The 144,179-nt window shown below is 35.6% G+C and overlaps 1 protein-coding gene across 3 annotated transcripts; it reads right to left on the reverse strand.

The window, feature by feature from the left end:
* Window positions 1–3,326: 3,326 nt before the first annotated feature.
* PPP1R12A (protein phosphatase 1 regulatory subunit 12A) lies at window positions 3,327–93,975 on the reverse strand. Of its 3 annotated transcripts, none has more exons than XM_079715957.1 (24): window positions 93,854–93,975; window positions 73,676–73,794; window positions 64,449–64,608; window positions 61,167–61,311; window positions 59,702–59,776; window positions 58,559–58,647; window positions 58,236–58,393; window positions 52,442–52,566; window positions 45,277–45,492; window positions 43,924–44,018; window positions 42,968–43,072; window positions 41,895–42,026; window positions 41,321–41,497; window positions 34,923–35,013; window positions 33,293–33,493; window positions 32,882–33,050; window positions 29,995–30,116; window positions 25,941–26,006; window positions 20,247–20,263; window positions 18,867–19,002; window positions 15,377–15,481; window positions 10,165–10,212; window positions 6,525–6,575; window positions 3,327–3,534 (listed from the first exon to the last, which is right to left on the reverse strand). In XM_079715957.1, the coding sequence occupies exons 1-24, from the start codon at window positions 93,958–93,960 to the stop codon at window positions 3,448–3,450; spliced, it is 2,796 nt and encodes a 931-aa protein (XP_079572083.1). In that variant the 5' UTR covers window positions 93,961–93,975; the 3' UTR covers window positions 3,327–3,447. The 3 variants fall into 3 exon arrangements, with proteins under 3 accessions (XP_079572083.1, XP_079572082.1, XP_079572084.1); XM_079715956.1 differs by having other exon boundaries at window positions 41,895–42,062; XM_079715958.1 differs by lacking the exon at window positions 41,895–42,026.
* Between the last annotated feature and the right edge of the window lie 50,204 nt (window positions 93,976–144,179).

Genomic DNA, 144,179 nt, shown 5'->3' on the forward strand with positions numbered 1-144,179 from the left:
ACACCACAACTAGAGAGAAACCTACACGCCACAACGAAGAGCCCAAGCCACAACAAAAAGATCTCGCATGCCTCAATGAAGACCCCACGTGCTGCAACTAAGACCTGATGTAGCCAAAAAAAAAAAAAAGAAATGTAATTAGCTATTTAGAGATATATAATAGGAAAATAAATACTTCATTCTACACCCAATCCTTTTTGGACAATGGTTCTCATATGTACATTACCCCTGTGGAACATGCAAATTCAGACACACAGACAGCGTAAAACATGGAACATCACAGAAAAGACTGCTTATCAGTCAGCTTTCATCTTTTCAACCAAAGGTTTTCTCTAGCAAGATATGGTTAATGGATTGTTAATAACTGTTAACAGAGTTTGCTCTGTTTTCTGCTTATAATGACAAAGTGAAGGACAACCTACAAGGCTGTTATTTCCTACGGGAAATACATGGTCCTAGTTTGGAGACAATTTGACCTCTGGATATTTTCTTCTTACAACAACACTCAGTGAGTGCTGACACTGGGAGTCATGACTGTTTCAGATTAGCGAGGAAAGACTAAGCGGTAATAAACCTTTAAGCAAAAGAATAAAGTAGCGTAATGGATTAGTGAATATCTACTTTACGTATGAATACTCTCCTAGATAATTCTATCTGTGCATTTGGTTTGAAGTATTTGCATGTGAAATTTTTTGTATGGAGGACAAACAACAGTAATATCTATCATTCTGTGAGCATGCACAGGGAAAGTACTAGAAGTAGAAACAAGAGACACAGGCTTACTACAAGTCTTTTGCCAAAGTTCCCAAACCAGAAATGCCTCTTATCTACTTACAGATGTGTAGTAGATGGGGGTTGAAACTTGGACAAATCTAGGTTGAAGAATGATCTACTATTTTACATTTCAATGGAATATTATCTTTATACGTATTCCCAAGCCTATGTTTGCAACTACAAAAAAGCAGAGGTTTAATTTAGAAGCCACAAAATATTTAGGTAAATGAAATCTTTTGCTACAAAGCTACTATCTTGAAACTTACTTTTATCATTATTTTTTACCCACTTATTATCATAAAAAACTAGTTCTCAGATTCTGCACACAGACAGCTTTATGTAAAATATATAAACATTTGTCCAAATTGATACACAGATTGCATAAATATGGCAATTAAGATTGCATTTACAGATGTGCATGTACAATGTGCAAATTATCACAATATTACAATTTCAAAAATTATTCCAATTGGAATCCAAGTAAAGCAATTAGTGAAAAAATACCCATGCAGAATTTAAATATCTCAGAACAAAGTTTTAAACGTCTTCAGTAAAAGTTCACACATTTAAAATAGTTTTATTCATTTTATTTGTATATGTCAAAATACATTTTTATTTCCAAAATAGTGGGTTTTGCAACTAGTTTCATGCAGAAACAAGGTCTGCTCAATACTACCAATAAAATCAATATAGCACAGTAGCTGTTCAGTTTTAGATACAAAGAATAAATAACCTAAATACAAAACACTAAAATATTAGAAACATGTATTTAATCATTCTTCACAGGCATCCAAACTTCACAAATATAATCCTTAGCATGCCTAACTGTTGTGCAACCAGAACATGTTGCAGTCACTCAAACTGACCAATTATCTGTATATTTTACGTCCACATAAGACCATGGAAATTCTTTATATTCAGACCAACCATTCATACAGTTCAAATATAACCAAAAATAAAATTCCCACAACTATCCTTGTACCTTTAAAAATCAAGAATCCTGAGCTTGGTAGTAAGAGCATAACCTTATATCTTCATAAAACCAATCAAGAGAGAGAGGACTTAAAATCCTGCTTACCAAAACACCCTTTCCCAACCCCAAAGTAATCTAAAATAGGCAGTAGAACACAATGACCTTTTAAAATGAGGGGGGTACAAATTCACATTTAATATAGTATACAATACAATCAATAATACAATTAGCTACTATAAGCTTTACAATGTACAATTTATTCAAATGGCTGAACTGTTCCGTGGTTAAGGAGACAGTTATGTGCCAGAAAGATAGAGTATTTTTTGCATGGTTTAATGAAAATATAAAAGCTATTTGTCCAAATAAAAGCCATCTTCATATGTACTTGGTTTTGCTTTTTTTAAAAAAAGGCCACTGAAATGTATAAAATGGTCTGAACATGATGGTGGTATCAAAGTCAATGCCTCTTCACATGGCAATAACAGTGCATTTAACACGAACTCACGTTAAGTCTGCAAATGATTTCATAGCATTACTTTGGCTAGCACAACAGTTATAGACAGCACTCAGATAAATACAGGTATGTGAAATGTGAAGCAATTACCTTATGGAACTTTAATTATGGTTGAATACTATCAAATGAAAACTGCAAATAAAAGTAAAAGCATTTTACAGTAGAAAACTTTTGTAAAGATAGGGCTCCACATAAACGTGTTATTTTAAAAGTCTTTATATCACATTGTTAGCAAATTTTGTTTTTAACACTATTATGGAGTAGCCTACTTTGCATTAACAGACATTGGAAATAAGAAAACAGTCAAGCATGCCATGTGGTGGTCTAAAAATCAAAACAATACACTTATTTATATATACAGCATCACTCAGTACCTGCTAAAATGAATGTGAAGATTAAAGAATCTAACATCTTATACTACAATAATAAAAAACAAACAAAAACAAAAAAGTGACCAATGAAGGCAGAAAACAGGACTTAAAAGAATCTAATCTCAACTGACTTTAAAGCATTCATATAAGGAATAAATGCATATTGCACAAACAGTGAAAGCAAATGTTCCACCAAGCAATTCAGTTCCAGGTGGGGGACAACACAGCATTAGCCTAATATATGACAATGATCTCAGAAGAGCAAGTGTTCTTTTCTGTAAATGAGAAAGCTGTGAGACAGGAGAAGAGTCTGCCACATGAAGAGTTAGAAGGAAAAAATACAAACCCAAACGCAGATGTAAAGCAAAAAAAAAAAATTAAATATCGAAAAACTGGAAACTGTGGCACATCAAAAAATGCTGAATAACTGTCTTCTGTGAGAGCTGAGTTTTTGTTGACACAAAAGTATTTATGTACAACTAAGGCTTACTGGTTAAATATCTGAGGCATATCTGGCCTTGAACACTTTCCTTATATGCTGGAGCTGTAAACAAGTTTTCTCAGTCATAAAAAAAAAATCTTCTCAGCAGCTGCATTAACATGAAACAATGGTCTTGATACAAGGAAAAAAACAAACAAACAAACAAAAACACCAGAAAATTAAACAAAACAAAACTCCTAGATAAGAGGGCATTTGGCAGGATATCCAAAAATGACAGTCTCCAAGGATTCTTCCCAGGCTTCCAGTGACTGTCAATTATGGTCCACTGGGTTACTAATATGTGCAATTCCATTACTTGCTGCTTTTTCTTTTTTTATTTGGAAAGTTTGCTTATAACTCTGATCAAGGCCCCATTTTCATCCTTTAGCCTCTGGTTGTCTGCTTTTAGGTCTGGTAACATCTATGAGAGGAAAAACAGAAGAGAAAATTTTAATTCAATAAAAAGATAAAATATGATTCTTAATAAATGTTATATTTTTACCACAAGACACATGAACAAGCTTTGTCAGTTATATATATTTCTAGTGACTAAAACATGTATCAGGGAGAAACCCCCCCATTTGTGAAGCTAATTAGTTTAATAAATGATGAAATGAAAGGTTTATTCTCCCAAAGTTATCAACTGAAATGTACTAAATCACTTGACATTATGAGTCACGAGCACACCATATTAGAGCAGCCAAGGAAAGGAAGCCTATTTTTGTTAGGATAGGCTCTTAAAGGGAATTCCTTTAAGAGTTCCTGTCAGCCTAAATTAAGGCCTTTTGCTTTATTTATGTCAGACCTCAAACCATACTGTTATTCCACAAGAAAACCAGCCTATTTAGGGAAGTTTTGAGGGAATTAGACTTGTTCTAAATTATTAAAATTCCTTAAATGATTTACCTTGTACTAAGTTTAAGTGCCTAGTACAGTGTCTGATCCAAGATAAATGCTCAATTAAATGGTAACAAAGCAATTATTTCTATCATTAGAATAGTATAAAATAATTTATAAGCCAAAGTAGTAAGTCTGAATTTATAAAAATATCCAAGCATAGAAAAATATAACTAGTATTTGGAGTAAATAGAAAAACACACCCTTACATCCTGAAAACAATACTATTTTTTGTTTTACAGACAAACTGAAGGAGGGGGTGGAATTATTATAAGTTAATTGGATTTTCTACTAAGAATGATTTAAATCACATGTGCTCTGCCAGATTTGCTTGGAAATGGAATAGCTTATATTTTAGACATTAAAATATACTTTCCAAGATATTTAGGTCTCTTTCCTCGCTTTCAAAATGTACTAGGTTAGGGCTTCCCTGGTGGCGCAGTGGTTGAGAGTCTGCCTGCCGATGCAGGGGACACGGGTTCGTGCCCCGGTTTGGGAGGATCCCACATGCCGCGGAGCGGCTGGGCCCGTGAGCCATGGCCGCTGGGCCTGTGCGTCCGGAGCCTGTGCTCCGCGGCGGGAGAGGCCGCAGCAGTGAGAGGCCCACATAACGCAAAAAAAAAAAAAAAAAAAAAAAAAAAAAAAAAAATGTACTAGGTTATCAAATTAGATAAAAGTAAAACTACTTGCAAAATTACCTTAAGCAAAATCTTTATGAAGAGTTTAATATTATGTGGAACCAATCAATTCTTACCTGTGCTCAGAATGCATGGGTATAAAATACAGTAATCTGAAGTTTATTAGGATAAACTAATAACTTTATTAGGATGCCTCTGTTAATAGAAAACTAAGTGAATATTAACGAAGATGGTTCTGACTGAAAATGACATTATTTTGAAAAGCAGATAATTCATGTTTAATCTTCGGCTTCAACATATATTAATTATATGTAAAATACATGTTCCATTTTCTTTCTAGTAAAGAATTTTAAACAGCCATATTTTTAAGTGCTAAAATATTCGTAGAGTCAAAATGTGCACTAGCTTTGCAAAAGTGCAGACAAGTCTTTTATCTAAATGCCTCGATCATTCCCTCAGTTTACTGCAGTTTATCAGTCACAATACACAATTAGTGACACTTTCTAACATTCTGAGAAGCCATGCATAATTAAACAGTTATATGATAAGCTCCAGACACAATGGCATTAATTTGTAAAAGTGAGCTCAAGACACGCTTACTAATACAAAAACACCTGCCTGGCTCTACTAAGAAGAAATGATGAAACTATAAATTATAGATTCACAGACTGCAGTTGCCTACAGAACCCTGAGCGCTTGGCTACCACTCTTGTCAAGGCCCTATTCTCAGTCAGCAGTCGCTCATTTAATTCTCTCAGAGTTTGAATTTGCTTTATTTGGTGCAGATTCTGCAGGAATCAGAACATAAAGAAATAGAAAATAAAAAATAAGAAAGTGGAAAAGAGTACAATGAAAACAAAGAATCACAGATAACAAATGTAAGAAGAAAAAAATTAAGAGTCTTAAAAGAATATTCCATGAAATTTGCAAAAGTAAACAGTATAGTTCTAAAATTCTTTATCAAACAAAATACACAGGCAAACAAAATCCAAAAACATTTTCTCCAAAGCCATTCAATAATGTTTTAATTAGAAGCTAAATAATTCAACAGAAAAACATTTAAATCTTGAAATTCTAATTCTATGGGCATAATTTCCTATGCATTAGTCCATTAATTCATAATGTGATAGATATTTTATGCAAGACAATGTAATAAGAGGTAATCAATTAACTATGTCATTCTTTTTTCTCCTGAGAAGAATGTACCTTCCAATATTCAAAATGAACTTATTCTCACAGGTGATGCAGAGTTTGATAAACTGTACCTCTGACTGTCCACTACTCTAATGTCCTTTATTTTTTTAAATTTTTAAATTTTTTTTGCGGTACGCAGGCCTCTCACTGTTGTGGCCTCTCCCGTTGCGGAGCACAGGCTCCGGAGGCGCAGGCTCAGTGGTCATGGCTCACGGGCCCAGCCACTCCGCGGCATGTGGGATCTTCCCGGACCGGGGCATGAACCCGTGTCCCCTGCATCGGCAGGCAGACTCTCAACCACTGCGCCACCAGGGAAGCCCCTAATGTCCTTTATTTTCAAAAGAGAATATTTTTATAGTGATCCCTCCTCACCAGTTATTCTCCAAGGAAAAGAGTATTTGAACTCCAACAAATAAATGATAAATCCCAAATCTTATAGTCATTATTGTCCAGTTTATTCTATACCTGAACATCAAAAGTGCTATAAAAACTGATTAACAAAAAGATTTGAGTTTTAAACACTTTTCTAGCTCACCTAAAACCTGGATTCAGGAAGAAAGAGAAGCACAAGATATAGATAATTCACAAACTGTATAAGCAGCTTTAAGAACAATTAATGTAAACACAGTATCCGTAATGGTACTGTAAATTTTGAGTTTATACTGCAGCATGATTTACTTACTTTGAGCTCTTCTTCCATTTCAGATATTCTTCTTTCTAGAGCTCTTCGTTCCTAGATGAATTTAAGGTACTAATGTTAATGATATAATTATTATATTCTTACATTTTCTTCTAAATTGTGAAATCGTGACACTTTAGAATAAAAAATTAAATCAGGAGCAGTGTAGAAAAAGATGCGATGCCAGTGATGTGTAGAGAGCTTTCCAAAATTTGAGAGAAATAAATATGAAGGTCATTATTTTGTTACTTCCTGTAAGCTCTTTCTTTAAAGCTTTGACTTTCTGGTAAGATGCTACATAACACGTTCAAACTGTTTTTAGTTCACATAAAACTTAGGGATAGAGTAAACCAATACTCAAGACTGAGGATTGAATAGAAAAGAAAAAAAAAAAACTCACACAAAGATGCAATTGCTCTATAGTGATAAAAAGCAGAAAAGCAAGAAGCAAACGTGCCTAAAATATCTGTACTTCAAAATTTCAAAAGGATCTAAGAGATGTTCATCTCCTCCACCCACAATGTTAACTAGTCATTATTTGTCCAGTTGACTTCATAGCTTTGTATTTAGTTTGATACTCTACGTAGCATTAATGCAGTGAATCTAATGAAGAAGCAACTGTAGCATTTATTTATTTATTTTTTATTTTTTTTATTTTTTATTTTTTTTTATTTTTTTTTTTTTGTGGTACGCGGGCCTCTGACTGTTGTGGCCTCTCCCGTTGTGGCCACAGGCTCCAGACACGCAGGCTCGGCGGCCATGGCTCACGGGCCCAACCGCTCCACGACATGTGGGATCTTCCCGGACCGGGGCACGAACCCGCGTCCCCTGCATCGGCAGGCGGACTCCCAACCACTGCGCCACCAGGGAAGCGCCCTGTAGCATTTATTTTAAACTACCTTGTTTCAAAGAGTGATAGGCAAAGGCAACATACAGTATATTACTGCAGTGTACAGTTTTATTCTCCCTTAAATAATAAGCATTCTAGGGTGTTATGCAAAAAGCAAGCAGCAGTAATTAATGTGCTTAAAACTTTGGTTAGGTCATACCGCCCAGAAGATACTGACTCTTGCCGGTCACCTTTCAGATACAAACCATTTAAATTTAGTTTAATCATACTGAAACTATTTCTAAGACATTCTTTCCCAGATTAATAATTAATGTTGATATTTAGTAAAGCAGTACATTTACTGTAAATGTTAACGTTTTTAGAGTATGTGATTTTAAAAAATAGATGAAATCCTACCCATAGTCTTTTAAGTACTGTGTTATTCTACTATTAGCATGTTTAAACATTATTACACATTCAAAAATGTTACTTTTGATAAACAGACCTTTCTCCTATTTAACCATACATCCATGACACATTCATAAAAACCACTGCACTTCTCAAAATACTAGGACATATAATATCATATTTGATCCTCATAACTTTGTGAAATATCAGCAACAGCATTATTTCCTCCAACTGACAGGTAACAACCCCATCATTCTCAATTTTATTATGGGCCTTCAAGATTTTAACTATGTAGTGGCAAAGCAAGACAAGAACACTATACTGAACTGCCTCATTGCCAAATTGACAACTGTAAAGTTGCAGGAAATTTCTTATATTTAACAAATAAACTTATTATCATTTAAAAATATAGTTAAGAGAAAAAAATGCATATAAAGTGCTTAACTCAGTGCCTGCCTGGAATGTAAAAGAGTGCTAAATAAAAGTTAGCAGTTATTATTAATACTATGATTACCAATGTCTGTTAAACTGAAAGTAGATTAGCTACTTCATAATTTATCTGCATTTGACAGGCAGAAAGAGGAGGTCAGGTGAGAATGTCAGAATGTGAACATGTATATATTGTAGGTGTATAAGCCTAGATGAAAAAAAAAAGATAGACATTAAACCGTCACTTATCTCTACATGATAGGGAGATTTTATTTTCATCTTTTGTTAAAATTTTTGTAATAAATACATTACTTTCACAAAAATAAAATATTCTTAAAAATGTGACTATCTCAAAAATAAATAATATTTTGATTAAGTATATGGTTATCTATGTCTTTCGTCTCAACTATTAATATGGATAAAAGAGAACTGAAAACATTTCTTTACTGTTTCGCATATCTTGGATATAAAATTCAGTAAGTTATATTGTGATATAATAATCAACATTAAATTTAATAAAATAAGTGATTCCAAATTTTTAGCAATTATAAGTTAGATCAATAGTTTAAATGGCCCAGAACGATGATTTTTAAAACCTCATGAAATCATAGTTATTATATGTTACAATTTAGTAAATGACATAGACGTTAACTATTATGTTTATATATTCGGTATTTTTATCATTTCTCTCCTTTTTTGGGGTCAACAATGTAAATTTTTTTTTTTTTTTTCTGGTACGCGGGCCTCTCACTGTTGTGGCCTCTCCCGTTGCGGAGCACAGGTTCCGGATGCACAGGCTCAGTGGCCATGGCTCACAGGCCTAGCCGCTCCGCGGTATGTGGGATCCTCCTGGACCGGGGCACGAACCCGTGTCCCCTGCATCGGCAGGCGGACTCTCAACCACTGCGCCCCCAGGGAAGCCCAACAACGTAAATTTTTAAAATGGAATGGAAGAAAATATTCTCATATCAAGTGCTCTTGACTATTTATTCTTTGATCTAGAGATCAGAGCTCCACAGTATGTAATTGCTTCTCTGGCTGAAACCTTGAAAATCTAGCCACTGCTCAGCTGTACTACAGGTACTCTTTGAGTTAATTTTTCCGTAAACTTCTGATCATTTATAGATCTTCAACTGCTCAGACTAACTTGTGGAGTTTTTCTTATGCCCACTGCCAAATTCCTGGGCAATAATAATAATAAAAGGAGAAAAATACAAGTGAATATATCATGGCCAGATAAAAAATTGTAGAAAGACATAAAATGGTAAAAGGATTTTCTTGTAATCTTTTTTTTGTTTGTTTTAGAAGAGCCTACTTAAGTTAAATATTTAAACTCAAAATTAAATAAAATACTGTTAAATTAACTTTAAAAAGAATCTGAAAATTAGGTCCCCAGATCTTTAAAAACTTTAAGAATGGAAGTATTTTAATTTTGTAAAGAATTAAACTAAATGTATATATGATTAAAGTGTTTTAAGTATATCACCACAGAAAATCAAGGAGAGATAAATGGCATTTAAAAAATATCAGATTCTTCACTTTGTTATAAAGCAGAAACTAATTAAAAAAAAAAAAAAAAAAAAAAAAAAAAAAAAATACAGCACAAAAGTAAGAATATCAAAAATGAAGTGATTAATAATAAATATAATCAACTCAAAAAAAAAAAAAAAAAAAAAAAAAAAAAATATCAGATTCACTATCACAATGTGTACATTTAAGAATTAAGGTAAGATGTTTTTTTGTACATTAAAAGAATAACATGGTAAATTAAAATTAAGAAGGTAATTTCACCCCATAAGACTCTATAAAGAAGATAAGCTAGAAAACATTCATAATCAAATTACTGAATATTAATTTAAACTAATGAAAACTACCATCCATAAAAACAAAACTAAAGAAAACCAAAACAACCTACCATTGCTTATATAAAAAACAAAGGGGGAAATTGATTACTTATTCAGTAAGATGGATACTTACCCTTTTTTCCATTTCCAATAGTGACCTATCAGCAAATCTTTCTTGTCTCTGCAAGGAAGTCAGAAATATAAAAGCGATGTAACTGCAGTAAAGGTGGGGAACGGGAGAGGACCACAGTAACTCTCCTCTACTGGTAGTCAAAGGAATCACACTATTCAGGAGCAATACCCAGGTGTCAGCAAGGAAGAGAGAAGACAGGATTTCTACTGAAATAATAAAGAGTTAGAGCAATGCTTAGGAGTACAGTGGTCTCCATAGTTCTCATCGTTTATGTGTCGTTTCTCCTCGGGTCTGTACAGTTGAGCTGAGAGTAAGGATGCGTGAGTACTACGGAACAAAGCCAAACATATCCCAGGTTTCCCTCCGATGTTCCAGCTCTCGTTTCCTACACCAGGAAGGTGGCTGACCTTAGTGCTCAGATTCCACGACCGTGACTGAAATGTACTTCGGACCAGGCTGTGTGACTGTATCCATGCAGTCGGACCAGTAAACTGGTAAGAGGGTTCATATCCACTGTCATTTATAAGAAATCCTAGCCATATAGCTTTTCTTCTGGTAAGCTCAGGTCTCATTTTTTTCTGCTTCTTGTACTATGCAATCAACTAAAGTTGATAAATACTGAGATCTGGGGGATGAAAAGGACCCTTGGGGTTTTAAGCCACATGCTGCACTCAATACCAGAGAGCTGTGCATATGGGTATTGAGCACAGGACCAGTTAAAAAACAAGTGCTTAGTTCTCATTTACTTTGACCTCTGTTTATACATCTCCCTTGGGAATTCCTGGTCTATTTGCTGAAAATGAATTCATCAAAGGGCTCATTCCCCAGAAGCCAATCTGCTGAATAACCAATTTAAAAAATTTACCAAACATGGTTTTTGACTACTTAGTAAGAATGCTCTGCTATGATCATTAACCACAAAATATACTTTAAAAAACTCTCTCTACATACATATATATGGTTCATCACTGATTAAGCACAACTTCACTGTTTACTTTGGTGATTTAAAAAACATTTCTTGGGACTTCCCTGGTGGCGCAGTGGTTAAGAATCTGCCTGCCAATGCAGGGGACACAGGTTCAAGCCCTGGTCCGGGAAGGTACCACATGCCGTGCAGCAACTAAGCCTGAGCGCCACAACTACTGAGCCCACATGCCACAACTACTGAAGCGCTCATGCCTAGAGCCCATGCTCCACAACAAGAGAAGCCACCGTAATGAGAAGCCCGCGCACTGCAATGAAGAGTAGCCCCCGCTTGCCACAACTAGAGAAAGCCGGCAGGCAGGAACAAAGACCCAAAGCAGCCATAAATAAGTAAGTAAATAAATAAATAAAATAAAATAAAATAAAATAAAATAAAAACCATTTCTTTAGGGGACTTCCCTGGTGGCGCAGAGGTTAAGAATCCACCTGCCAATGCAGGGGACATTGGTTTGATCCCTGGTCTGGGAAGATCCCACATGCCGCGGAGGAACTAAGCCTGTGCGCCACAACTACTGAAGCCCGTGCACCTAGAGCCCATGCTCTGCAACAAGAGAAGCCACCACAATGAGAAACCCGTGCACCACAACGAAGAGTAGCCTCCGCAAGTAGAGAAAGCCCATGTGCAGCAACGAAGACTCAACTCAGCCAAAAATAAATAAATAAATAAAATAAATTAACAAAACAAACCAAACATTTCTTTATATAGTTTTCTCTTCTGTCAACCCTTTCAACATTCATATTTTTGTATCATCAGGGCTTGTAAACCAAGATACTTTTTGACCCCTTTTTGCACAATTTCTCTTTTAACGTTATAGTATATAAATAAAGATCTAAATCATGGCCATCTAACTTGTTTAATTTAATTTAATTTTTTTTTTTGCCCACACTGCACAGGTTGCAGGATCTTAGTTCCCCAACCAGGAATTGAACCCATGGCCTCAGCAATGAAAGCACAGAGCCCTAACCACTGGACTGCCAGGGAATTCCTAATCTGTTGTTTTAAACGATTTTATTTTTTGTGCTTACTCTTTCTGGAAAAATAGAAGTTAATGTATTCCCATTGCTTACTGTTAGAAATCAAATTCAGAATTTCAAATAAGATGAGACTTTCAGGGATTTCCCTGGTGGCACAGTGGTTAAGAATCCACCTGCAAGGCAGGGGACACAGGTTTGAGCCCTGATCTGGGAAGATCCCACATGCTGCAGAGCAACTAAGCCTATGTGCCACAACTACTGAGACCGCACGCCACAGTTACTGAAGCCCACAACCTAGAGCCTGCGCTCTGCAACAAGAGAAGCCACCGCGACGAGAAGCCCGCGCACCGCAATGAAGAGTAGCCCCCGCTCACTGCAACTAGAGAAAGCCTGTGAGCAGCAACGAAGACCCAACACAGCCAAAAATAAATAAATAAATATTTAAAAAGATGAGACTTTCAGCTAATTCTGATATACTTTTGATGTTTTTATTTTATTTTTAATTAATTAATTAATTTTATTTACTGTTTTCATTTTGGCTGCATTGGGTCTTCAGTGCTGCTCGCGGGCTTTCTCTAGTTGAGGTGAGCGAGGGCTACTCTTCGTTGGGTTGCGCGGGCTTCTCATCGCGGTGGCTTCTCTTGTTGCGGAGCACGGGCTCTAGGTGGGCATGCGGGCTCAGTAGTTGTGGCTCACGGGCTTAGTTGTTCTGCAGCATGTGGGATCTTCCCAGACCAGGGCTCAAACCCGTGTCCCCTGCATTGGCAGGTGGATTCTTAACCACTGCGCCACCAAGGAAGCCCAACTTTAGTTAATATTTTTGGTAAATATTCTAGTTAAAGCTGTTAAAATAACAATTGGTAAACCTGGTGAATTGACATTTGACAAAATAATTATTCATCAACTGGTTTCTGGTAAATTAACCTATTTCCCTCCCTTGAAGACTGTACAGGGAGTAGGGTGGCTGGGTTAAGGCAGGATTCAAGGATTCTAGAGTCCTTGGCTAAATACTATCACATAGACCTAAACTTCAACTTTAATTCTTTTGGCTGCGCTGCGGCTTTTGCACCATCTTAGTTCCCCAACCAGGGATTGAATCCGGGCCCACGGCAGTGAAAGCACGGAGGCCTAACCACTGGACCACCAGGGAATTCCCAAGATTAATTCCTAACAGGATGATGGTTCCCTTGGAAAAATCCCACGTGACTATCAAAACTGCCACTACTATGTATATTCATGAACAGTTATAAAAGAAATGTTAAAAAAAAAAAACATCAGGTGGAAAGATTCACAGTAGACTTAAATGCTCAGGATAAGTAACTCTAAAATTGAACAAAAAGTTTAATGTCCTATCAGTTTTACCTTTACATATATCCCTAAATTTTTGAAATGACATTTACATAGTGTAAGATACTAACTTTGAATATTTACTCATTATCTCATACTCTAATTACCCCTCCTACTATTAATTCAGTATACTGGGCATGATACTTAGAATGCCTGCTAAGACAGAAGCTGTCATACTCTTTAATGCAGTGACTTTATTTCTCTGGCCACAGGCAATGGGATCAGAAATTGGTACCTGACCCAAAGGAAGCTTGCAAGAGTTGTCCAGTGTCCTATGAAATGGTCACTAATAGGTCTATGGGCACTAACAGGACTGCTTCACGTTGATGATAACTGGCTAATTCTATCAGTTCCCCTCTCTTCTAGAGTTTGAATGAGAAACATATAGGAAGAATTAGATGACAAGAGAGTAGGCAGAAAAGCAGAGAAACATAGAGATGGCAGTAAGCAGTGGAAACACAGATTAGCTGAATCACCATAAGACAGAATACTACAGTAGGGAGCAGTGGACATTTTTATTTAGAAAATATTATGACCAAATCTCTAGAGCTGAAACTATTTTCAGGGAACTAGTTATGATATTTTGCAGCGGCTCACTAAGCTACTAATGCAACCTGAAGAATGATGACGTTCCAGTTTACCATGAAGCCTAAGTGTAAGACGGCAAGTTTAAACTTGTGTGACAGCCCAAGTTTTTATGACACCTCACTATGAAACGTGTTCTTGTTCTGCTGTACTTCACTGTGTATCTTCATAGTAAACCCTCATTACCTGATGGAATCTGAGTCTTCATAACCTCACAAGGTTAGCGTGATACCTGCAAATTTAGCACAGTCTCCACTGTACATAAACAACTGCTTCACAATGTAATAGTGGTTAACAACAAAAAAGGACCTGCTAATAAGTGTAAGTTCAACATAGAGAAGTAATTTTAAAAATTATGAGAAAGATGAGTATAAAAGAATGGTCACAGAAAGTATGCAGTCTCATTTATAGAACTGAGGACGCCATTTTAGATCAGTGTTTTCAAACTGGATTCTAAAAGTTTAGTGCAGAAATGTGTTTATGCTAGAAAGTCTTATGTTAAAATTAAACAAGTTTGTTTCCTTAAAAATTACAGGACTCGTTAGAGCCTTTCACATATAAATAAACCCTGTAAAATCTCCAAGATATAGAATATATAGTATTTCTCAGTTTCTTGGATCACAAGGCTCTTTCCTCTTCTTTTTTTTTTTTTTGTTTTGAAGAGGGGCAAGAGAAGGAAGAGGGAATGTGCCAGAACTATCTCCCAGAGCGAGTGTTTTATGAAAAAAGAGCTTGGGAAACAATTCTTAGATCATACACATCTTAGATCATATGTACAAGGCTGTGAGTTCTGCTTGGCTATCCTAGTTTTCTTGTCTAAAATGATCTCTGCTAGGTTGTTGCACAGAAGGAAGGTAAAAGGAGTTATGACTAAAATTATCTTCTTCCAGAATTATTATGTCAAATCAGGTTTTTTTGGATTAAACAGGAAACATTCATAATGAATAAAGATTATTATACAAAATTTTATGGCTTTAAGAAGATTTTGTATAGATGCTTTGCCTTGCTACATTTGGTATGCTGGAAATAAGCTGGAAATAAGCATTTAAAATCCTTCACGTACCACAACATAGGTATTAAAAGGCTTAAAAATACTTTGACTTTCTACAGTAAGGCTATATATGTCCATATTTTAAATTTACTTTAGAAGAAAATAAATTATCGGTAAACTGTATTATCTTGATTCTGTCCTACTAATAAATAAGCTATTATCAATAACCAAACTTATATCTAGAACACAAGAGAACATTTCAATGCAATTTTTAGATAGAATAAATCACAACCAATACCTTTAGAGTAACAAAGAGAAAAAGGTACAAACCTGGGTGGCCTTTTCCAATTGTAATTTAAGATCTGTCAGTTCCATATTTGTATCATGTAGCTGTGCTTTCAGCTTTTCATTTTCAGCTAGAATTTGTTCATAAAGCTATATAAATTAGGGGAGAAGAACAAATTACTTTTCTGCTTTTTTTACTATTTTAAGAAGATTTCCCATTGATTATATTATTAAAACAGAAAGATTAATGTAACATATGAACTATTAAAGAAAGTATTAAAAAATATTTTAATGCTTTGTGGTCTCAAGGCAGAAATTTTTGGTTATTCAGGTGTGTTTGTCCCACATAAACTCTTTAAAAACTAGTTCTGGTATTTAAAATTTATTACTTCACTGAAAATCCTGACTTTTCAGTTTGATTTTAAAAATTCAGTTATCTGATAAAGAGGGACCACACAGCTGCACAGTGACCTCAGCTGGAGTTCAGGAGCGTTATGATTTTTATTTGGGGTCTGTGAGCTTTTCTGCCTATCATTCACTCTTTAATTCCTGATACTGAGATGGGAGTATCAGCTGCATTTATCATTATACTTGTATTATTTTTACTAAAGGTAAAAGGAAAGTGAAATATTTCTTGAACACTTTCATAGCCCTTGAATCTACTACTTTTTTCCTCATCTCTACTACTACAACCATAGATGTCTACAGTCATCTCTTACCTAGACATTTCTATTATTAGAATTGTTCTCCTGACCTCTCTTTAATCTGTTTTATACAAAGCAGCAAGAGTTAAATTCTCAAAATGACAATCTAATAATTTTCATAGGCCAACCAATCCATTAACCTCGATACATTAAAAACCCTTGGATGGCTTCCCAATGTCCTCAGTATAAGGAAATCCTTATAACAGCCTGTAAGGCACTGATGGTTTGGTCCCAGCCTACACATCTGTAGGTGCAAACTCACGCCGCCATCCCCTTCGCCCTACTAGCCATACTGAACATTTAATTGCTTCAGTACATCGTGTACCTCCCACCACCAGGCTGGCTTGTGTGCTTACCCTTCTCTCCATCTGGAACACTTGTTTCTCCCATGTTTGCCAGTTAACTCCTAATCGTCCTTCTGTTCTTGGCTGAAATGTTACTTCCTTAGGAAATCTATCCTTAGGCCCTGACACTTTCTTTTGTTACACACTTTTATAAAACTGTTTCTTTATTTCAGGATAATGGTTTCAATTTAAAAATTATCCATTGATTTGTATCATTGTATGATAAGGTCTGTCTGGAAGATGCTCATAAGAGCAGGGACAGGATCTCCATCTCCACTGCCCATGAGCAGCACTTCACTACTAATTTAAGCACAATTCAGTGTTCAGTTCTTTACTGAATGAATGAATCTTATTCCTAACATAAACTGACCCCCTACCTTCCTTTTCTTGTTGATTTGGCTTGTAAGAAAGTGGGTGATTCAAATAGCCGCCAAATACCTGGGGACATGTACAAATACCACACACCTTTTTCCTCCACAACAAACTTCATTAGGTTTATTCAAAGCTTACAATATGAAGAATCATGATCTTCAGAATTCTAGATTATTTTGTTGCCAGGACTCATTTCTTAATTAGTTCCGTCCTTAACCCTTAACAGCACTTGAACTATCTCACAAGTTTTTTGGTTACCTAGGAAATACTATACTCCTGGGAAAAGCTATATTCTTTGTTTGGCTGCTTCCTATTAACAAATAAAAGATTTCACACGCACACCCCTACCCCAAATCTACTCAGTGCCCCCTTTCAGCTCAACCACAGTATTACAGTACTGGCCTGAGAGACTTAAATGTGCAGGAAGTCCTGGGTACTTTCCCTTTTCCTTCAAATAAACAAATAGGTTTTTTTTTTTTTTTTTTTTACATCTGATGTGTTAGTTTCTGCTTCATAACAAAGTGAATCAGTTATACATATACATATGTTCCCATATCTCTTCTCTCTTGCGTCTCCCTCCCTCCCACCCTCCCTATCCCACCCCTCTAGGTGGTCACAAAGCACTGAGCTGATCTCCCTGTGCTATGCAGCTGCTTCCCACTAGCTACCTATTTTACATTTGGTAGTGTATATAGGTCCATGCCACTCTCTCACTTTGTCCCAGCTTACCCTTCCCCCTCCCCATATCTTCAAGTCCATTCTCTAGTAGGTCTGTGTCTTTATTCCCGTCTTACCCCTAAGTTCTTCATGACCTTTTTTTTTCTTTCTTAGATTCCATATATATGTGTTAGCATACGGTATTTGTTTTTCTCTTTCTGACTTACTTCACTCTGTATGACAGACTCTAGGTCCATCCACCTCACTACAAATAACTCAATTTCGTTTCTTTCTTTTTTTTTTTTTTTTTTTTTTGCGGTATGTGGGCCTCTCACTGTTGTGGCCTCTCCCGTTGCGGAGCACAGGCTCCGGACGCGCAGGCTCAATGGCAATGGCTCACGGGCCCAGCCGCTCCGCGTCATGTGGGATCTTCCCGGACTGGGGCACGAACCCGTGTCCCCTGCATCGGCAGGCAGACTCTCAACCACTGCGCCACCAGGGAAGCCCCAATTTCGTTTCTTTTTATGGCTAATATTCCATTGTATATATGTGCCACATCTTCTTTATCCATTCATCTGTTGATGGACACTTAGGTTGCTTCCATCTCCTGGCTATTGTAAATAGAGCTGCAATGAACATTATGGTACATGACTCTTTTTGAATTATGGTTTTCTCAGGGTATATGCCCAGTAGTGGGAGTGCTGGGTCATATGGTAGCTCTATTTGTAGTTTTTTAAGGAACCTCCATACTGTTCTCCATAGTGGCTGTATCAATTTACATTCCCACCAGCAGTGCAAGAGGGTTCTCTTTTCTCCACACCCTCTCCAGCATTTATTCTTTCTAGAGTTTTTGATGATGGCCATTCTGACTGGTGTGAGATGATATCTCACGGTAGTTTTGATTTGCATTTCTCTAATGTTTAATGATGTTGAGCATCCTTTCATGTGTTTGTTGGCAATCTGTATATCTTCTTTGGAGAAATGTCTATTTAGGTCTTCTGCCCATTTTTGGATTGGGTTGTTTGTTTTTTTGTTATTGAGCTGCATGAGCTGCTTGTAAATTTTGGAGATTAATCCTTTGTCAGTTGCTTCATTTGCAAATATTTTCTCCCATTCTGAGGGCTGTCTTTTGGTCTTGTTTATGGTTTCCTTTGCTGTACAAAAGCTTTTAAGTTTCATTAGGTCCCATTTGTTTATTTTTGTTTTTATTTCCATTTCTCTAGGAGGTGGGTCAAAAAGCATCTTGCTGTGATTTATGTCATAGAGTGTTCTGCCTATGTTTTCCTCTAAACAAATAGCTTTTTATATTCTACTTACCATTAATTGCCCAAAAGTGAAAATTTAAGTAAGTTATTTCAATAAACTGATTTAATTATGAGTTTCCAGGAGTAATATCCAAACATAAAAATCTCAACAAAAAGATTATTTTTAATTAAATATAAATAAATAACCCAGTACCTTTTTAAAGTCAGTTGAATCATCCTTTTCCAGCCTGCTACTGTAAGGTTTTCTTTCTTCTGAGTAACTGTATGATCCAGAGCGACCCAGCAAGGAATCATACCGATCACTAGCTGATGTAGAACTGATTTCATATCTTCAAAAGATGAGTTTGAGTCAAAATCTTTATTATAGGCTTTCACAACTTACATTAACATGCATCCTAGTATATTTAGCTAGATATTCCAAAATGGTAGGTAATATTCTCCTTCATCGGTTATCTAATTAACTTTCATGATATATAATAAATAAATGGGAAGTTATTTTTAACACTAATTTCCCTTAATTGAGAAGGGGAGTTCAAAATCTCTATATTTGAAAGTCAAAACTGGTTTTACATCACGATAAATTATTTCAACAATTTTAAACTGTATATTTTTTCCCCCACATTTTAACATCTCTAAAATCAGAACAAGGCTTACAAGTGATGGGTATTATAGTTTAACTGGTAGCACTTTTCCTTTTTTTAAGTGGCATACAATTGTATTTTAAAATTAGTAACATTTTAGATGATGAACTAACTAGAGTCTATCTGAAGTGACAGATAGTACTATGCCATTTTATATAAAGGACTTGAGCATCTGTGAATTTTGGTATCCGCTGCGGAAGCCGGGGCGGGGGAGGGTGGATCCTGGAACCAATCCCTCAGGGATACTGAGGGACAACAGAACAGTTTGTCCTAAACAAGAAGAACATATCTCATTTGAAAATGAGGATCCTCTTATTATCTAGTTCTGAATTTGCGTTACTTTTTCTGATAAATGCTACTGCCTCTACACTTCAATTCAACAGAATCATCAGTATACAAAAATTTGTTCTTAGTTTTATAAAGCTTTGGTTAACAATTATGGGCAAGAGGAACAAAAATTAGATTCAAGGATATTGTGGAGGTTCTCTGAAAAGATGAACAATTTGAGCTAGAAGACACTTTTAAAAAGTGTCTTCATTGGTTTTCTTTTATCTGAAGCAGGGATAAGAGAGAAGATTCTGAATACCTAGTGAAATAAATTTCTGGTGGGTTTCATCAGTCTCTGATGTGAATAATGAGATGGTCAGTGTTGAAGTAAAACTTAGGATGGTTAGGAAAACTAAGAAAAGTTATCACTGTTGCAAAGATCTGAGAAAAAATCTTTCTTAGTGACTTACTGTAACTATCGAACTAGAAGTAAAGCCATTGATAAAGAAAGCTATTAACACTTATCAGGTCATCTAAATATCTATAGATTTTTTATTATTAAAATAATTCTACCAACTTAAAAAGTTTATAAATTTCTAGCAACATATTTTTAGAAAGGATAAAAATGAGAAAAAGGTCAGTAAAAGAAAAAAAGTAAAACATACCTAGAAATGGAATCCGTCTATAAAGAGAGAAAAACATAAGCATAACTAAATTTTTATGCTTTCATTAAAGTAACTTATTGATTAATCAAGAAAATTTAACACCAATACTGTTTTCACACTATTAAACTAACACCTATTTATTATATACACTTTAATGTGGTTGTTCTTACAAAGAAATTCTAGAACAGTCACTGTATATTTCTACTTGTCTAATACTATACGATTACATTTGCCAATTTATAGTCATATTTTGTGAATTTTTACAAAATGGCACCATACATTATTTTTTTAATTAGAAGGGAAAAAAAGAGAGACTAAGACATATCCATTACTTACAACCCGCTTAGCAGGAAAAAGTAACATTTATATTAAGAAATGCAAGTTTATTATGGGACATCTCAAAGCAATTATCTTTCCCATTTTTCTGTTTTTGAGGCCATCAGAGACAAACAAATGAATGCCTAAAGCATTTTATGTATGACAGTATATACATATTTTGCTTAAAACTTATTTTCTGGAAATCCAGCTATACGTTCCTTCAAAGTTTAGCAATTAGGGGACAGGAAATTATAATTAATTTTCTTAAGCAAGTGGTATGCTATACTGAAGTTCCAAAACTCTTCTTATCTAAATGGTGAAATGATTAATAGGATAAAATAGTCTTATTGAAGTCAAAGAATTTTTTGGGGGTGGTCATCTTTAGCTCTTTCTCTTTCTATTGAAACACTCACTTAATCTATAATTTTCTATAAAGTAACTATTCAGAAATGGTTTGTTAAATTTCTGAATTTAGATATTTATACTTACCCTTGAATGCACTGTGAAATTACTGGGTTCCTTTGGGACTGTCTGAAGTCTCATTCAGACTAAAAATGTCTTCCTAAGTCTATTTAAGTTTCCTTTGCAAAACCAATTTCTTACCTGCTTCCTATTTTTTTGATGTAATGCTTTACTTCATTGATTTATTTTTTAGTTTTATAATAATGAACAATTTTGAAGTTAAATTTCAATTTTCATGATATTCAAACTCATAAGCTGCTAAAAGAGTAGATTTTGAAAGTTCTTATCACAAGAAAAAAAATTTGTACTTATGTGTGGTGATGATGTTAACTAGACTTATTGTGCTAATCATTTCACAATACACAAATATTAACAACTTTATACATGTGCAACTAATATAATGTTATATGTCAATTATATCTCAATTTAAAAAAAGAGCAGAAACAAACAAAAGATATTATTTATCCAAATTCAGGAAACTAGCCACACATGAAATAAAATGTATACATATCAAATGAAAACATCACATCTCACCTCACAGTCTGCACTCTGGTTCACTGATTTAAAATTTAAGAATAAATAAAAACTCCAAGTAGTCAGAGAAATCACTCAAATTCTATTTCTTTGCCTTTAAAAAGCATGGTGCTAGTATTGGTTATGTTTTATATTTTAAAAATTGTAGTAGAAAGCACATAAAACAAAATATACCATGTAAGCCACTTTTAAGAGTATAGTTCAGTAGCACTGATGATATTCACACTGTTGTGCAACAGCTCTCTATAATTTTTTTCATCTTGCAAAACTGTGATTTTATACTTATTAAACAAAACCCCATATTCTCCTACCCCTAGCTCCTGGCAACCACAATTCTACTTTCTGTTACCCATGAGTTTGAATACTCTAGGTACCTCATTTAAGTAGAATCATACAGTATGTGTTTCCTGTGAACTGCTTATTTCACTTAGCATAATGTCCTTGTGGTTCCCTGTGTTTCAAAATTATTTTTCCAAAGTAAAAAAGCCCTTTAAGTTTTTTTGATTACAGTACCATAAACTCATATAAAATACCACAGTATAAAAAGTTCCTCTATAATTCCCCATCTCTCAAACACCCTAGATAACCACTGTTAATCTTTTCTGCATACATATCTTTGTGAACACATAAAATATCTATCCATGCAAATACATTTGATACATTCCCAACTAATAGACAATTAGGATGTTTTCAATATTTTGCTTCAAGAGCCATGCTGCTGTTAACACTTTAGACTTGTCTTTCCAAACTTAAGTCATTTCATTGGGGATAAATTTCTCAAAGTGGAATTGCTAAGCTAAAAGGCATGAACTTTTTCTCAAGCCTTCAGATTTGTACTGCTAAACTGATTTCCCAAGAAAACATATTAATTATAATCCCAAAATCTTATATGAAAATGCCTATTTCAATACTAATCATGCCAAACCTAAGCATTATTAACCTTTGCCAATTTCACTTTTGTATTAATTGTTATATCTTTGGTTATTAATCAGAGTAAATGTAGTTTAAGCTTGTTGGCCATTTATATTTCTTCTTTTGTAACATTTATAAATTTCATGGATTCTGCCTCTATTTTACTGTCTTTTAAATAGTACAAATATTAATCTTCTAAATGTTACAAAAGAGGGCTAAGCTTATTTACTTTTTAAAAATTTATTTATTTATTTATGGCTGCATTGGGTTTTCATTGCTGTGCACAGGCTTTCTCTAGTTGCGGCAAGTGGGGGCTACTCTTTGCTGCGGTGTGCGGGCTTCTCACTGCGGTGGCTTCTCTTGTTGTGGAGCACGGGCTCTAGGCGCACGGGCTTCAGCAGTTGTGGCTCGCGGGCTCTAGGGCACAGGCTCAGTAGTTGTGGTGCATGGGCTTAGTTGCTCCACGGCCTGTGGGATCTTCCTGGACCAGGGATCGAACCTGTATCCCCTGCATTGGCAGGCGGACTCTCAACCACTGCGCCATCAGGGAAGCCCCAGCTTATTTACTTTTAACTGAGCAAATGTGTCTCAATTTTAATACGGGAGTCTTTTTTTGCCATTTTCTAGATTTACATGTTTAAATAATCAAATCTGCTAATCTTTTCTTTCTAGTTTCTTGCCTTGGTGTCTGTCTTACTTAAATTTTTGATTTATTACTAATGTTCTTTTCATGGTAAAAGTTTTATCATCCAATAGTTTAATGAAACCAAATTATAATAACCCAAGCAACAGAAGTCCCATTTTTGGAAATAATGAACCATATTATGATAAAGTAATTCAAATTTCATCTTAATTTTAATTTATATCCTAAAGGTAGCTTCACAGGTAATTCAAAATATTTAACAACTTTTTGGCAACTTACAATTTACTTTGAAGCAAAAAAGTATATGCTACAAAGCCATTTTTCAATTTGGTGAACTGGGATTCTATAAACTGAATACAAGTTTTGTTATCAGACACACTTCTGAGGTAATGATAAAATGCACCGAAGAATTGTGTTGCTTATACTTTTTCACAGAAAAAAAAAGGGCTGATGCTACAAATTTTCATAAGAGAGCAACACTTACTTAGTGGAAGCACTTTTCTAGTCTATTGTAAAGACACTATGGGTTAGTGTCTTAACCTCCACTCTTCCTTTTCCTCATGGTACAGCAGTCATTAAGTTTAGATGAGATAGTATGTAGCCCACATTAGCAGCAAAACAGCTGCAATATATCAGTAGTAGGCCTTGTCTGACATAGAGGGTTGTGTAATATAACTGAATTATAATAAATTCTCTTTGTTTAATCCAGTTTAAGCTGGGTTTTGCGTTACTTGTAACTGAAAAAAATGCTAGCACAAACTAAGATCAAAACAATCCTCTATTTAAAATGAACAAAAACTATTTAAATTGTTTGGAACTAAGAAAAATTTTCTTCATAGAAACAATATTCTACTCAACCTTAATGTATCTCATGTATAATTTTAACAGTAAAACTTAAATATAACATATATTAATATGCTTCAAAATCACAACTTTGTAAGCCAGAAAATCTTTCCCCTCCTATCCCAGCCTGCTGGGATGGGGGATCTGGGTGATATGGCAGTGAGAAGGGTCAGCTGGAGATGGTTTACTAATTCCTTTGCTTTTGTTTACCTGTCCATTGTTTTTCCTTGAAAGATGGGAGTTCATAGTGGGCAAGGAAGATGATGGACAAGTTTACAGAATATAATAAAGAAGAGACATAGGTGAAATGGGTGAGTGCTGACAACTGAGGCAAAGGGTTTAAAAATGACAAAACTTTTGCCCTGCAAATAATTTACCCTTGTTAGTAATTAATTCCTCAATCTGTCTGGCTATCTAAAGGTAAAATAAAAGTAACTTTTGGGTCAAAATAGGCCCTAAGAGTAATGTCCAGAGTCACCTAGCACAGAGAACCAACTTCTGGGCACTTCACATTGTTGTAGATCCCTGCGACTGAAAGTAATTTTAACAGCTTTATGTAGGAACGCCAAGTCAAAATGAAGAAAATATGATCAGAATACCATTTCAGGCTAGACAGTGCTGAGTTGAAAACATTAAGACTAACTTATGTTGTACAGATCTACCCTTATGTGAATACAGCTCTTCTAAGTATGTCAGCTTTGTGCACAGCCAAACAACAGGGAACAGAGGGGCAAAGAAACTAGTGGGAAGAAACTTTCATCATCTGCTAGCTATGCAAGCTTGTCATTCAAACTTGCCTTAGTTTCTTCATCAATACTGAGGAGGCAAGGTGGGGGGACTTTTCCTGAAGATTATTGGGGAAGGTCAGCTGTGATAAGGAATGTAAAATCTTTTAGAGACACTACATTTCTAAACAAATGTAAAGCAAGTTAAAATGACCTATTATCTTCTCCAGAATACAGCTTTGCCATTTACAAAACTAAAATCTGGATCTGGTAAGGTATGCACTACTTCTGGATATTCTTTAGATACTTTTCTTTGGTCAAAGGTTATTACAGGTAGCCCCTGCTTTTCAAAAGTTCGTTTACGCCACTTTGCTTTTACGAAAAAAGGCAAAAAGTGCAAACAGTACTCAACATGTTTTACAGCGAGCCATTATAGAGGCAGCACACCCTCAGCAGCAAAAGAGGCACTGCCAAGCTCCTTCCCTGGGAACTACACTCAGTTTAAGCTGTCACAGTTTTGGACTGTGTCTTTGAGCACCACAATTTATCTCAATTTATCTCTTGCAACCGGTAGCAAGATGTGTCCTAAGGTAATTCCCTCTTCACTTTATGTGGCTTACTGAAGATTATGGAACACTCTACTTTTGGATAGCAGTGGAAACCTGTATTCTCTTCTTTGTTTTTTCTTTTCAACTTTGAAGGTTAATTTACATATTTCTTTTCAACTTTGAAGGTTAATTTACATACAATAAACTACATCCACTTAGGGTACACAGTTTGATGAGTTTTGACAGTTGTGTATATCCAAAAAAATACCTCTACAATCAAGATCTAGAACATTCCCAATGTCTCTAAAATACTCTTTGTGCCCCTTTCCAGTCCCTCCACGCCTGATTCCAGAAAACCACTGATGGTCTATCCCCAGCAGGCAGGTACAGTGTGCAGTAACTGTCTGACATGAATAAATATAAACACAAGTAAAAAGTAACCCTTAAAAAATACGGGGGCCTCCCTGGTGGCGCAGTGGTTGAGAGTCCGCCTGCCGATGCAGGGGATACGGGTTCGTGCCCCGGTCCGGGAGGATCCCATATGCCGCGGAGCGGCTGGGCCCGTGAGCCATGGCCGCTGAGCCTGCGCGTCCGGAGCCTGTGCTCCGCAACGGGAGAGGCCACAACAGTGAGAGGCCCGCGTACCGCAAAAAAAAAAAAAAAAAAAAAAATACGAATACTTCTAAATACAAAAAATAATGTTATTTACCTGAGTTTCTTTCTTATTGGATCCCTCTTCTGTATCTGATTGTTGTTCTTGTTCATTTTCATCACTCTAAAATAGATTTTAAAAAAGTAAAGATAAATTTCAAACGATTAATATTTAAATACATTAGGATTTTTGTAATTTAAAATGACCCTTGAGAAAAACCTAACAGGAAATGGATCAAAAGGAAAACTGTTCTTTAAGTGTGACTTTTTTTGCCTTATTTAGAGGAAGCCTATCTTGTCTGCATGGTACAATATAAGTAGGTTAGCGTATACGGTGAAGAAAGACCATGTACCTAACATTCTGATTTAGGAAACACATACTGGGGATGAGGAAGCTGGAGGCTTAGCATGAAAAAGATGATACTCAATTTTATATTGTAATGTTACTGCATGTACTTTAATAGTCAATATAGATACTATGTAGCTGCTCAACTATAATGAGGCAGCAAAAATAGGAAACTCATTAAGTAAGAAAAGCTCTATTCTATAAGCTTGGCAAGATTTATACAACGGTCCTATTATATTTAGGTAGTTCAGCTATCTAGAAATTTTTTGGGAATTTACAGCACACCAAATAGAAAACTAAGGCCTCAGTAGGCTAAAAACCTAGACTCCCAGACAATAGGAATATTCCACTAGAAGGCCTGAACATCTCAACAAACGATAAAGGATTGAAAGAAAAGGGAAATTTGCAATCAAACATATCTGGCTCAGGCTCACTATAAAAATACCACAGGCTTTAAAACTAAATCATCCTATTTCACACTGGTACAGCTATTTTCAGCTGTGTGACTTAGTGTAAGTTTATTAAAAAAATTTTTGAGCCACAGTTATCTCCTCCACAAGTGGGGATAAAAACCTTATAGAATTGCCCTAAGGATTATAGAGGATCTTTGTACAAACTATCATGTGGTACCTAGCAAAAATGATATGTGAAGTTACTGAGTGAACAGGAGAAACCAATGCTGCTACTGCCAGTATTACTTATTAATATAAATGTACTAATTCCGCAACATGAACTAATTGTCTTTATGCGTTACTGTTTCATGGAAGAACACAGGAACTGGAAATTTAAAAAGTGGGGAGGGGACTTCCTTGGTGGCACAGTGGTTAAGATTCCGCCTGCCAATGCAGGGGACACGGGTTTGATCCCTGGTCCAGGAAGATCCCACATGCCACGAAGCAACTAAGCCCATGTGCCACAACTACTGAGCCTGCGCTCTATAGAGCCTGTGAGCCACAACTACTGAGCCCGCATGCCTAGAGCCTGTGCTCTACAACAAGAGAAGCCACCGCAATGAGAAGCCCGTGCACCGCAACGAAGAGTAGCCCCCACTTGCCGCAACTAGAGAAAGCCCGAGCACAGCAACAAAGACCCAATGCAGCCATAAATAAATAAATAAATAAATTTATTTAAAATGAAAAAAAAAAGTGGGGAGGCTCAGACGTCCTGAAAAGTAGTAACTAAGGAAAAAAAAAAAAAAAAGGAAACCTAATAATATAACAGAGTAAAAACACTACCTTATCTTTGACAGAGCCCTTGGTTCTTTTTGTATATTTTCTGATATAGGTCCAATCATGAGGCCATGAAAAGGGAAGGAGACTTGTGCTGATGGTTGATTACAACACAATTCAATGCAAGCTCAAACTAAAGAGATGAGTATTGCCCATATGGATCTCAGGAAGAATTCTTATAATGCTGGTTAAGTGTATGACTCCAGAAAGTGGATTTCTGAAGGGAGAGCTGGTGTACATAAAATTGGGGAAACATAAATACTGTATAATAAACCTTTGCCTGTCAAACGCCCAATACATATAAGGTATTAAAAAGATTATTTTTAAGTAGGAAGAGTTACTATGTTAAGGTGCTAAGACTGTGAGGTTTTATGTTACTCTTATTAAAATGTTACTGGGCAATCAGTGAGAATCAACCAGACATCATGTACTTCCTGACAGAGGACAAAACACCCTGCCAAGAGAATACTGAACCAAAATCTGATCATTTCTCTACCTCAAACTACCAATTTATAGGAAACATAAAAAGCTCCATGACTGTGTTAAACTACAGTTCAGGGATATAACCCAGTTCATTCAAAGATAACTGTAAGAAGAAAAGAGATGGAGGACATAACTGATTACAAGAGACTTTAAAGAAATAACTAATCATAATGTATGGTCCTTATTTGGTTCCTACTCAAATCAGCAAAGTATAAAATTAGAACAGGGACCTCCCTGGTGGTCCAGTGGGTAACACTCTGCTCCCAATGCAGGGGGCCCGGGTTTGATCCCTGGTCGGGGAACTAGATCCCACACGCATGCTGCAACTGAGAGTTCACACGCCGCAACTAACAGACCTGGCAACGCCAAAATAAATAAATAAATAAATAAATATTTAGGACTTCCCTGGTGGCGCAGTGAGAATCTGCCTGCCAATGCAGGGGACACAGGTTCGAGCCCTGGTCTGGGAAGATCCCACATGCCATGGAGCAACTAAGCCCGTGCACCACAACTACTGACCCTGCACTCTAGAGCCCGTGAGCCACAACTACTGAGTCCACACCCTGCAACTACTGAAGCCCGTGTGCCTAGAGCCTGTGCTCCATAACAAGAGAAGCCACTGCAATGAGAAGGCCGAGCACCGCAACAAAGAGTAGCCCCCGCTCACCACAGTTAGAGAAAGCCCACGCACAGCAACCCAACGCAGCCAAAAATAAAACAGTCTATGGAAAAACTGAGAAATCTAATACTAAATGCCTACTGAGGAGGGTCTCGCAACAAAGCAAATAAATTCTAGCCATATGCCCAGAAAGATTCAGGAATTGTAGATTTAAAAAAAAACCAAAAAAATCAAAATAAAATAAAATAACTATTTAAAAAATAAAATAAAATTACAACAAACCATTTATGGCAATATGAGTCAACAGGACATTAAAACTGACTGGATATTCAATATTAAGGATTTATTGTCAATTTATTTAAAAATAAACGTGATCATGGTATTGTGATTATTGTGGTTACTTTTATTATTTTTTAAAAATTAAATTTTAATATTTTTAAAAAAGGTGTCCTTATTTCTTAAAAACACAGACTGAAGTTTTTACATATAAAATGATATTACTAAGATTTTCTTCAAAATAATATGGGAGTTGGGAAAGTGGTGGGGATTTAGCTTAAACAATAAAACCTGGGGTGGGGCCATATACTTTTTTATGTTTGAACTTTTCTGTATTAAAAAATTTTTTTAATAAAAAAAAAATCAACTGGCTAAAAAAACAATCCTCCCAAAACCAAATTATTTTTGCCTTCCTGTAGGTATATGTTGTATTGAAACAGTATAAATTTCACTTTAACCAGGTTACCCCATAGCTCTTCTTTCTCTTGCATATGAATATCAATGTCAGGCATACAATCAGGGATCAAGAAAAAAATTTTTTTAATTTATAGGACTGTTATAATTTGATAAGTAAAGCACTGCATCTATCCAGCATCACTTGAGATGGAAATAGTTGTTATGTATATCATAATCATATTCATGAAAATAGGATTAAATGTAAAGCATCTTTCTTTCAAGAACCGCTAAGATAGGGGCTTCCCAGGTGGCGCAGTGGTTGAGGGTCCGCCTGCTGATGCGGGGGGTGCGGGATCGTGTCCCGGTCTGGGAGGATCCCACGTGCCGCAGAGCGGCTAGGCCCGGGAGAGGCCACAGCAGTGAGAGGCCCGTGTACCGCAGGGAAAGGAAAAAAAAAAAAAAAAAGAACCACTAAGATCAATGAGCAGTTTAGCCATTATACAATAATCAACATCTGTACACTGAGCTGCAGCCATTATTATTTTTATTCCAATATTGGGACAGTATTCTTGCTTTTAATACCAGAAATCTAAGTAGTTGTTTATTCTTATAAAGAAGAACTCTTCTGATTTAAATAAGTCAGCTCAAACACATAGTGATGATCTAAAGAATATATAATCTGAGGCATATAAGAAATCATTAGTGTACATTCTTGGAAAGATTAAGCATATTATCAAGTAGTTATATTTTAATAGCTTCTCACATCTTGTGTCCAGAATGAAACTCCTGTAGATCTTCTTTTCTCTCTTGGTCGCCGTCGTTCTCTGATTGATTTAGGTTGTGATTTATCTTCTCCCTCTTTTTCTTCTTCTCTCTTTTCTCCCTCTGTTAAGGATTAAAATTATTCATATGGCAGCCATGTATCTTGATAGTATTTTGCAGTGTACATGTGAAAATAATTCTAAGTCAACCTCCTTTGTGAAGCCTTCAAAATTCTCCAATCAGAAATAATTTTTGCCCCTCCCAGTGCTCCTATAACACTTGGCTTAAACATGTATCTGTATCTTTCATTAGATACGTTTTTGAGAATCAAGATAAGAACTAGTTTTAGTTACTTCATTTTTCTAGTGCCTAAAACAAAAATTTTGCTAAAAAGACACACTTACTATTTGCTGAACAGAAAATAATTGAATCCTACGAAGAGAATGGGGTCCCAGTTATTAACGTCTGACAGAAAGATAGTTATTATACCTAACATTAACACTTCAACATAGTTATTATACCCAAACAGTGCATAATGATGGAACAGCTAGTGGGCATCATACAAATTTATCAGTTTCTGCTTCTACCATTCCCAGTCCTCCTTCAGCAGTAGAACGAATACAGTAGTCACTGAATTTTCTATTAGTATCTAAGAGCAAACCTTTTTTTTTGTTGCTGGGGAAAGAATTATCTTTTATTAAAAACAAATCAATGTAAACAAACGTTAGTCTTCAAATTTGTTCCCTTCCTCGGATAGTTAAAATAGCTTCAGACTTACATACTAGAAGAATATTAGGGCCTCTGAATATGCTGTAAAAAGTAGACAGGGCTTCCCTAGTGGCGCAGTGGTTGGGGGTCTGCCTGCCAATGCTGGGGACACAGGTTCGATGCCTGGTCCAGGAGGATCCCACATGCCGTGGAGCGGCTAAGCCTGTGTACCACAACTACTGAGCCTGCGCTCTGGAGCCCACGAGCCACAACTACTGAAGCCTGTGCATCTAGGGCCCGTGCTCCACAACGGGAGAAGCCGCCGCAATGAGAGGCCCACACACTGCAACAAGGAGTGGCCCCTGCTCACTGCTGCAACTGGAGAGAGCCCTTGGGCAGCAATGAAGACCCAACACAGCCAAAAAAAAAAGTAGATTGTAAAAAAAAAAAAAAAAAAAAGACATATATGGAACAAAGTAATGTTAAAAATGATTTTTAAAAGGCTCCTTGTGTCATTGTCTCCTTGCTGTGCAGAAAAAGAAGCAAAAGAAACCCCAGAATTATAGTATTAAGAGGGGTTTTAAAGTTGCTTTTAGAATTAGTTTACAGCAAAGGTTGCAAACTCCAACACAGAGAGTGGCCATCCAGGCAGGTTACATAGAGGTAAAATGGGCCAGGAGGGCACTACTCCAAAGGGGTGGGGTGGGGCTGCTACTACTTGGTTCTAATCAATTGTTGACCTGTGAGAATTCAGAGCTAGAGTTGCCATATCTTCCAACTTTTCAATAGAAGACAGAAATCTGAACTTTTATGCAGATACCCCTAATTTTAAATGTTGGCTCAAAATTTTTACAAACATTAGACGAGCCTCACACTTAGTGGTTTAAAGAACTGAAATATCTCAATGATCAACAAAAGAAAAGCCAGCTGGAAGTTGAAAAAAATTTAATTTTCTGAAGTTTATTCCTACATGATTACTGATATTATCGTGACTACAATGAAGACTTTGCTTTAAAAAAAATTTTTTTTAATTAATTTATCTTATTTTTGGCTGCGTTGGGTCTTTGTTGCTGCACGTGGGCTTTTCTCTAGTTGCAGCAAGCAGGGGCTACTCTTCATTGCAGTGTGCGGGTTTCTCATTGTGGTGGCTTCTCTTGTTGCAGAGCACAGGCTCTAAGTGCATGGGCTTCAGTAGCTGTGGATCACGGGCTCTAGAGCACAGGTTCAGTAGTTGTGGCGCACAAGCTTTGTTGCTCGCCGGCATGCGGGATCTTCCCAGACCAGAGCCCGAACCCGTGTTCCCTGCATTGGCAGGCAGATTCTTAACCACTGCACCACCATGGAAGCCCGAGATTTTGCTTTTAAAATATAAAATACCTACAATTAGGAATAATTTTATTTAGTAGCCATCTCTTATTTAAAGGAGGAGTTAATTAGTGTTTACATAGGAAGCTTATATGAAATAATAGGAAATGTTAATAGCATCAATATGCCAATATATAGCTGAAAAAGAAATCTATTTCTCAAGAAATAAGCATAAAAATAAGTTTTTTTTGGCAAGGACATTACATATGTTAAATGATTTTTATTTAAAACAATTTCACAGAAAACAATTAAAAGATATCTAGGGGCTTCCCTGGTGGCGCAGTGGTTGAGAGTCTGCCTGCCGATGCAGGGGACACGGGTTCGTGCCCCGGTCCGGGAAGATCCCACATGCCGTGGAGCGACTGGGCCCGTGAGCCATGGCCACTGAGCCTGCACGTCCGGAGCCTGTGCCCCGCAACGGGAGAGGCCACAACAGTGAGAGGCCCGCATACCGCAAAAAAAAAAAAAAAAAAAAAAAAAGATATCTACATAATATGCAAGAAATGACTTGAAACATTAATAAAATGCTCCTAGAAATAATCACCCCACCAGTTTTTCAATACTAACTTTTCTATGTTGATGGACATAAAGATTTTTGAAGGCAATAAAGATAAACGTATCAATGCCAGACCATATTATTTTCTGTCTTTATTTTCTACTTTTCTCATTCTCGACCATCATGTTCTTTCTGGTTAGGGAGAATGAGTCCTAGTTTAGGATGTTGTTTCTCTTCTGTTAAACTATTAGTTAGGGAAAACCAACTCAAAGAATTAATCTGAAGGAAACAAAGTGTTTTCAAAATTTGGTCTTCTTACCTCTTTCATTTTCCTTTGTTAATCCTCTGGAGTAAGCAGAAGTTATACCTACAAGACTATTTGGCCTGTTTAGTTGACTTGAAGCATAGAGTGAACTACTCATGGTAGAAAGTGAAGAGGATGGAGTGGTTGAACTTGAAGTTGATACTGGTCTGTAGCGTTGATAAGTCTGTGAAACATTAAAATTAACACCCATTTGAAATATTAAACATAGATAAAAACATATAAGACACTTAAATTATTTCAAAGGAAAAGTAATGTTCTAATCATGTCAAAATAATTCAGATTTCCAGTTAAAATCCTTATGAATATTTTGTATATGGTTTGTTAGTATATAAATCTCTTGCATTTTGAGAATCACAAGAACTATCCGTGCCACCTGACCTAGCGGTGTTGTTGGTATACTATTACCTCATCATATGTTCTGGAGTACTTTTGTTTATATTCATCTTCTCTAGATGTCTCTGACTCCTTCTTTTCTTCTTGCTTCTCTTTATCCTGTTTTTCTTTTTCCTCTTTTTCTTTTTCTTCATTTTCTTGTTCTCTGGTTCGGGTAGAACGACTCCTTCCTATCGTTTTCTCAGCTTCCTGAAGATCAGTCAATGTCACCCCCTGCACGCAAAAGAAGATAAATTTAATTATGAGAGGCACTAAGGCTCATTTCAAAGGAATATTTTATAAGTAGATATATTAAATATGAATGTATTAAAAGTCAAACATGCATGTTTGGAATTGGTTTGCAAATTGAAACAGAATTTCTAGTCACATTCATTCTATGAAGAATCATCATGAGCAAGCACAATAATAGGTACTGGGAAAGAAATAAAATATGTGCAAGAAATTGTCTCTGTATTCAAGAAATTAAAAGAATAGCACAGGAACTGACCATATGAATATAAATATTCCTAAGAAGTTCAGAGAAAGAATGAAAAACCAATATATGCATTATTTATATATTAAATTTATATGTATTTATGTTTCTATATATGTATATGCACACAGAGAAGATTTCAGTAAAGAAGTAATTTTTGAAGGTTAAGTCTTGAAAAGAATAGGTTGGATTTCAAGAAGTTAAGACACGAAGACAGAAAAAATATGTTAAGTAATGGCAAGGATTAAACACTTGACTCTGGGGACTTCTCTGGTGGTCCAGTGGTCAAGAATCTCTCTTCCAATGCTGGGCATGTGGGTCTGATCCCTGGTCGGGGAAATAAGATCCCACATGCCGCGGGGCAACTAAACCCGCGTGCCACAACTACTGAGCTCACGTGCCTCAACAAGAGAGCCCACGTGCCACAAACTATTGAGCCCATGCACTCTGGAGCCTGCACGCCACAGCTACAGAGCCCACATGCCCTGGAGCTCACGCGCCATAACTAGAGAGAGAAAATCCACCCACCACAACTAGAGAGAAGCCCACACGCTTCAACAAAGAGCCCACGTGCCTCACCGAAAAGACCCCATATGCCTCAACAAAGATCCTGTGTGTTGCAACTAAGACCCGAGGTAGCGGAAAAATAAAGAAAATAAATAAATAAAATAAATAAACAGTTGAATCTGGACTTTGGAGCCCCTCAACTGTAGGAAAGGGAAGACACGAGAGAAACAGGAGAGAGAATGGCGATGGGGTAAGAAGATGATAACTAGCTTGAGTGACATTTTTCTCATAATTGTATATCAGCTTTTTGATATACCTAATATAAAAGACCTATTTCCCATACCTTCCAAATACGCATAGAATTCTTTAATAATTATGCGACATCATATATGATTAATTTTAACACTGATCAAATACCCTGAGCCAGACACTATATTAGGAGTAGAAAAATAAACTTAAAGACATACAAAGGCATATGCTACTTAGACGAAATGTAACATTAACAGTATAGCCACATAAAAAGGCTACGGTAGGATTACTAAGGCAGCTTTTATCTTTTAAGATTATTCATATTATATAGTGACATCAATATTTTCACAGAAATATGAAAAAGGGAAAGATGATTTATTTTGAACTTTTATATATTATACACATTAAATATACCTGTGTTGATCTTCTAGACTGTCTTGCTTGTCTAGATCTTGCTTTTCTTTGGGATTCAGACTCTTCATCTCTAACAGGAGTGAGGTATGATCTACAGTAATAAATAAAAATTGTCACTTGGAGATGCAATACCTGTGAATATAATTACACATGAACGTGCGTAAGTGAAACATTTAAGTTTAGCATTTTAATGGATTTTAAGAAAGAGTCTTCAGAAAATGGTTAAACCCACTCTGAAATTCAACAATGCAATTTGATAGTTTTTTAGATTGGAACTACTCATATTAACATATTTTTAAAGTTCTTCCTAACCACAGTTTTGTTTGTTTTTAAACTATGTAGCATCATTCCTCTTAGCTCCTTTCTTGATTTCCTGCAACACCATCCTAGATGATATGTGAAGTTACAAGGTTAAACTCTAGACTGTCAATGTCTTTTTATGGTAAAGGACTGAATGTAATATTTAGGATATGGGATGACTAGTGAGGAAGCAGCACTCCCTGCATTCTTGTCATTGTGCATTTACTAATAATGTTTTTGGCAGACATCACACTCTTGTTCATACCTTAAGTCCTCTAAAAATTCAAGTGTTTTTATACACGAACTGCTTTAAAATCAGCATCTTATTCTTGGGTCACTGATTTTCTCATACAGAGAAGAGGATTTGGCATTTATGTTCACTAGATTTTATATTATAAATCTAAGCCTATGTTCCATCCTGTCACAAGGTATGAACGATTTCAAAAGCATGCAATCTATGTCAAGAGGTAAATAATGAATTAAAGGGTTGAACAAGCAAAGACAAGGCAGAACCCTGCAACATAAGAAAACTTCCCTCTAATGATCAATATTATTCAGGAAGTTCAATTGTTAACACTTTATCTAGTTATACTACCATCTAGCTCACATTTCTCAGAGAACATTCTGAACTTGAGTATCTCTATTTTCTGTTGTTCATTAAGTTTATCAATAACCTATCATCATACCCCTATCTCCAAATGTTATTATTTAAAAACTCTGTTTAGTGTTCTTCTCAATTTGTAATTCATTCTGCTCTTTAACCTCCCTGACACTATTCACATATTCGTAACAAACTTTAGAATTTATTCTTTGTTTTATGCCTTATGTTTTATTTTTTCTGTGTCCTTTAAAGCTCTAAGTTCAGAGAGTATAACACATCTTCAAACACCTTACAGTTATTTACAGTTCCTTCAGAATTCTTTTTAGAGAAGTCTCATTCTTTTTGATACATAGGAACGCATCTTTCCCTCCAAAGTCTTGAATTTTTTGGAATCTGTCTCTCTAAAACTAGAATACATCATTCATTATTCCTAGGATTTGTCTCCTTGGATAACTAACCCTAAGATGACATAGTCATTTCTCACCCAAGATCCTGGTTGCCTCCATTTCATCAATTAACTCCTACTTATTGGTTAAAGTTAGTTCTAGAGGACTGTTTCTTCTTGCTTCTACTCTAATCACAGATAAACTGTAAAGCAAGGTAAGTCAAAAATTCTCAAGAGGGTGTTTTTACTTGAATGAGACATCCAGCAAACTTAGATGAAAATCCCATCACTTCTATATTCTGACTTGTTGTTTTTATCACCTGCTTTGAGAAAATATCACTTGTGTTCTCTATTCGGCTGAATAACTTATGGCACTATATGATAAGAATAAAACTTTTTTTTCCTCTTTATCTGTATGTTTTCTATCATTTTTTACCTCTAGGTTTCTAGAATATCCTGAACGATTATGTCTTTTTGCTATCATAGTAGCACTACATTTATCTCATCAATAAGGCACAGCTTATCAAATTGAAGCATTTCACTGAAGAGCTCTATCCTATTAAATTTGGTTTCTATTAAAAACTAGTACTGACTTAAGTTCATAAATAAAATTTTAATTTTTTTAATTAAAAAAAATTTGTCTCCCTAAAAGTGAAAGGCAAGGGCGAAGTCACTAAATAAAACATTTTGCTTATCACCATTTCCATAGTTTAACTTTCTCTTAGTTGAAATTCTGTATGGCTTCATCTGTACCAACGCACAAACCCAGAGATGAATACAACTGGTAGGATACCTGCCCTCTCTCCCTTCTATGATGCTCAAAAGCTTGATATTCCTTTTTCTCCCATTGTTTTATTATTTCTATTCTATATATCAATTCTCTTGAGTTTTAAGGTTTTTATTCAGCTATAACAGATACTTTCTCATTTTTATTACAACTCCAGTGATTTTCTGGGACAAGAAAGAGGATAACCAATAAATTTGTTATTAGAGTTTAAGAAACATTAATTCTGCAATACGATTTTGGTATTGTTTGTTGTAGAAGTTGATTATAGAAATGTGGAAAATACTATACATTCTAACCTTCTCCAGGAAAATAACAATATATTAAAGGGTCTGAAAAGGACTGAGGGAAGAAACCTGTTTAACTGTGTTTAACTCAGCATTTTCCAAGACCATTTAAGCAGGAAAAACTTTTTTTTTCTTTTGTGGTACATCTATTAAACGTGTAAAAGTTCCCTGTGAAATATTAGCCTGTAAAATGGCTATTTTTTTCATCCATTCATTTAACACTTATTTATGCATCTACTGGTCCTATGCAATTTACTGCCTTTTGGACTTCCACCAGATGAAGAAAAAAAAAAATAACAGAAAGAGAAGAAACCTAGATGTGATAGCAAATCTAGTTTAACAAAAGTTTATAGCAGCCTAGACAGCTGCATGTATCACTTCAGCATTTCATGAGCTGCTCTGAAAGTACAAATGGACATGAAAGACTGAATTCTTATTTCCACTATGTACAAAGTTTTCATATATAGTTTAAAAGAACTGCATTGTCACTATGCCCCTTTACCCCATGGCAAATAGCACTATCAACCATCACACTCTCTCCCAAGAAGCCTAGATTCTTTTTCAATACTTTCAAGCTGCCATGAAAGTTAATAAATCTATTTATCATATCTGGTTTAACATATGCAGGTTAGGGGCATAAAAATTACTAGCTGAAAGACGTGTAAAATCTGTTCATTTAAAATTTCCATACAAACATTTGCTCCAAATTAGCATAAAAACCTAGCCTATCGACTTGTAATATAGGAAATATATTTGATAGTCCCCATCTGAAATTCAGTTCCTTTCTCCTCCTTGAGGTGTCTATACAGAGCAGATCTCTAAGAACAGGATGTAGAGAAGACAAATAATTCATATTTTTAATATGTGTTTAATTCCAAAGAGGTGATCATCAAAAAGATGGCAGAACATACCAAACTGCATTACTATATCATATTGTCATATTGATCTCTTTTGTATAACTGTATAGGCTATATAATTTTACTTACTAGTCTTAGATTGCCCACTATTTTCTGAACAATCCAAAGGTTATTTTTAAATTAAGGTTTTTTCCCTCAGTAAAAGCAATTATTCTACATATTATTTCCCTGACATTTATTAGCTGAAATATTTATATTTATTTATAATATTTATATTTTGGTTAGTCAACCAAATTACATCTCTAAAAAACTGAATACCAGCCCTTGCTTCTCACTCAGCATTTTTCCTTCCAGAGGGAAAATAAGTGGACAAATGGGAGCTGGCTGAGCCAAGGCAAAATGGTAGAAAAGAGTAGTTGTACTGAACCATGTGAATTCATACTACAAATATGAAGTTATTAGTAAGGTATTGTTTTGCAGTTTGAAAAGACTATGGAGAATTAGAAATGCCTAAACAATGTAAGAATTTGCCATCTTGCTCCATCTATCTATCTATCTATCTAGATATTCTGCCACCCTGCAAGGCTTGCTGGATCTGTTCCCTGACCAGGGATTGAACTCAGGCCATGGCAGTGAAAGCCTGGAATCTTAACCTCTAGGCCACCAGGGAACCTCGCCATGCTCCATCTATTTAAAGCTAGCCTCTCCTCCCTGCTCCCCAATGCCTCCTCCCTCCAATTAATCAATTGGAAATCTTTATAAAAACAGAAAATTTTCATCCAAACCTGATCAATGAAAACAGGAAAAGTCAACAATAATGTGGAATTTAATAATGTATACAGTAACTTTACATAATATCTAAAAGTACATATGTAAGGGTACCTAAAAATGGCATAAATGTATTAGTATCTTTTTCAGCCACAGTATATTCTTAAATCACCATACATACATTTGGGGGCAAATTTTCAACTATATACATTTTGAAACCATTAATGAAATTTAATTAAAAAGATAAACAGGGGAATTCCCTGGCAGTCCAGTGGTTAGGATCTGTGCCTTCACTGCTGAAGGCGCTGGTTCAATCCCTGGTTGGGGAACTAAGATCCCACAAGCCAAGCAGCGCGGCCAACAACAACAACAAAAGACAGACAAGGCCAAAATTGCAAACAATTATTTGACATGAAACAAAACACAAACATTAATATTATTGCATACATCACTGAAACAAGTGAGACAAAATTTCTGTAATGTAGACCAGGAAAAATGTCAATAGACATATTTTATTTCTTATGATATGAGAACCTGCTCTGTCCTAACAATATCACCAAATATTTAATTCTCAATCTTTAAAGTCTTCCAGGATTTATTCTAAAAAGCTGAAACTCAATACTTTCCAACAATATAAAAAATAAAGAAATCCGAGGTTAAGAATCATAGTTTGCTTGTTCTGAAACAACTGATGATTTTGGGGAGACATTCATTGGCTTTAATTGTCATTGGAAAAATTTTTTTAAAGTATGGAATGCTAGAGATAGAAAGGATTCTAGAAGTTAAACACTATATAAATCAAATACCTCATTTTACAGAAGAATAAATTCTGACCCACAGAGAACTCTTACCTTAGGATTAAGGCACAGCAAGGAGTACAAAACCAAGACCTCCTGAACCTTTTCCCCTTCAGCTCCCCACCTCCCAAAAAACCAAGGCCCTCAAATTCATTTTCACTAGAAGAGAATGAGGAGTGCCTATGAACCTCTAATTTCTATAGGCTATGCGGTCTCATTGAAAACACCTCAAAAACCTAAAACTGACTAAACTTAAGAGAAAAACAAGAATAATTAAAATATGATATGACCTATACTGGTATTCAAAAATCACAAAATGCTAACTGCTTGTAGTGCTGTTAGAGAAGTATCATTAAATTTCACCATAAAAATAGAAAGGAAGCATAAATATATTGACAGAAACTAAAGATATAATGATAGGAAAGAAAACTTTTTTAATTAAAAAAGTTTTCAAAACATTTAACATTTTGTTACTTTTCATGTATTCACCACAAATATTACTAGAAGGATGCTACTACTTACAACAGGCCATGCACTTTGCTAGGCATCAGAGACAAAAGATGTTTAAGACTGTATATGAATACTATGTGCTAGAAATAAAACCAAATTAATCTGGTTGATATTTTAGTTAAGGAAAATATCAGTTATGTAGCTAATTTTTCAAGAATAAAATATTTAAAGAGGTTACGTTTAGTTTCCTAAGATGTTCTTTCTCAAGAGGGAAAACCAAATTCAAAGCTAGGGACTATGCATGATACAGCAGACAGAACCCTGGACTGATTCTCCTGTAATACTGGGCCTAGCCTTAGCTCTCATACTTACTAACCACATAAAAGGGGAAAAGTCACTTAATATCTCTGGGACTCAGTTTCCTTCTGTAAAGGATATCATAAAAGATAATAGGTAAATTCCTTTCCACATCTATGATTCCATACCAATTGGCTGCAACAGGAAGAAGTGAGCAATGCTCATAAAAATGTTTTAAGCACATAAAACAAATTCACAGACCCTTTAAAAAGTTTAATTAACAATTGCCTTCTATGTACCAGAATGAAAACTAAGTGAATGTAGTTAACATACTTAAAATTATTTGGCTTACACATATGCATAAGAAGCCATTCTTCACCAAAAGAATTTTAAAATGAAATTCTCAAAAATAACAACAAAAATCGTTAAACATGCATCAAATTTCTTAATAATGAGGTAGAAGGGGGAAACAATGAGAAGAATAAAAACCTGTTTTTGTCATGTTACATCTAGTTTTCCATGAGTATGATTTGTTTAGTATGTGTTTAGAGTATGCGCTTAGATCTTCATCACAAAAATGTTTTGAATTAAAGAAACCATTAAAACTAAGATGGCTAAGTATGAAGACAACTATCTGGCTCAGGGCCTTTAAACAAGAACATTAATTCTGTCAGAAGTGGGTTACCAAGCCTAAAGGCTAATAATTGCTAATTATATCAATTTACATAGTTCTGAGCTGATCTAGGTTATCTCATGTATTAACCCACTGAAGAGATAGTCACCAACTTCCCAAAATTAAAAAACCAAACAAAACAAACAACTTTCATCATTGGGCAAGATATATCAGTAGTCCTATTAGGACCTTTACACACCTGCGTCTCTCCCTGACCTCTGAAGTGGAGGAGACAGTGCCAGCAGTAGTTGTAGTCAGGGTTGTGGTAGAGGCTGCAGCATTTACAACAGTTGGAGCAACAGGAATGGTCACTGCCGTAGGAACACTGTCCTTTTCTTTTTCAGTACTATCCTCAGCCCACAAACGATTTGAGGTACTATAGCATCATAAGCAGCAACACAAAAAAGAGAAAAGGAAAACAGCTAAACAAGGAAAGCACTTTCTAGCAGCTGAAAACATGTGACTACAGGGATGGATTTTTTTAAAACATAAGGTGAGACATCTTTCATCTATGAACCAAAAAGTTCACCCAGAGCTGTCAAAGAGAAATTTACACTTTAAGCAGCTTAATGCAAGGAAAGTTCATAAGTCAGAAACTTAATATTTTTTCCCCAGACATGCATAACTGCCTCTTTTTGGAACCAATTTTTGTTTGTAAATCATTTTAACAAGGTCAATGAAAAAATCCAGAGCCCCACAATCTTCTAAACAAAAATGCATGCACATACATAAGCACACAGTAGGCCTGAACACAAAATGTATCTGTGACTCACCTGCTTTGTGTGCCTGCTGAGGAAGAACCCGTTGTAATCTTTGTAGTAGTGCTTGTGCTGGAAAGCAGGCTTTTCTGAAGCCCAGCTGCAGAGGTAACTGTTGGTGTTGATGTGGTGCTTGGAACACTAGAACTAATCAAATCATCTTGTCTTCTACCAAAGGAGTAACTAAAGGAAAGAGTCATATCTATATAGAATGTGTTTGTATGTGTATTCTATAGTCAATGCCTATACATTATACAGATTCACAAGGCTAGGAAACAAATCTAAAAGACTGTGTTCCTAAATACGCCACCGGCTCCAGCACCAAGAGTTGCATCTACAACTTGCTAGAGTCTAGATGATTTCCCTAATTTGGTAGTGTATCATTTTACTGCATCCCCCACCCACCAACAAGATTCAAAGATGATCTGATAGTTCACATTTCTGGAATGGTTCCAGGTCATGTGGTCATGCCAGGTTGGGTCTGGAAAAACACTTTGGTGTGGTTTTACTCCGGGAAAGTTAAGACTTAAGCATTTTCTAAGAAATTGTTTTGGCAATGGGTCACATCCCTAGGAGTGACCCATGCCTATATGATACGTGTTGATCTTTTAGTCTTTTTTTCGTTGCTTTTCGCAGAGAAAATAACACATAGATTTTTCCACCCCTTCTCCAATATGATATTACCAACATTCCAGTTCAAGGCATTCCCATTGCTCTGAGTTCTAACACAGGTAGAAACTTCCCAGGTCACCACAGGAGATCAATTAATTGATCTAGTTCAACTGCTCAATTATATAATTGACTTATATATAATTACATACAGAGCTCCTTTTTTAATATCCTATAATCTAAACGATACTTCATAGCATATCAAATTTAATTTAAAAATATAATAGGAAGGCATAAGTAGGAGCAAATTTTCACCCATCTTTAAATATATATTCTGTGTCTTTAAATGAAGTTTTATTTAAACAACAAAAGATATATTTAATAAAGGCACATTTTTAATGTTATATTAAATTGAGAGCTCCAAACTGCCTCATACTTTAATAAAAGAATACATAAAAGTTACTTAAGAATATTATTACCTTTTATAATAAGTTGATCCTTCATTAATTGAGCTATTCTTTTTGAGATCATCTTCCCATTTTCTTCTTGTATATGAACTACTTGTTCGCAAACTTGAAGAATCTCTGTGAAAAAAATATCCTTCAGAATCTGGTAGATAATTTTAAAATAGGGTTAAAGAAGCTATATTTTAATAAACATCTGTAGAAGCAGAAACTAGTAAAATCCCTTAGAAGAACACTCTGGAATATTTATTAAGAAGTGAAAGCAATTCACTAAGATTCCAGTTCTAAGATTCTATCCCAAAGGTATAATCCTAACTATAGGGGGGAAATTTTAATGTTTGCAGAAGTTTTATTTATGATGACAAAATATTAGACAATTTAAATGCCCATAGTTTGGGGAGGGGAAATGGTTACTTTAACCTCAGCAAATCTACTCTATGGAACACTATGTACTAATGAAAAACAGTGCTTAATGAAAATACATACTAACGTATAAGACATTACGAGATCTTAAGTGAAAGAAAAAGTCAAGACACAAAATTGAATATTATAACATGATTACAATTATAATAAAAATTCCCATACTCTATATGTGCTGAAAAGTAGGAAGAAACAAATTAAAATGTTGACAGTGATCAAGTAAGGGCTTTTTCTCCCTTCTTCTTTCTCCTTTTCTATTATGTTCCAAATATTTAGAAAGCATATACAAGTCTGTGACCTCACCTGCCACCACTGCCCCCTCACTCTGTTACAACCATAATGCCTTCATTTTTTTTTGCTATTTCATGAACATACCAAGCCTGCACCTCCTCAAGTCCATGTACTTGGTGTTCTTCCTATTAGGAATACCCTCCATCTCTTCCTGAAATCCATATCCCACATAATTACGACAATGCTCATGTTTTAACTCTCATGCTAGATAGTAAAGATTTTATAGTAAAACAAAATAAAACAAGTCATAATGAATCCACCTGTTTTCTTTCTCTTCAATGTCAGATGTACTGGCTAGTCGTCTTGGTATTGTAGGTGTGACATATGCAAGCCTAGTTCCTTTACTATCTTTCTCCTACACAACAGGGGGAAAAAAGTGAAAATAAATCTGTGATGATTATAGGTACTGCTAAAAGTATTATGGAAAGAGTATTCAACAATGTATAATTACACAGCCATCATAGTTTATTTTATAATATTTCCATAATTCCTAAACTGCAAAATTGATGTCTATCAATATTCAAGTACTGTAAACACTAAAAGACAGCCTGTTCAAATTAATTTTCTTTTCCTTCTTCTTTAATCTAGAATTAGCTCTTTTTTAAAATAAGAAAAATTCCTCCACATTTTAATGACTTTTTCTGAAACTTCTGTAACATTTACTGTAATGTCGTATTGTAAGATAAAATATCTTTACTTCTTTCAGAGAAATAAGGTCTCAAATACAGTTCACTGATAAATCTCAATTATTTACATTATACAAGCTATTTACTACCTTGATATACTATGTTTTTAAAATATAACATTAAAATATACAAAACAAAAAGTTATTTAAATTATATTTAACCAAATCTGGCTGAGAGTATAGTGACAATGACATCTGTTACATTCTCATTATACTGGCATCAAGTACTTGGAAAACAAATGGAAAAAAAATTTATACAAAATAAAAAATATTTCAATTACTTAATGAGAAATTCATTTCCGAATTTCTGATGCATGTAAACACTCCTGTATAGAGCAAGAAAACTGTAAGGAAAAAAATGTCCAAGCACTAAAAATGCAATAGAAAATAAATAATCCAATTATACAAAATAGCACTGAATGAACTGTGGTGCATTCTATTTAATGCAATTTAATACTGCCTTTCAAAATATAGTTATTAAAGTTGCTCACTAGGACAAAGCTGTGATGTATCAGATGAAAAAGCAGGTAAAGAAATTGCAGATATTGGATAAATGCAACTTATGAGTATAATCACATTCTAGAACAAATGTGTTCCTAAACTTTCAAAACCCTTCTTAATAAATAAAATTAGCTTGCTCCTTGATACATTTTATTGTAAATTCTCAAACAGACTAAAGGATTCCTTTAATTGAGTATAGTCTCATAATTTATGTTTTGGGCAAATACACGTGATCTTCCCAATTATTATATCCCATATAAATATCTGCTTAAGGTAGGTACATTTGTATTATCATGTAATTCATTAAGTCAGGTGAATTAAGTTGATACATAGATCTAATGATACTTAGTAGAAAATCCAATGGATCTGATTCCTGGAAAACAAATTATCATAGTTTTTATAGAAACCAAATTGTGAAACAGATTACCTTTTCTTTATTATCCAAAGAGGAGGAAAGTCTGGGACTTGAAGCTGAACGCATAACACCTGCAGTGTCTTTTTCTTTCTGGGCCTCTTTAGATGCTGTGATTTCTGCAAGTGCGCCATAACTACCAGTCTTTCTAAGTCCTAACCTCCAAGATGCAGGAGACTCATCTTTTCTCTCTTCTTCTTTGGGAGAAATTTTTGTAGCTGAAGTTGGAAACTGTTTTTATATTGTTTTATTTTTAAGGAAAAGGAGAAAAATTATACAATACTGATCAGTCCTTAAACTGAAAATGAGAAGTTTACAGATAATATGTTTAAAATTATAGTTAATAGTTTCAGGAGAAACACTTTTACTAAGCAGGTTAATGTCTTAGTCAAAAATGTAAAGATCTAAAACTGAAGAAGGAAATACTACCTTTCCAGATGTTAGATTTAAGAACACACACTCCACACTTTGTATCACACAGAAAAATTATGATGCAAATACAGAGAACAGAAATGAGCACACCATAATGACTTAAAACCATGCATCTTTGAAACCAATATTCATATTAAACTTGTTATGTTGTAACCTAATATAAATCCTTGCACATCGAAATGCCTCACCATAGATTTTTCACCCTTACTGGGCACAAGAACAATGCCAGTTTTGCGCAAGCCCTGCCTCCATGATGCAGGATCTACTGATTCCACCACAGGCATGATAGGAGCAATGAAATCATACTAAAGCCAATTAAAATAAGACAGGTAAAGAGATAAAGATTGAAAGTATGAAAACAGGAAAGGAAGTTATGAGCAAAACAGACTTTTCTCTTTTTAAAAGAATTTTATAATAAATTAAAACCCAACAACTGGGTAATTATCCAATCTTTAAAAGTCACTGGGAACAAGTTCCAGTTTTAGCATGAGAGAATCTGAAAGAATCTAATACAGAAACTTCTAAGGCAGTTCAAGGCACATAGAGCAGATAGTATTACAGTATGAAGTGAAAAAACTACTGCCCTTGAATTTTGTTTTTATTCATTTTGTACTTGGGTTAAAAAATTTTAAATCCATCATCATCAACAAAAAAGTAATCATCAGTATATTTCTAATTATAATATTTAACTCATTAATATTTTAAATATCATAGCCTTAAATTTACTGTTTGATTTTTCCACCAAACATGAAACATTTCAATTAAAAACTGTTTTTGCACAAATATTTATTTCATTTTCAGGGCTTTCTAACTGCCCTAAAAATGAAACGTCTGTTGTCTGTAACTAGTTCACCTCATTAACTTCACTTACAGAGTTTAAATATTCAACCACAGTTAAATATAGATGGTAAATATAGCAACTATCTAGTTACTACAAGCATAGGATATAGATTAAAAAAAAACAAACCAAAACAACCTTTCTTTCACACCTATTACCAAGGTTTGCCATAACAGCAGTTTAATAGAGCTTGTTAAAGCACCCATAATGTTGGAGGGCTAATTCCTAGACAAAACTGCTACAAGATACCTCCAATACTTCCAATAATTAATTCCTAACAATAAGGTTGCAAAGAGACTCAAGATATACAAGCATTTTTTCAGTTCCCAAAATGCTCGCTGAGGCATTCCAGGGCGCAAGAACAAAATCACAGGGGTGCTGTGGGATATTTTAAAGTTTTGAGAGAAGTACAGTGACATCTGTTGGACACTGCACAAATTGCCATTATTAACTTATTTGTACCTAACTACTTAATAAATGAAACCAAGAGTTTTTTTTTTTGCCAAATGGCACTGTGAAAAAAAATTAGTAAAACACTAAGGTGTCCACCTACTGAGAAAGTCCAGGAAGCTCTGTAATATTTTACATAATATGATAGGCACTGAGATGATTCCTTATTGATTTCAGAGTTTAAAGTCATGGTACTCGAGAACAGAGGTTGGCAAACTTTTCTTTCTGTAAAGGGCCAGACTGTATAAACTTTAGGCTTTGTAGACTATAGAGTCTCTGCTGTAACTACTCATCTATGCTGCTGTAGCACAAACCCAGCCATAGGTAGTACACAAATGAATGAATGTGGCTGTGATACATAAAACTTTATTTAGGGGCAATGAAATTTGAATTTGTGTCACAAAATATTCTTTTTCTTTTCATCCTCCCCTGCCTCTGCCAACCATTTAAAAGTATTAAAACCATTCTAACTTGCAGGCTGTACAAAAAACAGGTAGTGGGCCACCTTTGGCCCACAGACCATGGTTTGCCAATCCCTCCCTACCCCAGAACTTTCCCCAAACTGGAAACAAATGTTATTCCTCCATGATAAAATCATCATATAGCAAATAATATTTGCTGAGTATTATAACAGAAGCTAACATTTAACAAACATTTACTTGGGTGAGGCCCTAAACTAAGTGGTAAATATGGGTTATCTCATTTAATCCTACAATCACCCAATGAAATAGCATTTTACTATTATCCAATATTTTAGAGTTGAGAAAAATGAGGCAATATTATCAAGTTTGAAATTTTGTTGCACTGTTACGACTTATATACCTCCTCTCCACCTAACATGGATTTAAATACTGTTTTATGTGTTTAAAAGCATCTTTCAATTTTTGGTATATAAATAAACCTCTCTGAAAAACTCAAGTATACCTAGTCCCTGAAATTCTTCTTTTGGTTTTTATAACTAGGACACTATTTTGACTTTCCTACTCTCTGACTACCCCTTTCCTGGTCTTTTTGTTGTTGTTGGTAGCAACTGTCCTTGTCATAGCCCTGTAACATAAGCACTCCAAGAGTCTGTTCTTGTATCTCCTATCTTCTCTTTATACTTTCTTCTGAATGTTGGGAGTAGGGTCTTCTTATATCCTCAGGCTAAATATTAATTGTATTCAGTTTATTCTCAAATTTGTTATTCTCCAGCTCGATTCTGACTCCTAAATTCCTAGTCCTGAATTTCTATTTACCTGTAGAATGGACTATATGTAACTAAAATTGGAACCTGAAACTCAACATGTTTAAAGTCAAATACCTTTATTTCCAAACCAACTCTTCCTCAGTTCCCTATTTCTGTTACGGGCACCAAAAATCTCTTCAATCCCCTAAATTTCTTTTTTTTTTTGGCCCCATTGTGTGGCATGTGGGATGTGGGATCTTAGTTCCCTGACCAGGGATCGAACCTATGCCCCCTGTGCTGAAAGCACAAAGTCTTAACCACTGGATGCCTGGGAAGTCCCAACTCCCTAAATTTGAAACTTTGTAGTCATGTTAGACTTCTTCTCTGTCATCTTCCTCCATCTACAAATTAAGTGCCAAGTCTCTAAGTCTCCTCTTCTCTTTTATAAGTCCACTGCCACTTCTCTGGTTTATATTCTTACCATGTTAGGCAATTTCAGTGACTTTGTAATAAACCTTCTCTCAGTCGGTCTCTCACCTTCAAATACACCTGCACATTGCTGCCAGAGTAACATTCTAAAATTCTCTCATGGCCTTGTTCAAACATCTATGATCCTCTACTATCTATCAAATTATGAAAATGTTACCATAGTAATGAAAACATTCCAATTTGGCTCTACTTTTCCTGCTTTACTTCGTATATGTATCCTATAAATCAATCAAACTAGACAACTCATTTTTCCTGCAACACTCCACATTATCCCTACTTTTGATCACACTGTTTCTCTTCTCTCTTTTTCAACAGACTGTACAAACTCTCCTCTCTGTTAGTTGAAATACTACCTCATTCTTCAAGATCTATCTCAAATGTTCTAACTCCATTACCTCAAATCAAAAATGATTTCTTCCATTTAAAAACCATCAATCTACAATTATACACTTTTACTGGTATACTTCATGTACCCACAGCACATAGTAGTCTTTTACTAAATTTTATTATGATGTAGGTTCAATAAGCAAGAACATGTAATTCCAAGAAAACTCTGAATTTTTACCATCTAGCAAAGAAAATATAGTTTATGCTTATTGGAATATACATGTATACAGCAGAGTAGGTAATCTTTTTCAGAGATCTCAACAATATTTATTTTGACTAGAGAGTTATATATAAACATTGTTAGTTAAACTTATTGTTAGTTGAAACTTTAACTAACAATAAACTTGTTAGATAAAAATTTAATATAAAATGTATATTATTTAACTTACTGTAAGTTAAATAATGCGATAGACTTACTATTTTTAGTTTACTTACTATTATTTAGTTTACTATTTTAAATCATAAGATCAAACTAATGGTTTTATAGATAATATATCCATAAATGATAGGCCTGATCTCACTGCTACAGGAATCATTCTATAATTTTAGCTGACAAGTTAACAACTTAAGAGAAGATCATTTAAAGTGAATATACCTATGTTTCTCTGCAGTTATCATGAGTTATTATAGAATATAAGTGATATTTAATACTGTTTTAGAGCTTCCAGTTTCATGATCTATTCCTTGCCATGAATGTTAGTGTGTGTGTGTGTGTGTGTGTGTGTGTGTGTGTGTATTTAGATACATAGTTTATGTACTGGTGGAGGAAGCTAGAGAACTTAGGATAACTTGTCTAGATAATAGAAGCAGAGTAGTAAGTGGCACCTAAAAATAGACAGAACTCTTAATTAATTACAAAATCTTTTACGATGCATTTACAAATTAAGAATTCATCCAAGGAAATTTCTGTTAGGTCTCTAAGTTACAAGGAAAATCTTGAAACAAATGAAAAAAAACCCACTAAAATGCTAAATTAAAGTAAATACAGTATCACTGAACATGGTAACAGGCTTTAAGAATCATATAATACTGATAAAACTTAAAAATACTTCATTTTTTTGTACACCATGACTTTATTACTTTGAATAAAATTTGCCCATAAAACTTTAAGAACAAAGACTGAAACAATGTAATCTTTAAAGCAAGTTATGATGCTTTAAATGGAGAATAAAATGGAGTTTCTAAATATGCAAATTAGAGAAAGAGTTGTCATTAGATCAATTTAATTACAGAATCAGAAGTAATACTGAATAAGAACTTTTATAGCAAAGAAATTACTGGCCCACTAATCTAACAGAGCTATTAAGTATTTGCTTTCAGTGAGGGCAGTTGGCATAAACTGAGAAGTAAACTGCCATAAATCTAGGGTTATGCTTGAGAAAAATATAACTGATAATAAGAACCCTACTGTAATTATTTGACTACAGTAGGAAAGAGATTGCTTAGTTAAATACTCAAAAGACTGACAGCTGGTTTCTTGGCCAGCTATTCCAGGGGGGATGGGGCTTCTGGGAACTTGATAAATCTACAGTTCTAACAGATAATCAAAAGAGCTAAAGTTTAGTATTCACTGAAGAAGTATAAAGGGGTTCTAGAATTAATAAAGCTTTAGTTAAAGCAGCTCATGGTGACACCAGTTATCGCATAACTATCTTGAAAATTTTGAAGACAGACTGCTTCTGGAGAATTTCATTTTAAAGCATATGAAATTATGACCATTTGAGGATGGGTTCTAACTGAATTCAAGAAACCCTCAGTTCTAGAATACAGAAGGTAATAAGATAATTCAGTCACAGAGTCTTCTGATATTCAAACTGTACCAGTGAAATTCATACATTTCTACCACTAAGAATTCATACTACTGCTTTCCTTTGGAAGAGTTTTAGAGGAGGATTATTAATAACAGTATGGATTTTTAAAGAATTCTCTAGTTTATGATTTTAAAAGGTTCAAATTTTGACCACTTGGAGCCAAATCCACAGATTAGCAAAACTGACAATATGATAGAAACACTGTGGGGATTTAAAATCAATCCTCAAACCCATGCAAGCCAAATAACGTCAGATAAACAACAAAACAAGAAGTCCAAAGGCAGAGACTTAATAAGTAAACACAATATATAATCCCTGAGTGGACCCTTAATTTGAAAAATCAACAGCTAGAAAGATGTTACTAGGAGGACAACTGGGAAAATTTTGAGTATGGCCTGTATATTAGTGAACATAAATAATGGTATTATATCAATGTTAAATTTTCTAAGTATGATGATTTCAGTGAGGGAATGAAGGATAATGCCTTTGTACTTAAGAGATACATACTCAAGTATTTAGGAATAAAGTGTTACAGTGAGAGCGGTCAATTCTTAAATGGTTCCAGGAAAAAAAAAAGTACACGTGAGTGTGAATATGTCTACGTGTATGCGTGTGCGTGTGTGCATGTGTGTGTTACACAGAGAAGGAAATGAGTTTACTCCTAAAAGTTAGGTAAGGGCTGGTGGGGAGAAGCCTTTAAAAAGAGACCAGTAGGTTAAAAAAAAAAAAACAAAACCCCACATAAAACCCTTAATCTTTAATTAGAGTTAAAAGAAGTATAGGTTCTGAAACAGCAGGGAAAAGAAAAGTCTTTAACAGATCAACAAGAAAGTAAGGATGAAGAATAAATGGAGAACAAAATAAGGAAGAGGAAGAAATGAAACTAACATTTTGGGAGCATTCAGTCACTAGCCAAGCTCTCTCAATTACTGCTTAACAATGTTAACTTATTTTCTCTTTGTTATTATTTTTGTTTTGTCCTTTTTAGGAGGAACAGATAAGGAAGACAGTCACTTGCTCAAGGTCACAACAACTAACAAGAGGTGGGGTCAGCTGTTGACCTCTGGTTTGTTCTGACATACCTGGTGCTTTGTAAATGAATTAGAAAATCTAGATTCCAGTTCTCTCAGTAACTTGTGGTAGTACTTTTTGTGCTTAACTTATACACTTGTGAAATTACCAAAATGCACCTTTACTCAACAGAAATAAAGGATACAAACCCCATGCTTCTCAAAAGTTCAATGGAAATAAAAAACTACCATGATCAGTAGTTTTTCATATGAAAATTTTTATCTTTCTGCTATTTATTGGGTTGGCCAAAAAATTCGTTGGTTAATGAATATGCTGCTCAATAAAGTTCCTGGTGAAAATGAAAAAGTCTCTTATTTTACTTAAAACCGAACAAACTTTTTGGCCAACCCGATATTTTTTGTTAATGATCAACTGCAAAAAGTACTTGAAAAAAAGAATATAATAGATTCAGAGGAAATAAAAATACATTCTTATTCTAAAACCTTAAATAAACTTAGAACTGTCTTAATGCTTTAGCTCAAATGGTACTTACACAGAATACATTTATTTTTAACAAACACAATTTTGGCTTACCTTTTTAATAGGTGATGTAGGTGTTGCCTGACCAGATGACACAGTAGGTGTTGTAACAGCTACAGGAGCTGCTTGTGTACTAGAAGTATTGGCATTAGTTACAGAAGCCATGGATTTTGTCTTATCTTTAGGGAAAGGAAAAGAAAAAAAACCACTAAGAGTCATGATTCTAGATTAATTCAGTTTCAATGGTATTGAAAATAGCATTTTATACTGTATTTTCGCTTAAGGTTTTGTTAATTCAGTCTTTCCCCACTATTATCCCTTTTAACAAGTGACATTTTCAAGGAGTTTCTAGAAATGTCTCAATAGGTATGGTATGAGACTTAATTAAATAAGAACACGACACACAACCAGACTTTTAAGAATAAAAAGCACAAATAAAATCTGACTCTGACTTGTGTACTTTTAACACTATGGAAAATTTTTTTAAGTTTTAAATTAATATTTAAAACTTGAATACATGAATACAACGTAACTTCAAAAAATGCAAGAGCTATGCAGTGTTCCAATGAATAAACAACTTACCTTGCTTATCTAAAACTTATAGCTCTTCTTTATTCTAGGAAATCTAAAAGTGGTCTTTGTTGATAATGACTTATATTCCTGTCAAACTATGCTTAAATGTCACAAAGAGCATTCCTTCTCACCCCTAAAAAATCTAAAGTTAAATGGGCACAATATCAGCTAAATTAGGTTAAATCTCTTCTCACAATGTATCAAGACAATTTCCAACTAGTAATTGATCACTTAGAAAAAGATTTTTGAAATATTAGAAAAAAATCAATATGATGCTAGCAAAAATTCAAAGACTGCATTTGAGCACATAAATCAAACTGGCCTTTAGCAAAAGTCACATATAAATTTAAACCTTTAAATTAACTGTAATTTATAAACGGGCTAGAAAATTTCACTTTTCAAATGGTCAAAAGTCATTTTAGGGCTTCCCTGGTGGCGCCGTGGTTGAGAGTCCGCCTGCCGATGCAGGGGACACGGGTTCGTGCCCCAGTCCGGGAGGATCCCACATGCCGCAGAGCGGCTGGGCCCGTGAGCCATGGCCGCTGAGCCTGCGCGTCTGGAGCCTGTGCTCCGCAACAGGAGAGGCCACAACAGTGAGAGGCCCGCGCACCACATTGGGAAAAAAAAAAAAAAGTCATTTTATCCAGTTTTAAAATATTCCTTTAGGGCCTCCCTGGTGGCGCAGTGGTTGAGAGTCCGCCTGCCGATGCAGGGGATACGGGTTCGTGCCCCGGTCTGGGAGGATCCCATATGCCGCGGAGCGGCTGGGCCCGTGAGCCATGGCTGCTGAGCCTGCGCATCCGGAGCCTGTGCTCCGCAACGGGAGAGGCCACAACAGTGAGAGGCCCGCGTACCACAAAAAAAAAAAAAAAAAAAAAAAAAAAAAATATTCCTTTAGTTTCAAAATGGGATAGGAAAGGTATCTTTCTATACTTTTGTGAAGAAGTATACTGCTTTTAAAGCCCTATGAGATACTCATTTTCATTATACTACTTCTCTCCCTTCTTTAGGTCAGTTTTGCAAAGAATCTTCCACCATAAATTACCATTATGAGTAAGTAGACAACATTAACAAATACTTATCTTTAGGGCAAATACAAACTTCCCACTAATAATTCTGAATTTGCAATGATTCATTCAGTCCTATTTGTGACTAAGAAAACATCTGTAAGATGTTAGTAGGGTGAAAAGCATAATCTTAAACTATATCAAAGGACAAGGCCAAACTGGCATATTTAAAAATCACTATAACCACAGCTTTTCAAATAAACTGAATGAGCGAGAAACTCAGTCTAATAAACTTTTTTCTCATTGTTAAATCCCTCTTTTCATTCAACAGAAGCTAAGCCTATTCAGCACAGTTAAGTACAAATCACGTATACTCTAATTAGACATCCTCCTGGAAAACAATCCATCCAACCGGAGAGAGTAATTCAATGAATATTTATTAAGTGTCTGATACCTCAAGTACTGTCCTAGGCACTGGGGATATATATCAGTCAATGAAAAGACAAAATATCTTAACTGCATAAAGTTTACAGTCTAGTAGGAGAAATAAATAATAAACTAAAGCTCAACATGTGTTTTTTCATTTTATTTTCTCCTTCCCTTATTTTCTCCAGGTTTAAAATTTTTTTATATTATTGAAATCTATACACCAAAGAATGTATATGCATGTATGCAAACATTTATGTTTGGTTTAAGAATAATAATGAAACAAACCTCAGGTGTCCACCATCTAACTTAAGTAAACATTATCAGTGTTACTGAAGCCCTTTCTATCCATTTGATTTCAATGAAGAATAAAAACTTCATGTCCTAGAGAAAAAAAAAAAAACCTAAAAGCAAAACTATGCTTCCCTATTCTCATTCCTTCAACTACCTCTGAAAAATTTATAAATAATTTGGAAGGAAACTAAACTTTTGGTTGAGTTCCTATTTTCAATCTGATTTATAAGAAACTGATTAAAAAATGGTTTGGAAAATATTTTATGAAAGAAAATTCAGCAAAATAGTTATTTAACATAAAAGTTTCCCAAGGAAATAACCTTACAAAAAGAAAAAAGAAACAGTTTAGAAATTGTCAGATCAAGCTATACCTCTACAGGGAAATGGCTGCTTTCTCAAGCTTGACAAATAAAGTATGATAAAGCCTTGTTGATATTAAAAGAGTGAGAGAGAAGGAAACACACAGCATTTACATGGATTAATTCTTGAGATAGAGTTAAATTTTCCTGGCACAACTGGCTACGAGCAACAGGAAGAACAAAATTATCAAGTACAATGTTTCAGAGGAACATTTAAAGTTAGCTCACTGAGAAGAGAGAGATTGGTATGCTTAAACTCCAAATTGGGAAATTAATATAATACAATTTGATGGTAATTACTTCTACTCATACTTATAGAATAGAAGAGTTTAAAGAACTATCCAGATAGCCTAGTCCAATACTTCTCATTCTACAAGCAAGGAAATTTCAACCAAAGGACAGGAGACTTGCTAGTTAGTGGCAAGACTGGCCTAAATCTGAAGTCTTTTTTTGTTTTAAATAGCTCCCTGGTGCCTAATACTGAACAGTGAACTGTATAGAAGGGACCAATTAAGAAAAAATTAGGTAGAAAAATCTCAGGAATCTCTGTGAGATATCTGGACTTCCAGTTCTTGAATTCTACTGCATGAGCTAGGAGATCTGGGTGCTGGTCCTGGCTTTTGTGTGCACATGTGCATATAGTTTAATTTGTAATGATATATTTTACTAGAGACTGGGGGCCAAGGCATGTCTCATAGAGGGAGATTAACTACATAAAAATAACTTTAAATACTTGCAAAAGTATCTGAGTCAATTTAAATTTCAATATCATTTCATCTTTCAAATGAACTGAACAAATTTAACTGAATGTTACTAGGTAAGCATGTACATTAATCTTATTTAAATTAGTAGACTTTAATTTTATACATTACATGAAAATTAACATTTATTACAAAGCAACTGATTGTTATATAGTATCCATGTAAAGCAGGTATTATTACCCTGATTTTACAGAGAAATCAGAGATTAAATAACTTACCCACATCTACAGTTACATGCAAGAATCAGTCCATGTTCTTGAACACTGTACATGCTGATTCTCATATAATTTGTTTTTATAATTAGAAATATTTTAATTAGCATGTTATACAAATAAATTATAACATTCAATGACTACCTGTTGTTCTACTGCCAATTTTACCTATATTACTGTGTCATCAAGGCAAAAGATATGTTGACTCACCTGATCAGCAATGTCACAGCAATAAATAAAAAATTAAATCCCTAAGTGACTAGAATCTAGCCATTTATAAATTTCAAAAACTCTTTGTGTATTTCCAAAAAATAATTTACTTGTAGGATTGGTAAGTTTCAAGAAAATAAAGAAATCCATAACACATCATCTGGCAACAAAGCTAGCCTGTGCCCATTTAGCAATATCTTGTTTTTAATGGGAAACAGAATTATCAATACGTTCCTTAACATGTTTATTTAGTAAACTTTAGCTTCTCACATTTTCTTAGAGAAAATATTTTACTGAGTGAGTAAAAATAACTGATTCAAAACTTGCTGTTGTGTCTAGAGGAAATATGGGGAGTCTAAGAAATTCTAGGGCTCCATTTGTGTTTACTAATGATCACCAAACTGGTCCTGATAATGATGACATTTTTTCATTGATAAAAACCTGAATGAAAATGCAATACCTTTTCTGATAAATACGTTAAAATGCCAAAATGCCAGGTTATACAACTCAAAGGTAGCAATCCTGCAATGTTATGCTCTTCAGGAGGTTTTTTTTGGGGTTTTGTTTTTCTTAAGATTTTTTTGATGTGGACCATTTTTAAAGTCTTCATTGCATTTGTTACAATATTGCTTCTGTTTTATGTTTTGGGTTTTTTTTGGCTGCGAGGCATGTGGGATCCTAGCTCCCCAACCATGGATTGAACCCGCACCCCCTGCAGTGGAAGGCAAAGTCCCAACCACTGGACCACCAGGGAATCCCTCTTCAGAAGTCTGAGTGATTAGCTGATACAGAATAAAAGCAATTCAGTAAACAAAATCTATAAAAACATGTGAGCCAGAGGGAAAAAAAAACAGAAAACATATCCTTGATAATAAAAAGGGAAAGAATGTAAATTGTAAATTGTTATAAAAAGGGAAAGAATGTAAATAGTAAAGCAATTTGGCAGCATCTATGAAAAGTGAAAATATGATTCAATAATCCAATGTTTAAGTGTATCTGTTAGAGAACCTCTTGCACATATACACAGGGAGGCAATTATAAAATGATTGCTGCAGCATTATTTACAACACAACATTGGGAATAAGGTAAGTTTTTATCAAAAGGGAAATTAATGTATTTAATGAATACTATACAACAACTAAAAGGATAAGTTACATACATAAAGACACAGATAGATACAAACAAACCTAAAAAATACAACTTTCAAGTAAAAAATGCAAGTTGCATAACAACTCCTAGGGAATAATAAAAACACAAAACAACCTTATAATTACTATATATTACTTCTGAATGTAAGATAAGAGTATAAAAATAGACTAGAAGATTCAGAAAAAAAACTCACGATAGTGATTTGGGAAAGAAAGGAAAGAGAAGTAGATTAGGGCTGATGGTTAAAGAAGACAATGGTAATGTTTTAATTTTATTAAAAGAAAAACTATAAACAAATATAGCTAAATGTCAACAGCTGTTAAGTTTTGGTAGTTGGAATATGAATGTTTATTGTATTATACTTTTCTGCATCTTTAAATTTTCTCAAAACAAAGTAAATTTCCCCACACCTCTACAGGAAAAAATCTTGACTCCGCCCCAACTTTCTAAAACTTTAGTATTACTGAGGAAATATTTGGGATGCTGTTGGAGCCAGCTTCCTGTACTTTCAGGTCTCAGAAAGCAGCAGGAGCATTCTTGAGCTGCTGGGAACCCATCTAACCCTATCTGCACCATCCAAAGGGAATCTTAGAAGCCTCTTCACCTTCTACAAACCTAAAAATATAGGTCAGTAAAATGCAGAGGTGATCAATTCCCTGCCTCCAGGTAAGCAGAGAACAATAAAATCACAGCTATACTTAAATTTCTAACACTCCCTGAAAGGCAATTTACTGGCTTGGGAGGTATCCTAACAAGTAGCATGTCAGTCTGAAAAGTTTCAAAATTAAAGCCTGACCTCATCTTACTTTACACTTCATCAAAATTCACTGAAAATCCCTTTATCCTTCAAATTTTACCTGTTTCAGCTTCTGATTCTGAGTCATCTTCCTCATCTTCTTCACTAGAGCAACTAGATTCATCTTTTTTTCCTTCTTCTTCATCATCAACCTTTTCTTGTTCCAGAGATTCAATACGGGATGCATTTTTCTCAGGCTCAATAATCAATGTCTCTTTGCTGTGAAAGGAAAAAAGCCTTGAAATAATTATAAACACAAAAGGTGAAAATACATAATGAATACATTAATTTTTCCCAGAACCACAAAATCTAATAATCATACTTGTGACTATCATGACAACTCATTTAAAACAATAACAAAACCTACTTTAATATTTTACTTACTTTTTAAAGGTTTTCTGTGATTGATTATTGTCCATATTGGCTGTTGATTCAATCAGTGGAGATTTCTTCTCCCGTTTTTCACTATGGAGCTTTATAAAAGTTATGCAAAGGAAAATAAGAATACTATTAAAATAACATTAATGAGTAAAATACAGAATTTAAAATAATAACAAAGTAGCTTCCCAAACACTAAATGAAAACAAAACACAAAACAAATAAAGATTTAAGTTTTACCTAAAAAGAAAAGGGCTTGGATAAAGAATAAAAAGAACTAGACAGTTTAAAAGCTGCACAGTGGGGACTTCCCTGGCAGTCCAGTGGTTAAGACTCTGCGCATCCCCTGCAGGGGACATGGGTTCAATCCCTGGCTGGGGAACTAAGATCTGCTGTGCAGTGCAGCCAAAACAACAACAAGAACAACAACAGGGCTTCCCTGGTGGCGCAGTGGTTGAGAGTCCGCCTGCCGGTGCAGGGGACACAGGTTCGTGCCCCGGTCCGGGGGGATCCCACATGCCGCGGAGCGGCTGGGCCTGTGAGCCATGGCCGCTGAGCCTGCGCGTCCGGAGCCTGTGCTCCGCAACGGGACAGGCCACAACAGTGAGAAGCCCGCGTACCACAAAAAAAAAAAAAAAAAAAAGAACAACAACAAACCACGCCACAAAGGACTAAGTTGGATTTTTTTTTTAAGAAGCCTCCAACTTTAGTTTACTGAAAAACCGGGGACCATTAACCATTTAGGATGTCTGATAATATTTTACTTAAACATCTGCTTCCTAGTTTTGTAACTCCTTGCTTATCTAGTGTATGCTATTTTAGAAATCTGAGATTTTATAGTCTCTACCCTCTAAGCAAACTTTCTTATGAAATTACAAAAAGATACTATTATTGAGAACATATACATTATAGAAGTATTCATTTTGGGAAAGGGATGCTAGAGAAATGGGGATAAGCAACACAAAAGGCTAAAGAAACACCACCACTACTCCTTTATTCTCATTCACTGTCATTTAATTTGATCGCTAGGAATAACTTAAAACCAAACACTACAAAACATCACAAGAATACTTTTTCAGCTGTCTAAAATTCAAAGTTATTAAGAGAATTCACTAATAGAGACAATTTTCAGACAGTCATCAAACATACCAGATTTTGTTTCTTTTGCAACTCTTCTAAATATCCTAAAATGTCTTCATCTGCTACATCAAAGGCTGTCTGGCCCTACGCAGGAAACAAGAGGGTTGGTGATAATAAGAAAATCAATAAATTATAAAATGCCTTCAGTGATTCTGTATGATCATACAGAAAGAAGTTAGATAACATTTTTTATGGTAGGTATAAAACATGGTACATATGACTTGAAGGAGATGTATGAGAAATCCATGTGAGAGATAAGCAGCTGATATACCTCCACTTACTTTTTTTGGTAACAGCTTTATTGATCTATAGTTCACATACAAGTCACCCATTTTAAAGTGTGCAATTCAATGGTTTTCGTATATCCACAGAGTTTTGCAACCATCACCACAATCAATTTTAGAACATTTTCATCACCCCAAAAAGAAATGACATACCCATTAGCAATCCCCTCCTCACTCCCCCTCCCCCTCCCCGTCTGAGGCAACCACTAATATACTTTCTGTCACTACGGACTTGCCTATTCCAGACATTTCATATAAATGGAATCATACAATATATGGTCCTTTGTGACTGGCTTCTTTCACTTTGCAAACTGTTTTCAAGGTTCATCCATATTGTAGCATGTATCTACTTCATTCTTTTTCATTGCTGAATAATATTCCATTGCATGATATACCACCCTTTTGCTAATCTCTTCACCAGATGATGGACATCTGCTTTTGCTTTCTGGTACACAATGAATAATACTGCTATGAACATTTGTGTATAATTTTTGTGTGGACATCTGTTTAAATTTTCTTGGGTATATAGTTATGAGTGGAATTACTGGGTCATGTGGTAACTCCAAGTTTAACCTTTTTGAGATCTTATTTCTTCTTTACTGCCATAAAAATTAATTAAATTCTTAGTAGAGTAATAAAATAAACATATGTATTTCTAAACTACTTAAAAGTTCAGCCAGCCCAGGTATGACTTAGTTTCAAAAAGCAGTCCAGGTGAACATCTGTCACATCTATTTTTATTCATAGTGGAAAAGAAAATTTCAAAGAGCTGCTGACCAAAAATAGTAAGGATTTTTCCCGCTGCTAGCTTAGTCCTTATAATAACCCTACTGGTACAAGTTTCCAGAATGCCAGAAAGTTCATTATTTAGAATATATTCCACCTTATATGTTTGCAAAATTTCTTAATTTATGAATTTCTAAGAATATCAATGGAAGCACCCAAATCTACTCGACACGTATGGTAATACTATTACAGAAAAAGTAATACTTCTTTGTCGAACAAGACCAAATCACCTCACAAGTAGCTGGAAAAGACTTAATAATAAAAATGAATAAATGATTCACAAAATGTTTTGCACAGTTAATAAAACTTAATAGAATTAAATAATTTATATTCTCATAACATTTTTTAGACTAAAACTATATTTCTAGAAGCTAAAATATTTAAAGTACATTTGAAAGGCCTACCACTTTGTTGACCATCTCCATATCACATAGACTGTCCACTAAAATTCGACATGCTTCTTCTTTACCCCAATGAGCTGCAGCATGAAGAGGTGTCCAGCCATCATAATCTTTAATATTAACATCATAGCCTGCCTGTATTAAAAGTCTAAACAAATTACAGTGAATTAGATCATCATTAAAATCTAGAAATGATTGGACATAATTAACAGCTATATACCATGCAAGTTAACAAAAATTTGCAATATATTTCTTTTCATAGTTCAGAATCCCTCCTCCCCTCAACAAATTAACTAGGACAAAAGAATTCTCAGAAAACACTGGCATAGAGGATCTTGAGTTACTGCCATAATAATGAATTCAGTTTTAATTAATTCCTAATGACTATGAGTCTTATGGTTTGGTATGACACTGATTAATTCTTGTTAATATGTTTCTAACTGAAAATTTTGCAGGAAAGTCTATAAGTTTTCAAAACTATTGGAACTATTCATGAAACTTTATGATCTACCATTGGAAATTTTCATAGGAAACTGACTGTTAGAAACAAAACAAAGCAAAACAAATATTCCAAGGGGTCAAGTATACTTTTCTGTAGCAGTAGAAAGCAGATATTCTAATCATCAACAAAGCTAGAAAACAGGAATACGTTTTAATACAATGAAAAGAGTTGCATAAATGTTAGTATGCCCTTATAACTGTATATTGACATCAACCTTTATTTTATTTAGAAATTAAGCCCACAGAGAACAAAGAATGGGTCTATAAATTGCACACAGCACAGCGCCACACACAAAGGGGAACACTAAATACTTTATAACTCAAATCTGGTTAACCTTTACCTTACTTTCCAAGATGTTGACCTTGAGAAGGGCTTCTTTTTACCTACAGGAGGTGGTAGTGATAGCTAATATATAACCATTTATTTATGTTTCAAGAACTGATCCCCTATTTCCTAACAATATCTAAAGCAGATGTTTTTAATTATGGCTCCATAGTGGAACCATCTGAAAAACTTGCTATTGAAAAAAACAAAAAAAAAGCTTTCCCAGCTCCACCCCAGTTCCATTGAATTAATCAGTATCTTGGGAGATGGGCCCTATCAATCTGTACTTTGAATAAGTCCTGCATATGATCTCACATCACTGCCTGTCTCCTGCCTGCAGATCAATATTTAAGAGCCAGTGATCTAAAAAACACTCTAATAGATATAAGTCAGAAGATTTAGGTTAAAAAAATATGGCCACTAACATAAATATTATCAGATACTTTATTAATAGAGACAGAAATAATACTGGAATATAAGATAATAAAAATATACCCCCAATAGGAAATATGAACTATAATAATGTTAAATATCCTGAGAAATACAAAATTCTAAGTACTTGAGGGTCTGTGTGGAGAGAAAGGTAGACACACACCCCCCACCCCCCCAAACATAAGGCTCTCTATATGCCAGGCCATGCAAGGATACTCAAAAAAAATAAGACAGTATTTATTATGCTCAAGGAACTTCTAATAGAGGACAAAAGTTAAGTAAAACAACAATCAACCCTCACAGACAGGTTCTATGATGAAGCTGCAATAGGAGTACAGAGCTGAAAAGCATAAAAGTCAACTGAAAGTGTGTTTGGGGGGGAGGGGGTACGTGGGGAGACAGTTACATTTGAAATGGATCTCTTCTGTTTATTTTTGATTTCATATTTTCTTTCCTAAGTAAAATATTCACAAGTTTCAAAACTAAAAAAGAATAAATGCCTCGATAGCAAAGTCACTTTCCCACTGCTGACCTTTAGCCAACCAGTTTCCCTGCCCTAGAGATAACCATACTACTACTTTTGATTAGATCCTTACAGAGAGATTTTATGCATACATAAATAAATACAACTTAAATTTTTAAAACATAAACACAAATGAGGCATAGTTCTTAACACATCCTAGTGCTCTTTCCATATCTATAAGTAGTGTTTTAATTGCTATAGAGTATTCTAGTGAAAGGATGTATCATGATCTATTCAACCATTCTACTCCAATTATAAACAATGCTGCTAGCACATACCTTATTTCCTATGTGAGTGAGAATATCTGTAAAAAAAAATTTCTAGGGATTTCCCTGGTGGCACAGTGGTTAAGAATGTGCCTGCCAATGCAGGGGACATGGGTTCGCGCCCTGGTCCAGGAAGATCCCACATGCTGCAGAGCAACTAAGCCTGTGCACCACAACTACTGAAGCTTGCGCTCTACAGCCCCTGCTCTGCAACGAGAAGCCACTGCAGTGAGAAGCCCGCACACTGCAACAAAGAGTAGCCCCCGCTCACCGCAACGAGAGAAAGCCCGTGTGCAGCAACAAAGACCCAACACAGCCAAAAGTAAATAAATAAAATAAATAAATTTAAAAAAAAGTTAACTGTACTATTCGAGGAGAAGGCTTAAATTACTGAAGTGAGTAGGGATTGAAATAGGAGGGAAACCTGGAATAACTGACCCGCTTAAACTTCTTCACTGTTTTTACTGAGGAGAGGGAATAAGAAGGGATTGATATAAGAAACCAAAGTGGAACAAAAGCAACATAGAGGGTGCAGCAGATTTTGCTGAGGGCCAGTCTTATTAGCCTTCACATAGATATAACAAAAGTTATGCACTGAATTGTCTTTTCCATATAGTTGCCAACACCTTTGCACTGCGTAAGTAAAAACCAAAACATAAATTTATTGTGACATAAAGGAGCTTTGTCCCAAAAATATTTGTCGATCAGTATATAACCCTATATCGTCTAAGTTGCTTATGGTTTAATATTTAATATTATGCTAACAGCACTCTGAATTCCAGTGTTCATGTAGTGAAAATCTAAAACAAAATCAGATAAATTACATGTAAATAAACAATCAGTAGGAATCAAGCTCTCAGAATTTGATAGTATGTTTATATACAACATTGTTCTTAGTCTCTGTATCCAGAGCTAACCTATCTGGGAATCTCAAAGTGACTCTAATAATTTACTAGGCCAGAAGGTAACATATAATGGTTGTCTGACACTTAAATTTCACTTATTGGAAAACTGCAATGGAAGAACAGTAGAATACTCAAAATTTGAGAGTGAAAGAAAGAACTTTAGAAATAAAGCAATAACATTCAAGGTAGTTTTCTCTTTCTCCCTATAAACAGACATTAAATAACTTACACAAGCTGTTTCAAAATAATGTTAGCAGGTATCTTAAAAAAAGGAAAAGTGAAATAAAGAAAACAAATCAAAGCAGAAAAACAACTGTGAGAAGCAATACTTACTTTAAAACTTCTGTATAGCCTTTAGCAGCTGCAACATGAAGTGCTGTACCTCCAGATTTTGCATGCCGGACATCATTTATATGGCCACTATTTAGCCATTGTCTTGCATCTCTAAGCATTATTCGTTCTTCTTCCTTTCGAGCTGCTTCTATATCAACCCCTGATAAAATAAAATATTTTTTTTCATTTTTTTCTCTATAGTAAATGTTTTTGTTCGGAAATAAAATTATCCAAAACATTCCAAGTTTAATTGAAAATTAAAAGTGAAATTATATTTTTGAAAAATGGGCTGCTTAGAACAAGCTGGTTAAATAAAGAAATGTAGGAATACTGTAGATATTTTATTAGCATTCTCTATTGACTATTTAATTTTTGCCCTACAGTATTATTTTGGCTTTCTTTTTACCTTTTCTGCTTATTCCTTTTGTTTTTGAAGATTTGAATACTCCCCAAGGTATTCCCCATCCTTTGGTCTAAAAAAAAAGTTTGTTGTTTTAAACAATCATATGTATTTAAGTCTCAAATTTTTATCCACTGCTTTGACCAGTTCTCTGAACTCTAGCCTAGTAGGTACAAATGTTTATTGAACACTTCAACTTGGAGGTCCTGTCCTCATCTAAGATTGAACAGACCTTAAATCAGATTATTTTTCTACCAACACCTCTTTCTTTTTCCAACATAGTACATTGTTCATGCCATCAGTATCAGTTTTATAATTTTGGTAAGTTATATAGATGTTTATTCATTTAAAAGCATTAAGCGCTATGCTAGGTTGAGGTGATAAGAGTGGGGAGAATTCAAAAAGGAACATGACCTTCAAAGAGCTCAACACCCTGAGAAAAAAATTAAAATAGAAATGATAATCCTGAAATTCCTCAGTGATCTCATGTTATCTTATGGCTTCAAATGCTGGTTATTTAATAAATAGCACATACCATGATGCATTTATACTCCAAAAGACAATGAGCTTATTAAAAAAGGTAAATATACTGCTTTTTTATCTTGTATCCCCCACCATATGGATGGATACCTGATACAAAGTAAAAGGGGTCAGTAAATGTTTACTGAATGAATGATGAATACGTAAATACATGAGTAAAAAATAATTACACACACACACAACTCCTCAGCTAAGATCTCTTCTATAATTCATATCCATGTATCCAACTGGCTGGTTGGAATTTTTCATTCACTCATTCATTCAATCAATCAGTCAATATGTACTGAGTCTCTACTATATGTCAGGTACTTTATTAGGTGTTAGGGGTTTAGAAGTGAACCTATTATATGGCAGATGATACATCTGCAAAGGAAAAAAAAGCAGAGTAAAGGTACAGAGGGTAATGAGAAAGAGTTGTTATTTTATATAGGTTGGTAAAGAACAGTCTCTTTGATAAGGTGACATTACAGCAAGAAATAAAGTGACAGTCAGTCATACCATAATCTTAGAGAATATTCCAGACAGAGGAAAGTACTACAGATCTTCCTTGACTTACAATGGGGTTACATTCTGATAAATCCATCAAAAGTTGAAAATACCCTAAGTCTAAACTGCATATGATATACCTATCCTGTCATAGCTAAGTGCAGCCTACCTTAGACACGCTCAGAATACTTACATTAGCCTACAGTTGGGAAAAATCATCTAACACAAAGTCTGTTTTATAAATAAATTATTAAGTGCTGAATATCTCATGTAATTTACTGAACACTGTACTGAAAGTGAAAAACAGAATGGTCATATAGGTATAGAATGGTTGTTTAAGTGTATCAGTTTGGTTGTTTACCCTCATGATCACGTAGCTGACCAGAAGTTGCAGCTTGCTGCTGTTGACCAGCGTCACTGGGGAATATGTGCTGCACATCACTAGCCCAGGAAAAGATTGAAACTCAAAATCTGAAGTATGGTTTCTACTGAATGTGTATTGCTTTCACACCATCGTAAAGTTGAAGAATCGTTAAACTGAACCACTGTAAGTCAGGGACTGTCTGTAGTAAGCACTACAGGGGGCAGGGTGACAACACCTGACTCAATTTAAGAGGATCACTTAAGCTGAAAACTGAGGTATAGACTGGGAGGCTATAACAATAATTCAGGCAAGAGATGATGGTAACTTGAACCAGGGTGTAGCAGTGAAGGTAGTAAAGAGGTTAGATTCTGCATTCTTCAAGGCAAACCAACAGAATTTGCTGTTAGTTTGGATGTAGGAGAAAAAGAGAAGTCAAGGATGAATCAAAGGTTTTTAGCCTGAGCAACTAGAAAAATTAAATTTTCAGTTTCGGAAATGTGAAGTTTGAAATGCACTAACAGACATCCAATTGGAGTTAGCTGGATATCTGTCTGGAGAACAGAGAAGAGGTCAAAACTAGGGATGTAATATAATACATAATAAAATAATATAACACAGTCACTTCAAACTCAATGCTAAAATCTTATCTCAATTTTCCCTAGCCACTCTGCTTGCTGTTTGTCTTATATTTCCTATATTAGGTTCCAATACTTACCCAGAAACCCGGAAGTCATCCTTAATCCCTTTAATCCCTCCCTTTACCTTATCCCCAGCCTCCATCCAATTAGTCAGCAGATTCTGAGTTGCCATTCCTAAAATGTCTTCTTTTTTTCCTTCCTAAAATGTCTTCTTAATGGCCCCTAATCACTATTTTAGTTCGTCTTATGTCTCTCACACTTTGACGACTACAGCTGGCCCTTAATTCATTCTCCTCAGTTCCTTCTGAGTCATTCCCCACATCATCGCCAGACTGGTTTTTCTGTAGCAAAATACAATCATCTCTCTTTTCTATAAAAAAAAATCTGTCAATGATTGCTCACCTCCTACAAGACAAAGCTCAGCTCTTTAGTGTAGCAGACAGAGCCTTTTATGATTTGGTCTCAATGCGTTTTTAATCTCTAGTCTTTCTCCTCTATCATCACCCAGTGTTCTAACCATATAGATCTTCACATAGATCAAGTACATCATGTGCCTGTGCTGTTGTGCAAGCTAGTATCCTCTATCTGGAATGTATCCTTACCTTGCTTGCTTAGTAAATTACCATTTATTCAAGATACAACTGAACTGTTCAATTGAAGCTCAATCTCAAAAAAGTAGGCCACGACTGAAAAACATTTTTAAAATCCCGAGATTACAGAAGTTCAGGTAAAGTCATCTTCAAACTAGAGATCTCATTTTTTTCCCCAAATGTTTGCTCTTGGTGCTAGACCCAGCTATCCTCTTGAATTTTTCTTTTTTTCCCTAAATATTTACTTATTTATTTATTTGGCTGTGTCAGGTCTTAGTTGTGGCATGCAGGCTCAGTAGTTGTGGTGCACGGGCTCTAGAGCGCGTGGGCTTAATAGTTGCAGCATGCAGGCTTAGTTGCCCCATGGCACGTGGAATCTTAGTTCCGTGACCAGAGATTGAACCCACGTCCCCTGTGTTGGAAGGCGGATTCTTAACCACTGGACCACCAGGGAAGTCCCTCATTACTACATTTGAAAGAAATTTGCAATAAGGTTTTCCAAATAGACTTTATAAAAACAATTATATACACTATATATATGTAACAGACAAAACCTATTATAATCTTTAATTACAAAGTATCACCATTTCTATAATAATGCAATTTTATACATATATAAATTTCCTTTCAAAAGATAATCAGCCCATCTTTAAAATGCCTTCTAATGTTATTCATAAAAGAAATTATAAAGCTGTAACTGTTAATACATTAAGAATAATCTTTCTACTAAATGACTTTTCTCAGACTGATTTATTTTATTTTCTTATGCTTAATTTTTTTTACTGTCTTTTAATACATGAACATCTTTATTATCGTTATCCCTTTTCTCCTTATCATCTTAAAGAGTCTGACATTTATTGTCTTTTATTATTCTAAATTTCCTCTGGACTTGAAATTAAAAAAAACAGCTACTTCTTACTTCTGGATTTATCTAATTTCATGCTATCTTCACCCAATTACAAAGCAGTTACCCCCTGCTGCCACCAAATTGTGCCTTTACATGAATTATATATAAATACAACTCAAGTTTAAAATTAAAGTACATGTGAAGAGAAATTTCTTATGCTTAAGAAAATCCAGTTAGAAAAAAAAAACCCACCCTTGTTCTTAAAATCTTTTCAAAAATACCACTGATTAGAGCAATAGACCATTAATTTTTGTTTAAACCCCACTGGACTATGTATTACAATACCTGTTTTCTAATTCCAGTGCTTTAACTAGGCTAGCAACCTTGAGAAAGCCATAACTTCTTTGAATATTAGTATAATGGGTTAAGAACACAGACCTGAACCTAGACTGCTGGGTTTCAATCCCTGATTTGCCACTTACTAGCTCTATTATCTTGGGCAAGACACAACCTACACTAATATTCAGTTCTTTTATTTGTAAGATAGGAGTAATGAAAGTATATACCTATCCACAATGTTGTGAGGATTAAATTAATTAATATTATATGTGAAGTGTTTAGATCAGGAATAAGCACTAAGGTGTTAATTATCATGATCAGTTCTAAAAGTCTATGATTCTGCTTCTCTTTTACTGCATTGTGGTATAATAGGAAGAAGATCTTATAATGAATTTAATTGGTCCTTAATCCACCTATAATTGCAAGGTTTTTAAACAACAAAAACAATGTATATTGAACTAAATTGGGTGTGATATAATAAAGTGATTAGACTATTTAACATCTGTCACTGCTATAAAAAAAACAGTAGGGCTTCCCTGGTGGCACAGTGGTAGAGAGTCCACCTGCCGATGCAGGGGACAAGGGTTCGTGCCCCGGTCCGGGAGGATCCCACGTGCCGCGGAGCGGCTGGGCCCGTGAGCCATGGCTGCTGAGCCTGCGCGTCCGGAGCCTGTGCTCCGCAACGGGAGAGGCCACAACAGTGAGAGGCCCGCGTACCACAAAAAACAAAACAAAACAAAACAGTAAATGTTAGCTTGAAATGTAGCCAATTCTCATAGGTAAGAAAAAATAAAATCAAATTGGAATTTTGTTAGTTAAGAAATGCAAAAATTGACTTGTGTCCCACACTAAATAAAGAAAATTGCATTAAAACATTAACCAGAAATACTTTCATCTACTATTCAATTACTACTTTCAAAGGCAATCTACTCAAGCATGACTAGTTGTTAATCAAATATATTAGAATAAGAGCCAAAAGAGTGATTAAAGAATTTTAAAATATTAAATAATAACTTTCATACCAGGATAAATAATTTGAGAAATTTTGTCATTACTAGAGATATATTTAGGGTGCTCTTTTTATAAATGTTAAACTCTATTAGAGATGCCTCTATCTTTTGTTTCTTCAGAATAAAGTTATGCTATATAAATTCATGTATTCCCATTATATGAATAAAATGAATATCATGAAATATTTTCTAAGAGATATTCCTAATAAAATGCAGTATGGTACAGTGATGAAGAGTGTGGGCTCAAGGTATCTGTTACACTGTTTGGGACTGAACTACATACAGCACGACTTCCTACATGTATGACCTTGGGCAAATCACTGAGCCTCAGCTTCTCATCTGTAAAATGGGGTGATAGTAGTATTAATCTCTTAGAATAGCTGTGAGGATGAAATGAAATAATGCTTGTAAAGCCTTTTGCTCAATGCCTGGCAAATAATCGGTATTTAATAAGAGTTAGCTATTATTTTTAGTATCAGCTCTATACTTTGCAGTTTCAGGGTCATACTATATACTATTTTCCAGAATTTCCCCTCACCTATTATTTTCCCAGATTTACATTTTCCATCCTGACATTTCCTAAATCCCAACAGTGCACTGAACACTGTCATCTAGATGTGCTTTAGCAACCAAACTCAATATATCCCAAAACAAACTCATACACTCTCTAAATCCGTTCCTGCTTTGTCCCACATTTTCCCGAGTGAATTTATCCAATCATCACTTCTTAAACTGGAAACTTCAGGAGGCAAATTAGCTTGCCTCAATTCTTCCTTCATTTTCACATTCAATTCTCCACCAAGCTGTTTTAATTTTACCTTAATATTTTCTGAAAACAGTCCTGACTCTTTGCTCTTTTCCATCTTAAGTGTAACCATTTTGGCCCTTTTCATCTTTCACCTGGATTAAGTGAAGAATCTTCTTCAAGGAAGGCATGCCACCATGTATCCCCCACTCTAATGCATCCTCCAGATTACCCTCAGCTGCTTTATTACTAAAAACCAAATCCAATCAGGTTAATTTCCTGCTTGGGGATCTTTGTTGCATCTGTCTAATGCCTACAAAAGAGATGTCCACCATCTGGCTCCAGCCTAATCTTTTCAAGCCTCAACCTCATACTAATTCCATCCTGACTTTTCACTCCATTCCAATTCTAATGAATTCTCCACGTATGCTATGTCTCCAATTCCTTTTCTTTGCACATGTTGATACCCCTGTCTCACATGCCTTTTTTGTCCACTACCCCCTTCTTTGCCAAGTAAACTCCCTCTCAAATGTCATCACTCTCAAACCCTTCCTGACTACTGAAAACAGTCATAGGCTTTTCTGTTCTCCCACATCATTCTGTTCCTACCTATATTTTAGCACATAGCACACTGCATTGTGGGGCTCTGTTTATATATTTGTCACTTCTATACACCATGAAATCCTTAAGAACAAAGTGTGTCTCTTAAAAAAAAAAATACCCAAAAATACCCAGCACTCAGAACATATGCTGGCACCTTAATCAAAACCAAATGAATCATTACAACTAAAATCAGCCTTGCTAACAGTTTCCTTTATATAGAAGGAAACTAAAGACAAGAAGTTTTCAGTATATATCCCTGCCTTTCCCAGTTCATAATAATTGCTAACTACTATTAAACAATATTGTTGCTATCTATCTGGGCACTCACCAGGGCAAGCTGGACAGATAAGGGACTCTTCATCCAGGTTGATGCTTTATACCTATTCTTCCAGCTTCTTCAAGTCTTGAAGATCCCATTACTCCAAAATTGCTTGCTTAGGATACAGCTGTTAAAAGCTCTTCTGTGTATTTATCCAAGCTCCAGTTATGACTACTTTCCTAATGTGTGCCTTGTTTCTCCTGATCTCCAGGTACCTTCAGCCACTTGTTACAATGCCTCAACTCTATTTAGGCATTTAAATATTTCTTCAGTTTTAGTGCCTAAGATATATTTTTTTTAAACAACCAGGTAGTCATTATGAATTTTCCTAATCCCAAGGAATAAAAATCTCTTTTCAAGGAACTGACTTAGCTTCTATTTCTCTGCTTTTATTTCCTGATGAACCACATTTCAGCAGGAGTCAACCTTCTAAACCAATATCCCATACCTTAGGAAAATACAGTTATCTTCTGATAATACCCATTTAATCACTGCCTAGACATAATTTAATATAGTGGAAATCACACAGTAATATATATATATATATATATATATATATTAGTTTTTTTAAGTTGTAGTAAAATATGCATAACAAAATTTACTATCTTAATAACCATTTTAAGTAGACAGTTCAGTAGTGTTAAGTACATTTACACTGTTGCTCAATCAATGTCTAGAACTCTTTTCATTTTGCAAAACTGAAATGCTATGCTAATTAAACAACAAGTCCCCATTCCCACTTCCTCCTAGCTCCTGACAACCATCATTCCACTTTCTCTATGATTTTGAGTACTTGAGGTACACCTCATGGTAAGTGGAATCATACAGTATTTGCCTTTTTGTGACTGGCTTATTTCACATAGCATAATGTTCTCAAGGTTCATCCAGGCTGTAGCATATGTCAGAATTTCCTTCTTAATGCTGAGCAGCATTTTCTGTAAGTATATACTACATTTTGTTTATTCATTCATCCATTGATGAACACTTGGTTTTCTTCCATCTTTTAGTTATTGTGAATAATGTTATAAACCTGGGTGTACAAAAATCTCTTTGAAACCTTCCTTTGAATTCTTTGGTTATATGCCCAGAAGAGGAATTGCTGTATTATACAGCTTTATATTTATTGAGATATAATTCACATATTATTTAAAGTATACAATTCAGTGGTTTTAGTAAATTTGCAGAGCTGTGCAACCATTACCACAGTTTTAGAACACTCATCACTCCTGAAAGAAATTCTACCCATAAGCAACCATTCCTCATCTATAAATAGACATCTCCCAAATTTGTATCTCCAGCTTGTACCTCTCTCTATTAACATATTCAACGGCTTGGATATCTAATAGGCAAAACAAACTTAACATGTCTGAAAAATGAACCCCTGAGCTCTTCCTACAAAACTCACTTTTCCCACAACATTCATACCTCTCATAAAAACTTCACCCATCTAGTGGCTCAAACCAAAAATCTTAGGATCTTCCCTGCCTTCTTCTTTCTTACACACTGTAGTTTTAATCACTCAATGATCTTCTTGGCCAAACCTTCAAAATGTATCTAAAATCCAGGCTTCTCTCATCACTCTGTCTACTACCACCCTGCTCCTGCCCTTACCTTCCTATAATCTATTCTCAACACAACAGTCCCAGAGATCCTTTCTAAAGCAAGTCAGATCATGTCACTCCTCTATCTCAATCCCTCCACTAGCTCCCTATTTCACTCAGATTAAAAGCTAAAATCCTTCCAGTGGCCCACAAGGCCCTATGTGATAGGGTCCACTGCTACTTCTGTGACCTCAGCTCCTTCCAGCCTCTTCCTTGTTCTGCCTGCTTCCGTCATACCGGTCACACTCGCTGCTTCTCTGAAAACACCAGGCACCCTCCCATCCTTGAATTCAGTGGTTCCTCTGTATGCAATGTTCTTTCCCCAGACCTACATGATTCATACCATCACCCCAGTAAGACCTTTGCTTAAATACCACCTTATCAGTGACGACTTCTTGACCACTCTTTAAATTTGCAATGTGTCTCATTCACCCCGTACACTTCCTTATCCCCTTTGCCTGTTTTACTTCCCTCCAAAGCTGTTATTGACAGATAATTTTATGCCTTACCCTACCACTCATGATACTTCTTTCAACTTTAAAAATATTAAAAAGACGTAAAGTTAAGAATCATATTTTTTTTTCAAGTAGAACCTTACTTCACATATTGTTAGGTAAACTGATTTTTTTCCCACTCAAATTACGATTGCCCTTCAATGTCAACAATCATTTATTGAAAAAGTCAAGTATCATATTCTTTACAAAACAGTTTTAAACATATTTTCCATCTAGGTTGGTTACCTTACCTTGCCGATTAACTTCATTTTGAAGTAGCTCTTCCATTGCCTCCTCCTCAGCAATATCTAAAGGTGTGTCTCCTTCACTGTTGACAGCTCCTACATGTGCTCCCTGACCAATCAAAAACCTGTAAAATTAAAGGGAAGAGAGTTAAGCAATGATGGTATCATCAAAACAAGACTGAGTGCATAGCTAATGAGGCAAGCTCCTATGCAAGAGCAGCAATAAAAACCAAGGATAGCATAGGTATTATTTAAGTTTTAAGAAACTACCATAAAGCATGTTTTCTTTCCTTTTTAAAATTTTATATTTCCTAAAATTTTTCTATAATGTACACATATTAACTAATACAAAAATGTTATTTTAAAATAATTACAAAGTCTTTCATAGGATTATTTCAGACTGTCTCCATTAAGATTTTTCATTATCTCCATATTGACCAGTTTACTAACTGAACTTCATGCTCCCACTCTCATGCCATAAGCAATAGTTCTTAACCTTGGGCTCATGGGCATAATTCAGAAGGTCATTCAGCTGATACAGATATATTAAAATACTGTGTATGTTCATCACTATTTTGAAATTAAGGTAATTATTAGACCAACTACTAAGTCTTTTTATTTAATGTGTTACTAAAGAAGCACATACACACTTTGTACTCAGTATTTTATTTGACGCATCCAAAACGCAATACTAAGAACATATTCACAGGCTTCATCAAACCTGACAAAGGGATCCAGATACAAAATGGTTGCGAATCTCTTTCACTATGCCAACTGCACATCTCCCAGAATCATCTATTTAACACAACCAGAGTCAATTTCCAACTTAAAATTCTTTGAATTGTTGTCCATGCTAGGAGAAAACATACCTACATGGCCCTTACTGATCTGGTTTTGTCTTCTTTTCAGCCTCATTCCTCTTCCTTCTTGTATCACACTTTAGACTCCAACAATATGGAACTGTTTGTAGTTCCAGATTAAGCCATGTTCTTTTGGCATCCCTGATTTTACTTTTCTATTAAAGAATGGCTCCCTTTTTTCTGATGTTCCTAATCAATCTAACTCTTATTTGTAAATTTTTTTTTACAAGCTACATGACAATATTCGTATTATCAAAACAGTGGAGGAAAAAAAGCCCTCAGAGTTTTAAAAAAAGAAGAAAAAAAGAAAAAACTCCCTTACATCTCTCCTTCTGTTATCATGTTCCCTCCCCAGGGATAAACACTATCAACAGCATGGCAAATATCTTTCTGGTACCTTTGCTATGAATTTACATGTGTGTCTATAAAGAAATATATACAGTCACTTTGGAGGTTCTTTTTGTAAAACAAGAATTAATGGGGTTACTTTAAATGTACTGGAGTGCAACACTTGCCTTCTAATAGCTGAAAAATATTCCACAATATGGCTGGATCATACTTTTATTTAATGCCATCCTCCTAATGGATGTGTTCTTAAATGGACATTTGACATTATCAATCTTTAAAATTTTTCTCAACGTGATGAGAATAAAGCATCTTATCATTGTTTTCTTTCCTGATTACACACGAGTTTGAAAAAAATCTGGATGTGTTCACTAGCATTTGTATTTTCTCCTTTTGTGAACTTCTTATTTACTTCTTTTGCTTATATTTTCGTGTGCCTTAACTCAACAAATACTTATGGGGTGTTGTTATAGATTGAATGGTTTTGTGTTCCTCCAAAATTCATGTTGAAACCCCAAGCCACCAATATGATGCTATTAGGAGGTAGGGCTTTGGGGAGGTAATTAGGTATAGATGAGGTAGAGGTTGGAGAACCATGATGGGATTAATGTTTTTAAAGAGGAAGAGAGTCGAGCTCACTGTCTCTCTGCATGGAGGGCACAGCAAGATGGCAGCCATCTGCAAGTCAGGAAAAGAGCCCTCACCAGACACAGAATTGGCCAGCACCTTGATCTTGTACTGTCTAGGCTCCAGAACTGTGAGAAACAAATGTCTGTTGTTTAAGCATCCCAGTTTACGGCATTTTCTTACAGCAGCCAAAGCTGACTGAGACAGGTGTCTACTATGTATCTACCACTATGTTACATGTCAGGCATATAATAGTAAGCAAAAACAAATGCAGATCTTCCCCTCAAAGATCTTATAATCTAGAAAGAGAGCTAGATTAATTCCCTAAATACATGTAAAACTTTGATGTCTTATAACAGTGAGTTATGTCTACAAGTGAATAATAGAATAATTTGATTTAGTAAGGTCAGGAAAGGATTCTCTGAACAATATATAGGTACTAGCAAACATAATAGAAGGAGAGTATGTTCCAGAAGAGAGAACAAAAGGCACCAAAAACCTGTGACAGGAAGTGTGTATAGCTAGACAAGGGTTTGGTTCATTCTCCTGAGAGTAAATGAAAGAATCAATCTCTATATAATATGTCAGGTACACCCCAAAGTCAGTAAATGTTTATTCTGTAAGATCTGTAAATGATCAACTATGTGTTTCAAAAAGATCACTTTGTGAAGTATGGAAAATAAATGAGAATGGAGAAAGAATGAAAGTAGTCAGACCAGCTAATGAGCTACTGCAGCAGTAGACAAAAATTATGTTGGAAGCTTGAATTTGATGGAGGAAATGGATAAATTCTGAGATATCTAGGAGATACTAGAGATCAGCTGGATATGAGAAGCAAGGGTGAGGAAGGTGTCTATGATACACTGAAGTTCTTGACTTGTCTGTGATAGATGGATGGTGGTACTAATAAATGATACACAAAAAAATAAGTTATTCCCTCCTTCTGACAAATAGATGTGCTGCAAATATTTTTCCCATATTGTCACCACATTAAAAAAAAAAAAGCAAACCTTTTCTTACAGCATTTTGTATTTGAGTGAAATTTAAAGGTTGTATGAAGTCAGGTCTGTCAATCTTTTGCTTTAAGAAGGACTTTACCAACTAGCTATTGATATCTGTGTGGAGATGTAACTTTTACAAGACACACACACACATAGAAAGAGAAAGATAGAAAAAGGAAAGAATATACACTATAAAGTTAACAGAGGTAGCATTAGGAGGAATTTGCTTTTAAAATTTTTTTAATTTTATTTTTTAGCCACACTGTGTGGCATGTAGGATCTCAGTTCCCGGACCAGGGATCAAACCCACGCCCCCTGCAGTGGAACTGTGAAGTCTTAACTACTGGACCACCAGGGAAGTCCCACATTAGGAGGGACTTGTATTAGTTGGGGTTTTCGTTGGGGGGGGGATTTTTTTTGTTATCCTAGTTTTCTGCAGCAAGTTTATTTTGTGGATGTATATTAGACCACAAAAATGGCTACCATGCCATTTTATAGCCTGGTATTTTTACAATTAATAATGTTATAAACATTTCTCCTTGTGCAAAACAATGTTTCATTTTTATGATCTTCACGGGGACGTCTACAAACAGAAGTCATATTTGAATTGAAGAAACTTTTTCTGTTTCACAGTTTAAAAAAATGTAATATAAAACTAATGAAGAACATTTACATACTACAAATAAATAAATAAATGAATGAATCTGGAGCAAAAAAAATAAGATATTAGTGGAGTAGAACTTGTGCTATGCTCCGGGGAATATGTACATATTCTGCTAGGCAAAATCTCAAACAATCGGAGATATTTACATAAAACCACGTATATTTTGCTTAGGTAGTAGAAATCATTCACAGGATGTAAAGACAGAATAAAAGGAAGACCTCAGAGTGGCTGCAGTGCTAGCAGAGGAAAGCAGAGTCTCAAGGAAATAACAGGTCAAAGCCAAAAAGAGACAATCCAAAATTTATATAAACAGGCAGGATGTTAAGAGAAACTAACAAGAGTAAAGTTGCGAAAACTGCTGGCAGGAAGTAGGGCCTGGAGCAATCCCTGAGCCAAAAGTTTAGGTATAAATATGTATGCATAGAATTCACAAACCTCTCCATGACTCAAGAACTATTACTTGCAAATGTAAAATAAATAAATAAATAAATAAACCCCCATGGCATTAATTCTTATTTACCACGAATAATCTCAAAAAGCCATTCAAAGATTGGTTGGGTGAAAAAAAAAAGCATAAACATTTAAATTCTGCAGACTTCGGGTTTGGTTCCCACCTCTGTTTCTTGACAGTTGTGTGATATTCATCAACTTAAAACATTTGAAACCTAGCTTATAGGTAACTTACAGGGCTGTGTTATGTTTAAATGAGTTAATGTCTAAAAACAAAATTAAAATTCTATCTATTATCACATCACGCAAAATCATCACACTTAGAAAGCAATGTTTAAGATAATGTGAAACAAAATACAGGCTATCTGGAATACCAGAAACTCACTTTGTGGGACCCTTGGAGATACTGAAAACAGATGGTCAGATTTCCTTCAGAACAAAAAGGGCTGGGGTATTAAAAGCAGCTCATGGGACTGCTGATTAGGAAAAATACACTATATTTATTGTAAGATTTCTTGGGGGGAAAAAAAAAAACTATGAAGATTTCACACAGGAGTCCCAAACTGAAAGTCAGAATATTAGGCTGTTTCTCAGATGGGTAACTTTTTTGAATGCTTCAAGGTTTAAAAAAAAAAAAAAAGGGCAGGCTTTTATTTGCTTAACAATGGTTAATGATGTCCTTAAGCAATACAAAAGAGGCCAACATAGGAGATGCCACCTATTGAATGGTGAAAATCATTATAAATTACTGAAGTGAAAAATGGCAAACTGCTAGGTTTACTGAGATTTATAATAACCTACAGCTTTGAGTCAATAAATAATTTTGGATAATTAATAAACCTCAAATTCAAGACATGATTCAAATGGATTTCTACAAAATTATTTGCATATGTGTGAATTTAAAAATCTAATAAAAGGTGTAAAACTTGTTAACCAAGTTATCGGTTGCAACTTGGATGTGGTATATTAAATGGATAGGATTCTATCTGGGTTAGAATGATTCAGTGTTAACTGAATTCAGCAGACAAATCTGACAGTCTAATAATTATCTTGGATTCTGAGTTTTGTCAAAAGCCAAACCACAGAAGAGATTGAGAAGGAGAAATAGTTCATTTTAAAAATTTGATGTTTTAATTAAAGCTCCTGTCTTTAAATTAGAAGCTAATGAGAACACAGTAATCAAAGAGACAAAGAGAAAGAAATTTCAACAGCAAGAGCTGAATATATTTAGTGTTTAAACTTAATGTACATTGTTTTATTTACTGTAGAAAAACTAGTATCAAGAAGTTGTTTTAGCCAATACATGGATTTTTCATGTATTCAATACATGAATTTTTAAAATTCGAAATGTCAGTGCAGCCTTAAAAAAGTGGTTCTGTCATACAGATGAATCTCAAGGCCATTATGGCAAGCAAAATAAGTCAGTCCCAAAAGGCCAAACGCTATATGATTCCACTCACATGAAGTGTCTAAAGTTGTCAAAATCATAAACACAGCAAATGGAAAGGTGGTTACCAAGGGCTAGGGGAGTGGGGAGGGAAATTGGTGTTTACCAGGTGGTTTTCGCGTTGCAAGATGAAACATCCTAGAGATCTGCTGCAAAGCAATGTGAATATGCTCAACACTATTAAACCGTACACTGTAACATGGCCAAGATGATATATTTAATATTACGTTTGTACCACACACACAAAAACCCACAAAGTCAGAAAACCACTGAAATAGTTGTTTCTTGAAAATGTAAATGAATTACTCAAAGCCATCCAATGAGACAGAAATTATGAAAACTAAGCTACCTGAACTTTTCAAAGATGGGTACGAGAACACTGTACTATTAACTTCAAAAATAAATGCAGACTTCCTTGGTGGCGCAGTGGTTAAGAATCTGCCCGCCAATTCAGGGGACACGGGTTCGATCCCTGGTCCAGGAACATCCCACATGCCGTGGCGCAACTAAGCCCGTGTGCCACAACTACTGAGCCTGCACCCTAGAGCCCGCGAGCCACAACTACTGAGCCTGTGTGCCATAACTACTGAAGCCCACGCGTCTACAGCCCGTGCTCCGCAACAAGAGAAGCCACTGCAATGAGAAGCTTGCGTACCGCAACAAAGAGTAGCCCCGCTCGCCACAACTAGAGAAAGCCCACGTGCATCAACAAAGACCCAACGCAGCCAAAAATAAATAAAATATATTAAAATATATATTAAAATAAATAAATAAGTAAATGCTATTTTCTTTTGGAAGCCGCTGAGCAACACAAAATCAGTGTAAATAACCTTATGCATCTTCAGTGGGAATGCACTTTCCTATTTCATATTTGAAGTTCGATATCACAATAAAAAACAGTTGAGGGCTTCCCTGGTGGCGCAGTGGTTGAGAGTCCACCTGCTGATGCAGGGGACACGGGTTCATGCCCCGGTCCTGGAAGATCCCACATGCCGCGGAGCGGTTGGGCTCGTGAGCCATGGCCGCTGAGCCTGCGCGTCCAGAGCCTGTGCTCCACAGCAGGAGAAGCCACAACAGTGAGAGGCCCGTGTACCAAAAAAAAAAAAAAACAAAAAACAAAAAACAAAAAACAGTTGAAAGTAACTATAACAGTAAGAATCCAAACAAAGGTTCTGACCTGGAACTTTTGCAAGTTTTCTTTAAAATAACAGTTCTTTCCTTCAGCACCTGACAAATGTTGTGCCACTTCCTTCTGGTCTCCATGTTTCTGATGAGAAGTCTGCCTTAATGCAATGCCCCCTGCCCCAATGTTATACTAGTTCCTTTCTCATTGCTTTCAAGATTTTTACTTTGTCTTTTGTTTTCAAAATTGCTCTGGTTTATCCTGTTTGAAATTTGCTAAACTTCTTGAATCTGTAGGTTTGTATCTTTTGCCAAGTTTGAGTAAGTTTTTAGCCATCATTTATTATTTCTTTAAATACTTTTCCAGCCATGCCCTCTTTCTCTTCTTCTGGGACTCCAATGGCATAAATGTTAGCTCTCTGGTATACTCCCACAGGCCCCTGAGGCTCTGTTCATTTTATTTTAGTCTATTTTCTCTCTGTTGCCCAGATTTGGTAATTTCTATTGTTCTGTTTTTCAGTTCACCAATTCTTCCTTCTATCGCCTCCATTCTGCTGCTGAGCCTATCTGCTATTTATTTCAGTTACTGGATTTTTCAGTTCCAAAATTCCCATTTGGTTCCCCTTCATATCTTCTATTTCTTTGCAGACTTTTTTTTGGCTGAGACTTTTTTTCATTTGTTTGAAGCACACTTGTAATTGGTTGTTGAAGCATTTCTGTGAGAGCTGCTCTATAATCTTTGTCAAATAATTTTAAGATTAATATCTCTGTAATCTTAATGCTGGTCTCTATTGTCTTTTTCATTCAATTTGAGAGGTTCCTTGGTATGACAACTGATTTTCAATTGAAATTGGAACACTCTGGGCATTATATTATGAGACTCTAGATTGTGCTTAAATCTTCTATGTTAGCTGACTATATTTGGCCCTGCTCTAGCAGAAAAGATGGGGAGATGCCATCTCATTATTACAAGCTAGGGGTAGAAGTTCAGGTTCCCCACTTAGCCACCATTGACACTAGCGATGGAACAGCTCCTTGTTACTTCTGACTCCCCACCAAGCCTTCACCGATACCTCCCTGGCTAAGGAGGCTATGGGTGCCTCACTACTACACCCTATGTGGCCTCCACTGACACCATAAGGGGAGAAAGAGTTAGGCCTCTTTACTGATGGGTGGTGGTGAAAGTATTTACTCTCTACCAGGCCTCTTCTGACTCCACCCCAGTGGGGAGGAGTAGGAGCTCCTTTTTACTGCCAGGTGGGGGTATAAGTCCAGGCTTCGCACGTGGTCTCCAGTGCCAGTTAGGGGAGGGCTAGTTAACTATCCAATGGGGATGAGAATCTCAGCAGGTTCTGTATCTGGCCTAATCTGACATCATGACAGTAGAGGTGCTAGGGCACCTCATGATAGCCTGGTAATGCTGGAAGTCTACGCTCCCTACCTGGCCTTTGTTACTGAGGGTATGGGTGGGACCGAAGTTTTTTTCTGCAGTGTTTGGCTGGAGTAGTTTTTTTTGTTTTTTTTGTTTTTTTTAAGGTTTTAGGGTGCCCCTCTCCTAGTATTTGGCTAAAGAGGTTAGGCTTTTGTTGGGGCTTTTTTGGGGGGGCAGTGTGGGGCCATTGGTGCTTCTGGGTTATCAGGTTCCTCAGTTCCAAGTGTGGTATATCTGAGGCAAAGAGAAAAGCCAGAAAATTACTCCTGTCATTCTTTGGATCCTGAGATCCCCAGGTGTTCTGTCTTCTATCTTATAGAGTCTTTGTATATTTTATATATCATGTTCAGGGTTTTTAGTTGTATTCAGCAGGAGGAATAGGGAAAAACGTTATCTATTCTATTTTCCAAGAAGCAGAAATTCTCATTTTTAATTGTCAGGAAATTGTAATGTTTATAACATTACCAATTTTAACCTTTTAAAAAATTTCATTTTGTCAAAATCCCACAGGTAGAAGTATTATTTTTAAATATAAACCCTGTTACTAGTCCAATAACATGGACTAATGTACCTTGCCAAATACTGTGCTAAATTTCTGGCATCATGGTTTCACAATTATGCTACAGATACAATTAATTATGCAGATAGCAAAGACCAGGCTATTGTATGTGAGAGAAATGAATCTATTTGTGAAAGTGGGCTCTATTTTCCAGTTATCTAGGCACCCGGATTGTCAAAACAAAACAAAACACAAAAACAAATTCAAAATGTGCAGAAGGATTTAAATTCCTCTCCTCTCTTTGCAAAGCCACCTTTAAATACAGGAAATTCTGTAGGTTTCGTCTTCAGCATTTCTTATTTCTCTTAATTATTCCCCAGAGCAGTGACTAGACTTCTTTGACCATGCACTAACTCCTGAAAATGCATATTTATTAAAATCAATTACATGCACTACTGTCTTACTCTATTACTGTATCTCCCAATTCCCAGAGGCAAAAATCCTACTCATTGTGTAATAATTCTAAGATATACATTTTCCCCAAATTTTAACATTGCTGAAATCTTCTACAATCTATTGACCTTACAATCAATGATGTCTTAGCAATGGATAATGGCCACAATATGGTTGTCATCATTTGTCTTCATGTAACCCCAGTCACAGCTATTCATATTGTTTTCAAGTTCAACTGATTTATGTGCATTCATACCTTTGATACCTTATTTACTGAGCTTAACTGTTACTTAAAATGTCTTCCTTGATGGTGTCTGAAACTTTTTGTTGATACCTTGTAGTAAGATCAAGAAAACACCACCAACAACACTTGCAGAATGCTATCAGTGGCTTAGAAGAAAATCCCAAAGGCAACAATAAAATGTGCTTAAGTAATGCTGCATCCAAGACACTACAATTAGATAAAGAATGATACTGTGTGTGTGTGTGTGGGAAAAACCCCAAGGTGCTTAAAAACAAAATACCACACACACTGTATTACAGTTTTTTTTTTTTAACCTTTTAAACTGGTACATAAAATAATGACAATGTGTTATGACGATGGCATCTTAGATTTGATGAAATTCAGTTTATGTATTATAAACATACCCAAAGAAGTCCTGGCTTCCTATTGCACCTTTTTAATTGGCATCTCAAACTAGGCCTATTTAAATTCACATTCCACTACACTCTTTCCTCTGCTTCCCTCAATCTTGCTCTTTAATTCCTTAATACTAAAGTTAAAGGGCATCATTTTCCCAAATACAAAGGCTAGAAAGGGAGGCAGAATGGTGTAGCGTCTTAAAGTGCAGACTTGACAAGTTAGACTGTCTAGGTTCAAATCCTAGCTCTGCCAATTATCGTGTGTGATTTCTCTCTATGACTCAGTTTCCTCACCTATAAAATAAGAATTATAATACAGGCCAACCATCACTCATCCAAACCCAGATTTCAAAACTTTTCTTTTAATTAATTAATTAATTAATTAATTAATAATCTATTTATGTATGGCTGCATTGGGTCTTCGTTGTTGTGCGCGGGCTTTCTCTAGTTGCGGCGGGTGGGGGCTACTCTTCAGTGCAGTGCATGGGCTTCTCACTGCAGTGGCTTGTCTTGTTGTGGAGCACAGGCTCTAGGCACGTTGACTTCAGTAGTTGTGGCACACGGGCTCTAGAGTGCAGGCTCAGTAGTTGTGGCTCACGGGCTTAGGTGCTCCATGGCATGTGGGATCTTCCCAGACCAGGACTCAAACCTGTGTCCCCTGCACCGGCAGGTGGATTACTAACCACTGCACCTCCAGGGAAGCCCTCAAAACTTTTCATATTTTAGAAATATAATATTGTAGATTATGCAACACCCTTATTGAGTCTGAGGCGGTACTCCGTAACCAAACACGTTAATATTTTTGCAAAAAATAAGTTTAGTTAAGTGGGGGAGAAACAAAGACTATAAATAGCCTCGTATCAGTTCAAGTCATGGTGAGTTGCCAAATGAGCCTACACCAAACTTACAATGTATTTTGTCATTTTTCAGAGTTTTGAGGGTTTGGAATTGTGCATCTGGGCCTGTGGGGTGGTGGCAGCAATATATTTTCATGTAATTGTTGGGATGACCAAAATTATGTATATTAAAGGACTTAGAGCAGTGACTGGCACACAGTAAGCACTCAATAAATGCTAGCTATTATCAGCATTATCACTACCTTTGATTTTTCCTCCCACCTTACTATCAAGATCCAGTGAATCACACCAAGCCTTATTAATTTTATTTTCCAAATTTCTTTCAGATCTGCCCCACTTCCAAGCTCACTGCCACTGCCCTGTCTCTAACTCCCTAATCCCTCATCTGTTCAAACTCCCTAATCAGTCAAGAATTGTCTTCTTAAAATACAGAGTAAGGATCATCATGTTCCTAAAAACGCATCACCACTAAAGGTCAGATAGCAAGGCATACAAATTCCTCTGTGCTGTAGTCCTCAGTTCCCTCTTCTTGTCTTATCAGTTACTCTCTCCATATACCACTAACACTCCTCTCCTCAAAAAACGATGACTCCAGGGGGCTTCCCTGGTGGCGCAGTGCTCGAGAGTCCGCCTGCCAATGCAGGGGACATGGGTTTGTGCCCCGGTCCAGGAAGATCCCACATGCCGCGGAGCGGCTGGGCCCGTGAGCCATGGCCGCTGAGCCTGCACGTCCGGAGCCTGTGCTTCGAAACGGGAGAGGCCGCAACGGTGAGAGGCCCGAGTAACGCAAAAAAAAAAACAAAACCAAAAAAAAATGATGACTCCAAAGAAGTCCCTTTGTCCAATGCAATCACGACCAGTACCTACTTGGTTAACCAGAAAAGCTGATTAAAATAGGGAATAGTAAAACATAATACATATTTGAAAATAAATAAATGCAAGACATTTATTTCAACGTAGACAATACTGGGGAACGTCTCCAATGACTTAAATCCATGCTCCCTTTCTTACATAAATGACAGTCATAATGCACTAAGACTTCAAAGTGTCTTAAAGTGAAACAAACACTAGAAGTCAACAGAAAAGCAATCTGAGTATATACTCCTAGATATTTTTTCTTTCAATCTTTCATTTGTTGCACCCACACCTAATTAAACAGCAATTATATTTTTAGGACCTTGCCTTTATTGAGGCTTTCCAAAATATTTAACTTAGTAATAGCAATAACTTTCTTTTCTGTACACATTTCATCAGTTTTGGATATTTAATTAAATTATAAAATCACTAACAAGTGGAATAGATATTAATAGGCTAGAACACACACAACTAACTTTTGGTAGGCTTGCAATTCAACTGGTGGAAACAGAAGTAAGTGAGCCTAGTAGAAGTAGTCTATTTGTTGCAATGTTCAGTTTTAACAACTTTATGGGAATCAATCAATATGTTTTAACAAAGAAATGGCAAATGTTAGTTAATAGAGTGGAGGCCAGTTGAAAGAGCTTTAACCATGTATTATTTCCCATTCATGACTAACATGACTTTTCTCAGACAACTCCCAACTCCCAGAGGCAAAAACCCTGCCCATTGTTTAATATAACAGTTAATGTCACCTCCTCTGGAATCTTTCTCTGAATGGCCTAAACAGAATTGATCACTTCTTCCTCCGTGTTCCTTGTACATCTCTTCGTCCATTTATTCTATCTAGTACTGGCAAGTCAAAGCTTGAAGATTAGGAGCGGTTGCAGTCATTTTTACATCTTACAATGCCTAACGCTACTATAGGAGACAGTTGTGATAGAACAGAAAGAACATCAGAATTTGAGTCTTGAGAATGAGGGTCCAGTTCTGATTGTGAAATGGAAATAACAGTGAACACGCCCATACAGTTGTTAAAAAAAAACTGAGTAGGAATGTATATGAGAATATTAGTTTCGGGCAAATATACCTCATTATTATTATAGCAAGATATAAATAAGTATCTTGTGAATAAAATTTTAGTATTTTCAAAGGATCTTAGATTCAGTTTCACCTTCTGAGACTTCTAATCAAAATATAGTCTGCTTTCCACTAACTATGTATCATTCTTGACAAGAAATATGTAAATAACCAAAGTGCATGGATGTGCCAACTCTTCTTGGTGCTCAAATACCCACACATCAAAGTAAAGAGGACAAATGACCACTTCACTCTCCCCCACTCCTCTCATCTAGCTAGGTCTGCTCTAAGACCAAATGATCAGATGATAGTTTTCTTTATTAAATAATCCAGGAGAACCAAGAGCTTAGCTATTTTTCACTAAAAGTAGTGACCAAAAATAGAATTATGAATAACAACAACTAATTCAGCTAACTTTACTGATAACTAAATATATGCCATAGATTGTGCCAAGTGTCTTATAAACACTATCTCATCTAATCTTCACAATAATCTTATAGAATAGGGATAAGCGTTAACATTCCTATTTTAAAGATGAGGAAACAGAGGTTCAGAGAAGCTGGTAATTTGTCTAAAGTTAATAGCAAGTAAGTAGCAGAGTTAAGATTAAAGTAGAGTTGTCTCATTTCTGAGCTTGATATCAGGAATATTGTAACGTTTCTCATAGGCATGGTGGTGCAATTTATAGTTCTTAAATTGGTAGGAATTTCTGATTCTTTTACCAAAAATAACAACATTATTGAATTCCAGGCGGAGGAATCAGCAGGTGCAGACTATGAAGCAAGATGCCTAGTTTGTTTAAAGGCTCAGCAAGGGAACCCGTTTGGCCAACAAAGAGAGCCTGGAGAACGTGGAGAAAATGATACCAGAGAGGTCACAGAGGGTCAAACCACAGCCTGTAGGCCACCAGAACTCTGGTTTCTAAATGCATGATAAACCCACTGGAGGGTGAAGGGCTTTGAATAAAAATGTGATGCTATTCCACTTGCAATATTTTAAAAGGATCATTCTGGCTGCTGTGCAGAAAACAGATGGGGGGAAGAGGATGGTTATGGTTAGAATGATTCCAACTGCAATAATTTCAGTGAAGAACAGCATCCAGGATCAGGGAGAAATGAAAGAGGTGATGAAACAGTTAGATACTGGATATATTCTGAAGGATAAGCCAAGAGAAATCTTGAGGATTCTGTTGTATGTTTATGAAATAAAGGTTACAGTGAAGAAGCCATGCCATAAATAAGCCACCAGAAATATTTTTAAAAATTATATCCTTAAATAGCTGATTCTTTAATGATCAAATAACAAAGCTAATGAAACTTTTTCCATGCTGTAAATAAGACCATGAAGATGTCACTGAATGTCACTACCAGTATATTATAATGATATGAAATCTTAAGCAATGTCTTCAAAACTACTCCAAACGTGAAGAAAAATAGGTTAAATGTACTAATTAATCAACATTCCATTCTATATACTATGAAACTACATAATGCTAGCCTAACACAGGGCTAATTTTCTGTGCTACTGAAAAAGTTTAGTACAAACACTAAAGCTACTCAAGATAAAAGCGTTCCTTAAACATCTGTGGCAGAAGCCTAAAAAAGAAATGTAGTGACAAAATTAAAGAGACAAAAGAGATAATAATCACATCAATAACCAAAATGTTAATAAAACAAATCATTTAAGTTTTATTATTCAAATACAAAATAATTTTTTTATTCTTATAAGTCATAGGAATTTTTGTTTATATGAAAAATAAAGACACTGCCAAGGCTAAAGTTACAGTCATTCAAATAAATAACATTCACTGGTCCATCAAGAAGGACAAGCTGAATAAACTACAATGACACTGCACAATAGAGTACTAAATACTACACCTGAAGAGAACAATGAGAAATAGCTCTATAACCCACTATGTAGTGGTCTCCAGGAAAGACTGTTAAGTGAAAAAAGAAAAGTGGAGAAATAGTGTATGATAGTCTTTCATTTATCTGCAAAGGGGGAATAATACTTATATTAAAACACAAACTGGGATAAAATATAAAATTTTAAAATGTTACCCATAGGAAATAGGGTGGTAGAGTAGGGACTGCCGTTAGAACCTGGTATTTTATGTAAATTATAAAACAAAATTAAACTAAACAAAAAACAAACTTAAACAATGAACTTAATGGTATATCTAGTTAGTGGCATAACCACACAGAAAAGAATTATTCCAAGTGACTTCAGCACACACAGTAATTTGATGGTATATTCCAAGTGGGATACCATAAGGACAAAAAGAAATGTCACCCCCTTCACCCCTGCCAAAAAACCAAAAACAAACCCCCAAACTTCAAACAGCTTTCAGTAATCATTATTGTTGTGGTACTGTTATAAGCAATCTAATGTATATGTAATATATGATGAAGCAAATTAGTAATTATGTGTTATTTTAATTCTACAGTTCTTGGCAATAAAGTAGGGGAGAAAGGAAATATTGATACAAGATAGAGGAGGTTAAAGAAAGACAACCTGATGCTGAATTTGAATTTGAAAGAATGATCAATGCAGCAGCAATGAGCACGTCTAGCACCCATTACAAGGAACAGGTTTCCTTAGAGAAATGGCAATTCCAGACCCAGGGCAGGAAATATAAAAGATGAGTCTGGAACATTTTTATACTACTAAAGAGCAAGGAAGCTTTTAAAGATCACTTTATTTGGTCATGTCCCAAGGTCTTAGAAGCCAACATGAAGAGACTCTTGAAGACCAAAGATGGTATAATTTGCTAATTAACAAGGGCAATAATTGCAATGGATTGAAATACATCAAGTACGTTTAAATGAATGTGCTCAAGTTATTTAGATCTCAAAAAAGTCAATTAGTCCTTTTTGAAGGTAACTAGTAAACCAACTCATTATTTTAAAAATCAGTTTTCCTATAAAACTTGTACAAGGGGTAACCAAATAGTAGATATGAGGCAGTTTCCTTTAAAAAATATTTCAGCTAATAAAAAAGAAAGACAAATGCTGCCATCGTAAAACTCCTATATCTTCATCTAATTATTTCTTCATCTCATTATTCTTTTACCTATTATTTCTTTATTTTATTTGTTATTATTTCTTGGTTATTGAAAGCCAAGTCAGAGGACTTGGTTTTCAATGTTTTGCACATAATTTAAATATATAATTCAGTTATACTTAATGGCTAGAGTTATAATTAACCGATTGTTATAGACTGGAACAATAAATTGAATACATAATTTCTTGAGCTCCATAATCATTCTAGTATGTCCAGAAGTCATAGTTCTAGTATGTCCAATTTTACTTCTAGTCCATAGCCCAATGACATCAAACTACAACTTTTAGGGAAGAATACCTTGATGTGACAGTGAGAATTTTATACTGCCTGTATTAGTTTGCTAGTATTACCATAACAAAATACCATAGACAAAGTGGCTTAAACAATAGAAATTTATTTTCTCATAGTTCTAGAGGCTGGAAGACCAAGATCAGGGTGTTGGCAGGTTTGGTTTCTTCTGAGACTTCTCTCCTTGGCTTACAGATGGCCACCTTCTAACAGTGTCCTTACTTTGTCTTTTCTCTCTGTGTGCAAGCCCCTGGTGCCACTTTTTGTGTCCAAATTTCCTCTTATAAAGATACAGTAAGATCAGATTAGGGCCCACCCTAAGGGCCTCATTTCAATTTAATCATCTCCATCTATACAGTCACATTCCAAGGTTCTGGGGGTTAGGCCTTCAACATATGAATTTTGTGGGGACATGATTCAGAGCGTAACACTGTCAATTCAGCACCCCAAAGGAAGAGAATAATGTTAATGCATACTTTTCAATATGTGACCCATCAGTACATAGTAAAACAATGCATATACTGACCTTTAACATTATGCTCCCCAAACTCACTTCATTTATTCTTCCTCTAATCCACTCTGGCGAAGGGGCATTATTAAACAATCTCTATTTTTGGTTTTCCCTAAGACTTCTACCTTATTCATAGCAGGGAGATGTTGAAAGTAATTATTTTGGTGAAAATGTGAGATAATTGAGCCAGAATATGAAGAGCTATCATTCATCTATTCACTTGGCTTTTGCTAGGCTAGAGACCAGATGTGAAATTGTTAATTGTCTAGAAACTAAACTGCAACCTCACATTCTTTGTTCTACTGTCTCCAATAGAGGTCAAAAATTTAGAACTCGCTGTATCCTACCTAATCATCCACAAATCCTCATAGTGAACTATCTGTGCTTCACTGTTTGTTTTACTTCTCAGTTCAATAGGGTTGAATTAGTACTATTCTGTGCAAAATGTAGTTGGTAAAGAAGCATGTAAACAACTGATATGTTAGAGATGATGAATCAGCCAGGAACATTAGAAGGGTTTCTGGAAGAAGTGATTCTAACACAAACTGCAGCTTGTGTCTGCTGCAGTCTGGTAGTAGCTGGTCAAGTAAAGAAATGAGGCAAATGAATCACTATGAGCAAAGACACAATGATATGAACCAGCAGGGAATGCTGGGGAACTGAAAGTAGTCTAGTATTGACAGAGTAAAAAACGTAGAAAGCAATGTGAGAAACAAGAGCTAGGAAGAAGCCAGATCATTCTCATTTTATAAATAATATTAATCATAGAGGCTAAGTAGCTCAGCCAAGGGCACAAAGGTAGAGGATGGCAGAACCAAGATTTGCAAACAAATTTAACTCCAAACACATCACTTAGCAGAGTGACCCAATTTTCCATGGTTTATAACTGTTGTCTCTACGTCATTATTAATAGGGCCTTCCTTTATCCTATAAATGCTCTGATTTGGGAGGTATCTTTCACTCTACCTCTTAAGCCACCATGCTATATGTTTTCTAGACCCAAGAAAACTAGGATTTTGGATTTCATTAACTTCTCTCCCTCATTAGTGAAATTAATTACTGAAAGAGATAATGCTGGTGAAAATAATCATGCATTTAGAAGGGTTTTAGGCAATCATCACGTAACAAATAGCCCAGTATATACAAGAGTTGAACTGTCTTTTATAAAAATATTATTATTTTAAAAAAAGAATCTCAGAGGGCAGAAAGAGCAAAAAAGGAAAAGTCATCATTCTTTTAATTTTAATTTTGTTCAAAAAAACAATAAATTTAAATACAGTTGACCCTTGAGCAACATGAGGGTCAGGGGTGCTGACTTTCCCTGCAGTTAAAAATCTGTGAATAACTTATAGTTGGCCCTCCACATAAGCAGACCCCCTGTACCCATGGTTCCTCAGTATTCCTGGTTCCACAACAGCGGATTCAACCAACTGTAGATCACGTAGTACTGAAGAATATACTGTTCAAAAAAAATCCATGTATAAGTGGAACCACGCAGTTCAAACCTGTGTTGTTCAAGAGTCAATTATACTTCAGTTATACCACAGCCATTAATGCCATAAATACCTATATAAAGGTAGTTAGATCAGCAAAACTATAGTCAACCTTGGTCAAAATAGGTCATTTTTGTTTGTATAAGTCCCATGAAACATATATTCCGTATCCCACCTTCCAAAAAGAAGAAAAGTTGTAGTTACTCTACTGAAACTATTAACACCTGCAGCAGACTGCTCACCCCTCCTCACACTTACTTCCTGGGATTAAAAAAACTGAATATGCCAGATACTTGTTTCTCCCAGCAAAGACATGGGCAAATTACCAAGCCCAGGCCAACATAAGTCCCTTAAGGGGAAATATGCTGCAGTCAGAGGGCTCTCTAGGGAAGATTTCCCTCCTTGATAGTCACAGAATATGGAGAAGATACTTTCCACTCCCCATCCACTTTTTATTTTGCTCTTGGATGTGCATAAGTAAAAACACAATTCAGGAGCTGTGGCAATCATCTTGTGACCAGGAGGGGACAAGGCTAAGAATAAAGTCCATATTTGGGAAAGGCAGAAGAAGAAAACACCTGAAAGACTCCAAGTCCTGATGACAGCACTGAGCAGCTTAATAAATAAACCTGAATGCCCTTCCTCTAAACTATGTATTATCCTGTACAACAAGTACCCTTTCTCTTTAGGTCAGTTTAAGTTTGATGCTGTTTCTTACATCTAAAATCATCCCAACTGACACAATGGGTTGTTAATCAAGTCCACAAGAGGAAATTATTCAGGACAATTATTACTGTCTTTTCAAACTCAGAAGCATGAATTAAAAAGGAAACACAGGATTACACATCTGAAGAAGGAAGCTGGGTTTTCATTTTCCCAAAAAGATAAAAAAGATAATGGTCAAAAGTTAATACACACTGAGTATTTCCTATGTGCCAGGAACTATACTTGGTGGGTTATCTCAGTTAACCCTCACAACAAACCTAGAAAATATTATTCCCATTCTACAGAGGAGAAAGCTGATGATTATAAAAGTTAAGCAACTTGCCCAAGGTCATACCCCCTGAGAGTGGTTGAGGAAGCCTTCATAATCCACATTAGTTGACTTAAGAGCCTAAGTACCAAATATTTAAGGACAGCTGAAGATAAATGCACCTTAGCTACTTTTTTCTATGAAGATGAAATCCAAGCCCTTTGTTGAGCATGAAAAGAACAGAAAGGAATAAAGAGAACCACAATTAAAATTATGAATAACCACTGTTGATTTACAATGGCATAAAGAATCCTTCATTTTACACATAAAGAAATCAAAGCCCAGGGCTTCCCTGGTGGCGCAGTGGTTGAGAGTCCGCCTGCCGATGCAGGGGACACGGGTTCGTGCCCCGGTCTGGGAAGATCCCACGTGCCGCGGAGCGGCTGGGCCCGTGAGCCATGGCCGCTGGGCCTGTGCGTCCGGAGCCTGTGCTCCGCAACGGGAGAGGCCACAACAGTGAGAGGCCCACATAACGCAAAAAAAAAAAAAAAAAAAAAAAAAAAAAAAAAAAAGAAATCAAAGCCCAGAAGGAGGAAACAAATTATCAAAAGGTGTAGCGCAGTCAGTGTTAGAGTCAAATAGCTCAGATTTTCTGATTCCCAGAGCACTTTTCATTTCACCAAACACAGCCTCTCCTTTAAACTGGTATACTGTATCTCCAATACACATGGGGGCTGGAGGCAGTGTATGTGCGCATGAAATGTACAAAGAAATAAAACTATGAAGACTTACTAAGAGAGATTCACAGAGTAGGACTACCATATTCAATATTTATTAGCTGATAAGCTTTGATGCGAGCAGATAGACAATAAAAATGTTTATGGTGCTGGATACACAGCAACAAGAAAAAATAAGATAATTTGATGAAAAAATTATTTTGTCAGGATATGTATACTTCCTTGTTAAATTTTTGAAGAATCAAATTTTCTCAGAAAGTACTCCCCTATTAAAGGTAGTTAAGAATACAATGACTACTTTTCACTAAATTTTCATGTTTTTAGAAAACAATCTTAATAAAAACTAAGCATAAATATATTGAATAATTGGAGAACTATGTATCATATTCTTTCTTTAGCAAAGTAACCTAATTCAGAATTATTGTTAATTTCCCCTAACAATTCGTGATTACACAGGGATATACTAGATTGCTAAATATTAACCTTGAATCATTTGACAATATGTGTACTCAAAAGAAAAGGAGATAGGGCTGGAGAATGTGTACAATTACTCATATCAATTCAAAGTACCAAAAGTCAAAGATGGTAGGGAGACAAGAAGATGATCTCACACCAAGAGACAATATTTGGATTCCCATGATCTACTTATTCTCTTTCCTGGGAAGAATAATTTTTATGAATTAAGGTAATGTAAGAGTTCACTCATTTATCTATAACAACAATTTCTATAAAATCTCAAGTCTCTAAATAGTATTTGGATAAAAACAAACACAGAACTAGCTTACTCTGCAATATCAAGATATCCACAAGAAGCAGCTGCATGTAGTGGTATCCAGCCTTCGTTATCAGGTTGATTAATATTTGCTCCATTTTCTACCAGAAACTTCACCATATCAACATTGTCATCAATGCAAGCCTAAAAACAAAATAGAAAGCAGGATTAGAAAATTTTTGAATCAGTACTCCCAACAACACATCAGTAGAATAAAATTCCTATTTTGAAGCTTTTATAACATATTTTCTATAAGGTAGTCTCTTGCCATCTTGATTGTACTGCTATGAAGTAGGCCAATGGTACTACCTAAATTTTAATAGTCCTTATTACTTAGATACTCATATAATACTGTATGTGACTAGACTTTTTATGCCAACCCCATGAGGAAAACAAGTACATGGAAACAATCAAAACATTATAATTAAGTATCAATAATATCCTCTATAGCAGTGGTTCCCAAACTGTGGTCTGTTTAGGGAGTGGGATCCCTTCAGGGAGGTGACAAGGTCAAAACTATTTCCAAAGTAATACTAAGATGGTATTTCCCTTTTCACTGTGTTGACATGTGCACTTGAGTATGCAAAAGCACTAGTGGTAAATATGTTTCTGTCTAAGAATAAATCAAGGCAGTGGCAAAACAAACAAACAAAAGCACAGCACTTTACTGTCCTTGTATTCACCACTCTGCACTCACAGGTTTTTTTTCTTTCCCAAGCTATTTTTACTTATGAATGTCCTTGACAATGCAGTAAAAACTATAAATTTTATTAAATTTTGACTCTTGAATACACATCTTTTAAATACTCTGTGGAACAAGACAGGAAGCATGAATAAAGCATTTCTTCCAAGTATAATGACTGCCCTGAGGAAAAACACTTGTGCAATTAATTTGCAAGCTGATCTAGCCACTTTTTCCATGGAACATCATTTTTTAAAAAATTTTTTATTGGGGTATAGTTGATTTACAATGCTGTGTTAGTTTCAGGTGTACAGCAAAGTGAACCTGTTATACATATACATATATCCACTCTTTTTTTAAAATTCTTTTCCCATATAGGCCATTATGGAATATATTTTTACTTAAATGGCAAACTATAGTTAGTCTAACTTGGATGTTGGCAGAAATTTTCTTGAAGATGAATAAAATCTGTCAAAAAAACTAACAGTATTTGTTGCCAATGATAAAATTCAAGCTTTCAGGAGTAAATGAATTAGTTATTTTAATTAAAAAATGCCATTTATATAACATGGGTAAAGTATTGCTTTAATTCATTTAATAATGAATTAATAAATATATAGAGTCCTCTGTTTTAACCTCTAGTACTGTAAATATTAATATATACAACCCACAGAAACAAAGCTCTTTGAAGTCCTTCATAATTTTTAAGAGTATAAAGGGGTCCTGAGATGAAGCATTTTGAGAACCGCAGCCTATAGTAAGTAAGAAGGGAACTTTTTCAATGCTTACTTTGTGCCAAGTAGTATGATTGGTGCTTTATCTATTTTACTGATTTGTGTATATTATCCTCACAAAATCCCCCATGAGAATGGGAATTTTGCTGTATCCCCAGCACCTTTTACCATTCTTTGCATGTGGTAGGGGCTCAATAAATGAATAAATGAACAAGAAAGCTAAGATTCAAAGAGATCAAGTAGCCTGAATAAGCCACAGAGATGGGAAATGATAGAGCTGAGATTCTATCACAGATGTTCAGATTCCAAAAAATAAGCTCTTTCCACACTTAACACCATATCCACAGATGTTCCTATTTCACCAACTATTTCTCACCTATTTTGCAGTCTCTGAAACAGGATATCATACACTCTAGGCACTTAATAAGTGCTTGCTGTATAAATAAAACCAATTGTCCTTTACCTATCACAGAAGCAAAAGAAAACAGTTTTAGTAGCTTTTTCCTAGGGGGGAAAAATGACAAAGTTGGTGTCAGGAAAAGCACTAAGGACAAAGTACTTTACACCTAAAGTGGAAAAACACTGACAAGTGTTTGGCTGTAGGCTCTAGTTCTGGCTCTGCCACAGATTTTATAGCTGTGAACAAGTAATTTAAACTTTTTGGGCTCTGTCTTTCAAGTGGAGGAAAGAAGCTGGTGGGTTACATATCTCTAAGATTCCCTAACATATTTAACATTCTTATATATCCAAGATTCTTCCCTTTGGAACAAGTTACAGGCAATCTGAAGGCAAGATCTCAAAGTGCCCAAACAGTACTTTACACATAGCAAATGGTAAATGAGTATAGATAAACAACATTCATATAAAGTTTAAATATATACTGCTTGGGAAAAGAACTGTTTGTTCAAGGAGCAGTGGTTAAAGGGTAGGAGAGATTTGAGAACCACAGCTATCTAATAACAAGAAACATCAAAATTCTACTGTATTATGAAGTAGTTTATAAAATGTTATTTGAGATAGCTAATGACTCACAGTGGCTTGAAATAATATTAGATCTATGTATAAGTTTAAGCATTAATTTTCCTTGAGAAAAGATATTAAATTGTATTCTCTCTCTCAACCTCTTTTAATTCCTACAGGCTCCAAAACAGTATTCTGATTTTATCATTGATATAAAAATAAAAAACTCGGGGCTTCCCTGGTGGCGCAGTGGTTGAGAGTCCGCCTGCCGATGCAGGGGACATGGGTTCGTGCCCCGGTCCGGGAAGATCCCACATGCCGCGGAGCAGCTGGGCTCGTGAGCCATGGCCGCTAAGCCTGCACGTCCGGAGCCTGTGCTCCGCAACGGGAGAGGCCACAGCAGTGAGAGGCCCATGTACCGCAAAAAAAAAAAAAACGAAAAACAAACTCTACCTGATAAATGTTTTTTAATACAAATATGATTATTGTTTTTTAAAAATGGAGAAAAATGTCAAAACAAGAAATTATAATAAAGATATATGGGAAATGCTCACAATATATTAAGTTTTTTAAAAAGGATACAAAACAGTTTGCCTAATATGATTCTAATTTTACTTTAAAAACTACACAAAAGACTAGAAGAATATATAAGTTAATAGTCATTATCATTGGTTGTGTGACTATGAATAATTTTTATCCTTTAAATTTTTCTATATTTTCAAAATGTGTACAATGAATAGGCAGTGTTTACATAAAAAGAAAATCTAAGCCTTGATTCTTAAATGAAAAATATTAAATCTACTGTATGGATATGGAGAAACAACCAATTGCTGATAAAAGTGTAAAATTCATATAACCCCTTCAGAAAACCATTTGACAGTATCTACTAAAGCTATATAGAATTGATAAGTAAATGGGGTGGGATGCATGTGTATATGGGGAGAGTCTACTCATGTAATAGAATCCTATACATCAATGAAAAAAGAACAACAAACAAGAAGAACAAACTAATGCTACCTTCAACAACATGGGTAATCCTTGCGGACATAATACGTGAGCGAAAAAAAGCAGACACAAAGGATACAAACTGTAAGTTTCCAGGAAAAACGAATCCCTGGTTATAAAGCTCAGAATCCTGGTAAATTTGTGGGGCAATAATAGGAGGGGCAAGGAGGGAGCGTTTTGGAAGACTGGAAGTGTTCCCTAGCTTCCTGATTTTTTACATAGGCATATATGTATGTAAAAATTCACGGAATTATATGCTGTATACTTCATTGTATGCAAATTATACCTCATTTAAAAAAAAAGAAAAAGAAAAAAATAGGCTACCATGCATTAAAAGCCTACTGTATATTATCTCCAGTATAAAACACTTTATCTTTCTCTAAATTGCATATGCTACAACAGGTCTTCCTTTAATTTCTATCCCCTGCCTCCCGAGGCTCCATGTATCAAATAGAATCTCTCTTTTAACTGATAATCTTTAAATATTATGAGTTCTCCCCGCTGCCCAAATTCTCACATATTCTTTTATAGGCTAAGCATCCCTAATTTCTCTGGCTATTCCTCATATTATATATGCTAAAAATTATATATGCTAAGGCCCTAGAAATACAAGGAAGGGAAAAGATCACATTAGTATAGGAGGCTAGTCCATAAACAACAATGATTAGGTAAGGGTATAATAGCAGTGGGTAGAAAGTACTAAAATATCATTGGGAACATAAAGAGATCTTGTGATTAAGACAGTCCATAAAGGAGAATACATTTGAGCAAGGCTTTGAAGATTACATAGGAGTTGTTCAACTCGCAATTCAACTAGAAGGAACTTCACTGAGCAGATGGACTATGACTTAAAAAATGTATGGAATAAATGAACAGAAAGTCATCCAGTGGTAGATAGTATCTGCAAGTTATAAAACAGAATAAAGTTAGGTGGTAAGAGGTCTGAATATATTGCAGGTAAAAAATCTGAACATAATGCAAAGATGACAGGATTTGACATTAGAGGTGGTTTTCAACCTAACTTTCTACTCCTACTCATCAAGAAAACCTGCTACACTCCCATCAGTAATAGTGGCTCAATTCAGCAGTAGGAGTAAGTAGGAGAAAACACTGTAGAATTTCAGGTAGATGATGTTTGAAAAACCTATTCAGAGTTTAAAAGCAGAGGGTTGACATGATCAGATCAGTAATTCAGAAAGATTACTGGAAGTAGTATGAAGAGAGAAGAGCCTGAACTAAGCAACACCAGTTACTCAGAATGGATATTAAGCGAAATCTGGGAGAAAATGTACAAGGCTTAATTAAAGATTGGATATGAAGGGCTAGGGACAGGGAGAGATCATTCATGAAAACAAATACCACAGGTTTGAAAAGCAGGTTGGAGGAAGAAAGATAACTTTAGTTTTGGATATGCTGAATTGATTATAGGTGTCTGTATACTTATCTAATGATGCATATCCAGTAGCCACCTGAATATGCAGATCTAGAGCTTAAAAATGAATGTGGGATAAAAATATCTATTTGGGAATTACCTGCATTAAGGTAATAATTAAAATAATGGGACCTAAAAGCACTCAGGGAAAGAATGTAGAGAAGTGATTTCTATGAAAATAGTAAGAGAAAGGTTAAAACTAAATTATAATCAGTATATTCTACTTGGAGGACAAAGACATTTGTGGTATTTTATTCAGTCAGTTATAGAGAGTTCTCAAGAAGCTCATCATCTAGTATGGAAGACAAATACACAAGTAAATAAAATATCAAAATGAATATGATAAATACAGTTATATGGCTGCACACTTCTTAACATGGAAGCCAAGAAGAGAAGAACTAAAGAAGAATGGTTGTAGTCAGGGAATACTTCCTGGAGGAGGCTCTACACCTGAACTTAACATATGAACAAGTAACAAACACTTCCTGGTGTATGAAGATGCAAAGTCACATATGGGGAGGATAAAGGTAGGCAGGATCCAGAACAGAGTCTTATTTGCCATCTTATGAGTAATTCTTTGACAGTGAAGATAAAAGATCCTCAGGACAAATGGTTAATTTTTAAAGTTTCTCCATTTTAAGAAGGTGACTGCCCTGGCTCTTTGACAATATTAACATTAGGAATAGCTATTCCCCAGTAAATGAAATGTTGCTGATTTTGATTTTAAATGTTTGTTTTTAAGTCAGTATAACTTAAGAAACATCAACAAAAATACCTGAAGCAGTTAATGTTAAATGTGCTTGTGCCTTTATTTTGTTTAAATGTAAAAAGTTTTTGAAATGTCTAAATATAAATGCTAAAAACATCGTTGTAGAACATATATTATAAAGGAATCCCAAGTTTGTGTTGTAAATTGTTCAGTGTTCTCCTGAATATTTACAAAGCATACACAATAAACTGGCAGACATGCCCATAAAAATATTCTTGCTAAGAGAATCAAAAGCTAACACATGCAGCACATTAAGATACATGACTTGCTGACTGTAAATATCTGACTAAATATGGTCAGTTTATTAAGCCATATATGGAAAGAAACAGAGTGACTCAAATACACTTCTAAAATCTTATCTGACATGATTTATCTTAAGTTTTTCTTAAATACATATTCCGAGCCATTACCAATAATAGATGATTGTGTGAAGACACTTTTGTCATTTAATCCCAGGTACGGGCAGCTTTGTTAACTTGAGCTATAAACTATCTCAATAAACTAGTTCAAGTACATAAAACATCTGTTTTTATTGAAAAGGAGGCCTAGTTATTTTTCTCAGCAAGTTAGCGCAAGGACAACCTTTGTTCCCCACTCATGTTTAGGAAAAAGTTCAAAAGCCTAATAACAAAGAATTGAATTATAAAGGGGCTACACAAAGTTGGCTCTAAGAAGACAGAGTCCATGCCTTAAAGACAGATTCTGGGTGAGGCACGTGGAGTTGAAAAATCATTAAATTTCATTCCTAGAAGAGATAAAAACAAATGTGTTTAGCAACCATTCAATTCAATTGAGTAAAATCACAATTACAAAATAAACAGCATTTGAAATAAATTCTAACACTGTTATATTCCTTTTCATGAACAGACTCTAGAGCCAGATTGTCTGGGATTAATCCAGTTCTGCCAGTAGGCTGGTTGTCGTTGGGTCAATTATATAACATCCTGTGTGCCACAATTTCCTCTGGAAAATGAGGACAACAATAGTACCTACTTCAAAAGTTTACTATGAGAGGTATATGAATTAATACATAAATCACTTAGAGTAGTACCTGTCAAATAGTAGGTACTATTATGTTTATATCAAGACATAATCCAAATGCTCAATCAACCCCATTAAAATTTTTTTCTTTTTCAATTCTCATCCAAAACTTACTATTTCATCCCTTTAAAATTACAAAACAAAGTTAAATGGTGGAGACTTGTCAAATATTCTTTGTAGTACCACTTTTGGTAAAAGTCCTCCTACCTACTAATGATTTCTAAGAGGATGATTAAATTTTAAAAGATGCATTAAGAAAATTTTAGGGATCAAACTTCCTTCCAACAAACTCTTACATATAGAAGTTTTAAATAAGCTCATTCGTACAAATTACATACAACACAAGACAGTAAAACAAAGGAAAAGATTTAGTTGTATAAATGTAATTATACCAACTTAGGTGAAAATATAATTATAGTCAATTAGATGAAATGCTTACAATTTGTACCTAATCATTACTAACACAGTTAATTATTGAAAGGTAAAAGACAAATTAATCTGAATACAGAAGTTCTCTAAAACAATTTCTACTTCCTTGAAACAATTCTTTATGACTCTTAGTAAGGAAAACTCAGTTCTACTCAACTGATAGGAAGAGAAATTTGTAGATACACCAGAAAATAGTCCATGCCCTAAGCATTCAGGGTGACACAGATGTCAGTGAGTATGTGAAAAGAGGAAGTAAACTGGAGATGTCCAAACAAGCTTTTGTTCTATTTTAAAGAAAACTTGGACATATCAAAGGAGGAATCACAGGTATAGTTCATACAAGAAAAATAATGAAGAACTCCAAGCAGCATTCCCATACTAAACAATAAAAAATATTGATAAATACCTTGGTCTTGCATTGAGACTGGCAAATAAATGAGCATGTACAATCTTAGGAGATCATCTATTATATTTAATAATGAAAACAAGTAAGTTCAGCACTGCATTTTAGTTCAATGATTTTTTTTTTTTTTGCCTTTCTTATCTTATTTCTTATAAGCAGGTAGCGTCTCTAGACATGAAAATAAAGACCTGGCCTTACAATAAATCATATGTTCAAATGATAAAAATGATTGGAAGAATAAAGTTCAAAACACAGATTATACACAATGGCTAAACCATGGGAAATTCTTCATTGGGATTAAGAAAAATTCAGACTTACATAATATATATAGTATCCATAGGAGACACAATGCCTGACAAGGAGAAGATCCAATTTATCTTTGTGGATTGAATGAACTGGACAAGGCAAAAAGACTATAACAAAAACCTGAAAAAAGTCTTTTGAGAAAAAATTTCTAGGGGAAAAGTATAGTCATTGGTATCTGTGGGAGACTGCTTCCAGTACTCCCTGCAGATACCAAAATCTGCGGATGCTCAAGTCCCTTATATAAAATGGGGTAGTATTTGATTATAACCTACGCACATCCTCCTGTATACTTTAAATAATCTCTAGATTATTTAAAATACCTAATACAATGTAAATGGTTGTAAGTACAATGTAAATGCTATGTAAAGAGTTGAAAGCTTGTGGCAATTTCAACTTTTGCTTTTTGGAACTTTCTGGAATTTTTTTGTGGACTATTTTCAACTCTTGGTTAGTTGAATCCTTGGATGTAGAGGAGGGCCAACTATAATCGACACATTGCATAAACATTCATACTTCATCTAACAAGTACTAAGTATTTGAATGAGAATGCCAAAAACTGGAAATCATAATTATTCCAAGATTAAAACACACCCTTTATCTACTCTTATTACACAACTGTTATTTCCTTTATTGATAAAGATCTATAAAGTAGTAAGTCAAACCTAGACCTTTAGAGGCCAAAGACTTTTATTTGAGGACTCAGTAAGGGAAGAATATTACTTCTAGAGTTTAGAATCCTTATGGGTATAAAAATGTTAAACTTTGGGATCATTCTTTGACAAATAACTTTTATGGACTGCCTACTACATATAAAGCAATGAGCCAGCCACTTTGGTGGATACAAGGACCAGCAGTAGAGAGTATATTTTTTGTTTCCTTTATGCACGCTGCCTGTCACATAGCAAGTCCATAATAAATACATGTAAAATGAATCAAAATAAAATGCAAACCTCTCCTTAATGAGCAGGTGTTTATGACCTAGTGTACGTGTACATAAAACTGTACTAAGTACTGTATAAGACATGCTGCCTTTATTACTGTTGCATGTGTTCCAGTCTTTTCTCACTACTGGATTATAATCTCTTAAGAATAGAAATTGTCTTATATATCCCACAATGCCTAACAGTGTTACTCAGCAAATTTTTCTTAATGGACTAAAACAATTGATCATGTAGTACTGTTCTCAGGATGCTTATAATCTACTTAGGAAAATAAGATAAGCAGATAAAGAAAAATACTAAGCAATTTAAAAGCAACATAGCATTAGTGCTGGGAAAACTGGACAGCGACATGTAAAAGAATGAAATTAGAACACTACTTAACACCATACACAAAAATAAACTCCAAATGGATTAAAGACCTAAATGTAAGACCAGACACTACAAAACTCTTAGAGGAAAACACAGGAAAAACACTTTGACATAAATCATAGCAAGCTCTTTTTTGACCCACCTCCTAGAGTGATGAAAATAAAAACAAAAATAAACAAATGGGACCTAATGAAACTTAAAAGCTTTTGCACAGCAAACGAACCCATAAACAAGACAAAAAGACAACCCTCAGAATGGGAAAAAATATTTGCAAATGAAGCAAGGGACAAAGGATTAATCTCCAAAATATACAAACAGCTCATAGAGCTCAATATCAAAAAAGCAAACAACCCAATCCAAAAATGGAGAGAAGACGTAAATAGACATTTCACCAAAGAAGACATACAGATGGCCAAGAGGCACATGAAAAGATGCTCAACATCACTAATTATTTTTTAATTATTTATTTATTTATTTTTGGTTGCATTGGGTCTTTGTTGCTGTGCGCAGGCTTTCTCTAGTTGCAGTGAGAGTGGTGTGCGGGCTTCTCATTGCGGTGGCTTCTCCTGTTGCAGAGCACGGGATCCAGTAGTTGTGGCACGGGGGCTCAGTAGTTGTGGCTTGTGGGCTCTAGAGCACAGGCTCAGTAATTGTGGCGCACGGGCTTAGATGCTCCGCGGCATGCGGGATCTTTCCAGACCAGGGCTCGAACCCGTGTCCCCTTCACTGGCAGGCGGATTCTTAACCACTGCACCACCAGGGAAGCCCCCAAATCACTAATTTTTAGGGAAATGCAAATCAAAACTACGATGAGGTATCACCTCACACCTGTCAGAATGGCCATCATCAAAAAATCCAGAAACAATAAATGCTGGAGAGGGTGTGGAGAAAAGGGAACCCTTTTGCACTGTTGGTAGGAATGTAAATTGATACAGCCACTATGGAGAACAGTATGGAGGTTCCTTAAGAAACTAAAAATAGAACTACCATATGACCCAGCAATCCCACTACTGGGCATATACCCCAAGAAAACCGTAATTCAAAAGAACACAAGTATCCCAATGTTCACTGCAGCACTATTTACAATAGCCAGGACATGGAAACAACCTAAATGCTCAACGACAGATGAATGGATAAAGAAGATGTGGTACATATACACAATGGAATATTACTCAGCCATATAAATAAACGAAATTGGGTCATTTATAGAGATGTGGGTGGACCTAGAGACAGTCATACAGAGTGAAGTAAGCCAGAAAGAGAGAAACAAATACCATATATTAACGCATATATGTGGAATCTAGAAAAATGGTACAGATGCACCTATCTGTAGGGCAGGAATAGAGACGTAGACATAGAGAACAGACATGTGGACACAGGGCAGGAAGGGGAGGGTGGGACGAATTGGGAGATTAGGTTTGACATAAATACACTACCATGTGTAAAACAGACAGCAAGTGGAAACCTGCTGTATAGCACAGGGAGCTCAGCTCGGTGCTCTGTGACAACCTAGATGGGTGGGATGGGGTGGCGGGGAGGGAGGTCCAAGAGGGAGGGGATATAGGTGTACATATAGCTGATTCACTTCATTGTACAGCAGAAACGAACACAACACTGTAAAGCAATTTTACTCCAATTAAAAAAAAAAAGTTCACCTCCCCCAAAATAAAAGCAAAATAGCATTAATAAAAGAAAAGTGGGTACGTGAATAGAGATGAGTTAAAGAAATCTTTTTATACATAATAAATCCTTTGCCAGGTTTCATTACTGTCTGAGCTCTGGAGATAGAAAGCCAGCTACAGGTAGCTGTTTTCCTTGTTGAATTCCTTTATCAGACATGATCACACACTGACCTAGGGGTGTTTAATCAATGAATATATACCAATAAGAAAATAATTTAATTTCAGGGGAAGTAATAAAAGCTTTTACATACTGTTTTATGCAATTCAATTAAAAACAACAACAACAGGTTACAAAGGAGTATGTATAATATGATTCAATTCTCTTCATTGATATTCCTTTGCAAGACTCTGGAAGAATACATGTATACCTCATTTTATTGTGCTTCACAGATACTGAATTTTCTTACATTGCAGATACTGCTTTTTTTTTTTTTTTTTTAACAATCTGAAAGTCTGGCAACTCTAGGTCAAGCAAGTCTATCAGTGCAATTCTTACCAACAGCATTTCCTTACTCTGTGTCTCTGTGTCACATTTTGGTAGTTCTCCCAATATTCCAAACTTTTTCGTTATTATTATATTTGTTATGATGGTCTGTGATCAGTTATCTTTGATGTTAATATTGCAAAAAGATTATGACTCGCTGAAGGCTCAGATGATTGCATTTTTAGCAATAACGTATTTTCAAATTAAGGTATGTACACTCTTTTAAAGACATAATGCTATTTCACACTTAACAGACTACAATATAGTGTAAATATAACTATTATAGGTACTAGGAAACCCAAGAATTCATGTGACTTGCTGTATTTGGATATTCACTTTACTGCGGTGGCCTGGAACTGAACCTGCAATATCTCCGAGGTATGCCTCTATATGCCAAAATGTTAATTAATAGAAGTCAAAGTCATTGAGTTATTTTCCAAAAACCTTATAGTAAGGACACAAAATTCTTATGGTTTTCCAAAACAAAAAAGAAAATCGCATAGTTGTTAGCTATCTGTTTCTTGATGAATTTCTTCAGTGCTCAGTAAAATATGTGGCCAATAAATAGCACAGACTCTTCATTAATTCAATAAATATTTATTAAGTGCCCACTACAGCAAGATACCATGCCAGCTGCTAGGAATACACTGGGGAAGGATATAAACCAGATTTCTATACTTATAAAGCTTACACAGTCCAGCAAACAAGAAAGATAACTAAACAAACAATAACAAGAGGCATGATAAATGCTATGGACTTAACTAGAGAACTTAACCTAGATTTAGGAGAAAGAGAGGAGAAATCAGAATCTCTGAGAATGGTGTTAAGGAATTTCCACTTTAAAAAGGCTCCCCATCTAAACCATAAAAACACACTAGATTGAGAACCACTGATATCCCCAGTAACTGAAGCTAGAGAAATAAACAAGGCACAAACAGCATACGTAAAATGTGATCAGAAAAGCCTATGTCAAACCCGGAGAGCTATGAGAATTTAATAAAGGGGAGACAAAATAAAGGGGAAGAAAAAATAAAATAAAAATTAAAAATATACATAGGTATGTAAGTATGCAAAAATTCAGGTAGAGAAAGCAGTGTGGAAGAAAATGCAATTCGACAAACTAAAGGAAATGCCCCATATTTTGGTGCTACTTAACAACACAATGAAAAAAACACGAGATCAAAAGGTAAGAAGATAAACCCTATTTAACAAAAAATTCAGCCAATTAAAATAAATTCAGAAATCAAGACACAGTGGTCAAAACTCATAACAAGTGAATCAAAAATAATGTAAATATTATAAATTCTAACAAGGTAGAAATATTAATACAGCTAACAAAACAAGATTAGGGGAGAGAAGAGCAGAAACGAATGAGTGCTGATTTCCTAATCTTTCCTAATGAGTAGTATGATCTTTCTAAAACTGGAACGTGGTTCAAAAAAATCCTATTGCAATGTATTGATAGTATTCATAGCCTGTTTTCTTAATCTTAAAGGAATATTTAAGGAAATACTCCATAGTTATAAAGAAAATTTATCTAAAATTTAAACATTACTTCAGTATTCAGGTTTTTTTCTTTTGGCAAATTAAAGCAACTCAATTTTACACATTTTAATTAAAATAGTATATGTAATATGTCCTTTTAAATAAAAGTATATCAAAGAATTTGCACAGAGATTCTAAAATAATGTTTCCTAAATGAATGATGGTTAGTTATGGAGAATCAACATCCACTAAGCAACTATTATTACTTTTTTTTCAGCATATAGCACATTTCTTAACTCAAAGTTAAAAAAAGAGCCAAACACTTCCTGCAGTAAATTCAGTCTAATCAGAAATAAACATATATCGGGCTTCCCTGGTGGCGCAGTGGTTGGGAGTCTGCCTGCGGATGCAGGGGACACGGGTTCGTGCCCCGGTCTGGGAGGATCCCACATGCCGCGGAGCGGCTGGGCCCGTGAGCCATGGCCGCTGAGCCTGTGTGTCCGGAGCCTGTGCTCCGCAACGGGAGAGGCCACAGCAGCGAGAGGCCCGCATACCGCAAAAAAAAAAAAAAAAAAGAAAAAGAAAAAGAAATAAACATATATCTAGATAAAATTACAAAACAATAAAGCCTCTCTAAAATTCTCATTTAGTATACATGGATTATTTCAGTATACCTTTTCTAAAACCTCAAGAATTAAAACTATATATTAAAAATTGAAATATATATATTTCTATATATTAAAAAAATCAAATTCAGGGGAAAGGGAGAGGTTTGGGAAGGGAAAGGCAAATCTTTTGATATACCATGACATGAATAGGTGGAAAAAATTAGGGAAAAGTCAATCTAAGCTTTGGAGTTATATTTTTACATCCTTTTCAGAAACGAAAGAGCAAAGATATGTCTAACAAATGTTGAGAAGCTGGTAGCTGTTCTGCTATATTCAGACATGCTTTGGCAAAAAATATCAAGGATGAAGTTAAGAATATATGAGTCTCGGTCCTGAGGGAAAAAGTTGAAAAAAAAATCTTATTTGGTGATTTTAACCAAATATTATTTTCCATGTTAGCCTACCAAGCTAGTCTGCGTTTCTGGGACCACTGATGGAAGACTTAAGGGAGCAGGAGTTAATACTTCCAAGTCCTAAGAGGAGCACCAAACATTCAAATGGAGGGCAGAGGAGAAAAAAAAAAGGTGAAGATGTAAATGATGTTCAAGTATTCTGCTGAATAGTAAGAAGAGGAGAAATAAACAGTTCCCAGGGAGCAAGGCATAGTAAACAGGAACGAACTGTTAGGTATGTACTAATATAAGTTGAGGAATGTGAAATACCACAAAAATTATTTCAATTTGACGCTTGTGTAAGTAGCCTCTAAATTAGCAATGATTCCTGCCTCATCCTCAACAAGTTTACATCCTTGTGCAAACTCCTCCCCTGGAGTGTGGACCAGACTGAGTGACTTGCTTCTAACAAATGGAATGAAGGAGAAGTAATGGTACGTCACTTTTAAGACTAGGCTATTAAAAAGAGCGTAGCTTCCATCTTGGCATGAACCCTCTCTTGCCCTCTCGCAAATTGCTCACAACTTGGGAAAACTCAATTGCTGGGTCAAGAAGCAGTCTAATTAAGAGGCCCGTGTGGCAAGGAAGCAAGACCTGCCAATAATGAGCTTTGAAGTGGATCCTTCCGCCCCTCCCCCCATCCCAAGTTAAGCCTTCAGACAACATGAAGTCCCAGCCAATAGCTTGAATTCAATCGAAGTACCTAGATAAACTACAGCCAAATTCCTTAACCATAGAAAATTTGGGTAATAAATGTTTGACATTTTAAGTTTAGGGGTAATTTGTTATGGGGTGATAAATAACAGCTACATTGCTGGATTTTTGATGAATGTAGAAGGCATTTATATCAGTTTTCATTGCTTCGGTTTGTGTGTATCCAAATATCCTGTTCCCTTCTGTACTTAATCTCTAATCTGTCTTTTCTCATGTATTTCCACTCCTCTTAAATGTGGTAAGTTAGTCCTTCAAGCTATTATCTAAATTTAGACCTATCACTCTATTTCCACAAATTCAAAGCTCTAATCACAATGGACCACGCTCCATTTCTTGAATATGCCAAACAATCTGAAACTATAACTTCAGAATAAATAACAATCACCTGATAATGTACCAGTACTCATGCTTGATGAGTAAAAAGGTATTTGATATAAAAGAAAATAACCTTCTAACTAACCAGAGTTATCCTAATAAACAATAAAAATTATTACTCTTTCAATATTTATGTTTGAGGATGGAGGGCATATGAATAGCAAGAATTAAAGTCAGCTTTTATACATTCCTTTGCATTGAGGGAAAAGGATATGTATAATTTTCTACTGCATAATTCATTCGTTTGATCATTTTCCTAAGACTATTATAAAAAGATGCCAGTATTTTTCATTTACAGATTATGGAGTTTTGACATTCCTTCAAATGTAAATAACTAGTCAAAAGAGAAAGTAATAAGGCAGAAATAAAAATACCTAAATTTTCAATTTGCCTCTTGAAACAACTGTCAGCATGCAGCCCTTCTGAATGCAATTCATCACAAAAATTTACTGTAGTATTTCCCAAACTGTTTCCATGAAATTACTAAAATGAAAAGGTTAATAAATGGTCTTTAATAAAAGGGTTCTTAAAAATAGTTAAATTTAGGAAATACTGGATTAAACAGATTTCTTTACTGCAGAACTTGTCAACAAGTCTCTTTTCCCACTGACATCTATTTTTATCACCAAAATCTTTTTTTTTTTTTTTTTTTTTTTTTTTTTTTTGCGGTACGTGGGCCTCTCACGGTTGTGGCCTCTCCGGTTGCGGAGCACAGGCTCCGGACGCGCAGGCTCAGCGGCCATGGCTCACGGGCCCAGCCGCTCCACGGCATGCGGGATCCTCCTGGACCGGGGCACGAACCCGTGTCCCCTGCATCGGCAGGCGAACTCTCAACCACTGTGCCACCAGGGAAGTCCCAAAATCTATTTTTATGTCCAAGTTAAGGCAGACAGTCTGGGAACCATTGTCCCATACACACGATGTATCTGTAATATAACAAACAAGTGTACCACTGCACTGTGAATTCCAAGTCTCTCTCACAGAATGAACTAATTTCATAATTTTACACTATTTTTCACCTCTAAGGGAAAAACCTTGAATGCAGATTTTGTGTACCAATAACTGCATGGAATCAAGAAACTTCTGAAAGGTTTTCTGTTGTTGTTGTTTATCTAAACCAAACAATCAATAATTAACATGGCTAACTCGACACATTACAAATGAGATTTTCACCTTTGGGGATGGTTCTCCAGCTAACTAGAAGACTTTGACAAACACACGCATCTCTGCCAGAAAGACAGAAGCTACAAAATTCTGCTAAGATAGATGTGACAAAGGATCTTTAGATAAAACAAAACACAGTGCTAAAAACCCTACAAAGCACACGCTCATGCTCCATCACAAAAAAAGCAGGTTGGCAGGAGGAGGGGGTTGAGTTCGGTTGCCAAGAAAAGTAACCTGATAATAAAAATTCAATTCTTTCTGATCATACGAATTAACTAAGGCAGTTTGGGACTTCTCGTGAAGAAGACAAAGGGAACCTATGAGTAATGGCTGAGGCACTGCTAGACCTTATAGACTGCTCCTCAATTTAGTCTTCTTTTAACCATCTTAATCCTTTATTTCTGACAACTTTTCCAGCCTATGTTCATGTAGCTAGAATTAAATCATTCTCTTCTTCCATTTTCTGTAACACTATGAACACACCTCTCCTAACACACTTAGAACACTGTGTGATAATTATCTACCCATATGTACTATTTCTGCGTTCATTTTCCTATCCTTCTGCTTCCACTACTGTGAGCTCTTAAAGGCAAGGACTTCATTATGTATTCAGAGCATAGACTACATTAGGCAGTAATCAAACATTGAATGGAGGAAACAGTAGGATTTAGCTTCAGTGTAGGACTCAGAAATAGGTTGCTGATTCTTTGTTACCTGTAGATGACTGTACCAGAAATTAATTTTTCCATGTCATATCTGACTTACTATAGTGAATAAGTTAAAACACATTTTGCAATCTTCCTATGTTAGGGGAATAATACCTTCCCTTTTCCTACATGAAAAATCTATAACTAAGAATTTTAGTATCTACAAAGTATTAAACTATCTTGCAGTTAAACATACAATTGAGCGACACAGATCACTCAGAAAAATCACATTCTTCAAAGCAGAAGATGACTAGAGCTGAATAAGATCATACCAGGAGAGAAATAAGTTATTGTTTTAGCGGCCCTTTGGTGGTGATCACTGCTGCTCCTGAATGTTTACACTTTTTTCACCTGTGTCCCCTAATCAGGTAGCAGGAGTTCCAAGGTAGGAAAGACTCCAAACAATTAATAATTCCACTTTCACCTACCCTAACGCCTGCCTTTAGTGAAACTTGCACTTCTTAATTGTACCATATGCAGATATGATCCCTTCCCCTCATCTAGAGTCAGATAAAATAAACTGTTTTATTTTTAAGTTTCCTTTTAGAAAAATCAAATTATATAACCAATATCATGTAATGTTTTGTTAAAAATAACATTACCATTCTAGCATAAAACTACTGCCACAAAAGCAATTCCTTTTTTGTGTAAGACAGATTCCCAATGCACATAAGGTTCTTAGTAATTTAGCTGCTGTGGTAATAAAGGCAGCCAAGAAGAGAGCACTGAAGACAAAGTGAAAGCCAGCTAGTTTTTTTTTTTTCTTTCTTTTTTGGAGTGGTGCCTTGCATTTCACTGAAAGTCTAAAAGCTAAGTCTTGACCATATAAGGCTTTGGGATTCCCATGGATAGAAATGCCTAGGCAACAGTCAAATCTAATAACCTTAAAATACATGAAATACAGGTACTAAACTACCATGAGAGGGTTCTTATTTTTTGCTCCAGTTTCACTTAAATATATTCTTACAGATAATCCCCAAAGTGTTCCTGCAAAACATTACGATCAAATTCACAAAGCTGAAATATATAAAAAGTATATATAACTCACAGAAAATTCCTTAAAAAATAAGCAACTTTTAATGGAAATCCTCCTAAAGTCTGTTACACATCCCTCTGTCATTTTAAACACATACAAAAAAATGCAATTTCATTTCTCTCCATTAACTCATTATGGTGTCAACGATTAAACTCTTGATGTTATATAACAATGTCCTTCTGGACAATAGCGTATACAGCTAAAATGATACCTAACATGCTTTTTAGGAATCATTTGCTTTTAATAGGTTTTCTGCTTTCTATCTTGCTCCCATCTGTCACCTCCCGAAACTACATGATAGCATCCTATCTTCATCTTAATTTGTAGCTCTTAATTTGCCAAACATTAAAAAAAAAATGAGCCTAAAATAAGAGTACATAGGGAGATTGGTTCAAGATGGCAGAGTAGAAGGATGTGCAATCACTCCCTCCTGCAAGAGCACTGGCATCACAACTAACTACTGAACAATCATCGATGCTGGAACTCACCAAAAAAGATATCCCACCTCCAAAGACAAAGGAGAAGCCACAATGAGACGGTAGGAGGGGTGCAATCACAATAAAACCAAATCCCATAACTGCTGGGTGGGTGATTCACAAACTGGAGAACAATTATACCACAGATATCTACTCACTGGAGTGAAGGTTCTGAGCCCCACATCAGGATTCCCAACCTGGGGGTCTGGCAACGGGAGGAGGAATTCCCAGAGACGTGTGCAGCAGGACCCAAGGGAAAGGAGCAGTGACCCCATAGGAGACTGAACCAGACCTACCTGCTAGTGTTGGAGGGTCTCCTGTAGAGGCGGGGGTGGCTGTGGCTCACCATGGGGACAAGGACACTGGCAGCAGAAGTTCTGGGAAGTACTCCTTGGCGTGAGCCCTCCCAGAGTCCCCCATTAGCCCCACCAAAGAGCCTGTAGGTGCCAGTGCTGGGATGCCTACAACCGACAGGGAGGGAACTCAGCCTCACCCATCAGCACACAAGTGGATTAAAGTTTTACTGAGCTCTGCCCACCAGAGCAACACCCAGCTCTACTCACCACCAGTCCCTCCCATCAGGAAGCTTGCACAAGCCTCTTACATAGCCTCATCCACCAGAGGGCGGGCAGCAGAAGCAAGAAGAACTACAATCCTGCAGCCTATGGAACGAAAACCACATTCACAGACAGACAGACAAGAGGAAAAGGCAGAGGACTATGTACCAGACGAAGGAACAACATAAAACCCCAGAAAAACAACTAAGCGAAGTGAAGATAGGCAACCTTCCAGAAAAAAGAATTAAGAATAATGATAGTGAAGATGATCCATGACCTCGGGAAAAGAATGCAGGCAAAGATCGAGAAGATACAAGAAATGTTTAACAAAGACCTAGAAGAACAAACGACTAGAAGAATTAAAGAACAAACAGAGATGAACAATACAATAACTGAAATGAAAAATACACTAGAAAGAATCAGTAGCAGTATAACTGAGGCAGAAGAATGGACAAGTGACCTGGAAGACAGAATGGTGGAATTCACTGCCATGGCACAGAATAAAGAAAAAACAGTGAAAAGAAATGAAGACAGCCTAAGAGACCTCTGGGACAACATTAAATGCACCAACATTCGCATTATAGAGGTCCCAGAAGGAGAGCAGAGACAGAAAGGACCCGAGAAAATATCTGAAGAGATTATAGTCAAAAGCTTCCTTAACATGGGAAAGGAAATAGCCACCCAAGTCCAGGAAGTACAGAAAGTCCCAGGCAGGATAAACCCAAGGAGGCACACGCCGAGAAACATAGTAATCAAACTGACAAAAATTAAAGACAAAGAAAAATTATTAAAAGCAACAAGAGAAAAATGACAAATAACATACAAGGGAACTCCCATAAAGTTAACAGCTGATTTCTCAGTAGAAACTCTGCAAGTCAGAAGGGAGTGGCACGATATATTTAAAGTGATGAAAGGGAAGAACCTACAACCAAGATTACTCTACCTGGCAAGGATCTCATTCAGATTCGATGGAGAAATCAAAAGCTTTACAGACCAGCAAAAGCTAAGAGAATTCAGCACCACCAAACCAGCTTTACAACAAATGCTAAAGAAACTTCTCTAGGTGGGAAACAAAAGAGAAGAAGAAGACCCACAAAAACAAACCCAAAACAATTAAGAAAATGGTCATAGGAACATACATATTGATAATAACCTTGAATGTAAATGCATTAAATGCCCCAACCAAAAGACACAGACTGGCTGAATGGATAAAAAAAAAAAAGACCCATATATATGCTGTCTACAAGAGACCCACTTCAGACCTAGGGACACATACAGACTGAAAGTGAAGGGATGGGAAAAGATACTCCATGCAAATGGAAATTAAAAGAAAGCTGGAGTAGCAATAGTCGTATCAGATAAAATAGACTTTAAAAAATAAAGACTGTTACAAGAGGTAAGGAGGGACACTACATAATGATCAAGGGATCAATCCAAGAAGAAGATATAACAATTATAAATATATATGCACCCAACATAGGAGCACCTCAATATATAAGGCAAATGCTAACAACCATAAAAGGAGAAATGGACAGTAACACAATAATAATAGGGGACTTTAACACCCCACTAACCCCAATGGACAGATCATCCCGACAGAAGACTAATAAGGAAACAGAAGCTTTAAATGACCCAATAGACCAGATAGATTTAATTGCTATTTATAGGACACTGCATCCCAAAACAGCAGATTACACTTTCTTCTCAAGCACACAAGGAACATTCTGCAGGATAGATCACATCTTGGGTCAAAAACCAAGCCTTGGTAAATGTAAGAAAATTGAAATCATGTCAAGCACCTTTTCCGACCGCAATGCTATGAGATTAGAAATGAATTACAGGGAAAACAACGTAAAAAACACAAACACATGGAGGCTAAACAATACTTTACTAAATAACCAAGAGATCACTGAAGAAATCAAAGAGGAAATCAAAGAGGAAATCAAAAAATACCTAGAAACAAATGACAACGAAACCACAACGATCCAAAACCTATGGGATGCACCAAAAGCAGTTCTAAGAGGGAAGTTCATAGCAATACAATCCTACCTCAAGAAACAAGAAAAATCTCAAATAAACAATCTAACCTTACACCTAAGAAAGAAGAACAAATAAAACCCCAAAGTTAGTAGAAGGAAAGAAATCATAAAGATCAGAGCAGAAATAAACAAAATAGAAACAAAGAAAATACTGGCAAAGATCAATAAAACTAAAAGCTGGTTCTTTGAGAAGATAAACAAAATTGATAAACCTTTAGCCAGACTCATCAAGAAAATGAGGGAGAGGACTCAAATCAATACAATCAGAAATTAAAAATGGAAAGTCACAATGGACACTCCAGAAATACAAAGCATAAGAGACTACTACAAGCAACTCTATGCCAATAAAATGGACAACCTGGAAGAAATGGACAAATTCTTAGAAAGGTATAACCTTCCAAGAACCAGGAAGAAATAGAGAACATGAACAGACCAATCACAAGAAATGAAATTGAAACTGTGATTAAAAATCTTCCAACAAACAAAAGTCCAGGACCAAATGGCTTCATAGGTGAATTCTATCAAATATTTAGAGGAGCTAACATCCACCCTTCTCAAACTCTTCCAAAAAACTGCAGAGGAAGGAACACTCCCAGACTCATTCTATGAGGCCACCATCACGCTGATACGAAGACCAGACAAAGATACTACAAAAAAAGAAAATTACAGAACAATATCGCTGATGAATATAGATGTAAAAATCCTCAACAAAATACTAGCAAACAGAATCCAACAGCACATTAAAAGGATCATACCCCATGATCAAGTGGGGTTTATCCCAGGGATGCAAGGATTCTTCAATATACACAAATCAATCAATGTGATACACCATATTAACAAACTGAAAAATAAAAACCACATGATCATGTCAATAGATGCAGAAAAATTTTTGACAAAATTCAACATCCATTTATGATAAAAACTGTCCAGAAAGCGGGCCCAGAGGGAACCTACCTCAACATAATAAAGGCCATATGTGACAAACCCACAGCAAACATCATTCTCAATGGTGAAAAACTGAAAGCATTTCCTCTGAGATCCGGAACAAGACAAGGATGTCCACTGTTGCCACTATTACTCAACATAGTTTTGCAAGTCCTAGCCATGGCAATCAGAGAAGAAAAGGAAATAAAAGGAATACAAATTGGAAAAGAAGAAGTAAAACTGTCACTGTTGGCAGATGACATGATACTATACATAGAGAAGCCTAAAGATGCCACCAGAAAACTACGAGAGCTAATCAATGCATTTGGTAAAGTTACAGGATACAAAATTAATGCACAGAAATCTCTTGCATTCCTATACTAACAATGAAAGATCAGAAAGAGAAATTAAGGAAACAATCCCATTCACCACTGCAACAACAAGAATAAAATCCCTAGGAATAAACCTACCTAAGGAGGTAAAAGACCTGTACTCAGAAAACTATAAGACACTGATGAAAGAAATCAAAGATGACACAAACAGATGGAGAGATATACCATGTTCTTGGATTGGAAGAATCAATATTGTGAAAATGACTATACTACCCAAAGCAATCTACAGATTCAATGCTATCCCTATCAAATTACCAATGGCATTTTTCACAGAACTAGAACAAAAAATCTTAAAATTTGTATGGAGACACAAAAGACCCCGAATAGCCAAAGTAATCTTGAGGGAAAAAAATGGAGCTGGAGGAATCAGACTCCCTGACTTCAGACTATACTACAAAGCTACACTAATCAAGACAATATGGTACTGGTGCAAAAACAGAAATATAGATCAATGGAACAGGACAGAAAGCCCAGAGACAAACCCACACACCTATGGTCAACTAATCTATGACAAAGAGGACAAGGATATACAACGCAAAAAAGACAGTCTCTTCAATAAGTGGTGCTGGGAAAACTGGACAACTACATGTAAAAGAATGAAATTAGAACACTCCCTAACACCATATACAAAAATAAACTCCAAATGGATTAAAGATCTAAATGTAAGACTGGACACTATAAAACTGTTAGAGGAAAACACAGGACGAACACTCTTTGACATAAATCACAGCAAGATCTTTTTTTGACCCACCTCCTAGACTAATGAAAATAAAAACAAAAATAAACAAATGGGACCTAATGAAATGTAAATGCTTTTGCACAGGAAAGGAATCTATAAACAAGATGAAAAGACAACCCTCAGAATAGGAGAAACTATTTGCAAACGAATCAACGGACAAAGGATTAATCTCCAAAATATATAAACAGCTCATGCAGCTTAATATTTAAAAAATAAACAACCCAATCAAACAATGGGCAGAGACCTAAATAGACATTTCTCCAAAGAAGACATACAGATGGCCAAGAGGCACATGAAAAGCTGCTCAACATCACTAATTATCAGAGAAATGCAAATCAAAACTACATTGAGGTATCACCTCACACCAGTCAGAATGGGCATCATCAGAAAATCTATAAACAACAAATGCTGGAGAGGGTGTGGAGAAAAGGGAACCCTCTTGCACTGTTGGTTGGAATGTAAATTGATACAGCCACTATGGAGGACAGTATAGAGGTTCCTTAAAAATCTAAAAATAGAATTACCATATGACCCAGCAATCCCACTACTGGGCATATAACCAGAGAAAACCGTAATTCCAAAAGACACATGCACCCCAATGTTCACTGCAGCACTATTTACAATAGCCAGGTCATGGAAGCAAGCTAAATGCCCACTGACAGACAAATGGATAAAGAAGATGTGGTACATTTATACAATGGAATATTACTCTGCAATAAAAAGGAACGAAATTGGGTCATTTGTAGAGACATGGATGGACCTAGAAACAGTCATACAGAGTGAGGTAAGTCAGAAAGAGAAAAACAAACATCATATATTAACACATATATGTGGAATCTAGAAAAATGGTACAGATGAACTGGTTTGCAAGGTAGAAATAGAGACACAGATGTAGAGAACAAACATATGGACAGCAAGGGGGGAAAGCAGGGTGGGGATGGTGGCGGAGGGATGAATTGGGAGATTGGGATTGGCTTATATACACTAATATGTATAAAATAGATAACTAATAAAAACCTGAAGAGAGAAAAAAAGAGTACATAGAAACTATATGAGGACTTCTAAGTAAAATAAAAGTACTTGTGCTTAAGCGTGTGCATTCTGCAACATCTGTTCCAGTTCCATGAATAATGCTTATTTACTAGCTATTGTTTAGGTCATAAAGTTTCCAATATGAGAAAAAAATGATTAGAGAAATTACGCAGAGGACAGACCTAACCAAGTAACATCAAAACTGACAACTGCTGTAAAACGGGGAACTAATATATGTTATTGGCAATGTTTTCCTTGCATAGGGGTGATTAAGAGAACAATCATGTGATGCAACTAGTGCTGATCATTTCAGAGCTCTTGGAAAAAATAGTGACCCTAAGAAAACGAGCAAAGACCCTGAGATAACAGTTCACTTTTACATTACTTATATTTTACTTACAACATTGCATGCTCATGTCTTTAGAATAATAAGATATCCTGATAACTTACTTTGTGATTTTAATTTTCAAGAATTCAAGAGCAAACACAGGGAAAGTAGAAGTTCATTTCACAAAACTTAGTGTGTACAGCTCAGTGGAACAGTCATGTCTAATACAGATGGAAATCTTTTCGTTTTTTAAAAAATTAATTAATTAATTAATTTATAGTTTTGGCTGCGTTGAGTCTTCATTGCTGCGCACACGCTTTCTCTAGTTGCAGCGAGCAGGGGCTACTCTTCTTTGTGGTGCACGGGCTTCTCATTGCGGTGGCTTCTCTTGTTGCGGAGCACGGGCTCTAGGCGCACAGGCTCAGTAGTTATGGTTCACAGGCTCTAGAGCACAGGCTCAGTAGTTGTGGCGCATGGTCTTACTTACTCTGCAGAATGTGGGATCTTCCCGGACCAGGGACTGAACCTGCGTCCTCTGCATTGGCAGGCAGATACATAACCACTGCGCCACCAGGGAAGTCCCGGGAAATCTTTTCTGACAGAGCTATTTCATGTTAACAAGAGAACAGATTATATAAATAAGACATGAAGGTAAACCCCCAAGCTCTGTTTTATCACAATAGTCTTCCTTCTCCAGAAAATATCTTTCAGAAGAGCAAAAACAGTTTCTGGACTTTAATACCCTTCACCAGCATGGTTCAGATCTTTTCAGTAACTATTGAACATATATCATTTATTGTGATACAACAGGCTGGGCATACAAAGATGAATCATGATTGATACAGATCCATATGAAATACACGGTTTTAATTGGGAGCCAAATAGGAAATACTTTAACATGGCAAGCACCTTACTTTGTAGGAGCTAAGAAGATAGAAAGAGCCTAGAGAGAGAGGGGTCAGAGCTTCTAGGAGTATGTGTCTTTAAGAATAAAGAAATGGTGAAGGCTAAAACAATATTCCTAAAAGGTAGGGAGTAAGATATCAGATAGAGAGCGTGTGGTATTGCAGAAGGACCATAAAGTGCAAGAGATGATAGGTGATGAGGCAGAATTAAGTGGAGATAAGAGGGGGAGATGGGCTTCCCCGGTGGCGCAGTGGTTGAGAGTCCGCCTGCCGATGCAGGGGACACGGGTTTGTGCCCCGGTCCAGGAAGATCCCACATGCCGCAGAGTGGCTGGGCCTGCGAGCCATGGCTGCTGAGTCTGCGCGTCAGGAGCCTGTGCTCCGCCACGGGAGAGGCCACAGCGGTGAGAGGCCCGCGCACCGCAAAAAAAAAAAAAAAAAAAGAGGGGGAGACTGTGGCTGGCCTTGCAGATCAGGCTAAGGAGACTAAATGTATTCTGTACAACAAACAAGGTGTGTCCAATATGAGTAATATAAAGGAATTCATCGAAAAGGAAAAAAAATTCCCACAAACTATCCTAAAATTAACTGAAATTATTTTTATTATGTTATTTAAATAGCTACTAACATAAACTTAGGCCGTTATACATGCCTTAGTATATATGTAAATCTAAACAAATTTATAAATTTTCTCATGACTTTTTTCTTTAGTTTGTAAAGGGGTCTGTGATGTCAACTGGCTGGGAATTTACCCCCATCCAATTGCAAACATCACATTTTCACTAAATTTTCACTAAATCCATTTTCACTAAATCCATCCATTTTCACTAAATCTCATTTGTTGCTGACAGTTAAATCTGTTATATTTGGCACCAACACCAACGCAAATGCAAATGTCTTCAACTGAAGCTAAGAAGCAGTATTCAGTTGTAAAATTCAACTGAAACTACGAAGCAGTATTCATGGGTAGCTAGAAATACCCATCTTCCTGGCTACCCATGGTCATATATTTTAGATTATCTTCACAATGAAAACTCAAGAATTTAGACATTCTTATTGAGATAGTGATTAAGAGAAAAAGCATCTTAAGAATGCCTCCTAAATTTCTGGCTTATGTGATTAGATGGAAGACAATGCCACCATTTCCAAATGTGTCAGCTCTAAGATCTTAGAATTCTGAAATTCCCAGAGAAGAATATGGTGTCCCATTCTACATCTTCCTCCCTCTTTGGACTGAATCTCTTCTTTTTTGGTGCTCATTGTGAATTCCTGATTCTTGACCCCTTCCAATTCTCCCCAGTCCACCATTCACAGGCTTTATTTGCCTACTCTATTTCAACTATTCATTCAGCACCCCAGAATTTCTTGCCAGTCTTTAGGGCTGAGTAGTATCATCCATTTGCTCTCTGTGCTCTTATAAAGATGCTGTGAAGCAATGCTAGGAATCTTATGAAACCATATTAATTTGGTCCACTATAACATCACTCTAACCTCACTGTATTATTCTACTCTCCTTCTCTTTCCCTGAATCCCTATCACATTGTATTTACCACTCCAAATCTCCTCCAGTCTCCTTATATTAAATCCTATTCCTCCACAATGCCACCTGAGATAAATACCCAATAGCTATACTTTTACACTATAAAGAAAACTGAAATGGTCAATGGCAATCTTCTAAGATCTCACTGTTCCCACATTAGAAGTTCTTACATCTGCCTTCTTTCTTCTCTTTTTGGTTTGGGAGAAGAAATGTCCCACCATTCCGAAACTAATTCCTAATGACTTATTACACAAATGCCTTCTACTTTTCTATATTTATGCTTCAATATTTTACCCTATGCATCAGCCAACCTGAACTACTCACTAGTTCAATTCTTATCCTGGCATCTCTTGTAATGTTGCTCCCTCCTTCTATAATGCTTTCCCTGTATCTCTGCCTAGACTGCACCCCTGCCCCAACAAAAATTCTTTCCATTCCTCTACATCCTAAAAACTACAAAAATATTTATTGACACTACCTTCCATGTATAGTATTTCCCACTTTTCCTTTAAATTTTATTATAAAAATGTTCAAACATATAGCAAAGTTGAAAGACTTCTACTGTGAATACTTATGTATCCATCATCTAGATTATATTATTATGTTATTACTTGCTTGGAATATATAGCTATCTACCCTTTATCCATCCATTAATCCAGCTACTTTAAAAAGTACCAAAAAAGTAAGGCTGCAGAAATTAGTATAGATAATTAGTAAATTATCTCCCTAAATACTTCAGCATGTGTATCATTAATTAGAGTTCAATATTTGTTTAGTTTTCTTTTGATTCAAAACTTACATACTATGAAATGCAAGGAACTTAAATGTATATTCACTGTGTTTTAACTAATGCATAAACCTGTGTAACCCAAACCTCTATCAATATTTAGAACCTACCATCACTACAGAAAGTTCCTTCACGTCGCTTTCTACTCAACTCCCACACCCCCATTGTAAAAGCAACCACTACTTTTTTTTTTTCACCATAAATAAGGTGTGGTTATTTAAAAATTGCATGTAAGTGGAATTCTAGAGTATACCCTTATTATGTGAAAGCCTTTCTGTAAGGAAGATGTTCATGAGATTCATTCATGTAGCTGTAGGTATCAGTGGTTTGTCCTTTTAATTGCTGAGTGGCTATTTCCTTGTATGGCGATATCATTATTTATCCATTCCTCTACTGATGAACACCTGGACTGTTTCCAGTTTTCAACTGTTAAGAATAAAGCTGTTATGAACATTCTGGTATGAGTCTTTTCAGAACATATGTTTTCATTTCTTAGGCAAACACTAGGAACAGAATTCTGGGCAGACGTATATTTACTTTTATAAGAAATTGACGAACATTTCCCCAAAGTAACTGTACTAATTTATATCTCCACCAATAATGAGTTCCCATTGCTCCGCATTCTCACCAACATTTGATGACGTGTTTTATTTTGTTTTGTTTTCATTTAGCCACTGATTGGTGTAACATTTCCCCTTTCTGAAAATAACTGGCATTGTGTTTGCACCTTTCCTCTTATCCTGTGTGGAATTAGTTATATTTGCACTTGACTTGCCCCATTAGACTATATACACGTCTTGAAGTTACAAATTGTGTTAGTTCCCTTTCCCCCTACAATGTTTATAGCAGAGTGCTTTGCACATGCCAAAACAATAAATGTCAGTTTAATTTAATTGATTATTAAAATTTATTTGTCCTCCCCATTCTGGATAAGCAACGGCAAAAAAAAAAATCCAAAAGGCACATATGTGAAATGAGGCTACAGACAAGCAAGGGTTGGTAACAATCCTCCAATTTTATCGTAGTCCTCTGCTAAACTACGAAACAACCCTAAAATCATTTATTATGCTGTTTTTCCATCTAGACACATATATATAAAAACATACAGAAACAGAACATAAGCTCCATGTAGACTCCACAAGCAAAGGAATTTTTGTCTGCTTTGTTCATTGATGTATCCTAGTGTCTAGAATAGTGCCTACCAGGTAATAGGCACACAAATATTTGTTGAATAAGTACACATACATGTTTCTACAAATGTGCCTTTAAATCAATAGCAGTGAACTTAAAACAATGAACAACAAAGCTTCTTACAGTTATAACTTTAACACCTTTAAACCCTAATACCCATGAATATATCCTTTTATAAATAGTTAAGTTTCTGTCTGGGATTTTAAAATATTTTCCAAAGTGAATCTTCACACAATCTGGAATGGTAATTATCTTTAACTTAAGTATACAAGTTAGGGAAGCATACACACTAAATTTTACAGAAAGAAGGTGGCTCCTGAATAGCCTCCGCAGATGTACCAAATCAAGCCGGCAATCAATGATATAGTATAAGATTGTCCACTTACTAAAAATCTTAATTTAACTATTCAACCTGTATACCTATGCACCAAATAAATTAGGGAGAGCAATTTCATGATGTCCACTTCTATTCAAAGCCCGAAGATGAAGTCTTTGAAATTGGTCATTGTGAAGAGAATTCTTCATACCATTAAACATTTCCTGAATATCTAGCAAACAGTATTCTATGTACTATGCTAGGTGCTCAGGCTACAAAAACAAAATTATGGAACTTATATTTTAGTGGAATAGGCAGTCAAGTAAATAAACAATTACAGAACTGTTACAGAAATATGCAAGAGTTCAAGGACAACACTCAAGACGGCTCTAGATCGGGAACAAGTTAGGATAAGCTTCTTGGCAGAAGTAACTGCTTGAGATACGTAATCACATGAACCAGAAAAACAGAGGTCATCTTCTGAAGTGAAAACTCACGAGTAATCATGCTCAAGAGTCAGCTTTCTCTAGAGCAATTGATCCTGTTCAGGAGGGTTCCTATAATTTTTGAAGAACAGTTGAAAGCTATTTGGATTGCTGACATGACAGTTGAAGGGCATTTGATTTGTTCTTAGTTCTTAATGATTATAAGTAAAGTCATTATAAAATCTGCATACGAGTTTTTGTGTGACCAAATGTTTTCACTTCTCTTGCAGAGGCAAAAGGCTTGCTTTAACTTGCTCCTCACTTTTTGGAGTCATTACAAGAAAAAAAAAAAAAAAAACAGACAGTTCTTGGTGTACTCTGATGCTTTTGCAAAAATGTTCCTATAAAAGGGTTTCATCTTCAAGGAATTCATGGAAGAGACTCTGACAAGTACAGGTTTCTGGTAACTGACTGTACTGCTGAACTGAATGAATAAGCATTTTCAGAACTCGAATGGAAAACTGATGAATTCATAAAAGGGCTAACAAAAGGTCAAGATGGAAAAAAAATTAATTACATGGGACTGAGTGAACTGATGAGGATGATTATAATTTTTGTGACTTTCTGTTGGAATCATAAAAAAAAAAAATCCCACAAGGACTCAGAGGCAAAAGCTATACAAATCAATTTTCACTGCAAAGTAAAGGAGCTGTTACAGTGGAGGATTACTGGAATGAATGTCAATATTACGACATAGTATGAGTGTGTTTCGTGTTTGGTAATTGCAATCATTGTTGCTTTTGTTGTGGTCACCCATTTACAATGCTTGGTGTCAGTTTATTTATCTCTTGTAAAAATAAAATACAGTGTGTGTGTGTGTGTGTGTGAAAAAGAAATACCTCTATTTCACCATAAGAACAATGTTTGATAAAGTTTTTGGTGGCTATTAAGAAGGTCCCTTCTAATTCTATTTGATAAGATTTTTGAAGTACCTAATCTTTTTTAATCAAAAGATTTGTCTCTATTTTGTTCATTATGTATTTTCTACCTTTTCTTAATGTGATTTATTATGTTGGTAGATATTCTAGTATTGAATTTTCCTTGCCTTTGTGAGATAAATCTTATACGGTTGTGATGTATTATGATTTTAAACATTATTTGATTCAGTTTGTTAAAAAAATTTTATTCAACATTTTTACATCTCTTTTTATGAATGAGTTTGGCTTGAAATGTTTCCTTCTTGTATTATACTTGTTTGATTTTGGAATCAAAGTTTTGGAAGCCTCATAAGTTGATGAGTTTTATTCCTTTTCCTCTTGTTCAAAACCTTTTGAGGGCTTCCCTGGTGGCGCAGTGGTTGAGAATCTGCCTGCCGGTGCAGGGGACACGGGTTCGAGCCCTGGTCTGGGAAGATCCCACATGCCGTGGAACAACTAGGCCCGTGAGCTACAACTACTGAGCCCGCGCGTCTGGAGCCTGTGCTCTGCAATATGAGAAGCCACCATAGTGAGAGGCCCGCGCACCACGATGAAGAGTGGCCCCCGCTTGCCACAACTAGAGAAAGCCCTCGCACAGAATTGAAAACCCAATACAGCCAAAAAATAAAAAAATATAAAAATAAATTAATTAAAAAACAAACAAACAAAAAACAAAAACATTTTGAATAAGGTCGAAATTATTTATTCTTGAGGGTTTGGTAGAATATGCTTATAAGACAATCTGGCCCAGGGATTCACCCACCTCCAGAATGGGTTTTAACCACTGATTTAATTACTTTAACAATTAGTGTATATTCTATTTTTCTTGGGTCAGTTTTTATACGTTTTGCTAAAAAATTGTTCATTTTATTTAGACTTTCAATTGTGTGGTTATAAAATTTCATCCTCTCTTCTTATCTAATACATACATGTAAGACTAGAAATGTCCCCCTGGAACAGTTTCCAGAACTTTTGATTTGTAGTGTTCTCATTGTCAAAAACATTTTCATTTTAAATTATTTTATTTAAAAATATTGTTTTTTCAGCTATACTGAGATATGATCGACAAATAAAATTGTAATATTTAATATATGTATACATTGTAAAAAAAACAAACAAACAAACATAGGACAATTGCATAGCTCTCTTAAAGGTAAATACTACCAAGCAGTAATAATAACAGCTATTTACTATCTGAATCTGCCAAAAAAGAAAGACAGTGAGAAAGAGAAAAAGAAGCAAAGTAAAAATTGGATTTAAATCCAAAGAGAAGCTACTGAATTTTAAAATTAAATCATTCAACAATTATTTACTGAGAATTCACTATGAGTCAAGCACTATGATAAATGCTTGGGCTTCACTGGTAGATAAATAAATAAACAAATAAATGTATAATTACACCCTAAAAGAAGAGATATGAAAGAACAGGGTGGTAACAGGGAAAGATAGGTTTGAGGAGAATAAGACAGGGAATCAGCAAAGGTCTGCTTCAGAAAGTCACAAAGCTTAATGAATAGGAGTTAGCCAAAGGGTAGAGAGACTGTTTCAGACAAAGGGAAAATGCACAGGGACTCGAGGTATGAAAAAGCTTAGATAATTAAAGGTGTGAAGGAAGTGCAGCTAGAATATTGATGAGCAAAGGGAAGAAACTACAAAAGTCAGCTGATCCTGATAGGTCTAGTTAGATTTGGGATCTTTTTCCCTAACAACTTTGTTCAACTTGGATAGAGTGTCATCTACTTTATACTCATGGCAATTCCTCTAAGAGAGATATAAAATTCAAAGTGGATTTCAAGTCTATAATTAGTGTTCTCTATCAAAAAACACATTTCCTCTGAGCTTCAGCTGTTACTGATAATATCAATACCAATGTTTAGAAACACTGACATTTCCTCGTAAGCCCTTTTATTAGTATTGCATTTTATACACCATTTTTATATAGTATTTCATCTAATCCTCACAGCTGGTCCAATTTTTCTAGCAAATGCTACATTTTTGAAATCTTTGATTCCTAAATTGAAAAAAAAAAGTACAAGATTCTTATTCTAAATTATAAAATTCAATTCAACAAGCATTTATTTACCTGATACAAAAAAAACAGTTTTCGGGGCTTCCCTGGTGGCGCATTGGTTAAGAATCCGCTTGCCAATGCAGGGGACACGGGTTCAATCCCTGGTCCTGGAAGATCCCACATACCGCGGAGCAACTAAGCCTGTGCGCCACAACTACTGAGCCTGCGCTCTAGAGCCCACGAGCCAAAACTACTGAAGCCTGCTGCCTAGAGCCCGTGCTCCACAACAAGAGAAGCCACCGCAGTGAGAAGCCCGCTCACCACAACGCAGAGGAGCCCCCCCGCCGCAACTAGAGAAAGCCCGCGCACAGTAACGAAGACCCAACGCAGTCAAAGATAAATAAATGTATTTTTAAAAAAAGACAGCTTTCAGTGGTAAAATATGGAGGTTGAACTTCCAAAGTAACTTACTCTTTTTTTGAAAGCTTTGCTTCCATGCTGTTAACCTTATAAAGTAATTTTTAACCGGTTCTACCAAAATATCAGTCAAGCAGAACTTAAATTTTTGTATTATTCTAAATACCACAGTGTGGACCTTGATAATAAGTCCACTGGACCTTGATAATTTAAGTCCATATCTTGTTTTCCAGTTTCATGTGTATATGCTGTATTTTATCCTTTTTGCTATTACAGTTAATCCTTCAAGAAAATGAAGGTAAATATAAATACAATCATGAATTCACAGCTCTTCAAAAGAATGTGTGAAACCACACTACACAACTATTACTGTCTAGCTGACACAGTTTCTCCTCTACTCAGTAACTCTGCCTTTCCACCCACACATTAGATTTTTTCCCCTGAAAATCTGCTGGTGTATATCACCTACCTACAAGCAGGAAAGTAATTACCTTTATGTAAAAGTTCTTCCCTTTCGTCCCAATTCTGCTGGAATAGAATAAAATGATTCCATTTATATGTAGTGCTTAATTAAACAGAGAAAATGTCCTAAATGACTAAAGTCATATCAGATACATTCATTATGGACCCAAAATTAGATATAAACTCAAAGGCAGGTACTTTCTATTTGTCCTCCAACACCTAGCGAAAGGTCTGAAACAGCAGTTACGCAAATATTAGCTCCCTTTCCCTTTTGGTAGGAAAGGCTGTACTAGGTCCTTTCACTTACACTACCTCATTTCATCCTCCCAGAACCCTGCTACAGAATATTATTATCCTTACTTAACAGACTCTGAAGGGGAAAGGACTCCAATTGTAGAAGTTCTTCCTTCTATATTTTACTAGCTCTCTATTTTTTCAAAACCTACACCACTCTACAACATAACATTTTATGGAGCAATTGGCTTAAACTTTAATAAACTTGAAAATATCTGCAGACTTCACTTGCTTCATACTCAGCTTTTTGAAAGGCAAATAGCTCTAGGTACTTAAAAGGGCCAAATAAAAGCGTGTGGTATAGATGTAAAGCAGAAAGCAAGGTGAAAAAAGAACTATTGTTTAATTCTTCAAGACACATTGAAGCATCTTCACTTTGCTTGAAGTGAATACCAAGACCACCCAAGTTTAAACACAAATACAAAAACATTTCCAAAACCTAAAATAGCAAAAATTCATGTTTGAAAATCCACTTTAACACGTTATGCTGTAATTCAATTCACAGATGGCTTGGCTAATCTTTCTTCCAGCTGCCATGTTACCAAAATTACCTTTCTTCACTAATTCTATTCATGTTTTACTACAGCTATTATATTCCTGCTTGGTATACTTAAAATCCATCAAACAATTTTTACAGGTCATTCTGCAAATTTCTGTGTAAATATTCTAACAAAATAAAATTGAAAAGCCCACTAATCTAAAGATAGCACCACTAGAGCTTAATAATATAAATTGAGAGTATATAAAAAATACACACAAACACAGACATACACCTATGCAAGGTAGAGGGACTGCAAGGAAATTCATTAACATAGAGTAAAGGGACTACCTTTTTTTTTTCCTTTTCTCTCTCACTCTCTCTCTCTCTGTTTTCTTCTTTTTTTTAGTATTTTCCAAGTTCTCTATAGGGCTTATGTATAACAAAATTAAAAAGAAAAAAAGACTAAAAAAAGTGAACATTTAGCAAATATCAGTAGAAAAAAATCAGATAGCTTTTCATTGCTTATTGTATATAAGACTGATTATACTTCATAAATTATCTAAGTTTATTTTTATTCATTCATAATTCAATTTTAAAATGTATTTCATTAATATGTAAATATAGGTTAAAATAATTATCTGGCTCCTCTCACTCAAGGTCTCTAAAGTATATTAGGACAGGAGAGAGGCAGGTTGGAGGAGTGTAGCTGCCATTTAGAAGGCAGCCCTTGTGAAAAAGATAACAAAGAGAAGTAAAATGCCTTTTGATAAACTTCCCAATTACCCTAAGAAATTAAGACAAGTCCTAATGCTTTTCTTAGTTCTACTGGAACTCATTGCTCATGATTCTTCATTTATGATAAACATACTTTAGCCTTCAAAGACAGCTAACAACATAAAATTTACCTTCAAAATTGGGGGGAAAATTTTTGAGTGTCCAAAGATACTCAGCCTGTACTAACAAAAAAGATCATCAAGTTTACAATAAAAAATTTAAAGTATAGAATATTTCCTTGGGAGGAGATGAAAACAAGAAATTGGTAAATAGAGCAAGCACCTTCATTCTACTACTGTCTACTTTCACTAATGGTGGACTTAACCTCATTTTATTACTGTATATAAAAATAAATCTATTTTCTTTAAAAATTGGAAGACTGCTATACTCTATAGTGTATTGGTTAATAAGGGTTCATAGCATTTTAAAGGGAGTGATCTCCACTATTAGCCTCAGGAGCAATCAGACTACTTGCTACAGTAAATTTCTGAAAGAATAGAAGGCTTCTTCATATAAATGGGTCTCTGGGACTGGAAATGTTTAGTTAGGATACTAACTCATAATTCATTTCTCTTATATAAAGCTTTCTTTAAACAATGTTAAATTTTACAGTGTCTTGCAGAGTAAAGAGTAGAATCGTTCCTAAAATTTACTTCTATTTAAAACAGGATGATGATCCAAAGCACTGTATTTAACTATTCCAAATCTTCAAAGAGCATAATGCTTGTGGTACTGTAAGTATCAATGATAACTGCCATACCTAAACTAGGGTCTAGTTTTACTTTTATTCCAAAATAGGAAGACAACAGTTAGTAACAGAAAACAACAGATGCCTTTGAATTTTCTACTGAAACTAGTAACGGCTTTTCTTGTAGTCTTTTTGTTTTTCATCTCCCTGTCATCCACAGTTCTGTAAAACGCAGAAGTTCTAAACTTGGAATCAGATTATCCAATGAAAACAAACAAGCTTTTAGTAATGGAAAAAATGACTTAATAGAAGAGCAGAAGCTAGCAGAAAAGCAGGTATATGACCCCATTCATGTAAATTGAAAATGAGACAAAAGCATTTAATGAGGCTTTTTACATGATGTCTTGACAAAAGGAACATTTTAAAGAACTTAACAGAATCATAAAATACTAATAAAAACCAGTGACCTGTTAGTTCTGTGTTACACTGTAGTCATTATATGTTCAGTTACTATATTTCAGGTAAAGGTATTTAGAACCAAGGACTGATAATTCAAAAATTAACTATACCACTATCAGTCAGGGTCCTACATTTCTTGTCTAATAGCACCTACAATCATAAACAGCAAGCTCTGGGACAGTAGAGAATATTAGCTGGCAAAAGCAAACCTTGGTGTTCCCTGGCTGTATAAAGGGAGCTTCTTGGCATACCCCATTGGTACACTTTAGATAACTGATCTACCAGATCTGCTCTAGCCTATCTACTGAACTATAATTAGCCCCAGGGATTCTTTAGGATACCAAGAGAGGTAGAATCTGGTGATTCAAGTAGCCCAGAGGCACTACAGCACAGTGTTCATGAGAACAATGTTGAGTCAAGATCCAACTCCCAGCTCTGCAATGTATAAGCTTTGTTGTGACTTTGGAGTCACAATTGCATCTCATTTTCTTCATTGATAACAGAAAAATAAAATTAAAAATATTTACCTCATATGATTGTTGTGAGACAATATAACTGCCTAAAACAGTGTTTATTATATAGTTAAACATAATTTATGTTTACTATTTATTATTCCCATGAGATCAGTCCCTCTGAAGATGGAGAGATGTGAATTCCCACACTTTTTATAAGAACCTGTTACAAACTAAAAGTTCTATGCCCTAACCATAGCCTCTGTTTAATGTCATATCATTTTTAAAATAAAAAGGGGAGGAATCATTTTGTAAACTGACAACAAATCATATTTATCATTTGGGTGGGACTAAAGAAGAGAGGAACTTATTGGGCGAGAAAAGGGCCTATGTGAGTTAGTCTAAAAGACCCAACTCAAACAGAACTGGATGGAATAACTATGACAACAATTAAAATGAACCTTCAAAGTACATTTCAAAATATAATATCCATTAATTACTTTGTCCTAAAAATTTTTTTTCTGATCTTTGTAAGAGCTACACAAAATTAAAATACTTTAAGTCTTGTTTACTCCACTATGAATTCCACTCCTAAAAAAACGAGTTAATGCATTAGAACATATGAGAGTTAATGCATTAGAACACATGAATTAAAAAAAACAACCCTCCAATTTTGAGGGTTACTCATTGTACAAAGCTGAATACTATCAGTTCAAATTATTTTAAAATTTCTCAATTTAGTATTCACTATATGCAACTCTATTAAAACAGAGAATGTAGCTAGTGGCTAAGAAAGTTAATATTACTGACTTGGAAAGCAGAAAAAAATGTATCAATTCCTAACTTTTTATAACATCCAATAAAAATCACTTTGTAACTTTAGCAAAGAATTCTAAAGATAAAAATGATAAAATACTGATCCAAAACCCAACTCTTTCTTGGTAAATAGGAAACCTACAGTATCAAATAAAATCAAAGGGAGACTGGAAGGAATATTTTCATCTCTGAGCTGAACTACTGAAATGGCTTCCAAGCTGCTATTTTCCATAACTATCAAATAAATTTCCTCCAATGGACCTTAATTCATTCACTCCAGTGTTATATTCTTTTTTTTTTTTTTTTGTGGTACGCGGGCCTCTCACTGCTGTGGCCTCTCCCGTTGCGGAGCACAGGCTCCTGACGCGCAGGCTCAGCGGCCATGGCTCACGGGCCCAGCCGCATCGCAGCATGTGGGATCTTCCCGGACCGGGGCACGAACCCGTGTCCCCTGCATCGGCAGGCGGACTCTCAACCACTGCGCCACCAGGGAAGCCCCCAGTGTTATATTCTTTACCAATTTATACACCAAGTCTATACTTCTAGGCTTGCCACTATGCATCCTCCCAATCTTCCTTCACAGGCTAGTCTCCATTTCCTAAAACCAAACCTCCTTCAGGCCCAAAACCCTGGTTGCATTTTCATCACCTGGGTTCAGCTCCTTCCTCACTCGCCTCCTTCAGCACATTTTAAAGGCTGTGAACAATTCTACCTTACCTGTGTTTTATGAATCATCTCAAACATAGAAACCACAGAATTCTTACACCCTCCCCCACCTAGAATACCTTTTAACATCTTGTAAAACACCAGTGTTCAGCTGAAGAGCCATCTGAGAAAAGATCTGTCGTCTGAACAACTGCAATAGCCTCTGGAACTGGCCTCCTGGTAGAACTCCCTCTTCCCTCCTCCCCCACACCTCAATCTTTTCTATAGGCAGCAGTTGTCTCTTAAAAATGCAAATCTGATTATATTAAGGCAATTAAATATCTCCAATGCATTTCCAGAGCTCTCAGTATGAAATGGATTTCATGGGACTTACTGGGTCCTACTAGATCTGACCTCGACCTACCTACCTCTCTATACCTCTTGTGGTACAATTCTTCTCATCAGTGTGCTCTGGTCACACTTCCGTTGGGTTCTTCCTTGGGCCTTGCTCCCTCCCTCCTTCCTAAGAAGGGCTTTTATATGTTGTTTCCTTTGTCCAGAACCTATTCCTCAAGATCCTACCCCTCCACTCTCTACCAACTTTACGAAGTCATACCAATTCATCCTTCAGCTCTCAGTTCAACCATCACTTCCACAGAGATCCCATCCAAACTCTCAAAACCTTTCGTTCCCTTTATCATGTATTTTTAAATGAAATATATTTGACATATACAATATTTTATGCTTTTCAGTCAAAATACTCAACACTGATTGATCATTCGATTAATGAGAGCAAAAGTTTGTCTGTATTCCTTAGCTCCTAGTACCAAGCCTGGCACATACAAAGAACTCAACAAACATTGTTAAATTCATGAAATACTCATAGTTCAATCACCAACTAATCAGTATAGCAGAATCTCTGCCCTCTATAAATATAAATTCTAACAGTTTTATAATGAATCAGTTTAATAAGGAGTCTCAGCAGTCTCCTGTGAAATTTCAGCTTTAAAAGATGTAGTAATCCAGAGACTCCCCTGGTGGCACAGTGGTTAAAGAATCCGCCTGCCAATGCAGGGGACACGAGTTCAATCCCTGGTCCAGGAAGATCCCACATGCTGCGGAGCAACTAAGCCCGTGCGCCACAACTACTGAGCCTGTGCTCTAGAGCCCACGTGCCACAACTACTGAAGCCTGCACGCCTAGAGCCCGTGTTCCACAACAAGAAAAGCCACCACAATGAGAAGTCCATGCACCAAAACCAAGAGTAGCCCCCGCTCGCCACAACTAGAGAAAGTCCAGGTGCAGCAACGAAGACCCAACGCAGCCAAATATAAAAAAAGGATTTTAATTAAAAAAATTGTATTAAAAAAGATGTAGTAATCCAGAGTAAATGTTTCCATTGGTATTATACATGTCTAACCTAGAAAAAGATAAAACTTTAAAAAATATTTGAATTCATTTGAAATCTCACATACTTCTTATACCAGCAGTGTATAAGAATTCTGGTTTCTGCACATCCTTCTCAGCATTTAGTATTATCAGTCTTTTAAATTTTAGCCATTCTGGTGGATATGTACTAACACCTTACTGTGATCTTAACTTGCATTTCTCTGATGAATGATATTGAATAATTTTTTGTCATTTAATACCATTTGAATATTAATGGTGAATATTTATCACCATTTGAATATTTTCTTTTGTGATGTGCCTGATTGTGTATTTTTTCTTACTCATTTGTAGTTTAATACATACATACACACACCTACACACCCCTGAATGTAAGCCCTATGTCAACTGTGAGACAAATATCTTCCCATTCTGAAGCTTACTTCTCTTAATGCTATCTTTTGAGGGACAGAAATTCTTCATTTTAATGTACTCCAATTAATCAGTCTTTTCTTTTATGGTTAAAGATTTTTGTGTCCTGTTTAAACATATTTTCCCTACCTGAAGTTTATAAAGATATCTTCATATGTTACCTTCTTCAATATCTATTATTATATATTTCACATTTAGATCTACAATCCATCTCAAATTGATCTTTGTGTATGGTACAAAGTATAGGGTGTCAACTCCTTTTCCATATGGATAGGTTGACTGAGTTCCATTTATTTTCCATCAGAGTAAATAAGTCCTCTCACCTGTCTGTTCTTTCTTTTTTAATTTTTATTTTATATCAGAGTAGGGTTGATTAACAATGTTTGTTAGTTTCAGGTGTAGAGCAAAGTGATTCGGTTATACATATACATGTCTCCGTCCTTTTTCAAATTCTTTTCCCACTTAGGTTTTTATACAGTATTGAGCAGCGTTCCCTGTGCTGTACAATAGGGTCCTTGTTGATCACCTATTGTAACTATAGCAGCGTGTACATGTCAACCCCAAACTCCCGATCTGTCCCTCCCCTCCCACCGTTTTGTTCTGAAAGATTAACCTGGCTATATCTGGCCTTTTTCATTTATATATCAGATCGTCATTTTTCACACACACACACACACACACACACACAACTAGGATTTTGGTTCAGCTTGTGTTGAATCTGTGATTGGTTTGGAATTAACTTCTTTATAATAGTCAATCTTCCAAACCATGAACATGGTATTATATATCCCTTCACTTATTTAGCTCAGAGGTTCTCTGAAACCCTTACGGGAAGTCTGGCAAGGTTAATACTCTCATTCTCTCACAAGTATATGGTGGAATTTTTCAGAAGCTAAATATGTGAAATCACAACAGACTATGTGCAGAAATAGTTACGAGAATCCATTTATCTTCTATTAAGCAAGACATTAAAATCTGCAAAATGTAAAACAATGCCCTTCTTAATTAAATTTTTTGACTTGAAAAATGCTTATCTTTCATAAACATGTTATTTACATTGGCATATGAGCTATTATTTTTAAATAAATAAAACTTTAAAGATTTTTGAGCTTTACTTTCTAATTTGTTAAATACTGGAAGACAGCCAACATAAACAAAAAAGGTCTTTGGGTTCTTCACTATTTTTTTTACATTAAAATAATAATAGACAAAAAATAATAAAAAATTTAATATTATTTTATTGAGTTAATTATAGATTCACAGGTAGTTGTAAGAAATAATAGAGATATTCCTTTGCACAGTTTCTCTTAATGGTAAAATTTTGTGAAAACTGTATACAGTAATATTATATCCATGACATTGACATTGATATAATCCATCTGTCTTATTCAGATTTCCCCAGTTTTACTTGCCCTGTTTGGTGCAGTCTGTTCTCAAGTTTTAAGAGTATAAAGGGGGCCTTGAAACAGAAAGGTTTGAGAACTGCTGATTTAAGATCTAACGTTTATTTATGCTTTTTCATTTTTATAGATTGTGCATTTACACAATCGATATTTGCTTCTTTATGAACTCACTTATTAATTCTAGCTTTGTCTTCCCCATTTCCTCATAACACATTATTTAGAATGACAGAGTAGGTATGTTTGCTCAGAGGCACCCAACCCCACCAGCTACTGTTGATGACCTCAGATGATATATGAATAACCTAAGGTGGATCAATTGGTCCCTTTCCTGGGAATCCGGAATTAGAACTCAGAAGGAGATCAATCTCTCTGGATATCTAGACCAGATACAAATTCTGAAATTGTTGGTGTCCTTTTATTTTGCCTTCAGAACTGGGAAAACAAGAAATCTAGTTTGCTGTAAAAAAGAATAAAGTGGATTTGGCGGAAACAATGATGAGAAACTTAGAAGACTTCCTGGGTTACATATACTTCCTGGCTCTAATTCATTCCAGAAGCCCAGATTCTATAAGACATCTCTATAATCTTACAGTGAATTACTTTATTTAGGCTAGTTCCAATGGGCTTTTCTTACTTAAAACAAAGAATCCCAACTAACATGTGCAAGAGGTCTTCTACCACTTTCCTACTAGTGGCTCTCCTAATACCACGGGTAAGTATGTGGCTTTGAAAACTGGCTCCCTTTTTTTTTCGAGGGGCTCAAAAGAAAATAGTTGAGCCGATGATTTGGGGGTCTTAAGGTATATGAAGAACTGCAACTGTGTGTATATAATTATGTATACATTTGTTAACAAATCTAGAAAAAGGACTGGAATATAGGTTTTCCTTGGTAGAAATAATTTTATTATACAAAGCCATTCCACCGGTAAGTAATCAAAAAAAGGCTGTAACTGGTAAGATCTGCTGAAACAGTAGACAAATCTCAAACTGTAGAACTAGACACAGTTCTGCAGATGTGATCTAACAGTATAAAGGAACAAATTTTTTTAAAAAATCTAGACTAAATACTAATTTCGCTTTACACTGAATTAGTGCATTTTAAAGTGATTATACCGTTGTCAGACACTGGGCTTCCTTTTACACTTTCAAGCAACATTTTTCTCATGTTTGTCAAAGATGGTCTCTACCAACCTATAGCCATCAATATTTTAATGCAGAATTTTACATTAATATCCATTATCTTTTCATTTTACTGTTTAAAACCTACTACTTCACGCTTTCTAGAGTTCTCTCTCAGCTTCTACAGTTTAATCTACTAAAATGTTGAATAAGATAGGGTCAAAAACACAAGGACCACTACACTTTATTCCTTCCTCTGGGTTGACACTGAGTGATTAATCAGTAGACTGACGTGTATACAGTGGTTCATCCAGCGGTTAATCCATCCAATCCTGCTAATATTCATGTCAGATTTTTGTCATGTTAACCGCAAAGATCTAACAAGAGCCTGTCCAAGTGCTGTACTACAAAATCAAGCTACACTAGGTTTGCAACATTTCCCTCATTTGAACTTACCAACCTTGTCAAAAAAGGAAGTAAAGATAGGTCAACACAAAACTTGTTTTCAGAAAACTCAAATGGGCATCTAGTGATCAACATAACCTCTTCTAAAACTATACGCTTAATAATGGATATTAGAATTCTGCTGGTTACAGTAGAAGATCATTTTTAACAAATGTACATGTAAGTTAAAGGCTATGCCATCAGTTATTTCCTTCTTCCTAGTCTTGCTCCATTTCACAACTCTTAAAAGCCCTCTTTTCACTGTCTTCAAAAATATTTTCACAAAATTCACATAACTCTAAGTTTCACCATTCCTGATTCTATTCTTAGAGATTTAAGGCCATTTTTTCAATTCATTCTTAAAACAGATATTCATCATTAAATTCATCATTTTCATATTCATATAAAACAAGGCAAAAGAGCTCACTGTATAAAAATTGCTTTTCTATCTTTTAAAATCCCTTTATTCCTCAAAACTATCTGCTTTTTTGGAAATTATGCTTATCTTTTCTTGGTAGTCTACGTGCCAAAAGCTTCAAAATACATCCAACTAAACCCCTAATTCATTTTCTTACTTGTAAAACTCTCCCAAGGTGTACATCATAATGACAATCAATCTTTCCTTATGAAATAAAAGGTTGAGAGAAAAGACAGGCGTAATATAGAAATAAATATTTAAAACACCAGCTTCCTTGAGTGGACAAAGACTAGCAAACTAACATTCATTATGTCAATGTCTCTATATTTAATCCTGAATACATTACTGGAAGTAGCCATTCAGGCATTTTTCTCCAGTTCAGATTCATCTTCATCACTTTTTTCTGCTTGTTGTAAAAGATTCAAAGATGACATAATCCAGAATATCCATAACCATTAATAGTTGGGGTAATTTCCCCAGATTTTTTTCTATGCAAACAACATTTCCCTCCAAATAGAATCACATTATACATACTGTCTTGCAACTAACTTTCCGACACTTAAGTGTAATTTAAAAGGGAACAATTTATGTATCATCAGTCCATTTCACACATAAAACAAACATACACATAATCTCCCCCCACTCCCCAATAAGACTGGCTTTAAATGTCAAGGGTGGGTTAAAAAGCGGAAAAAATGCCACGGTAATTTTGAATTAAGGTTTAATATATATAGTAACCAGGCTCGCCGCGCCACTCCCCACTCGCAGCCCCATGCCTCGCTCCTCTCCGACATAGCAAAAATATCCAGCCCTATAGAGACTGAACGGTGCGTCGAGTCTCTAACTGCTGTTTTCCAAAAGCATGCTGGAAGGGATGGTAACAACAGCAAACTCTCCAAGGCCAAGTTCCTTATCTTCATGAATACAGAGCTGGGTGCTTTCACAAAGAACCAGAAGGACCCTGGTGTCCTTGACCGCATGATGAAGAAACTGGACCTCGACTCTGATGGGCAGCTAGATTTCCAAGAATTTCTTAATCTTATTGGCGGCCTGGCCATAGCTTGCCATGACTCCTTTAAGTCAACCTCTTCCCAGAAGTAAATTGGAGGAGTCTTCGGGCCTGGCCTCCAGCCCCACTCCCTTTCCTTCAGCCTCCCAATTATCATCTACCCCTCACAGCCCACACATACCCTGAGCCCGGCGCACCCACCACCCCAAGCAGGCCACTCCGGCTGGCAGTAATAAAAGCATATTGTTTTTTAAAGCACACACTGGAGAGTCAGTAAATTTGTGCAAGGGAGGGAGATGACTGGGAGGAATATAAATTAGATTGATGGAAACAGTTACCAGAAGTTGCAAAGTAAATAATAAAAGTGCATCTTGGGTGTATACATAATCATGATTAATGATACCAACATAATCATCTCTAAATTTCTCAGGCTGATGGAGAGACGTCACTTACTGTTCATTCATTAAATGTCTATACACCCCTACTACAGTACTGTCATAGGCTCTGAGGATACAGTCAGCAAGACAGACAAGGTCCTGCCTTCACTGAGGTTACCTTCTAGTGGGGGGAAAACAACAAACGAATAAACAAACAAATAAACAAAGAACTATGAGAGTACAAAAAATATATAATAACCATTTCCTATTTCACTTAAGCTAAAACAAACCCAATGATGCTTGCTCAAGGTCAAAATAACCCACACAACCTTTTTGTAGAACTGCTACTTTTCTCATTACCTGTGCAACTTTAAAAAAACATTAAAATATGCAAAAAAAGTCACAAATACTCAAAGCAACTCTAGTAATATTTTGAGCAAAAAAGAAAAAATATATCAATGTATAAGTTTTTTAGTTAAAGCTAATATTTTACCTTTATTTTCCCTGAAAACACAGCTTACTAAATTTAGAAACTGAAAAAAGAGGATTTTTTTTTTTTTTTTTTGGTTGCACTGTGCAGCTTGCAGGAGCTTAGTTCCCCGACCAGAGATCAAACCCGTGCCCACTGCAACGGAAGCCCAGAGTCCTAACCACTGGACCACCAAGGAATTGCCAGAGACTGTTGAATGAATTCTTTTTTTTTTTTTTTTTGCGGTACGCGGGCCTCTCACTGTTGTGGCCTCTCCTGTTGAGGAGCACAGGCTCCGGACGCACAGGCTCAGCGGCCATGGCTCACAGGCCCAGCCGCTCCGCGGCATGTGGGATCTTCCCGGACCGGGGCACGAGCCCGTGTCCCCTGCCTTGGCAGGCGGACTCTCAACCACTGCGCCACGAGGGAAGCCCTGAATGAATTCTTTAACTGTACAATTCTTAGCAAAATCCAACACGCTCTGAGAAATGTACTCTCACCTCTCATTTTAACCTAGGACCTCATTTTCACAGAGCAGCATTTCAGGCAATGGAAGACTTTTAGGTTGTTACAACTACCACTCCTTTATTGCTCTCCAACAGTCCTGTGCTCTACCGCTCCACATCCCCAGATCCCTAAAAAGACACACTCTGCCCTCCTCCACAGTATCATAAAAATAAATCTGACCTTACTTAAAAGTTCTTAATTAATTATTCTGAAGTGAAACGCAAAGAAAATCAAACACAAAACTTTGCATGTATTTTTGGACAGTTCACCAAAGCCCTAAAAACTCTAATCACGAATCCTTGTCCCGTGGTTTTCCTGTAGCCTCGTAAATTCTTTTCTATTTGGTATTCAAATAGATCTAAGAAAATAGGCTAACTCCAAGACAAAACACCCTCCAAACAAGATTTTTATATATTATTTATAAGCAGGCCACCTCTCCTCAATATCCTACATGTCCTTTAGCATACATGTCACAGTTGATTGTAATTTCTTGCTTACTGCCTGTCTCCCCCAATAGCATTCAAATATACTCTGCCCCTGACCTATACAGTAAGCACAAAGTATTTACTGAACGAACACATCCTGTGAAAAGCACTCCATTCACCGAGTCATCCAAACCGGAAACCAAGTGCACCCACATCTTTGCCTCTATTCCCTCACTTCAAACCCCTTCCAATTCCTACCAATTCTATTTCTTAAATATGTCCTGGGTTCATCTACTATTTACCAACTTCACCTCCACTAAGCTAGCTCATCTCTTAGACTCCTCAAGTTCCTGAACGAGTCTCCCTGCCTCCAGTCTTGTCCTCTTTTCAGTTGCATTCGCCACGCTGCAGCCAAAGTGATTTTTCTTAAAGAGAAAACTTGACTGTCTCATTTAACCTGATTAAAATCCTTCAGCACTTCTACACACCTCCAGCTCTTTGCACATACCACTCCCTCTCTCTGAAATAGTTTCCAGCACCCTCCCCTCCCTTACAACTTTGGCTAACTTTTACTCATCACGCAGCAGCTTAAACAATAACTTTCTCCAGGAAGCCTTCCCCTTCCCCAAATCAACTTCCACACCACTTTGTACTACAACCATTACATATCATTACACATAACTGACATAAATGTATAATTTCCTTATGTTTATCTATATACCCTAATACACTGCAAGCTGTGTTAGGGCAGGGACAATGACTGGCTGTCTTCTTTGTCATCATAACTACAGAGATGAATACCAAGCCTCTGCCAGTGCCTCCATTTTTAGTGGTGAACACTGATAAATACCTAATTTCATTCTTTAAAAATACAACAGCCTATTGTAAATTAATTCACACATTATATAACAACCCATTCCAAGTATATAATTAAAAGGTTTTGGTATATCCAGTTGTGCAACCATCACCACAATTAATTTTATAACATTTTTATCAACCTAAAAAGAAATGCTATACCAATTAGCAGTCACTCCCCATTCCCCCTCAATACCTCCAGCCTTTGGCAACCATTAATCTATCTTCTGTCTCTATAGACTTACCTATTCTGAACATTTCATATAAATGGAATCCTACAATATGTGGTCTTTTGTGACTGGTGTCTTTCACGTAGCATAATGTATTTAAGACTCATCTATGTTGCACCAGGTATCAGTACTTAGTTTCTTTTTATTGCCAAATAACATTCCACTGATTTCAGTAACAAAACATACCACATTTTATTGATTCATCAGCACATTTTGTGCTGTTCCCACTTTCTGGCTATTTTAATAATGATGCTGTAAACATTAACATACATGTTTTTGTGTGGGCATATGTTTTCAGTTCTCGAGTATACACCTAGGAGTAGGACTGCTAGGTTATATGGCAACTCTATGTTTAACCTTTTGAGGAACTGCCAGACTGTTTTGAAAGTGGTTGAAAATGGTTGCACCACTTTACATTACCACCAGCAGTGTATGAGGGATGGAATTTCTCCATACCCTCGTCAATACTTGTTATAATCTGTTGTTTTTATTATAGCCATTCCATTAGGTGTGAAGTAGTATCTCATTACGGTTTTGAGTTGCACTTTCCTGATGGCTAAGCAATTTTACTCTAAACTCCATGAAGGTAGCGTTGATATCTCTTTTGTTTAAAAGCATATCCCCCCCAGTACTTAACAGTGTATGACACAAAGTAGGCCTTTAATTCTGTTAAGTGAATATATAAAAAGGTAGTATGGGTTTGGGAGTATTTCTTTTTCAGGTGTGCATGTTGGAAGCAGACGGAGTAAACACAAGAAGACCCTGAGATTATAGTTTAGTAAGTGGAAGACTGACAACATCAAAAATAAGGTGTAGACGCAGTGGTTAAGCATCTGCCTGCCAATGCAGGGGACGCGGGTTCGAGCCCTGGTCTGGGAAGATCCCACATGCCGCGGAGCAACTAAGCCCGTGAGCCACAACTACTGAGCCTGCACGTCTGGAGCCTGTGCTCCACAACAGGAGAGGCCGTGACAGTGAGAGGCCCGCGCACCGTGATGAAGAGTGGTCCCCGCTCGCCACAACTGGAGAAAGCCCTCGCACAGAAATGAAGACCCAATACAGCCAAAAATATAAATAAATAAATAAATTTATTTATTTTAAAAAATAATAAGATGTAGATTATATAAAAAGGAGAACAGATCATATAAAAAGAGAACAGTTGAAACTCTAAGAATGAATGATATGGAAAAGAAAAAATAGACACACAGAGAACTTTGGAACATTCTTCTTTAAGAAAGAAACAGATCAGAAAAAGAAACTGAACAGGAGCATTCAGAAGACAAACAAGGAGGGAACAGGGTCATTAAAGACTCGCGACATCTCTTAAGTTCCTGTAACTTAAACATAGCTTTCTCAGGGATATCTATCCTGACATTCTAGGTTAAGTCCTCCTAGTAAAAAATTTCATCTTACCCTAGATCTATTCTAACACTCACTGCCACCTCCTCTAGATTACACACTACATGCACACAGGGACCTTATGTCAGGCATATGATAAATAATGATTTATATATTTGTTCATGAATGAGTTAATCACTAATTTAAATGAATAATAGCAACATTTACCTGCAAATACAAATACTGTTTAATATTTCAAACAACTTACAAATTTTCTTAACACACAGAGTCAGACAGATTTTTCTATGGGTTCCTCAGAGAAGGGAGATGACATCATCACATTATGAACGTAACGTGTGTGTCAGCCAGAGTCCTTTCAAGGTTAGTCTTCTATATTAAACATACTAGAGACTTTACTGAAAATATCTTTTGCATAAACAAGCATTAAAACAGCATGTTATCTTGGGCAAAACATAAAATTGCAGGTGAAATCTCTAAGATAAACAATCCGAACGATACAATGTCATGAGTGAGCAAAGATATACATAGTGTAATATCCACCTATCATGAGAAATTGAAAATATACTAAATATTCATCATCAGACAACTGGGAAAATAAATTTTAGGATGTACTCACACATGTACACACAAACTCACACAGTGGACCCAATATTCATTAACACAGAAATACTTCTAAAAATGTATAATTTAGAAAGTAGGTTATAAACCAGAAAATTAAATATAAACTCACTTTTAGAAAATTATATATTGGATAGAGATGGATAAAGAGAGTCTATTAAAGTTTTAAATGGGGCTAGCTAGCTCCATGCCTGAAAATCTGAATAGCATTTATTTTCTTTTTTTATATTTTTCTATCATGCTTTAATTACTTAAATAATTATTATTCTTCAATTTCTGTTTGGGATAAAATACATAATAGAACAATAAACAAACTTGAAAGTAAGCCATGTTTAAAATTAAAAAGGAGATGGTGAAGACAAAAAGCAAGAGTAGAAGGCACTGAAGGCCTAATAATTACTTGAGGCATTTTCATGTATACCACATTGTGAAAATCAGAAATTTAAAAACATTTTAGTGTTTTTATTAAAAGATGGCTAAAAGTTAAATAGCAAAAGATATTTTAAAAGGGAAAAAACTTGAATATTAGGCAAAATTTTTATGCAGATCATTCCATGTACTTGGAAAGGATATAAACTGTTGAACATGTCATCTGTTCTAATCTTTTAAGAAAAACTGTACAAATTAACTTATCTTTGAGAAAAACAATAGCTCTTAATGAAATATGGTGTCATGATCTGGCAACAGCCGCATCAAAATCTTTTGTGGAAAACACAAAAAAAGGCCATGGTTCAATTCACAAGCTATATAAGCTATTGACTTGTTTCACGCAAAATTCAGAACACAAACGAAGAGTGCGCTAAGTTAATCATAAAGCAATTCTGAAGCATACTCTCAAGTCCAAACAATGTAAAAAGAGTTGACTAAAATCCAAGACGGACTCTTTATGATCACGTTCCAATTAAGAAAAAGCTTTTTAGAAAATATCATTTAATCACTGATAGTATTTATTAACCATGATTACCCAGCATCTACTATTTTCACCCGACATGTCTCCAATGACTATCATTTTCAAAATTTACAAACTTCCCTGAAAGTAAAAAAACAATAACACAAACTCAACTCAACACAGAGGATATTCAAAAGAACCTGCTGGAACTGAAGCTCCGATAGAAAAGTTCCAGAAATGTTCCAAGCAAAAGTACAAATATTAGATTAATATTTAGAACCATCTAAAATAATTTTGAAGGCTAATAAAATGTATACACTTTAGTTTGTTTACTACAAAGTAAAGGTAATTGATGTGTGTGTATGTGTTTTAACAGTTAATCCAGGAAAATATACTTTCCCATGTGGTTAACTTCTAAACGGTATCAAGTCACAAAATTTCTCCTTTGCACTATTCAAGTATTCAAGAAAATGGTACAAACTTTCTACAACCTT

The sequence above is a fragment of the Hyperoodon ampullatus genome (assembly GCF_949752795.1).
Source record: "Hyperoodon ampullatus genome assembly, chromosome: 11".
NCBI classification, from domain to species: domain Eukaryota; kingdom Metazoa; phylum Chordata; class Mammalia; order Artiodactyla; family Ziphiidae; genus Hyperoodon; species Hyperoodon ampullatus.

Excerpts from the sequence above, each read along its gene's own strand:
- PPP1R12A (XM_079715956.1), bottom strand. The coding sequence starts at position 93,960 with ATGGTGAAGTTTCTGGTAGAAAATGGAGCAAATATTAATCAACCTGAT. Across the intron at positions 15,482-18,866 it reads ATTCAACTGACTTTAAAAAG|CTTTATGAACAAATTCTAGC; the intron begins GTACTGGGTTAT and ends TAATTTATATAG. Across the intron at positions 6,576-10,164 it reads TATTGGAAATGGAAAAAAGG|GAACGAAGAGCTCTAGAAAG; the intron begins GTAAGTATCCAT and ends AAATTCATCTAG.